The 144,179-nt window shown below is 41.2% G+C and overlaps 5 protein-coding genes and 1 long non-coding RNA gene across 12 annotated transcripts; 2 read left to right on the top strand and 4 right to left on the bottom strand.

Annotated features, from left to right (window-relative positions):
* The first annotated feature begins 27,888 nt into the window (after nt 1–27,888).
* Nucleotides 27,889–28,858, top strand: LOC128151915 (uncharacterized). Its single transcript, XR_008238494.1, has 3 exons — nt 27,889–28,499; nt 28,594–28,652; nt 28,787–28,858. It is a non-coding gene; the product is annotated as an uncharacterized LOC128151915 (long non-coding RNA).
* A 1,350-nt stretch (nt 28,859–30,208) lies between these two features.
* On the top strand, nt 30,209–44,903 carry LOC128152246 (uncharacterized). Its single transcript, XM_052810347.1, has 20 exons — nt 30,209–30,671; nt 32,031–32,177; nt 33,303–33,374; nt 34,318–34,485; nt 34,577–34,673; nt 35,547–35,764; nt 36,786–36,939; nt 37,816–38,024; nt 39,255–39,372; nt 40,260–40,465; nt 41,100–41,217; nt 41,299–41,465; nt 41,590–41,690; nt 41,782–41,903; nt 42,022–42,072; nt 42,165–42,348; nt 42,431–42,554; nt 43,574–43,670; nt 43,876–43,977; nt 44,484–44,903. The coding sequence occupies exons 2-19, from the start codon at nt 32,085–32,087 to the stop codon at nt 43,956–43,958; spliced, it is 2,382 nt and encodes a 793-aa protein (XP_052666307.1). The 5' UTR covers nt 30,209–30,671; nt 32,031–32,084; the 3' UTR covers nt 43,959–43,977; nt 44,484–44,903.
* A 4,958-nt stretch (nt 44,904–49,861) lies between these two features.
* On the bottom strand, nt 49,862–52,204 carry TTC32 (tetratricopeptide repeat domain 32). Its single transcript, XM_052809522.1, has 3 exons — nt 51,976–52,204; nt 51,731–51,891; nt 49,862–50,739 (listed from the first exon to the last, which is right to left on the bottom strand). The coding sequence occupies exons 1-3, from the start codon at nt 52,116–52,118 to the stop codon at nt 50,612–50,614; spliced, it is 432 nt and encodes a 143-aa protein (XP_052665482.1). The 5' UTR covers nt 52,119–52,204; the 3' UTR covers nt 49,862–50,611.
* Nucleotides 52,205–52,596: 392 nt separating this feature from the next.
* Nucleotides 52,597–99,875, bottom strand: WDR35 (WD repeat domain 35). 3 transcript variants are annotated; one of them, XM_052809521.1, is made up of 29 exons: nt 99,747–99,875; nt 98,924–99,041; nt 98,110–98,181; nt 95,870–95,962; nt 94,256–94,384; nt 93,909–94,042; nt 92,306–92,471; nt 92,065–92,210; nt 89,825–89,950; nt 86,398–86,583; nt 85,789–85,821; nt 83,566–83,626; nt 74,067–74,211; nt 72,713–72,782; nt 71,916–71,969; nt 69,388–69,497; nt 67,598–67,808; nt 66,937–67,017; nt 66,641–66,777; nt 63,678–63,881; nt 61,399–61,545; nt 60,074–60,206; nt 58,964–59,074; nt 57,666–57,830; nt 56,532–56,672; nt 55,587–55,743; nt 54,672–54,912; nt 53,531–53,603; nt 52,597–52,728 (listed from the first exon to the last, which is right to left on the bottom strand). In XM_052809521.1, exons 1-29 carry the CDS (start codon nt 99,768–99,770, stop codon nt 52,708–52,710), a joined length of 3,489 nt encoding a protein of 1,162 aa, XP_052665481.1. In that variant the 5' UTR covers nt 99,771–99,875; the 3' UTR covers nt 52,597–52,707. The 3 variants fall into 3 exon arrangements, with proteins under 3 accessions (XP_052665481.1, XP_052665478.1, XP_052665480.1); XM_052809518.1 differs by lacking the exon at nt 52,597–52,728 and having other exon boundaries at nt 52,857–53,603; XM_052809520.1 differs by lacking the exons at nt 52,597–52,728; nt 85,789–85,821 and having other exon boundaries at nt 52,857–53,603.
* Nucleotides 99,876–102,388: 2,513 nt separating this feature from the next.
* MATN3 (matrilin 3) lies at nt 102,389–120,487 on the bottom strand. Of its 4 annotated transcripts, XM_052809681.1 has the most exons (9): nt 120,298–120,482; nt 117,851–118,420; nt 114,132–114,254; nt 113,521–113,643; nt 112,055–112,177; nt 110,095–110,217; nt 109,145–109,267; nt 105,137–105,244; nt 102,389–103,417 (listed from the first exon to the last, which is right to left on the bottom strand). In XM_052809681.1, the coding sequence occupies exons 1-9, from the start codon at nt 120,434–120,436 to the stop codon at nt 103,371–103,373; spliced, it is 1,479 nt and encodes a 492-aa protein (XP_052665641.1). In that variant the 5' UTR covers nt 120,437–120,482; the 3' UTR covers nt 102,389–103,370. The 4 variants fall into 4 exon arrangements, with proteins under 4 accessions (XP_052665641.1, XP_052665644.1, XP_052665642.1 ...); XM_052809684.1 differs by lacking the exon at nt 112,055–112,177 and having other exon boundaries at nt 120,298–120,487; XM_052809682.1 differs by lacking the exon at nt 109,145–109,267 and having other exon boundaries at nt 120,298–120,486.
* Nucleotides 120,488–122,637: 2,150 nt separating this feature from the next.
* Nucleotides 122,638–136,869, bottom strand: LAPTM4A (lysosomal protein transmembrane 4 alpha). Of its 2 annotated transcripts, none has more exons than XM_052809633.1 (7): nt 136,795–136,869; nt 129,275–129,395; nt 126,962–127,038; nt 126,749–126,871; nt 125,441–125,536; nt 123,948–124,046; nt 122,638–123,422 (listed from the first exon to the last, which is right to left on the bottom strand). In XM_052809633.1, the coding sequence occupies exons 1-7, from the start codon at nt 136,852–136,854 to the stop codon at nt 123,348–123,350; spliced, it is 651 nt and encodes a 216-aa protein (XP_052665593.1). In that variant the 5' UTR covers nt 136,855–136,869; the 3' UTR covers nt 122,638–123,347. The 2 variants fall into 2 exon arrangements, with proteins under 2 accessions (XP_052665593.1, XP_052665592.1); XM_052809632.1 differs by lacking the exon at nt 136,795–136,869 and adding an exon at nt 136,426–136,636.
* Between the last annotated feature and the right edge of the window lie 7,310 nt (nt 136,870–144,179).

Below are 144,179 nucleotides of genomic sequence, written 5' to 3'. Positions count from 1 at the left end.
AGTTTCTCCTTCTCTCTGTCCTGTATCTTTGAGAGATCTGATCCCAGCTAACATGAGGAAAAAATTCTTCCACAGAATTTTCAAGGCAAATTACAGCAAAACATGTGGGAATCTGTATTTGAAGCACCTATATTGCAGAACATTAATTTTTCTTGTTATTTACTCCTTTTCCACAGGAAGTGCTTCAGTCTTCCACCTCATCTGAAACTCCCATTAGCACAGGACACTTCCGAAATCTCATTTTTGCTGTGTAAGGCTATCACGTTAAATAGTCAGATTTGGATCTGGAAGGTCACAAACTTGAGTGAACATCAAAATATGACACTATTATGGTGGAAATGGTCTTCCCATTCCTTAAAAAATTATACGAACATTAACAGATATAGAGCCATTAAAAGATCAAAGCTTTTACTGATACCTCTAATGGAAGCAAACCATTTAAGGCTCAGGTTAGCCCAGGTTTAGGCCAGTTCATCAAGAAATATTTCTTGAAACTCAGATAAATCTGCGTTCCACAAGGATCATGCTAATTTTCACCTTCTTACCTGTCCACACACATTTAATTTCTCTCAGAAATAACATTTCATTGTCAAAAGAGATCCCATGAGTATTGTAGAGATGTGCAACTCTCATCACAGATAACCGACATCCTACAACACCATCTATGGAGCACTGTCATCTGGAAAATGTTTCTTCCCTGCAGTAGTTTATAGCTTATATAGAAGAAAAATGTCAAGTTTGGAGTGACAGAGACTTTTAAGTAAGAAAGAAAATCAAGGTTCACTTTAATCCCTAGGTCCCTGGGAAACTCAGCTGCCAAATATCTGTCCTACCCAACAAAGAAAGCCAAAGAAGCCTTACTCCTACGTGTCACTGTCTTTTACCAGTCAAACAGAGCTAAGCTTTAGCTGGATTAAAGCAAAACTACAAACCACCAGAGACACATTATCAAGCAAACCCTTAGACAGCATGGAGACTACCATGGCAGGATCAGATAGGAAAGACAGATCAGGGTATCATGGTTTTGTGTAACCAAAGAGTACTACGAAGTAGCAGCAAATCATCTGTGTTATTCCTCCACCCTCCTCAGGGAATGCATGTCCCAGTGAATCCAAATCCACTTCTGTGGATCTTTCAAACAGCCAGCAGAAAACCTGCTTCCCTCTTGCTCTGTCGCCAATGACATAACCTGACACCAAAGCACCCACTTCCCCACCAGCAGTAGATAAGAAACAGGAACAGGACGCAGATATCTGTCATATTAAGCCTGCCCTATACCAATAATGACTGATAACCTATGAGATGTGCCTGTGATCTGTATACAGATCCTAGTGCCCACAAAAAATCAGCACTGTATTTATGACTTCTGCTGTCACTGTCAAAAGAATGACATGGGACCAAAGACCAAACCACAGTAGCCACCATTAAAAGCCCATTATACTTTTGCAAGAAATGCTCTGTTGAGAACAGAAAGAAGAGTAGATAATAAGCCACAGTCCCTTATGCTAAATAGTACTATACCGACAAACACAGGAAAATGTTGGCATGGAAGGAAGCTCATGCTACCACTGCCCCTTTATTGAACTTGTTCTGTGTGCTCATTAAAGCTTATGACACACAGGATGCTTGCTCTAGCCTACCTAACTAGCATAAACTCCCTCAAAATAACACTATCAGTTACAGTCATACCAGAAAACAAATGAGCAAATTAATTGCATAATAGGGAAGCTTGTTATCAAAGGACAGAAGGTGATGCTCTAGAACTTCTCAAGGGCATACAATTTGTAGCATTGAGCTGAAACAGCCCCAGAAAATCCTATTATTTGGAAATGTGGGTAGAGTTCCTGGTTTGCCTCCCACTTTACTGAATCCCTCCATTTACTCACTCTCTGCTTTCGGTCCCACGTGTAGCCGCTGAGTTCTGGCACCCTGTTCAAGTCTCCCCATCCTGGGAATACCGACCCCATTGGTTCTGGAATCAGAATGACCACACGGCACTTATAACATTTCCAGACAGACATAAATACACAGATTAGTCTTTTCTGCATTTTTGCTCATAAAAACAACAGCAGCTTCGAAGCGCATTGGCACAAGCACTGAGATTAAGTATTGCAACCTGCTATTGTTGGCAGGGTTGCTCTGGCTTCTTCTGCTTTCCCCACCTCCTTGTAATCCTCTCTCCTCTTGGAGAGTAGTTAAATGCTATGTCCATTCATGTCACCACGGAGTAGTCTTGGCAGATGCATGCCCCAAGGCTGGGATGTTTTTACGAGAACCGTTTTCATATTTCACTGTTTGCCTGGCTGATCCTTTATCTGTTCTAGCAGTTATACAACTAAACATGCTGAACCCTCTGTCAGATGATTACATATTCCATGCTGAATTGCAGGATATGGAAATACTGCCAAACACAGTCCTGGTCTAACTCTGTCGACTTCAGTGCGCAGCTAAGAATGAATTCAGCCCTTAAACTCCTTCACATTGGTCTTCGAGAATAAATAGAAGCAGATCATCAGTAATATGTCTTGCATTTTGTGCATCTATGCCCTTCTAGACCCAAAGGCTCCTGTGTATACCCTCTAGCTCTGAGTGACGGGCTTGTATACACTACCCCTCTACGTATTTAGGACGTTAGAATCCCCAAATTTAAAGCTGAAAGCATTTAAATCTAGAAGCAATGGTTGTCGGGCTCCTAATGAAAAAGGAAAGGTGAGAGCGGACGGAGCCCTCCCCTTCACTCCTCACGGTTGACCCAGCAGAGCCGGGAGGGAGGTGGAGGTGAGGAGGGCAGGAGCAGAGAGGAGCTCGTTTCCCTTCTCCACTTGAGAGCAGCCTCCCCATGCTGCCTGCTCCCGGCTACACAGCAAGAGCTCTCCATCCTGGCGGCATCTGCCTACAAACTGTCATTTGGTTTTTGTCAAAAAATTCAGGGGATTTTTCAGGTTGCTTTTAAACATCCCCAAGCCCAAGGAAAACATGGAGTGTTTTTTTCTGCAGAAGTTTTCATTACTTTTTAAACTCGTGATTCCCTAGAGAACCGTTTCAGGAGAAAAATGCTGATCTGATCTATTCTCATATCATTCAGCTATTACTACTGTATCAAACCATTAATATAGCTTGAGGATCTGGTTTGCACATGATCAGAAGGGAAGCAGAAGACAGATGATTACAGCAAGAGTTCAGGAAGGGATTTTCTCCACAGGAGAATCCTGAGAGAGAACCGACACATGGAAAGAAGGAAAAGCAAATGTACTGTTCATATGTTTCAAAAAGAGCTATAAAAATGTTCTGTACCTTGGATTTCAAGGTGTTTTCAAAGAGTCTCTGAGTCCTCCTACCAATATTGCCACCTGGACACCTCCCAGCCATTTTAGCCAGTTTTATCATGAGTTTACCTGCTGTTTTCAGTGTTGTTACTCTGATCACAGCTGCCCACATGCAACCAGCATTCTTTTGTATTAAACGCCTGGAAGGTTTATTTATTTATTCATGTGTCTTGACAAGCGTGGCAGCCCCATCTCCTACCAGTGAACAAAACAATACAAAAGAGGCCAAAGGAAAGGAAAACATGATCATAAAAAGGTGGGAAGGAAAGTTTTCAGCAGGAAAGCACTTCAAAAGTATCACGGAGAGTGGCTGAATAATTGTCCTTAGCATCCCTGGGTGACTCACAAACAGAATTGCTAAAAAAAAAAAAAAAGACAGATCCTGCTAATATTAGTGTTTCAGTTCCTCGGTCTCCAAAGATGGGGGACCACAGAGTGGTTCCTCTTCTCAAATCGTTTTTCCCCTGCATGACTTTTGTCCAGCCCCTCACTATCCCAGCTTCTCTGGACCCTAACAATAATTTCTGTGCACAGCAGATTTAATGAGGACTGCATGTTGCTGGCTATTTAGTTGGCTGTAGCTATAATTAGACAGCTGACAAAGACTGGCTTGTTGTGTGCTTTTTTTTCTGTGATTACATATCATATTTGGTCTATGTGCAAGACAAAAGATGATTTTTCTTCTTTGTCACTCTCCAAACTCCTCAAGGGAGTTGATAACCGTATTGGCTGCTTTCTGCCACTTACCTCACTACTAGTAATAAGACACTGTCATCATTACTAAGCTGATAAGTGTGTTGAAGTGACATGTCGAGGAATTCAGTCAGCCTCCTACCTACGCCAGTGTTTTTCCCCCTTTTTGAAAAAGTGTTGCCTTTTGGGGGAAAAAACTGATAAACAAATATTTTAATTTTGAAATGTTATGCTGCTTGTTTCATGGTAATAGTTGGTTGGATTGCATCTCCCAACACACCGTGATGTCCTCCTGTGGCAAAGGGAAGCAGCGTAAGGTGGGAACCCTATGGTTACAGCAGGACACGGAGGTCAGGCCCACATCAGAAAATGAGGACATGAGGGTGGCCTGAAATGGCGCTTTCTAATATTTTTCACCTGCAGTATTTCCTGGTTCTACTCCAATCTTTGCATTTTTCATATGGAAGACCCAATCTTCCCATGAAATTAGAGCCTTTTAAGGAAAAAGTCAATGAAAATGCTTTCAAACAGAACATCCTCATAGAACATTTGTTAGTTCACTAAAATAAACACATCATCTTCAGTAATCACTGACAGTAATAACTTAGACTCAAAAACAATCCAGAGCAGATATTTTGAGTGAGAAGACGGCATTTCCAAGACAAGTTACTTTTCCTAACCATAGTTCAGGACCATACCAACAACAACACACTCTGAAAACTATCTGTAGAAGTACTTAAAGCCATTCTTCATCTTCAGTTCACTGAGAATGGCTAGCAGAGTATTATTACCAAGATAAATGAGTAAAGCAAATTCCTGAAAAATAAAGCACAATTTAAAAAAACCCAAATAAGCAAGAAAATACTTTTGATCCCTAGTCTGTGAAAACTCCCAGTGAAGGGAATGAAAATTATACTCATACTAGGACAAGGTTTCTACCCTACCAAAAAAGGTCATCAATGAAGAGAAAGGTCAGGTGACAGATACTTGCACTCCTCACAACCTGAAGCTGCTGCAGATTGCACCACACCTCTCCAACCAGAACCTGCCGAGAAAAAGGTGGGACGACTTTTTCTCCCGAGAGAAGCAGAAATCTTCTATAAGCTTCCCACCCAGACATATGGACTGAAAAGGTAATGTCTCTGTGGACACTAGCCAGAAGAGGCATCATTAACACTAGGCTTTATTTCACGGCATCAGAGGGGCAATGGAGGAATACAAGTGAAGACTACGAGGAGACGCTTTTCAGAGAAAAGCGGCATTGTAATTCCACCGTGACCAACCTAACTTAAGCTGCTACACATTTTCTATCAGGTTGCTGCTGGCAAGTGAGCAACAAAAAGTAACTTATTCATTTTAGCAGCTACCACCAGTTTCTACCTTTCTTCCTCTGTCAAGAATGCCCTGGCTATCGCTTAGATAGCACACAAAGAGCTTTCCCACTGTCTCTCCTGCTTGCTTCCCCTGCTCCGTAATTCAGCACAGCCCGAGCACCTTGTAATGCTCAGAAATGATTCTCCAGGGTACAATTCCTAGCACCTTCCCAGTCCCCCCAATCAGCTGCCCCCACTTGCCTTTTGGGCAGACCTCCTCGCAAGTCAAGCGGGTTGGTAAAAATAGTTCTCCCTGTCTGCCCCACTTCTGATTCATGGTCCACTTAGGTAACGTCTCTTTCAGTTACATGGAATGGCTGGGGCCTCCTGGACCCCAGGGACATTACATCTTCATAAATAAGGAGATTTATTTACGGATATAAATCAAGACACAACGTTTAGAACATGCTACAGGGAAACAGTAAAATGCAAGGAGAAGGAAAAAAGAATAATCAAAAGTCAAGGATTCTGGCCAAATTCTTCTTAAAATAGCTCTTCCAAGACATAGTGAACATTGTATCAAACTCACACAGGATCTCTAGCCAGCATCTTGGCTTCTTTCATGACTCATTTCACTTGGGCTGGGGAGTAACAATTTCCTCCCTAGCCACCGACTAACATGGCTAAGACTAGGTAGATAGAGCTCAACCCGTTGTGATTGATCGGGTCCCTCTTTAGAGGAAACGATGCGTTTCATCAAATGCTACTGTACATCAAAATGTCAGCATCAAGAAAATCATCCTCTTTCACACACACCCACATACACCCACATACATGCACGCTCAGCCCGGCGGTCAGATCATCACCTGCTAGTGTTAACATGCACGCAAGCAATTACAGAGCAGACATCTGTTCAGGATGTTGCTCATTGGATTAGTATCTTCGCACTGAGATGTCTGCAAGTCTTTGAAGCATTTATATTCTAACTCTGTGCTGTCTACTAGTGCAGGATGGTTTGTCTGTTCCTCGGGCTGGCACGGCATTCATTGGCATGAATTATTCTGGTTCAGCGCTAAAGCAATGATGCTAATAGAGGAAAGTTAGACTTGAGCAGACAGACAAGATGAAGCCCACTTCCTTCAATTATCGGTAAGTGGGAATTATGGACTCCTACATGGGTCCCCTGCATGGGAGAAGGTTTTGCAGATTTTCCTATAAACAGTAAATAAAGAGTGTATGTACCATATTCTGTTTGGCAAGATGGTCACCATTTCAGAGAAATCAAATAATGATTTGGAAATAAAAAAAAAAAACACAAGTCAGTTACAGGTCTCATCTCAATTATACTAAAGTTTTAAAATGTTCCTCAGAATGAATGCCAAAACAAAGTTTGAGTTTTCACTGTGATTTCTGAATACAGGCTGACGCAACTCCCTCTGAGGGCATTGGTAATATCTTGAGATTGGCCTCGGAGGTAATTAAAAATTAAACTGGGCAGCGGTTGCCAAGAGGTGGTAAATGCCCTTGCCAAGTCCCTGGTCTTCCATCCCCGCATGTTGGTAGCACAGGAACACAGGCCTGGCTAGGACATTGCAGAGGTCATCGTGTCTGGACTCCTGTGACTGTGCACAATCACACTCACAAATGCCAATTCTTCCTGTGCCCATCAGCTTTAAAAAAAAAAAAAAAATACATTTGAAATACATGTGAGCTAGACGTTATTCTGGACTTCACGCCACCGGAACTCGGGTGGCCATGAATAACCCACAGGCATCCCAGCATCTTCATACATTCGTTCAGCCTAACAGCCCCTTCTCCTGCAGGCTAAGAGCCAGGCAGACTAGTGTGATTTTTCAGGACGGTCTATGCTCCGTGCCGAACTTGCACCCCTTCTCCGTGCCACTGCCACTGTGCTGTGTGGGTGCCTTTGGGGACGCCTCTTTGGGCGCAATTGGGAGGGAAGAAAGGAAGAAAGGAAGGGGGAGAGAGGGCACACATATCCAATAGGCGCACAACAGATATTATACCTACACCCTTGGTTAATGCCGCCTGTGGCAGGAGCTGAAGCACACGGGCAGGGGTTAGACACAAGGGTGGGCTACACCTTCCTGCAGCGCAGCCCCCCCGGGGGTGCCGCCGGCAGCAGTTCACGTGCCGGGTGGGCTGGGCAGCACTTCGCCCAGCCGGCTGGCACGGGACCCACGGGAGGACCCGCGCGTCCCCAGGCTGACCCCCACAAGCTCTGGGAGCCGTGGAGCCAAGGACGGAGCGTTTCCCACGCGTGGGAGGCCACGCGCTGGAGCGTGCTATTAGCTCGTGCGTTTGCTCCAGGTTGAGACGGAGGCGAAGTCTGCAGCCAGCGTGAGGGCAGCTGAACCGGCTGCTGCAGAGCACCCAGGCGCCTTCTCGTGTTTATTGCCCGTGGTATATTTTTATCCTGAGCAGATAGTTCATGCCTCCTAGCCACGGCCATGGTGCTGCGGCGGCTGTGGTTTGCAGCTCGCTGGGCTGCCGCAGAGCCGGGAGCACAGTGGGAGGAGGGAGGGATGGCCGACACTTCATTCAGTGATTGCAGGCCTCCTCCAAGGCTCAGACTTTGAAACAGGACATTGGCAGGCCTGTTTAGAAAAATGATTTCATCCATGTATGAATTAAGCCAAAGAACACAGTACTTGTCCCTTTGGTGTTTATTTTAAAATAATTATTACATGTTCCCTTTTCTTTCAGGAACGTTATACACAGTGCTGCACATGATTTTGTTCAGGAGGGTTGCAGATGGCTGCGATGAGGGAAAGTCAGTGGCAAATACTGACATATGCACTATGGCAAGCACTCAAAAATGAACTTCTCGTTCCCTTCAGTCCGAGGAATGCTGAAGTCTCATACCATTTTGGGGGAAACTAAGATCAATAACAGCTAGCTGATTTATTTGGTTGTTGATTTTTCTAGTGCTGGGCCACGAGTCCTGTTGTATTTCTACTCTTTAAATCGAGTGCAGACCTTTACAACAAAGTGCCAGCATTTGGTAGCAAGAGAGGCTTCCCTCAAGCAGCTGTCCTCTGAAAAACAGGCAGTGGTTTGAAAATGTGGTTGCAAAATGTGGACAATGTGCACAGGAGTTATTAATGTTCGCAAGAAAATGTGCTGCTTCATCTCCATTACAGTCATTAACCCCAGCTGTGGTTTTGCAAGCAAGGAAATCTACTCTCATTCTTAGAGCTCTGATTTGGATGTTTGCAAGCAGACACAGGTAGTTCCTAGAATTCCTTTCCCAGCTACAACAAGAACATATACAGACACTGGAAAAAGACTTCCCTTTATCTTAATAGACCTAGCACACAGACTGCAGAAGGAATTTAAAACAAGGCTTTAATGTCAGATGTTTCATATGGACCACATTTCTCACAGTAAAAAGGGAATAAAAATATATATGTATATTAAAAAAAAAAAAAAAAGACAATACACTGTCCAGGAAAACAAAGCAAGCCAGCCAGCTCTACAACCATTTGACTAGGAGACGGCTCCAGAGTCATTCCAGTACTGGCAGTACAGCTAAGCCAGAGTTCTCCTATAAGCCAGATGACACAGTTGGAAAAATATATTCCAGAGCTTGTTATCCATCCCCTGGACCTGCCAAATCTGCCCATATGGGACCACAGGTGTTGGCTCAACCCAAGGAGGAAAAGGATGGAAAAAGGCAGCAAGATGAAGAATATCGAGAACTTGAGCAGCAAGTATCAGCAAGCTAGTGCTGAAGTTGCTACAAGTGCCAATTTCTGAGGAAAGGACTGTCACCTTCTTAAAGTCCAGTCCAGGTAAGAGAATGCTTATAGACACATGCATGGGCAGATATTTAAAAGCCCAACATGTAACTTGCAAATCCAGCCTGGGACACTCCATTTTTGCACATGTATGAACACGGCAGCCGTCAAATATTTGCGGGCACAGCATGCTAGAAAGCACAACCTTCCGCTTCAGTCTCAAAGAGAGTCTTTTTGGCAGTTTACTGTGAAGAAGCAATTCCCCGAGCACTGTTAAGATAAGACTACTTACAGTGGTGCAGACAGGCCAACGCACTCAATACCCCAAATTCCAAGCTGGCCAGATGCAACCCAGCTCCCGTCTGGAAGTTGTATAGCCGTATTAATGTAGCAGAGTGCCCAAACTACCTACCACACTGAAAAGCAGGATACATTAACCGGAGAGCATGGCTGTGTTAACATGGCTGCGTGGCTTCTGGAGCTGAGACCAAAGAAGCTGAGGTCTCTCTGAATCATGCAGATGTAACCAGGGAGGAATTTGCTTAGCACCTGCACAGGTCTGATCTTTCTTCCAAGTGAACGAGCTAAAGCAGAGTTGTCCTTGACTAAGTGCAACATACCTGGATTTCAGTTCCACAGGCTGGCCCCGAGGCTGCTGGCTGCAGATGAGACAAATCCCAAGCAGCGCACAGATCAGCACTATATTTGTCATTGGGAATCAAGCATGGGAATTTTAGCATCAAAAGTACAAAAGCCCAGCACTTGAACAGGAACAGCGTCTCTTACATCGGCAGCTTGAGCCATCCAAAAGTTACAGACAGGTTCCCATACTCATGAACTTGTCTTTAAATAAAAATCACACCACGAGATATGATTTTAATAACACTTTTGGGCTTGATTGCATTTACTGTCTAGGGTTTTAACCACTGGGGTCCACTTCCAAACACTTTCACAACAGGAAGGCTCAGAATATGTTATTTTATGTTGTTTTTCAAATGAAAGCTGAGGTTCTTATGCATTCATCTCAACTCCAGGAGCTGTGTTTTTTAAGGCACACACCAAATGTCAAGGGACTCACAATAAAATCACAAGAATTGGCAAGACTGCCTTCATTGGCTTTGGGGAATGAGCAGGTTGTTGTTGGAGCCACACATTAGAGGGAGACATAGTCGCATGTTCTTAACCAGTGAATTATGCACAGAGGTATAATGGCAATCTGCCCAGCACTGACATACAGCAACAAGAACAGGATGCACAAAATTCCCAGGCCTCTTAAGCTAATGGAGAAGCTTTGTTAGTTTCCCTAACAAGGGAACCAATGACATAACCTGTCATAAACATGTTGGGACCATTATATACACAGACATGAGATATATTTAAACTATAAAAACCCGTTTAATAACCAAAAAGACAGCTGCGTAATCTGCACATTACACTCACAAAAAGGAAATAAAAGTAAAATGAACTGGAACATGTGTGTCTGGAGAGAAAAGGGGTGAGAGAGGCCTGAAGACCTCTCAGAGAAATTCTTCTAGGACCTGCTTCAACAGGAAAGCACCCCTATCCTCTGTTCTCTATGGTGCTCTGTAGAAGCTATATTTTTACAGCTTTTTTTAAAAAAATGGAATGGCCCGTACACTAACAATGGGACAATTTTCAAGTAAGGGGAGGAAGCTAGAAGCAGGACTTCATCTTCTCCATTGATGGGGGTAACCAAATGCATACGCATCTCTGTGTCCAAACTAACTAGGTACCACCACCTGAGATCAAGACAAAGTCCACTGAAGTCAGTGAACTGGTCCTTATTTTTCTTGCACTGAAGTGCAAACACCGAAGTAGCAGGCACAATATGGCAGAAAAGAGGGATCTGCTCTCTTCTTCATCTGTCTCTGCCTTTGGTCTTAAAGGCATTGTAGATTTATGTGCAACATGAAAACTGACTCAAACCTATTTAACTAGGACTAAGCTTACAATGTATTTGGGGAGGGAGTACCATGGGGTATGGAGGTTTTTATAAATGATATCACTTATGTTTTGCCATGTCTATGGAGGACATGTTTAGCTGCATAATAACTCATTGAGGTTTTGTCAGGATCAATTTACATTTGTCAGATGCTCTGCAGTCTTCAAACAAAAGCCATAAATAATGGCACTGCACCAGTATTTCATCTTTTTAAATGTTATGATTTATAGCTCATAGAATGGGAAGAAGAGGCAGTGGAGTGATGCATTTGTCTCCCAGCTGCAAGCGCTGATCTTCTCAAGAGAGGAACCAATGTACGAAACTCAGTAACATCTATCCCTAATACCAAAATAGAGATTGAAAAACCCCTCTGAGGTGCCTAAATGTCTGTATCTAATTTATGGGTAATTTACAATGGAAATAGACTATATAAAAATGTATACAAATTTGTAGCCTTGCACATCAGGGCAGATAGATAGTTTAACTACAAAATAATGAACATGAAGTGTCTCTCGTGAGCTGCCAGGTAGACATTTTGATTGCCCAGATTTCATTAAACTCAAACCAGAGAGAGCTTGAAGTCTTCCAAACATTCTTTAACTCTATCAAGTGTGTCGGTGCTCTAGAGCCGATGACAGTATATTTCACCAAAGTTGCCAAAAAATTGTTTAATTTTAAGCGATGCCTGTATTGCATTACTTTTAACAAGTTGAGCCAGCTTGTAGGGCACGATCAACTCCATAGATGAATAAGCCCATTGCCAACGTTTTCTTTGCATCCAAAACACCACTTTCACACAACCATTCCTTAAAACAAGGGGAAAGAAAACAAAAACAACAATAAAACCCCTGTTGTGTCCTTCTCTCCTCTAGCCCTCAAGTCAGCTTTGCTTTTCCCAACTTTGCCAATCAGACTCAAGCAAGTGAAGAGTTACAGAGAACGTCTGTGCTGCCAAGAGCTATTTCCAGTGGACTTTGATCAAATGATGCTGTAATCCCTAATGGGAAGCATACTTCATTTATAAGGTATTCTTTGGTGTCATTCCCAAGGAGCAGGCATACGAGTTTTTTGAGCAGCAAAGCTCTTTCTCTACAGAAAGCACTACGTTTGTGAGAGGGTAGCACTACCACGTTCAACGCGGGTGTACAGGCCTGCCTAGATAAGCGGGCTTTGGCGTTAGTCATTGCTACAGTCACAAAAGGTAGAGGTGGTCAGAGGCTAAGTCTTAGCGCTAGAATTCCTTCAGCCACAGCCCTTTACCCAACAGCAACAACTAACACACAGCAGTGCTTTTGGATTTTATAATTTCCAGTGAGGAACACAACAGCAGGCTGTTCTGACATTTGCACTTTGCTGCAACTTCGTTGAACTTAAGAGACTCGGGTTATTCAGAAGAGTATTTTATTCTCCCTGAAGTTTTATTCCAAGACCAAGGACAATTAGCTCGCATTTTAACAAGGAAGCAATTAAAGAGCATGACGTTCATAAAAATGATTTATTGTGCTATTAAATTAAGATGAAAATCATCAAAGTTTATAATAGCCAAAGAAAAACAAATATAAATTATCTTCATACTCGGTTTGTACCCCGATGCTTATCAGCCTGAAACGCGTGTATTTATTCTCCAGTGCTGCTGTGCAATTTCTGTCATTGTAACTTGCTGCTTGGAAAACTCATCATTTTCATTCTGTGCTGAATAGCAGCCCTTTAAATTGAAAAGGTTTAAACAGCCTTCATCTGCTTAAAAATTCCTCCAAAAATAGGTTAAGCTTCCAGAGTAAAGGCATTTTGGGCACCCCCAGGCAAACCTGCTGGAGCCAGGTGTCCCACCGGACATGAGGAGAGCCTCTTGCCCCCCAAAACTCCCTGCTTCTGTCTGTCTATGCATTTATGAAAAAGTCCACTCTCATAAATACTTAAAACTATTATTTTTGTTGTGCCTTCACTTTTTCATTAACTCTTCTACTGTTTTTACATGCAAACCAAAAAGATCAGGATGTTTTTACTGAAATGGCAGTTTCAAACTAACACACTCTGCTCCCATTTTCTTCCCTATTCCATTTTAAAATATCATAGGCATTTATTTATTACGAGATATACATATGTTAACAACTCCACAAGAAAAGAAGAAGCAATGAGAACACGTCCCAGTGGTAGCAGTACAGAACCAGAGATCAGGAGTCTTTCTACCACTGGCTGCCTCTGTGATACTAGGGAAAAAAGTTTTCTGTGCCTTAGTTTCGTTAGTGAAATAACAATACATTAACTCCTTCATAGGACTCTTGTCTGCAAAACATTTGGGCACTTTCTGTAAAGAAGAATTATGTCCTCTTAGTCAGTCAAGGTTTTCCAGACAATCAGGGTTTTCCTTTCATACCAATATACAGAAGTCCCTTTTAGCAGCCTTCTGTTCTTCACTAGCATCTTTCATAAAAATCCTTCCTGCATTTCACTGCCAGCCCCTCAGATTTTGACTAGAGAGCAGCCTTCAAGGTCTGGCAAAAGCTGCATCCCTGCAAAAGTCCACTTTGCACGGTTTAGGGACCCTGCCATGCTACCAGAGGTTACAAGCCTGCTAGCCCTTCTTGATGTTACAAGGTGATGAGAAGATCCACCTGGCTGAGAATTGCAAACAAGGCCTCCTGAGCAGTAAAATCATCAGGAAAAATCTATCCCCGAAGTTAATAGGTAAGAGCCGGTTCAGATAACCTGCGCTCCTATCCAGGACCTAAATTTGAAGCATGTGGGAAAGCAGGTCTCTGAATATGAGCCCCTTACTTATTAATCGCTGGAAAGATTCCTGGTTTAGATGTCTGAACTTCATGGCAGCGATGTCGTTTGTTATACATCTAATTTAAGGGAATTGTTCATCTACTAACTACATGTTAAATTGATTTGCTGAATTGGGACCTGTGTTTCAAAGTCATAATAAATCTCTGTTATTCTGGACACTGTTTTTCTTATTATAACTTGGTAAACATTTATTTATTAAAAATTTGAACTTTACAATTTGCAAGTAATTTCTATAGGTTCCTTAAAAATGCTCATTCATGACTTGGAAAGCATCGTGCATTATCACATCAATGCAAAGAAAGCTAGTAAGACCTTAGGTACATCTGTTTTCTAGAAAACAAAATTTGAAATAAAAAAAGAAGTGTTTCAATTTCCCATTTCCTTCGTAAATGATCCTTACTTGTTTGAAAAAGGAAAGCATTAAATGCTCTGCCTCTATGATGAGTTTTAAGTAGATATTTTCAATGAATTATCCTGATTGAGCTGCCTGTCAAGATAATGGTATAAATTGCTCCTTCAATCTACATTTACAAACTGATTTGAACAGCTTCAGTAAAGACTCAGACAAAAGTTAAAGGAATCTGATGTAAATCAACAATGAGATTAGTGTTCTGTTCAGATCTCCTTTAACAGACAGGCTGTGCTGCAGCTGAACAGGCTCAAGTTTCAGTTTCTTTTCTATTTTGCTTTAATTTCCCCATTTCAACTCTGTTTAAATTTAAAAAGTATGAGTGGCAGTCTAGAAAGAGTGCTCTGAAATAGACAATGAAATATTTCCAGAACCTCAGGTACTCTGTCTTAAAAACTTGCGTTCACCGAATGAAGGACTGAATTCTACATGGAGAAAATATGTTCAAATGTTGAACTGCCAAAAAAATCAGGATTTTAAAAAATGGGGATTTTAGAATACTTTACATATGATATGGACTTAAAAGGCAAAAATATTATTGATCTTATTAACAAATCTCAATCTCATATAGAAAATGTTATTCTTAGCTTTTTACTTCCCTGCTATAAAAAAAAATCTTTTTCTTGTGTTTAGTTTTTAAATCACTTAATCATTATAGTGATCTCCATTTTATTTTGTTTGCAGCTAAGAGGATTTAGGTGTTCTAGTACCTTTTAACAGCATGTTCCAATACTGTTTTACCTTTTCAATTACTTCACAGCCATTTTTAGAAGAAAAAGGAACAATGATAATTGGATATAAATTTGCAGTATTCACGCTCTGAAAAATGATTAGAACTTTGAAAAATGTTGACAAACCTCACTATTCTGTTTCGCTCTGTTTTAAATATTGGTGTATTTATTAAAGCTGGTTGGAAAATTTAATCATATACAATATTTTTGTTTTTCATCAGATTTGAATTCTTTCCAGGTTTTTCAGAACTCTCATTTTTCTACACGTCTCAGAAAATCTGTATTAAATGAGGTAGGATTTATTCCAAGTTATCCAGTGCATATCTTCAAAGAAGTATGTTATGTATATATCTTTTACAGTAACTTATTATGTAAACAGCTATTAATACAGAATAGCTGGGAAAAGATTACTTTAAAAAACGTTAGTCTTAAAATGCTGCGTGAGAGAGATTTCGGCTAACGTAGTGGATATCTTGAGTTATAGTTCATGCAGTATTTTGTATTCATCAGATTTAACTCTTGAGGTTATTTTCTACTTTTTTGTTGTGGATACATGTTATCCGTTATTTTCCACAGCTAGAAATTAATTCCCGAAGGGCAAGACTTCTGCCTTTTTAACTCGCTGCGTGATACATGATTCTTCCCTGAAAATAATCTGGTTCGTACGTGTAGTGCAAACCATCCGCGTGGAGAATGTGGATGCTCAGACTCTGATCTCACAGCTCTGGGCACAGAGGACAGACGGCTGCAGTCACCCGCAGCCCCGCTCGAGCCCGTGGCTCTGGTTCAGGACCCACGCAACGAGCTGCGGCAGGAGTAGGACCAGTTCAGTAACCTTGAACAACCAGCTCAAGGTCAGGGCGAGTTTTGGGTGCAAGGGCTTTAGCGATAACCTGGTAGGTGGTTCTTAGAATTAAGACCTGAGGGTATCCCCTTCTGCCCCCAGCTTTAGGGACTTAACCATGGCTGGTTTCGGAGCCCAGTCACTGTAAATTCCCAGTATGGTCCCAGAAGGAAGACAGGCTTCATCTCCACTGCCAGAGCAGAGCTGAGCTAAGATCGGCCGTGGTGTCTGGAGGAGCTGACCTCTCTCTACTGACTGCTGCGGGAGTGCGACCTGAGGAGGTGCTTACTTAGGCGCTTCAAGAAGTGTCCTACAGCTCGGCAGAATGGATCCAGGAATAGAAGTGCTGCAAGAAAGGTGGCACAGCTGGGTCATGGATTTTGCCAAAGATGCTTATTATAAGAGTGTTTATATAATTTAAGCCTGGAATCAAATCCTGCTAGACATATGCTTCATTATTTTTTTTACCCTCTGAACAGATTTCCCATCAATCTCCGTGGTGGTAACTCAAGGTGAAGCTCGGTCAAGCACTGCATGTAAACACACATAAGTTGAAGCACACCAGCAGTCCTTCTGGAGTCAATGGGCTTGGCTTGTTAAAGTGGGATTACGTGGCATGTGTGTAATGAGCAGGACTTCAAAATGGAGATGCCCAAGCAAAGGTCAAAGGCTTTGAAAGGCAGGAGGCAGTAGCGGTTTGGTTCCTCTAGGTGAGACGAGTGAGAAATGGTTGTAATTACTGCTTGCAACTGCTTGCTAACCATGGAGCTGCTAACTACTTGTCATTGCCCGAGCCTGCCCAAATCCCAGAGATAAGGGTGGCCACGGCCAGTAATTGCAGTGATTTCTCCCTTGCCAAGGGAACTGAGCTGCTGCAGCTTCACATGGGCTCACTCCAGAAGCGAGAATATTCTCAAACATCTAAAAAAATTGCTTTGAAAGTTTGGTTTACGCTGGGGCGGGGGGGGGGGGGGTGCAAGAGCAAGGAAAAACAACCTCAAACAACAAAAGGCCAACTCCAGAGGTGCAAAGAGGGAAACAATGATTATCAAGGTCTCAAAGTCTGGCCGACAGAGCTGAAACAGTTTTGATGCAGATCTTGGATTCGGCATTATACTAAGTGCAAGTAAGAGCAACCTTGACTGAGCTAGTGTAAATTCCAGCTTTAGGTACGGCTGCTTCCAAACCCATTTTCCCCAGATTGTGCCACATCACCAGTTTCTAGGGTGAGTTAGTCCTGAGCATAGACAAGGCTCATCCTAGTAAAGCCTGCCCCCTTTTTTTTTCCTGTGTTTTACTACTTAGATTACAGTATACTGAATATTCCCCTTGACCTCTATTTATTGGTCTCTTTTCTTCATATATGTCACTTCTAGCCTTTCAGCAGCACAACTGTCTGGACCACAACAACAACAGGAAAAACACTGCTGACAGATTGCTGTTTTCATCTGTGATTTAACATCAGTCTTGGCCAGGCTCTGAACTATTCCACATTGCTCAGGAGCCTAAATCAACTCACTAGGCAATCCCGCCTCGCTCAGCAGCAGGCATCCTCCTTGCTCGGGGCAACAGGAGAACGTGCTTAAGCACACCGAGGGGGATAGACTTAAGGACATACTGAAGTGTTTCTGATTTGCAGCCTGAGGAAAACAGCTTTACTGTAACAACACGGATCTGCCTGCTAGTTTGGTCAGTCTGGAATCAGCGGTAAAAATGAAGGCAAAATGAGGTCAGACACCACAGGAGTAATGAGTGTGTTAAGAGGTGAAGCAAGATCATGGCTGAAGAATACAGGGAAAGCCTGTAAGTCGAGATGATCTAAACCGCATTCAAGAGACAGGACGGGGCAAAGCTAGGGATCGGAGGGAAAGTGGGATCAATGCATTGGGCAGGGACACACTCCGGGATGGGAGCAGGCAGGGGTGAAACAAGCTGGTGAGAAGGCGGAGGTCAAGGAAGAGGTGGTCAAGGCTGAGGATGAGGTCTAAGGCACAGGGACAAGTAGGGCTAGGAGCCAAGCACAGAAATGCATTTACACTAGTGAACTTAATCTTTCTCTGGTACCCACACCACTAAACACTCTTAGCTCTCCCTGCAGATCTCCTACCTGCCTGTACTCTCACACTGTACCTGGGAAATGCGAAGTGCCCATGGCGGAACTGTGCAAGTGACCTGTGCCTGTGCCCTGGCACAGTTTAAAATACCAATATAGATGTGCCCAGAGACTCTTCACCCAAGCACCCATTCACTAACCATTTGCTGTGTTACTAGATTGATCTAGCCCATGTACACAGGAGCCAATTCCAGTTCGGCATATCCTCATTCATACAAATGAGAGAATAGAGTTAATATTACATCATTATGAGAGTTTCACTTTGCAGCCTTAATATTCTTCTAATACAAAAGGTTTCATGCCATATAGAAATTACCTTGTCAATGCACTTTTCTGGCAGCAGGGAAGATGTTTGTCATTTGTTTGCAGCACCTTGGTACTGAAACGTGACTGGGGACCATGGGGGAGGAACGCCATCGAGGGACAGATCCCATCTCAAGGCTACCACCACCTCTTTGCAGCAACTACAGTTTCCTAAACCCATCTTCCTCAAGCCTGAGGAAGGAAACTCAGCTTGACAAGTGTGTTTCTTATCAGGCCATCAGGGTGTTTGTTAAGTGACAAAATCAAACAATCCTTTTTCATGGAGGGTTGTGTTGAAAAGTGACTTTCCTTTTATAAACTGGCCCGAGTCTCTCTCAGTCATGTCTGTTTTCTATGTGTGATCATTGCAGGGGAGGGAGGGGAGTCAAAGTGATTCAGCGCTTGGAGCCTCATCCAAGACTCTGCACAGCTTGGATCACTGTCATGTTGGGAAGCGGGAGGATGACAGGAGACTCTGCTAGCAGAATGCCTCAGATTGTTTGTCCTTGCACTTAATCCACTTTAGGCTTCCTCTCATGCCAACACTAGCAGCAACCAGCAGCTTTGAGACAGTGGAGTTTTTGTGTAGCTCTTGCACATTATTTTGCTTCAATTTTTCCTCTCAGTGTTGGACTTTTTTTTCCTCTTCTGTGATATATGTGGTGATTATGAAAGGTGTGCCTGTGAAAACAATACTGACAAAGGATTCAGTTCAGTTCGCTGGGGAATACAGCAGGAATTATACCAAAGGTATCCAGCTATTGTAGAGACATGGAATAAATTAGGTTGGAAGAGACCTCTGGAAGTCATCTGGTCAAAACTTGTGCTCAGAGCTTCGAAGTTAGATCAGGTTGCTCAGGGCTTTGTTCAGTCATGTTTTGAAAATCTTCAGGGATGAAGATTGCATAGCCTCTCTGGGCAATTATGCCAGTGGTTAACCACTGATTGTGATTTTTTTTCCTCATATTCAGGCAGGATTTCCCTCACTGCAGACTGTGACTATTGCTCCTGTCCTTTTGCTACGAACTTCTGAGAAGAGTCCAGTTCTATCTTTGCAACCCTCCTTCAGGCAGCTGGACGCAACAGTGAGATATCCCCTCCGCCCCTGTTCCTCAGGCTGAGCAAACCCAGACCTCTCAGCCTCTCCTCCGACCTCATCATGTGCTCCAGCCCCCAACCAGCTCGGTGGCCTTGGCTGAACTCATTTGACTATGTCCGCGTCATTCCTGTACCAAGGGGCCAAAACTGGACACAGTACTCCAGCAAGCGACAAACAGAAAGGAATAATCATTTCCCTCAACCCGCTGGCTATGCTTTGGCTGATACAGCCTAGTGCACAGTAGCCTCATTGCCCCAGGGGCACCCTGTGGACTTCTGTCCCATCTGGTGTCCACCAGGACCCCAGGTTCTTTTCTGCAAAGCTGCTTCCTAACGGTCAGTCCCCAGCCAGTACTGGTGCATGGGGTTACTCCATCCCAGGTGCAGGACTTTGTATTCCTTTTTGTTGAGCTTCCTAAGGTTCCCCTAGGCCCATTTCTTCAGCTTGTCATGTCTCTCTGAATAGCAGTCAAATCTCCAAAGCACTCAATGCTCCCCTCAGCTTGGCATCATCCACTGAGGTGCCTGCCATCCCATCGCCTGGGGCACTGGTGAAGGTGTTGAACACTATCCATCCCAGTACCGGCAGCTGAGGAATGCCACTCAGCGCTGACCACCAGCCAGGCTTCAGCTTCTTAACCACTTGCCTCCAAGCGCAGCAGTCCAGCCAGCTTTTCAGCTACCTTGTATTCCACATCTCCCGGGCTCAGCTACAGCTGTGTTACCTCTCTTGCCTGTGGACATTAGTGGTGCTCTGTGGTGGACGAAGCAGTTGCAAAAATTCGAGCACAGAGATCAGAGGCAGGAGAGCTGGGCTGTTACCCAGTCTCTGCTGTGTGACGTCCAGTAAGTCACCCAAGCCACAGAGACCAGATGTTACACGTTGTTTAAATAAGTCAACCTATCCCAAAGATTATAGATGCAGCTGCATCTGGGGCAAAACTCTGTGTGACAGCTGAACTAACAGCACTGCCAACAACAGGAGCCCATGCCCAGAATTAATAAATAAATAAAAATCAAAATAAAACTTCAAAAAAGACTTCTGTAAAGATGTCCAGCACCCGAATCTTAGGATAGTGTCTTAGTCTCAAACTTAAGTCCTTCTCTCTACAAAATGTTGACAAGATTACCTACATTTGTATGCTGCAGGAGTGCCAGTGGTGCCACTTCAGCATTGCATGTGAATTAAGAATAGAATAATGCAGTCAGCTATAAAACTTCTAGTGCCACAAAAATCCCCATGCAAGGTGATTTGCAGATGAGGAACAAGCCATGGATGATCTCTGTAAATGATGCAGCATGCAGGGTGCTGCATTCCTATTGCCTTCACAACCTGCTGCATTTTGAGCACAAAATAATACTGGATCAGCAGAAACTTGTGTCCAGTGTTAAGATGCACAAACTTGAATAATTTTAGATAGCTCCATGGGACGTCACAGGGGCTACACAGGGGCCAAACTGCTTAGAGCAGAGGTAGGACCAGAAAACAGCTGCGGAAAGAGAGGCAAAATCCTCGCAGCCATCCCATTGCCAAAAGCGCCTTTTTCTCCCCACAAAAAGGCTCAGGAATATCATTGCCATCATTTCACATTAGGATTCGGGGAGTGGGGCAGGCACCTTTGTGCATAGCTTGCTGTCAGGCATCCCTCTTTGCATGTGTTTTCTTCACACGTCTGTAACACGGGGGAACATCCTAGGACCCAAACAGGGATAGCATATAGTACCTGCGACAAGGCAACAGTCCTTCCCTAAGCCCTTCTTGCGTATTACTGGCTGCTTTCCTGCCACCAGGAAATCTGGGCTCAGCCCGAAACTCCATGGAGGTAGGTTTGATGGAGCTGCCAAGTAAGTTGTACGGACGCTCAGCGGTTTGGCGCTGCCTGCAAACATACGCGCCTCCTCGGGCAGGGATGCTGAGTGCCCCGAACCGCGAAGAGCCCCGAGGAGCGTGGGGCAGTGGCCTGGGAAGTGGGAAAACGCGGGGGACACAACCCCACGCAGCGGGGCTTGGCCGCACGATCCCGCTTCCTCGCCCCGCCAAGGAAATTCCCCGTGCAAAGATCCCGGAGCAAAATCCGGCAACGTGGCCTGAGCCAGAAACTCAGTCCCGGAGGGAAAGGGGGACCCCGGTGCCCCCCCCCGCCGCCAGCTGAGAGCAGGGCGTGGGGGGTGCCCGCGGCCGAAACCCGGCGTGTCCGTACGGCGGGAGAGGGTGACACCTAACGGGAACGGCCGGGAAGAGCACCCACGGCACGGGCGAAGTCCGGCAGCTTCGTCTGCGGTGGCCCGGGGAGGTGTAAAGGCATTTGGGGGGGGGGGGGGGGGCGGGTGGAGAGCTGCGTCTGCTACAGGGTCCGATGCCAGCAGCGCCCACGCTGCCTCTTGCAGCCGGGCTGGGGGGGCTGCCCGTGGGCAGCTCAGATGCCGTTTCTGCCCCTCGCCGGCTGCACGCAGGGACCCCAACTCTGCGTGCGACCCTTCCTGCACCCACCTCCTTGGGGCTGCTCTGGCGATCGGCCCGGGGCACACGGGCAGGGGGCTCGCAGGCAGTGGGAGCCCGCGGCGTGGATGGGAGCCCACGGCGTGGACGGGAGCCCACGGCGTGGATGGGAGCCCACGGCGTGGATGGCCACCCCGGCCACCCGAGGGGCCGCACTGCTGCTGCGGCACTGCCGCTCTGCTCAAGGTTGCCAGCCGCACCATGGCTGCGCTGCCGGGAGAGCGAAGAGGGTCCAAAGGACCCTCAAAGCCGTGGGCAACTATTGGTCTTGACGCTACTCTTTGAAATACGGCCAGCCGAGGCCGCTGGTATCCTACCCCTTCACCAAAAATGTCATGGCTGCAGGTGACAGCAGTATCGTGCGTAAGATCGACCTGGTTAACTGGGGACAGTCGGCATCAAAATTGTTTCTGGCAGCAACCAAACTCTCAAGGGAACAAAAGAGGACACTGAACCTTGCTTTCCCTCTCGCCGTGGACCACGAGGGCCAGGTCCCACTGGGAGGAAGGGAAGCCTAACAGGTCCCGTGAAACACAGACAAAGACACAATTCCTCTAGTGCAGCAGCAATTTAATTCACTGGTTTCTGCCCATAGAAAGGGCACATAAGCTGCCAGTAACATGAGGCAGTGACTCCACAGATCATCTTCCCAAACAGACCTCCGCTCACAGGGAGACCGACCCCGGTGAGTTACAGCTCCTCTCGAGCCACCCTGCAAACATTCCCTGCTAATCCCTCGTAACCATCTCAGGGAGCAAGCGCTGTTCCCATTTTACAGATTTTACACCCCCTGAGGGGATGCAGGGGGCTGCAGCTCATCAGGCTGATGGAAACAGCACGCACCCCCATGACAGCGAAACGACGAGAACAATTAACCGGTGAGGCCGAGTGGTAGGTGACCTCCGCAGCCAAACAGGCAAGCGTGGAGATCTCACCAGAGAAGAGAGCAGCCATGCAAACCACCGAGTGAAATTGGGAAGAAACCTCACAGATCACTGTTAATGACAGCTGCTCAGCAAGGAACAAAGTGCTTCATACTGGTCATGGGCCGAAGCCCACGGTTGTCCACGCTGGCCGTCATCTTAGACAGATGTACAACATTAGCTTGCCAGGGATTTCAAGCTTTTGTAGTCCTAACCCGTGTTGCGGTAACCCGAGATAGGAAATAAAAAGCAACTTCTTGCCAGCATTCCTGGATGCGCTTCAGGGTGAGAGCTGTCTGCTCCTCTCCGGCCAAGCTGTGCCTATAACTGTGCGACTCTCGGGAAGCACATGAGCGTTTTTGTGGTGAAAATGTGACTCAGCAAGTTCTGCACTCAGCTGGATCTTGGAGGCGGCCGTTGGTGTCTGAGACGGAGACGAAATACCACCAACCGGCTGATGATAGCTGGCCTCGGTGGGAGGCAGCCAGCCGCCCACCCGCCCGGGCTGCAGCCAGCGCTGGTGCGGGTACCTGTTGGGAGCGGGATGGGGGAATGCTGCAGTACGAAGCAGGGAGAGAGTGGAGATGCTGTGGAAAGAGATGGAGATTAATAATTACGGGTATTAGGGATAGTCGAGGAAAAGGGTACGGGAAAGGAAGGAGCACAGGGCTCTCCTGCAGGAGAACAGGAGAGGGGAAGGACACATTAGGACGGGGCATCTTAAGAGGGAGCGGGGAAATTACCCTGATAATAGGTCCATATCTGTTGTGGCACTGACCGCAATAAGCATACCAACAAAACATGTAATTCATTAACACGGCCAAGCTTTTTTTCTTGGTTCTTGCCAGTGAAAGGCTGGGCACCCTTGGCACAGGACACCAGAGGTAGAAGGAAGGGAAGAAACAGGTCTGGGCTCTGCATGCCCAGGGTTTGGGAAGGGTTGACTTGTGTTTAAATCTTACTGAAATAAATGAGATTTAAGCAAAGGCTTAATTGCTGCACTCAATAGAGATGTTTTCTTGAATCAGGCCCTTCATCAAGAAATGTTAATTAGATGTATTTCCTTCCCAAGACATCTGCCTGCGAGGACAATTTCATCATCTCTGAGGTGCTCAGGTGACAAGGCTAGATAGCCACCTGGGCAAGGAGAGCACTGAACCTCTCAGACCCCAGTTCTGCCACCAGTGCTCATGGCAAATATAGGATATTTTTTTCTCTGAAATAACCTCCAGCTACTTCAGCAAGACTACTGCTGAATGCAGGGCTGCTCCTCATGAGAAAGGTGACAGACTCCCGTCTCGGGCTGCCAACTCCTTCATGCCAGGACTTTACAGATAACTCTGAAAACCACCATCATGCCGGCATCACAGGCACTAGAGAAACGCGCAGCGGATGCCCCATGTCCTCCACCTGTGCAGAAAAAAAGTCACGTGTCTTCAGTGGAAAATAAACCCATGCAGTCAAATACCAGAGTGAGGTGGGGGAGGTCAGACAAATTAAATAGATGGATCAGATTCCAGCATGCCCCGAAGGTCACTCCATGCAGGGTCTGCCGGAGGGAAGGTGGGAGCAGTGTCGGTCCTCCAGGGAGGGTGCCAAGCTACCAGTCTCTTGCCGATTAATCCTGGGGAGCAGGAGGCGGTAGAGAACACCCTGCCAATTGCAAATGTGGTGATGGGGCATTGGGGGCATATATACACATCATTAGTCATCCACAAGAATTTTGTTTTTGTAACCTCTGCATTTTTATCTGTCACTTCGAGCAATAAATATGCACTCCCGCCAGTTATTTGACATTACACTTGCTTTGGATGGTTGCCTTTCCCAAATATTAATAGTAACTCATTGTGGACACAGCATTGGTATTTAGTTAGATCAGACCAGCTTCTTTTAAAAAACAACTTTTCGTATAAAGAGAACAGATGTTTTTAATTTACACAAAGAACAAAAACAAAGTTCTATTGTTCAGTTACAGTGAACACAAACATTACAGGCACACAGAAATTAACACCAATAGCACGTTAAAAAAAAATTAAAAGCCCATCATTATACAGGTCTGCTTATTTGCACTTTTTCCACCACTTTAACGATTTAGTGGCATGCAATGATAGCAAGTGTTGCTTTTTGGAATTCATATGAATTTGAGTGTGGCATATTTTAAAGATAAAAATGGCATAAACACAAAGACACTTTTTAAACACATTATACAGACAATAATAAAAATAATAACAATAGTTTTATAATAACAAACAAGGAATGTAAACCCTCACAGTCCAGGGCATAAGCCAACTACTAGCTCATGGGGATAGGAAGAAATTGCCTCTTTGAGCTGATTATTCTATTGTTGTTCCTTACAGGGTGTCTTTTCCTCTGCAGCACCTGCACACAACAGCAAGGCCTCAGCCCTCTGAAACACAATGTGTGCATATGAAAACGAACAGAGCATTCAGTTGCATCAGTGAGGTTATCTTGTGGTATGGTATAAAGTTAAACCAGAACTATCCTTAGATGCTATTTTTCCCTGGGGATTTAAAAGCCCTTTGCATGCACTCACAAGCTCCTGGTGCATCCATGTGGGAGCAGAGCTCAGGCACACATCCATGCCAAGGTGATCAAGCCCTTTCCAGAACAGGAGTGCTACCCTGCAGGTGGAGGTCGCTTGCACCTCTCTGTGTCTGACAGACACACACCCTAAGACAACTTTTCTCAGACATAAAGCTTAGCATCATTCCCATTTCTTACCCACTGGACCCACAACCTGGATATCAGCTCACTCCAAGGCATAGCTCTTCCCATGGAGAAGCATCTCCTCTAGCATCTCCTTCTTGAAGATTTCCTAGTGGCTCTCTCTAGTTGGTTGTCACATCTTAGGTCACCTTCTTGGGCAGCTATTTCTAGGTTTAGCAATACTGACATACCGATATTTCTATCTCTTTCGGATCTGCCAGTCCTGCAGCTGCAAGAGGGCAAGGAGGGCAGGGATCCCTTATCTTGGCTTCTCCAAACTCTATATAAGCAAAGATTCTGCTTTTGGTACATTAAAACCAGACTTCACCCCATTTCCTTTCCCATTGTTCACTCATTATTTTTTTGTCCGATAATGGGTGCCATTTTACTGTATCCCACACTCAGACTAAGTATCAAACTATAAGGCTTACTTAAGATCATCGCATAGGACCTAGTGAAAAAAAAAAATACAACTTCCTTGCATTTTAACCAGTTGGAAAAATAAAGCTTTAGTTATAAGACTTGGGACAGAAAAATGAAAAAGTCTTTTTCCGTAGCATTCAGGTAACCTGGGGATTTCAGTGCCGCAGAACAACAGAAAGACAAACAGCATGACTCAAAGGGCTGGAGCCTTTTTCCACCACTAAAAGCAAGCCTCAACTGGGAGAGCTGCTATATGCGTGCTGCTCCAAGTGGCCGGTTTTAAACTCTCAATCACATTATATAATACAAAACCCAGTTCCAGACCCATGCAGGAAAAAAAGAGAAACCAAAACATTACATTCATACGGTACCTTTCAGCTTGAAAGAACCCAAGCCATGAATCATCTTATCCACCATAGAATGCCATCACTTCAACGTCGAAACACAGCAGCTGTTTATTACTCTACAAGAACATTAAGATGGGTGCTCTTATGCAGCCAAAACAGCAAGGAAAACCAAGTAGACAAATATCATAACCTGGAATGCACAAGCTTATCCTCCCTACCTTTATAATGAGTACCAGAGGGACTTTAGGGACCACAAGCAGCCGATGCTTCCAGCCGCCCAATGCTAACATTGCTTTCTGCAGCACTTAAGCGATCCTTGGAAGCCAAAAGCATTTGACCTGGACTTGCTTTGCTTTGCTTGGTTGACAGTGAGGCCAAGAGCTGGCTATCGCACACTGACCACAGTTGCTATGTCACATCCAAAGTCGTTTCTGCCACATTTAGAACCACAATTAATGCCAGAAACAGAGTAATTGCGATGCTCTGAGTTGTCCAAAGGTCCGGAAATTCATCTCCTCACTGCTTGTGCAAAGGCAGCAGCTAATTGCAGTCGTGTACCTATCCTGATGGTTGGCTGTTCATTAATAAATTGCAGTCACGCTCTCTCAAACATGGCTCCCTCAGACCTTGACTCTCAGTATCTCGGAGAGATGCTACATGGCTCTTGGAAATGGCTTATCAAAATTGGAACCGTTTGCTATCCAAATATACTGAAGTTTTCACTCAAAATTCAAGATCTCATTGCTACACCACACTCATCACTGTGGTATCTGAGTACCGCCATTTCCAGCTGAATTCCAGCCCCAGCTGGATTCAATGAAGAGTCACTCTGAGTCCGGGGACGCAGAGTTAATGCAGGCCAGGATCACGCGGTGAGTCCTGCGTGGGCTCATGAGAAGTTTTTTGCAGAAGTTGGACTTCGGCTCCTGCTGAGTGAGAAAGGGTCTTGTGGCCAAAGGACATTAATTAGGAGATTGCTAAAGCCCCAGGGCTCTGCTCCAGAGCGCTCACACAAGCGTGCCACCAGGTCCGTGCTGTATAAAGTGAGCGTGCCTGGCAGGGCGGTGGTGTGGATTCTGTTGTTACTGCAGGGGTCCTCTGAGACACGGGGACAGAGGAGGAAATGACACTGATTGCACTGTGTCCTGTGAGTGGACGTGCCCACTGGCTTTTGTTTATCCCAAAGTGGTGTGAAGTATACTGTAAAAACAATCTCATTTCTACAGCACAGCTCTGCTCATGCATGTAAACCAAAGTAAGTTAAGAATGGTTGGGTAATGCCCCCAAATGGGGACCAACAGGAGATTGAGCCCAGAGTTTCAATGGCTAAAATGTCAACCTAAATGTCCTGTACATCTCACCCCACCATAGCTCATCCATGCCACACAAGCTGTATTTTTAGCTCACCAAACCTCTCAGCCTTTCTGCTTCCCGGGGCACTTGCAGTCCCAGAGCCACAGCTCCCACCAGGCGCAGTGACTTTCTTTTCCCAGGCAATATGTTTGGCCATTTACAGACCTGCACATGGTCTGACTGATCCAGAGATATCGGAGCACTTCTAAAAACAAGATGTTTTCACCAAAACTCTCTCCGATAATCAAACAAATCAAAGGGCGACCTAACTGGATCCACAAAAGCAAAACGTGTAGCTGCCAAAGAACTGCTGTTATCTCTGGCATGGCTGGGTCACTGGGACATTCCACAGAAACAAAAATGTATTTCCTGTGTAGACCCAATTAAAATATCTGCTGGAAAATGTTTCATGTGCTCTTAAGACCTGAAGCCAAAGCTACCCAACTGGCTTGTAAGGAATAAGATTACTTCCCAGGGGTTGATGGAAAGCACTGAGCACCCTCTGCTGCACTCATTAAAATTAGGCTCAGTAGCAGCACCTGACCTTGTAAATACCAGACAGAAGGGTGCTGTGCCCTCCCAGCAAGAGGAAGGGTGCCTCCCGCTGCCAGGAGCTCAGATAACATTGGAGGGCACTGCAGGATTCAGCCCAGGCTTCCATCTGCAGCAGAAGCCACTGTCCTCTCCCGATTCACATGCAAGGTTTGGAGAAGACAGCACAATCTCTCTGTTGTAATAGGTCAGCTATACCTTTCCTCCTGGTCTGACCAAGTTCCCTCTCCACAGCTGGGTCAGCTTTACTACAAAGGGAGGAGGACTTTGCTGCCTATGCATGGGTCTCTGGGGACAGATGGAGGCTGTGGGTTACTCACTATCCAGGTAATGAGACTTCAGTTGCTGTCTTGTTTATTTTCTGTCTTGATCTTTTTTTCCTCTGTTCACCCCATCATTTGTTCGTGTGTTTATACTGCAGGATCTGGCTGCTTTTCTTGCTATTCTGTCTGGGACAAGGGAGGCAGGTGGCTCCCCCAGGTTGGTGAAACATGATAAAAGGATAGTGGGGAGAGGCAAGGATGAGAACTTGGTTATTTTACTTACAATGAGATATGCCTCTTCTCTGCTCTGCAGTCCCACTGGCTCATACGCTCTATATGTGCTCCCGCCAGGTTTTGTAGAGAGCAGTTGCCGCTCCAGGATTTTTTGGATGAAACTGAATAAACTCTTGCTCCAGGGAAAGTTCTTCCAGCTGGAAATCAATGGTGAGTCACAAGTGGCTGCCCTGAGTACCATGAAGTTTGGGGAAACACCTAAATGATCACAGTGCCTGTGATCTGGATGCTGCTGCCATCTACGTGATAATTGGTAACTGGCCTCAAAGAACTCACAGAACATCCTTGCCACCTAGACCTGGCCTCTCACACCTCAATTTGGCCAATATCCCTACAGATGAGTAAAGCTTGTATGTACAGCCACAGTCCCCTTTGCATCTTATGTCTAACATGCTGGGGAAAGAAGGATGGTCCGAGGAGGAACGACTGACATTTGGCTTTCATTCTTTCGTCTGAAGCCTTACGCATGTCTAGCAAGGAAAACAAAGGTGACATTGCAGCTTGGATATGTCCTAGACAGCACAAATGATGACAGCAGTGTAGGCTGGGTAATACCCAGAAAACACACTCTCAATGAGTGCTGAGTGAGTGCTGCAGCAATTAAAGGATTTTTTTTCTTTCCTTTTTATTTAACACCACAATGGCAATGAAATACCCTCTTTCAGATTGAACAAAGGGTTTCCATTTTGCTGAGGAAAACAAAAATCTACTTAACCAAAATGAAAAACAGAAAATGTTCACATTAGAACAAAGTATGTGATTTCACCCCAAACCAGATTTCTTTCTGTTGAGATCAGTCCACTTTTTTCTGGGTTTTGGGTTTTTTCAATTGATTTGGAGGCAGAACTGAAAAAGTCAAGTACAACAAGGGTGTGGGGAGAAGTGATAGCATTTATGAGAGCAACTGATATCACTGGAAAAAACAGACCAGCCTTCAGGCACAAAAAGGTTGTTTGTTTCTTCCAGCTCTATCAGTTGGTCTCATAAAAGCTATTTCCTCTTCTTCCAAAATTCTTCGCGCTTATCTCCTTAGTCTATCCTGGCTGCAAGAATACATCTACTGAAACAGCAGTTATTAGTACTGTTCAACATATAAAGATGACAGACAAATCTAGAAATTACAATGGCAGCTGGTTAAACCCTATCTATTTGTACAGATTCTTGTGTCTAACCCAAGACTAAAATAGTTCCTTAATCAGAGGAGCAGATAATTAACAGAATACAATGTTATTAGCTCTACCAGCATCAAGAAATGAGTGCAGCCAGCTCCCATCATGCCCATTACTTGGCTCCCCCATCGGTTCAACAGCACGCAGCGCCTTGCCAAGCAGAGATGAGCAGCAAACCTGACCAATTTGTAGAAGTGCCCATCCAAAATAGGTCCATGACTACATCCTTTGATCAGAGTGAGAAGCAGATTATTGTGACTCAAGGATTTTTAGAAATGGATGGGCTTAATTGCCCATAACTCTTTTCGAGAGAGTAAAATCAGGGAGGTAGAAATGTACATGATGCCTCAGAGAAACTCTCCATAGTAGTTACATCAAGGTGGCTATGGCACAAGCTTCTGGACACAAAGAAATGGGCACTAAAGTAAACATACTGTGGGTAGGCTTGAGACATGCCAGAATGTCTCCTGCACTCTAACATATACCAGCACAGCATCACCAGCTCCCTAGCAGCACACGTGTCGTTGGAGAACACCCAGCCCACCTGGACCTCTTTTCAGAGGAGAGCTGCCTGAGGGGGCTGCACCACTGACCTGTGACTTGCCCTGAGCTTTCCATCCCACGCGTCATTCCCTTTTTCTATAGATCCTTATGCTGGCCCCCTTCTGCTGGATGAGAAACTAGCATCTCGCTGTGGCTACGTCCTGTCAGAAGATGCGTGGGGCAACCCTGTCTTCCGTGCGTCAGCACTTGGCTGTCACGTGACCAACGAGGTAAGACCCAGAGACGGGCTGAAAACAACTTCAGACAGTACACGCTCTCCAAAAAGACAAAAGTTGGATATTATATGGCATTCCAATGGCACGTTTCGAGAACTCGAGAAATAGTGAGCTCAAAGAGTTAGCGCTGATGGTGTGTAGAAATGAATAGGCAATGGCTCTCCAGTATGAGGTTTGTTCAGTGACTGACATGGGATTTCCTCTCTCCGTGAAATGACACTTAGCCTAATGCTGCTGACTAGCTGCCAGTTCTCAAGCATATCCTTGTAGCTGCTGATTTGCCAGAGACTTTCTTGAAAGCCTCTCTGGAAAGAAGTAGGCATCTGCTTGAAAAAGCAACATTTGCAGTGTGATTCTGGCAGATCATTTCCTGGCTTAATTTGTGTGGTAATGTGCCTGTTAACACATGCCTAGGAACGTAGGTCACACACATCTATTAGACCCAGATTTGTCTCACGTAACTTTAGCCATCTAAAAGATAATGTCTAGTCTAAACTAGTTGTTTACGCTTCCACAATAGTCAATGGAGAGAAACAGGCATCTCGGAAGGTGATTCACCCCTTCCTAAAATATGTGTAAAAATTTAGGCCTGACTTCTAATTTCTAAATGTTAGTTGAGGTGCAATGTACCTAGAAACAGAACATATCAGGTAGAAACTTCATTGCTTGTCCATGTTTAGTGTGGTTGATCCTGGAAGCCCCTCAGAAAAAATAAGGTAAAACTTTATGGGCAGAGGTTACACTAACAAGAATGGGGGTGTACAGTGTGCTGTGCAACAACCAGGGTTTCCAGACTGGAAATTTCTCTGGAAAGGTTTTGGCTTTCTCTGTAGAAAAATACACATCCATGTCAGACAGAAGCACATCCACGGCTTCATGTGTTGCTCCTGGAGAGCTGAAGGACCAAGAGGAGCTCTTAGTGAAGCTAGTCAAGATAGACAGACACTAAACAGCATTTGTAAGACAGATCTGAACTACCTACATCAAATTAAAAGCTCCAGTACTGTCTCTCCATGAGGAGGCACGTAGCAGTCATGAAGGGGAGGAATGTGAACCACATGGTGAGGAAGGCCAAATCTTCCCCTGACTAGCTGCTTAATACTGTGGCAAGAATAGTGCTGAGATGTGACCTGAGGCAAAGGCTGTAAGTACTGAGGCAACGTCTCTGGCTCAGAAAGCCCCTGAACACAAACCACTTAGGGTGGTACGTCAGAGGAACTGTCACTGCAGCTCTCAACCTGTTCTCATCCTTGTAAACCACTCTTGGAAACAGGACACCGGGCTGGACGGTCCCCTGCAGCCGCTCCTGGGACCTTCCACACCATCTGTTGAAGTGCCTGTTTTTCCTCCCAGGCAGATGAGTTGTTTTCACTGACTGTGAACATCAAAGTCTCCTCATTTTCAAGCATGAGGGCAGCTGTGACCTACACCTACCCTATGTACTGCTCCTACTCTTCCTGGGCTTCAAGAGAAATTGTGTGTGAAGAAAACTACATGGAGGTAAAAGTTTCCCACTGAAGGCAAAGCTACATTCAAGCTCCCTGCCAGGCACAACCACCTCCACAAATTCCTGTCAGAATTTGATTTTACACTATGTACCAGACGTAATAGTGACCTGCTGATATTCATGTAGATGTAAGCATGCAGTAAAATTCAGTTAACTGTACAGATGATGTAAGTCAAGCCGCTGCAAGTGAATCAGCAGCCAGGTATGCCAACCTGTTTAGGTCACAAGAGTACCTTTATGTCATAAAGTGCTGCAGCACCTGTGAGGATGTCATCCTTACATTTGAAATAATAAAACCTAGAGTTTGCAGAGCTGCAGCCCTGCTGTGTCACACAACTCACAGGACATCATTGCGAGACAGATCCTGCCTCCCGCTGGGTGGTACGATTTGCCTGTTCAGCCTGCTACCAGCACCTATATGCCAAACAAGAAATAAGGCACTGAACAAAACAAACTCCACCACCTTTTACATGCACCTACTAGAGGCAGGACAAAGCAAGCATATTTCTCCTACTAGGAGTTAAGGCTGTGCAGTCACATCTGGGTGTCCCAACACACTTAAACCATGGTACAGATGTCTGGAGCAAACACTGACCCCCAACTCATTGTCCAGAACTTGCCTCACTCTGCAGGACGTGCTGGTAAGAATTACACCACGGCATCTACCTTAGGTATTGGGGATCCTGCATTTTCAGGTGTTCAGCCTGCATGGGAAGAGGGAACCAGTTCTGTTAAACCCAATAGCTTGCTTCCCTATACCTCCAGTGTAGAGACCCCTAGTGTAGAGACCCAGATGTCCCTGAAAGTCTCCAGAGTGTGATCTAGTTTACAGCTTACCAGATATGAAACAGGACTTTTGATTCACCTGGTTATACAAAGTCTTCCCTCTACTGTACGTGCACCACCATAGATGCCATGGCTTTAACTTTCATTTTAGGGCCACAGAACTTAACGCAGTCAAGAACCTGTTTGGAAACACTTCAACTACCTCCAGTGAATGTAACCTGCTAAATCCCAACAGATACTGGGGAAGAAATCTGAAAGCCCCCTCTCTGCTCCCCATGCCTGTAATAATGCTGAAGATTTGTTTGTTCTCAAACAATCTCATCTGTCCCCAGGTGTCAGTGAAGACCAATGTCCCCGCAGTTTCAAATGACTACACTGTAGCGTGGATGTCAGCACTGCCAGAGGTATGAAGGGGAGTCTTTCCTAACAGCTCCTAGCCTGCCTCTTCTTGCTATTCTCATGAGTCATTCTTGGGGCATAGCTCCATCTCTGTCAAAAAAAAGGAGAGGGCAAAATTGCCATGAAGTACTGAAAAACTCTCAAGTTTTCTTAGAGCTCTAGACTGCAAAAAGACATTTAGGGGGGAGAATAGAGCCATATGCTTGTTACATTAGTGGAAACTGAGTTCAACACAAACAAAGGTAGGTAGTTCTTCACACAATGGGTAGTGAATCTGTCAAACTCCTTGCCAAAAGATGTAAGTGGCTGCTAAAAGCTTGCTTGATCTCAAGGAGAGCCTGGAAAAATTGACCGAAGAGAAATCCAGTAAGACATACAAAATACAAAGAAGCTACAGATAATTCAGGAGTTCCTGAGCTGAAAATTGAGGCTGGAAAGTATTAGGGGGAAATATATACGCTTCTCCTACTTTTCTCATGTCTTACTTGCTCCTTATGCCCGTTTTTCCTTTTGACTATCCTCCCATATGGTAATCATTTCAGAAGACTCTGTTCTAGACCAGTAGAGACATTCTTTGACACAGTATGGCTATGTATTACAAAAGGTAGTCTGTCATTTGGCCTCTGGACTGCTCCAGCAATTGACAGATATAAAGGCAATCATTTTATTAACAGCACAGGCCTTTTGTCCAAGGGGATTGTTCAAGGCCACCAATCTAAGTTTCTGCTTAGGGCTGCTATAAGACTATCTCTAAAGATGCCTTAAAGAACTATAGAATTCCTTACCATTATATATATCAAGGGTGTTTCTTGCCTGGAGTGGACTAGTAGTGTCTAGTCCCACTCCAGTTACTCCATCTTCTAATAGGAAAACAGATGCTACAATATCATAGTTTTTTAAGAGACTTTGGTAGACTTAGATCTGATGCAGCTCATCTCTCTCTTGCAGACTCAAAATGTTGCATACCAGCTATGGCAACTGATGTTTGTTTCTCCATCAGGGAGAAAGAGAGTAACGGTAAGCGATGCAGCAAAACTAGGCTACAGCTTCAATAATACGCTGTCCCGAGTGTACCTGCGTGCACCCTATCACAGCAACGAGTCTGACTTCAGCGTGGTGAGTTGTTGCTCTCAGTCGGACACAAAACTGCGCCGTTTCCACTGCTTCTCTAGGATATCAGTTCTCCTTTTTTCCTGCATCCCAACAGGTCAGTGGTGTAAATATGAACATGATCACTTCCACTTCCATGTACAGGCAGCGGTGGCTGCTTTTGCTGATTGACACAACTGTCTCCTGTCCTGTTGGTAAGGATTTCTCCCTTGTTCACCAAAAATAACTGCCTAAGGAGCTAGTAGGAAACACAGTCTCCCCATTTCCCTGCGACCTACTCTGTAAGAGACGAGGTTTGCAAGCCACCCTCCAAGCAGCATGAGCTAAGAGTCTGTGGCTTTAGTCCGGGACAAACATGCTGTGATGCTACATTACTTGTGTTCCCAGTGCAGTGTTGTACCTTGTCTCTGCCATCTCAAACCCCCACATTAGATGCAGGAAACTGGAGACAAGTAAAACTGCTGCAGAAGGGCCAGGGAGCCTCCCCTGGACTAACCCCTCGCCCTTGGCTCTCCGCTGTCATGTAACTCCACGTGGGGGATGCAGCCCTGCACCCTCGGGACTCACCTGGTCTTTTTCTCTGGAAGGGCAGAACAAGTCCGGCTTTTTGCAGAACATTGGTGGCTACACCTTCTGTCTCTCACCGAACAGTATTAACTTGAACAATTGATGAGGAAGCAGGAGGTTCTAAGTTGTCATGATCTTGAAGCCACTATTTCAAGGAGAATGCCCAAACAGGTGGCTCTGTGTCTCATTCCTTTTGCCACTAAGGCAAAACTCCTGGGACCAGAAGGACAACAGAGTAGGTAACTGGGAGCATGGCTGTTGGTTCTTCTGAATAAATTAATTAGTCATCTGCAAGTGGTGATTCAAGTCTACATTGAGCACCAGGGTTTCTGCTACAGAATAGCCATCAGTTGGCTAATATCTTACAGTGTGTGTCATTAGTGAAAGCTGTAAAGGTACCCTGGTGAAAAGGAGTCAGGGAAAGACAGCCATTGCATAGTGAAGACTCACTGGTAACTCCAATTGCCCGGCCTTCTGGGACTGTCTATCTAACTCAACAGATGGCATCAGTTTCACTGATACTACGCTAACATGGACTGTGCCAAGCATTATCCCCACATTAGTGGTTCAAGAATCCACCTTTCTGTCTAAAACCATCTTAATGGGAGTCAATGGCCGAGTTGTAGTAAACCCAGAGGAGAAGAACTACTTACTGGAGCACAACAAGACACACATCGAAATAACTATCCCTATTGGAGCAGAAGGAGGCAAGCTGAAGGTTAGTACAAACCTGTCACATACTAACACATTTGAGGGCCTGCACCATGGAAGATGTTTCTAAATCATAATTTTTCCACATAGTGATTGATTGCTGCTTAAAATTCTTACAAGAAATATTTGAAGACCTAGGTGCTCCTTCTCTGTGTTTTGAAAGCACCTACTCAGAAACTAAGTATCTCTGATGACAAAGCATGAGAGAAGCAAGCGGCTGTCTTTTCTTAATAATCTATAAAGTATACTAATAAATTAAGAGTGAAGGGATTCCTGGGCACTGGCGTTCAATTATCTGTGTTGTTACATTACGAAACCGGTCCTGGCACACTTCTGACCTGGGTCAATGAGCAATTCTCTAGACAATTTCCATGCAGGCAGCATGAGTTAGTATGGGACAGGCTCCCAGCATGTAGTTTGGGTGCAGCCAACTGCTTTGGATATAGTATAATCTATGTCAATCTATAATTTACAGGTGTAGAGGCAGTGTCCAAAGAAATGTGCAGTATAAAGGAGCTGGCAATATTCTCACAAGGCTCTTTACCAGTTAGCTTTGCAAAGATGACATTGGTGTGACTTTTTGACTTATGCTGTTCAGAAGTTCACTGTTTGGTGTATCAGTGGACACTTACATCACCATGTGTATGTAACACCAGACAGAGTTGGTCTGAAGAACTGTTGAAAGCACGAACAAACTTTCAGAGTGCATTGGGACAGAATGAGAAATGTGGCTGGTAGTCCAGGGATTGCAAAAAAATAAATGCAAATATGGTTACTTACTAAACTTAATGAGGACACACACCCCCGCCAACCCTGATACCTCCTTATTGAGAATCTCAGCAGTATCTGAGCCAAACACGGACCAGACAAATGGGCCAAACAAACAAACAAGCTCCCCTAGCAAAATCCATCCCAAACTGTACTATAATACCGTTTTCTCTTTCTAGTGTAAGGATTTTAACCATATTCAGTCATTCCTCTATTGAGCTATTGAGAAGTAAGACTTCATCACAAATTTTACCTCCTAGAGCTCCATATCTGGTGGTGTATATGGAGTCATTTACAGTATTGACTTGTTCTTGGAGCACACATGGACAGATGCAGATTGGCAAACCACGAAGTACACTGTCGTCAAATCCATCACCACACCTTTCATGCCACAGATACCAACTGTTATCAACAGTAAGTCATTCCTCTCAAGGAATTTTACTGATCTCTTGCTTTCGACATGTTATACATTGCTCCATTTGACCTCTGCCACACACGTACATTCACCAGAACTTCCTCAACTCCCACTTCCAATTTGCTAGCCAAAGTCAAGATTCAAGGTATTATAAAAAACCCCAAACCTTTAGCCTTAATGGATGTATCATTTATCACCCGTCATTATGGGATGAAGTGAAAATTATTGGTTGCTGATAAGAACGTGAACATTTCTTTCACACTAACATCCAGATTTTTCCAGTGAGCACTGGGACCCTAGAATAAAGATGTTGTGTTGTGCAATTATCACACTGGGGAGAACTGTCTGAGGACAGCGTTCATTGATGGCATTTTCTCTCCAAAATTGCCTGCATTTGTTATCTTGGGAGCATACTGAAATCATTGTGCCAACCAGTGGTGCAGTAATATTTTTTTAATTGTATTTTCCAATGCATTATGACACTAAATGTCATTGGATCTGTCTGGATAACTGATGTAGAAAGAAAAAGGAGCCTCTTAGCATACATTATGATAGTTTTTCCATATTTTATGTGGCTGAACTAGATTCTAGATTTCTCTATAGGAAAGTCATTGCACATCTTAGTGCACCTCTAGAAAGTTACTTAACCCACTTTCTATAAAGTTGTATGTATTTGTTGTTAATCTCCTGCAGCCTGAAGCAATTCTCATGTACACAGAGTATTTCAGATCTGACTAGAACACAAACACTCATTAATCAGAGCCATTAAAGAGATGGCTGTTGGCTAAGTTTCCTGGAACTTGAATGAGAGGCCACCCCAACCATCTTTGTTACTTGATCCACATCAGCAGTAATTTGATGTTCTCTCCCTACAGATACCCTGCCAGAGGAAAGGCTATTTAATGTTGCATTTGGACACTTTCTTCCCGATGTCTCTCTGGTGGCAATCGCAATAGGAAATGTGCCATTTACCCCGAGAGAAGCACAGCACCATGGGTTTAAGATTTATGAAACTCCCTTTTCTAATGGAATGAAAGAATTTATCCTGGAAGTCTCTTTTGATGATCTATACGTTCTAAAGGAGGTAAGATACAGCAGGTCACTCCAGCAGCTGAGTGGAGGAGATAGGGCAGTCCCTTTTCAGAACATAGTCTGGCTTTTATTAACCAACAACTGTTGCTCAGTCATAAAGGTGTCAATGAGTCTGAGCTCACCTGAATTAAGACTAGAAGCTTGTATGGCCCCACCTTGCTCTCCCTCGGTCTCTGGGAGACATGCTGCATCAAGTGTGATTAGAAGGTATGAAATATGACTTCCTTTAGTGTCTGTCAGTATGGCTAATGTCCAAGCACACGCCCAGCAGGAAGAGGTTTGTCAAATCTCTATTAAATGCTATCCCTTGATACAGAAGTGCCTTGGAAAAATAAATCAATTACTGCAATCCTGCAAACACCAGTTACCAACATCCAGTAAATCCTGAACCTACTGTTTATGCACAGCCATTTGACCGCTGGCACAGGCCATGCACCATGTGAACACGTACAGGCAGATTCGGGTTATTCTAAATGTAATTTTGTTAAGCTTCAGACCATTTCTAATCTAAATATTTATAAAAAGTATAAACTCACAGAGGGAATTCAACCTCTCACTTCAGCGGCAAGAGGCATAAGTGCAAGTCCTCTACCACTGTTTCAACCAAACCATGCAGAGTTGCGACACTACTTTCTGTTACAAGGAACAACATTGTGAGGGCACAGGATCAGGACAAATTTTCAGGCTGCAGTCAAACCACAGTTAAATTGCATTATGGATCAAAGCAAGCCAAAAATTTTTAGAAGTACGCCTTTCAGGTTGAACGGCAGGTTTTACTTTGGGGGCACTTTTAGTGAAGTAAATGAGGATATTGAGAGGGACCTCTCACAGCACCTCCTCACACCTTCTGTCTTACTGATTACTCACTCTCCTGGGTCCAGCCCACATTCTGGGTAAAGAAGAATAAGGATTTGGACCCAGATCTCCCTCTACAAGCTCTTTCACCAGTGGGCTACAGAGGAAACACCACTGTGTTCACTTCTGCCTCCATTTTCTGAACAGGCACTACATTCTCCACACTAAAGTTTGGCCGAAAAAGCTGTTGAATCCAGTCCAGATTTCTGAATAGTTTTAGGCCAACTGAAGCGATGTTTTTGGAGACTGAGCTATTTGCAGGGGAGAGGAGGGTGTTGGAATAATTATTTAGTGCTGCTCAGGATATACATTCCTGTCTGTGCTGGAAGCCATTGCTACTGCAGCCTTACACTTTTCTCTCTTTCAGTATGTGAATAGAAATGAAACAAAATATACCCTCCTTGTTAACTACACTATAAGCGTGGGTCCGGAGATGACACTCTATTATCATTCTGCAGAGGTGGAGTGTGTGGTTGCTGATATCGGTAAGCTTTCCCCCAATATTAACTGGTTTGCATCAACAGCATGGATCAGATTTTCATCGAATTCAGTGAGAACAGCTTTAGGCTGAGGATGAGAGCTTTTGGGAAAACCCCACCCTTCAATAGCTCATTATTGGTAACATAGCCAACTTGCTGCTTTTCTGATGGCAGCTCTTCTGCATACTGGCAAGACAGTCTGCCCTCGAGACACTGAGAGCAATAAAAACTAGTGTGTAAAAGAAGTTGGCTTGCAAACTCAGTGAACAAGATGCCTCATAACTTGAACATACATCTACTGGCAAAACTTTCAGACATTGCTGTGAGTTTCAGTTTGTCCTCAAATGCAATTCTGCCTCTGCGTCCAGGGCAGAACTCAACTGACTCAAATAAATTGCTGTGAACTCCAAAGACAGCATTTCTGTAAGGAGACAATCATCCACTAAAAGCTGTACTTAGCAGGTTATTGAACCAGTCAGGAGGTCTGGTTGGTATTTTTCCCAACCTTCTTAGATTTTGGATGCCACGAAGGTGACAGTGTCTCCTCACTGTCCTATTTTATCTTTGAAATAGCTCTGGCTTCAATCCAGAGAAGGCTAACCAAAAAAATATATTTGCATACATAGCTCAGCTTGCCTTACCGAAACAGGGAGTAGTCCTGGAAGCAAGCTGGCAGGCCACCGCTAAAGCATGAGGATTCCCAGTCCCACTAATTGTGAGCTGTTACATCCACAACACAGCCAAAGCCCTGCAGACGATGCCAGTATGCACGTAACAGGGCTGCTGCAGTGCAAGCGCAAAATTTACCCACGAAGGAAATCCCTGCCTGGGCCAAACATCTTTGCTAAAACCTTCCTTCATTGCTAACTCTTCACCCCACCTTCTTCTTACAGAACTACCAGAAGCAGTTGGTTACTGTGATGAAGAAAACCTGTATCTAGCCATCCCTCTTTTTGGATTGCACCAGTATTGGAACCTGTATCTTGGTGACAAGCTCCTAAACCGGCACGTTGCGCTTATCAATGGGTATCTTGCAGCTACCAACTCCACCCACCTGATCTTGCAAATACCTCTGTTTGCTGTGGGAGTTATCTATGAGGTACGTGAACTGTATAGCAATTCCTTCTTTAAAGCACATAGGACTGTTTGCTCATACAGCCGCAGTCCTACAGTCACAGTTTGTTGTGCCGCAGTATTACACACATTGGGAAACCTCCAGAGGGAACAGCTCTAAAGCCAGTGCAAGTAGGACAAGAGGTATCGGACATGGACCCTTCTGGTAATGCCATGTATTATGTAATCTGCAGTGCTAAATTGTCTCTAAAAGATATGCACCAAGTCTTCAAAAACAAACTCCTCAGTATTTTTAGTAAGATGAAGCAAAATGTCCCATCTGCACTGAGCCAGAAACAATATTTCAATATAGCTTTTATGAAAGAAGCTCTTTTAAAGGAACGTTTTGTAGAAATGTTAAGACATGGCGGGGGAAAATTGATGCTGTAATAAACATCTGAACTATTCTACAATAATCAGCCAAAATTTATCTCTGTGACAGTGACCAATTAATTCATACAAGAAAACTTCTGCCCCCATGTTGCATCAGGCTCGAGTCTTCAGACTGACTCAACTCTTGTGACTTGTTAGTATTCAAGTGGCACAGGCTAAAGAGCAGAACTTTGTACATATGGATCACATGCCTTAACAGGAGACCTCTTCCATCACCTCCCTCACAGGAAGTGTCCTTTCAGAAAATTAAAGCAAGGTTTGATGTTGCCCTGAGGAAAGTGAGAACTATGGAGACCTTACAGATGTTCTCCGTTAGCTGCAGTTTTAATTCTCCAGCATTTATAAGTAAGTTACACAACTGATCAATCAATAAAAAGATCTGTGATTCTTTCCTTGAATTCATAACCAACTCTCTGATTTTCTCAGTATGCCACCCAGATGGTACCATAATGATATCTGCCCAAATGAAGACAGTTCCTGCCATTGATATGAGTAAAACCAAACTAAGGGATAGCTCTTGCAAGCCTAGAGAGTATAATGAAGGACATGCCTTCTTCAAGTTCCATGTCACTACCTGTGGCACTTCAGTAAGGGTAAGCCCATGGCCAGAGCAGATATATCTGCTGGAAGTCTCTGTCTCTCCTGCATTTTCTCTTTTGTTCCCCTGCACCAGTTCCTGAAAAGATTCAATTTTTAATGAGCTTCCCATATGCACAGTTTGAAGGTGATCACATTGTTTATGAAAATGAAATCTCTTATGAGAAAGAGACTCTTCCAGGACAGAGCATACCAACAATCACAAGAGATCCAGACTACAGGTAGGAGCTACTGCTCACTAACACTGCTCACTTTGGCACAGCTGCTGGAAAGTAAGAGTGAACACAAAAATTACCCTTTCTTCTATTATAGACTAACAGTCTTATGCTACTATCGAGCAAAAGAGACCCTAGTGCTAGGTGCCTTCGCTAGTGATCCATCCACATCACCTCCCTTTGGCTCCGGTACAATGGTACCAAGACCAAATATTGCAGGTAGGCAATTCTTTTCCTCCATTTTTAAACTTCTGTGACTCTTTCTGTTGTAAGTTCCCTTGTTAAGACATGCCCTGCTTCCTACTAAAAAACCTCACTAACATTTCCTTTTCTGCAGTACACAGAAGGATAAGACAAGCCCTGAATGTAGTTTCAAGAGTGTCCAAAAGTAAGTCTCCCCCTAAGAAAACCAGAAAATTTCCAAACATTTTAATTTAAATAAAATTAAACAACAACAAAATCCCCTGACATTTTCTCAAGATGAATATTTCATGGAATTCTATGAGCCCAACATGGCAATACTCAAGCGACCTGTGGAGCCTGTGTTTCTTGAGGTGGAGCTGAAAGATGAGAGCCCCGACATTGAGTTATACCTGGAAAACTGCTGGGTAACCAGGTCTCTAGACTTCAACAGCACCCCAAGATGGAACATCACTGTGGATGGGCAAGTAGTTATTGAATGACCAATGCGCTCATCAGCAAAGCCCTAATTTCTTCTAGATCTGTTGATCTGTTCTCTCAAATAGGTGTGAGATTAATGGCAGTGAGTATGTTGCAGAGTTCTGTCCAGTAGCTGTTAGCCCCAGGGTGAGACATCCTTCTCATTTTAAAAGGCTGGCAGTAAGGACCCTGGCACATCGACTGGAACAGGTAAGGTTAAGTGAAAGGCTCACCTCCCACTCACGGACACTATCCTCTGAACTTCTTAAGACCATGTAAAAAATAGCCAATTTAAACACCTCACAGACTTAAGACCTAGCCAGCATTCAACCCAAGTACCCTGACTGGTGCGCAGCTTTAATTTAGTTCTCTTCTCAAATCCACTCTGCAACACAGTTTCAGTGACTTGAGATTGCACTGGCTGGGGTAAACAAAAGAGTTTGGTATGTAAATATGATTTTTATATGGTGTTTCTGACTTTTTATAGGATCATAAAAAGTCATAGCACTTCAGCTCAAAACGTCTAGAGCAGAAAAGTCAACTTACATGCCATAACATCCACATGAAGTTCAGCTCTGTTACCTCCCATCAGTCCCAGCGAGTCAACCATCTCCTCAGATGCCAGCCCAATGGGCAGGGAAGCAGAGGCATGTGGGTTTGGTCTTACACTTATGAGGTTCTGTCCTCCTCTAACAGGTCTAAGAAGAGCAAAGAAAACCCCAGGACAGTCACCTGAGGGTGCTTTGCTCCTAGTGCACCCAATTGAGTGGACTCTAGCACATGTACTGATATGAGCCATGGCAGTACCCTTCCCTGGGCAGCTCAAGTAACCACATAATTCTTTTGACTTGGCCTTTCATAAGCAGTTCAACTCACGAACTTGCTAGAAATGAACATGATGCAATTCTGGCTTGTGCTGCTTCCTAAGTGCGCAGCTGCATCTAGCACTAGATTGAGTTTCTGTCTAGCTTTGATACATAGCTTCACTGCAGCTCGGGAGGTTTTAACTTCTCCTACCTCAGCCTCTCAGTTACCAAACTGCCTGAGGGCTTCTTTGACACCAAATTTGAAATTCAAGGCAGGTTCAGCTAGAAGGTGCCGCGTGCAAGTGTTCAGACAAGCCTAAGTCTAATCAGCTGTGACTTCTGCAAAAGGCAGACAAAAGACAAAACAATGCTCTGCAAAGCGGGATTTGGTATGGACCAAGTGGTGCTTTTTCTTCTTCGCAGGTTTACGTGCACTGTTTGGTGGCAGCCTGCTCTGCTTCCAACACACTACCCGGCAGCCCCTGCAGAGGAGAGTGCAGCTCAAGCAGGGAGAGGAAAGGTAGGTGTTCAGGAGAAAAAGAGCCATTGCAAAGCACTCCTGATGTTTTTAAGGGATTTGGGACCTCTGGTTTTGGTATCTGAAATGCCTTGAACATGGACTGTGTAACATTACCTTTAGTTCATACTTTAATACATTAGCACTTAATGTGCAGCCTGTATGTATTCTTTAAAAACTACACAGATACACTGTGTATCATTCTCAGCCTTTCCAGGTCACCGTTCAGCCAACCTCCAGGGCTACGTACTTGCCGGACCAGTCTGGGTCATTGATCCAGACCTAAGATGACGCATGTGAACTGAATTTGGTAAGAACACCAGGTCCTGCGTACTCACCTAGAGAGGTCACCATGCTTTGTGGCACAAGCGATGCATAGCCTGTCCTTCAAGACCTTAGAACTGTAAGTTCTGGGACAAGAACGAGGGAACAGGCAGGGTTTGCAGTCTCCTGGTCTAAGCTTGGGCCTGTGAGAAAAGGAAGAAGGAGAGCTACCTGCCAAGCCAAACACAGGTGGCATGGCTCTGGAGAAGATGCCAGCAGTAGAGCAGGACATGTTGGAGTTGGGCTGTAGCAGGCAGTTTTGGAACCAGATATTATTTCAACAGGTTTTCAACTGGACTGCACCCAGTCTGAAAGAAAATAGATCCAAAATTTTAGAAACAAACATTAAGGCACAAATCACTGCCATATTCCAAATTCTTTCGAAGGGTCCAAATCCTCCAGACTGTTAGGGTCTACCCTTGGAGAACCAGAGCTATTCATCTGTGTGCTCCAGCCTCACTCCTCACTTCACTGTGTGTGTGTCTCTAACAGCTCCTGAAGGCTCTGCTGTGCTGGGTGCTTTCCAAACAGTGCAACTAAGACACAGGAGCTGCCTCTTTCAGTGACCACAAGAACTGTCTTGCTTCAAATGAAAAGTCCAGACGGTGGGACTCAGAACAGCACCACAACACTGGAAAGTGCTAGGGTCTGCTAACAGGATTAGTAAATGTTGTAACCTGTTGCCTCTCTGAAGTGGCTACAAATGAGAACTTACCAGAAAGTAGCCCAAGGCTGCAAAATAAACACTTCTTGTTTCTTCCAGCTATTGAAATAGGGACTTGCAGATCACTAAAATTATTCCAGCCCTGATTATGGCTGCTTCTTTTAATATTTCATAAAGTGACTGCCAATCCTCCCATGTGAATGTAAAGTGCAAATCTGAAAAGTCAAATAAAAATACATACAAAGTAATCTAAGTGCAGAACATCTCCTTGCTAATGTGCAACAGCAACCATCTGGTGTACCAACATTGGCTTCAAAGAGCCATGCAATCTGCTACTTGGGGCCTCTTCCACATACAACACAAAGGCATGCTTTTTTTTCCCATTAATGCCGATTTTTGTCTAGAACATTGCATTGACCTGAGCATCTTGGAAGCCTGTTAGTTCCTCACTTTCCTCTCACCTGCCCCTGTATGGAAAAGGCTAACTCTACAAAATGGGAGAAGACGGATTCTCTAACATGAGTAAAAAGGACAACTTACCTGGTATTTTTTCTTTCTGTGCCTACAGAGAACATTTTTTTTAATTATTTCCAAGAGATCAAGGACAAACCAGACATACAACCACCTGCAATCTCTCTCAGGATGTGCCTGCACTGCAACCGGAGGTGTGCCTGCAGCACGCGCAGGTGTTCGACACCAGTGAAGAGGGGGCAATGGCACTGGTGCCGATGCAGGCTAATGGTGCACATGTATGCCATCTCCAGTGGGTTTGCACAGCTCGTACAGCCTCTATCTTCACAGGCTGGCTGGTTACGCATGCCGATTAGTGCATATACATGGCACGCTTCCCAAAAGCTGCAGTCATGCCTGGGATGAGTGCTGAATAAATGTAGTCTTAAAGCTGTATCTGCTGAAGGACTAAGTTTTGTAACAAGGAATCGGAGGGTACTGGGATCCCAAGACCCCCTTCAGCACCAGCCTGGGAGACGCCTTCCTCTCTGCTGTATGAGCAGTGCACTCTACTGTCCGGAGCTAACACTGCAGAGTCAAGCAAGCTTACTGCTCCCACACGTTTTCCCGAGAGCACACTCCCCATTTTTAATGTTAACAAAAACTCATCAGTTTAGGTTAACTTTCTGTTAATCTAAAAAGCAGTCTTCCTGAAATTTGTAAACTAGGATGAAGGTTAAATAATGATGACTAAATGCAAGCTCTTCTTTTCCCAGAGCCCACGGGACACTGTCTAGTTCCACGCAGATGAGCATCAGGTCTGGTGGTGTGTCACTAAGGCTCACTCGTCCTGCAGTCTTGCAGAGTAGATTCAGGTAAACTTGTCTGCAGCAAGTGGGATATCCCAGATCTTTCCCTTTTGCCCTAGAAAGCCAGGAAGGGGTCCAGCAGTGTTCCCTACCCATCCACCCACCAGCCAGCAGATGGGAAGACCTTTCTCTTCTGGATACATTGGGAAGGAAAGGGAGAAGATGAGACAGAACCTGCATTCCCATTTCAACAGGCATTTCAGGTTCCTACATTCTCATAGACAAGCCAGAGAAATTCCACATCCTTGGTTTCTTCCTCCTACCTTGGTTGCTGTTCACGGCAGCTGATATTTTTTACACTAAATCATGCAAGTGTGTTAGGATTAGGCATTCATTGTTTAGCTTTGATGGTGACTTCCCCAGCTATGATTCAGCCACGCTATTGCATACTGTATTGCTCTGCATCTCGGTTCTCCTGGGATTACTCCCTCCTCTCAGGTATTGCAGCTGGAACTTCAGCACCTAACTCATGTCCTAGATTGCAGTTTTCAGGCTATGGGCTTAAACTCTTTCTTGGATTAGGCTTTCAGGAACCACCCTGGTCATACCACTATGGTTGAACAAGCCTTCATTATTCAGCCAATGTGGAGAAAAGGAATTAGGAAGGTGCGAGAGATATGTTAAATGCACAGATACAGGCACACAGGAGTCCCCATACAAGCCTGGAAAGCCTTGAACTTTGGATCAGGCTTTTTCCATAGTAATAGGAGTTAGGTTGAAACCTACAGTTGTGATGTCTGTGACAGGGTTGGACTAGCTGTTCCTTGCTGGGAGATCAAGATATCCTTCATGTCCGTTTCACATGCTTACTGTGCAACACAAAGACATGAACGATGAAAAACATGATCGTCATGGGCTGTAGGAGGTAATGCTGTGGACTGCATCCAATCCCTCCCTGCTCATGGACTAAAGGGATCCTACAAGGAAAATCTTGGAAGCAGTTAATATTCAGAAACAGAGTTCAACTGAAATGATCACAACATGCTGCTAGGTGGGCCTCCACCTTGACAAGATCTCACAGCAAACTTTTTTCATAAAAAGCAACCAGCCATTCCATCATGTGTGAAAGCCACGGGCTGAGGTTGAATCTGTTCTACCGATCCAGCTTCTGCCTCTATTAAAAGGATTAGGCAGACTGACAATAACCCGCTAACACAAAAGAATATAGGACATTATCTTTCTACTAGCAATCTTCAGTTTTGAACACTGGTTTTGCTTCTTTTTGAACTCTTCCCTTTCTGACAGTCAGGGGAGAGCACGACCTGCATAGCTGAGCTTGACTGATACAAAGGCATTCATTCCCCACAAAATTTGAATAGTGCACTTTTCACTACTAATTTACTTTTTACCAAGGTTACCTACTAAACAGGACAGTGCATAGTGCAGTCCTCGGTTGTAACAGCCAAAGATTTTGAGGTTTTTAATGCTGAATTACCTCTGTTGTCCACTCAGAGGGAAAGTATGTGGAAGAGGAACATATTCTGGCCACTTGAAGACCTAGCCCTTTCCCCTCAACACGCTGCCAGCTTTCCCTTCGGAATGGCTCTCCTTGTTCCCCGCGCTGCATCTCACACCAAATGTATATGAAACACTTCTCATACCGCTCTGTGCCCTGCTGACCTGGGATTTTGTCATCTTTTCCTACCTTTCTGCAAAAGCAAGGGAAAGGCCTTGCAACACTGCAAGTGCTGTGACAACTCCTCCTCCTGTGTTTCAGTAGAAGGACAAACAGGGTAGTAGGGAAAAGCACAGGGCGATGATGTTACTCTTTGCCTTTTTCTCTGAGCAAGTTAGAACCTGAAGACTGTTGTTCCAGATACTAAAGAAAAAAAACGAAAACGTTCTGTAAGGTATTGAGGAAATCATGTATTTTTTTTAAGTTTAGAGGTAAATCACCAGGTAGAGAACACTGTTACTTGTTGCCAGATTAATCCCAGCTATGGGCAATAAACTAAACAGAGGGGCTGCCAGTGAAGGCTGTGTGAGGGGAAGAGTCAAGGGCTTTTGGAGAGTAGGTTTATAGGTAGGAAACCTTGGGAAAGTGGCTGTGAATTATTCATGTCTGAAACACTTCTGGCCAGGGAAAAGACACAGTCAACATACATTAGCAGCAACCGCCTGCTGGACTTACTGGTACAGCGCCATGACTCTGACTAGCAAATGTTTCACAAGGGCGATGGAGGGGGCAGACAGGATTGACCCAGACGCTCTACAGAGGTTTGTATTTTCCAAGCAAAGACAAACCCTGAAGCCCGGTGAAGGTGTAAAGCCGCAGTACCTCTGCATTGCAAAGCATCCAAAGCACACAACCCCTGCTCCTTTTAAAAAGCTGAGAGGTTGTCTGAATTTCATTTGGAAACACTACATAAAAAGAATTTTACTACTCTCCATTAGACTTTTAATTCTTAAAGGATTATGAACAGGAAACCTTGCAGGACAAGGGGAGTTACTAAACATATCTTCAAGTTTTTGTATCAATAACGGGGGTTTATACCCTTTGAATAGGCCTGAGTGAAAGAACACCACACAATGCCACTTCATAATTTCAGACTGAAAACCCCAATTAGTCTTGTCATGTAAAGCCAGAGAACCAAGTGACTCATGCTTGCACGTGAAAGGGGAAAATGTGTGTGAGAACGTTACTGGCCAAAATTACCTTGAAAGAATTCCAAATTACGCCGAAATGCACCACGACAGTTCATGCTTTTGCAGGAGAGACACGGAAATACTGTGGAGAATCTGTGATAAAATTGCTCCCAGTCCAGTGGAATATTTCTGTGCCAGCAATGAATGCATTTTAAGTAATTGAGTAATGTTCGCAAAACAACACAATCTGGGAAGTATGAGGAATATTATTACTAGCATCTTTGTTCTCTAAAATACTTATGTGCTGCTAATCTTTTGATTTTTATCTGTATCTTGTCATTTAAAGTGCTCTGTGCAGAACCACATCTGTGATCTCTCAAAGTAAAACTTTGTAAGTCATATTCAACTGCTCATACTGTCTTTTTTAACTTTCTTGGCATGGTAAGTCAGGAACAGGTTTAGTTCTAGCTCACCTTCTCGCCATCAACCAAGAGTTGGTATGATTTCTCAATTTTTGAGACTGAGGTGGCATGAAATGTGCCAAGTCCTCAAATTATCGATGTTGTTTTGGAGACAGAGCACTAAGATATAAAAATGGAAGCAAAGCACGTGCTTAATATATCCAGAAAAGTCAAAAATTAAACCTTTGAAAAAAAATGGTCATTGTTATTCCAAACTGTAAATGGTTACATTCTGCTATCACGCATTGTATTTCTTTAACTTCAACATTGCTACTGTCCGGAGCAGGAGAGGTAAATGCAGCATCTTCTCAGCGCTGCACTCCAAATCTGCTCATTGCGGCTATTGCAGAGTTTCATCCCAAAGCTGAAAGAGAACTCAGCAAGGCTGAGGGGGAAGATGTTCAGAGGCTGAAGTCTGTTCTCATGACTTACCCCAGAGGGCTCCACCATCTTCAGTGAGCCCTGCCGTTGTGCAGGCTCCAGGATTGTCCACGGAGAAACTCACCGTAAGAAGCAGAGCTGTCATTAGCATAATTTATTTTAAAAAAATAATCCTAATGCGCATGTGGGCAATGCAAGAATATTTCTTTTGTTAGAACTTGTATTGCTATGAACATGCGAGGGTGTTTCTTATTGATGATTTACAGACTTCATCAATGGTCCCTCCTACCGTGCGAGAAATGAAGCTGCCTAGCTATTCACAGCCAGTTCAATCAGATTTCACGTTGTATTTTTCAAGCAATTGAGCTTTTACAGTAACAAGGAGAAAGCCACAATTCCTACTGTGAATAGCCCAACTACATTCTCTACAATAGGCTCTTTTTACAGACAATCACAAGGTAAAAAGTACGTGTTCATTTTTATTCATTCAATTATTAATCTGCCCAATACTTTTGCAATAGGGTTACAAAAAAATAGGTATGCCTTGTTCCCACCTGTTTAGGTAATGTAAAACAACCTCTAGGAGCGAACAAATGTACGTAGGACTGAATTCTTACACCATGTTCCTCATGCAAGGTACAGATGATATTTCCTAAAAAGATCTCATTGTTTCTGTTAAATTTGTTTCTTAATCCAGAAACACTCTGAAAAGAAATCAGTTACCATAGCATCTCAAGGCCAGCACCTTACAATTAACAACTGCACTTTTAGCTTAAATCAAATTTACATTTAAATGTGGACAAACACTATCATTATTAAATCACTGTACTTCTCACAAGCTCCAGTCTTAAGTATTTAAGTGTTTTATATAGTTTTTCTTCCCCATGAAAGACTGTTTAAAACAATCCATGAAAGAGTACAGAAACACAGTTTTAATAAGAGAACTACAGACTTCATTTGCTGTTACTGAGCTTCCAACATCTTTATGAAGCACTTCTGTACAAGTATCTCATGTAGATCTAACATTACGCTTTTCCTCAACTAACAATATCCAAAAATAGTTTATTTTGCAATCAAAATCATAACTTATTTGCCCAAGAATGACGTTTCTTCAGTAGGTCACAACAGATGTAAATGACCTTGTGTTTCATCCATCAATGACAAAAATCACGTGTTTTGCAAACCATTTTCACACCACTAGCTGCATTTTCAATAACCCCGCTTTTGTTTTTCTTCTTTATCAAGAATAGCCTGTTTTAGACTCAATGCAGCATCTTCAAACTGGGGGTTTAACTCTAATACTTTCCTGAAATCTTTCATGGCCTCATCAAAGCATCCTGTCCAAAAAAAAAAAAGAAAGAACAAATTATCTCTCTGTAACTGCTCAAACTCACAATCCGCAACCGAAGAATGACTCCCAATACCTTCACTAACAAAAAGCAGCAGCTGTACTTACTAGACCCACTACATTTGGATTCCCCAGAAGCCCAAGCGGGAGTCAAAAGGTCTTCAGAGCAAGAACCCAAGTGCCTATTTTTGAACCTAAAATGGGCTTAAGGCTCAGTTCAGCCAGCTTATTCAAAGAGAAGGAGCCAAAAGGCCCACACTCGGGCAACTAACTAATAGCCAGGCTGCCTTAAACCTGGAACACAGGCACACTGCTTCCCAGCTGAGGCCCTTGGTCAGGCTCCATTCCCCTTAGTGCTCTCTCTAGTCCCTCAGCCTCTGGGTCTTGACTTTGCAATGGCCAAGCTCCAGCAAACAGGTCCAGGGGTGCCACTTCCGTGTGGCATATTCCAAACCGGGGCAGCAAATTCTGCAGAGACGGCTGAGAAGGCTGAGCTCGCTACAGCTGCTCCCGCTTAAGAGATGCTTTACCTCAGGTTAATGGCAACGTTTGGAATTGGCTAGTTTTACCCCTCGTGCAAGTTCTTCCTAAACTGAAACTGCACCCTTCCCCCTGTTTTTCCCCCGAACAGTTATCGTTTCAGATGACACAGCAGCCCATCTGCAGCAGGGCTCTCTGACTGCACGCACAGGGCAGACCGGCAGCTGAAACGTCCGTCCGCACCAGGTATTTCTGGAGTGACATCCCTCCCCAGCCGGGGCCGGTGCCGGGCAGGACCCTCCGTCCCTACAACGGAGGGAAGCACCCTCCAGCTGCGGGTGAATCTCGGGACGAAGCGGGGCTCCCGGCAGCCCGGGCGGGAGGGGACCCGGGCAGGCGGGAAGCCCCGAGCAGGCCGGGCCGGGCCGGGCCGGAGCAGGACCACCGCTCGGCTCGCCGGCCCGGCGCCGCTGGCGTGACCGACTGCGCCTGGCCCGTACCCAGCCGGTAGAGCACCAGGCCCCGGTTGTAGTAGGGCACCTCGAAGCCCGGCTGGCACTCGATGGCGGCCGTGTAGTCCTCCACGGCGGCGGCGAACTCCACCCGCAAGTACTTGATCTGGCCGCGGTTGTTGAGGGCCGTGGCCAGGTCGCGGCCGGCGCTGCGCGGGGACAGAGGGAGAGCGGCCGTTACGGCGGGACCCGCGCCCACCGCCCCCCTACCGCCCCCCGGCCCGGGCACGTACCCTGGGGGGGCGGCGCCGCCGGCGGGCCCCCCGCAGCGGGCGATGAAGCGGCTGTACAGCTCCTCCGCCGCCGACAGCCGCCGCGCCGCCAAGTGCGCCTGCGCCGCCGACAGCAGCGCCTCCGCCGCCGCCTCCCGCTCCATGGCGGCGCCTCCGCCGCACCGCGGGGCGGGCGCGCCGCTACCTCACGGCGACGGCAGCGGCCGCACCGGCGTGGGGCCGCCTGCGGGAGCCGACAAGGGGAGGGGCGGGGGCGGCGGCCCTCTGCCGGCTACCCGCCCCCCCCCCCAGGCCCGCGGGCGGAGCGCGGAGGGCGGTAACCGGCGCAGCCCTCCGACCGACATGGCTGCGAGGGACAAAGAAGCGCAAATACCAGGCCAGAAAAAGAAAAAAAAAAAAAAAACCACCAAACCAAGCCAGTAATACTTAACGTTTTCCGTACCAAACGGGCGTCGTTCCTCCCTGGGCTCACTTGAGGCGAGGGGCGCCGCGTGCCCCTGAGGACAGCGCGTGAGGGGGCTCGCGCTGCCCCCTCAGCGCGCGCCGCCGCGGCCGCCGGTCTGCCGGGGGCGGGCCGCGCGGGGGGAGCGCGGGGCGCGGGGCCGTGTGCAGCGCTGACAGAGCCCGCCGGGGAACGGAACGGCGCGGCGCGGGTCGGGCTGAAACCGCCTTCCTCAGAGCTCCCCGAGTCGCGGGGAGGACGTTCAGCTCTTGAAAGCTGTTCGACAGACGTCAGCTGCTCTCCTCAAGGTACTTAAAAAAAAAAAAATAGCTCATGAGCAGACTCCGGTCTGAAGGTTCACAGAGGTTTCCTGGACTGGTTGAAGGCATCGCAAAGCCCAGCAGGCCAGAGGCAGACTGACGGCACCGGCACCGACGGCTCCCGTTTGCAAGCCCTTTATTGCTACGGTGGGTTTAAACACACTTGGCAAAAGAAAGCAGCACAAACGTAGGCCTAAACTGCCACCATCGCTCTAGTGAAACAGCGGTAGTAAAACATACACAGTAATAGTATCACAACTACTGTGGCATTATTTCAACTCAGGAGTTACTTCCTTCAAAAAAATGGTGCATTTTGAGAAAACCCAGTAATTTCCTATGGAATTACAAAAACGAAAAACGGAGCTTGCTCAGATTGAAACGTATTAAGATGAACCTACATTCAGTTTGTATGGTTTTGAAACCAGGCTAAATTTACCATTAGAAAAGAATGCTTTTTACCTTAAACCTTTGTAAAAAGAAGTAACAAAAAAAAATGCAGCCTAACACAGTTGTTTTTTCACATAAATGGAACCAGTAAAGGTTTCTCTTGTGGGTTTTCTGGGTTTTTCTTAAAAAACTTTTCTCTAACAGTGGCACTATCTGTTGTTACAATAGAGTACCTGAGTTGTATTTTAAAATGTAGTACATCAGTAACATTTTATAGAGTATTTTTAGGAGACATAACAGATAACAAGGATAAACGGTCCTTTATCCTCTGCTATGCTGTACTGTGGCACAGAGGACAGAAGTTATAATTGCTCGCTTCTTTGGCTTTCATACAATGCTTACATACACTGCACATCCAGAATCGATACTCCAGGATAGGGTCTCCGGTTGCAACACATATAGGAAGTTTCCCATCTCCACTATTTAAAAAAAAAAAAAAAAAAGTTGAAAGAATAAAAACATGGTTTTAAAATAGCAACAAAGACTCATTTTGTAGAAATTTGCAAAACAGCATAAATACCTAATTGTGTGCCTACAGCTAGCTACAAAACTTGCAATGCTCATCTGTAAAATACTGCTTCTCTATTCAGCTGTGTGCCACTTTTTGATTAGAAGTTACTAAATCACGTAACACTTCACTGTTAATATAGCCAAGTATGTAAATCTTCACACAACAGAATGCACACCCCCAGAACCATACAGTCAACAAATCGGGACCAGCAGATCCAAAAGATTAAGTGAAAAGAAGCAGCGAAGGCCATATAAATGTAAGGTCCAATTAGACACCTGCACTACTATTACATTTATTCCTCTGAAGAGTCAACATGAAAGCCACTAGTGAGATTCTGTACGTCTGCAGAGTAAAGCAAGACGCATTAAAATCCTATTCATTAAAAAGAAAATTGATTCACAATCAATTTCCATACAAATTCCATGCTATTAGCAGGAAACATACGTAAAAGACACCATTGTGGGTACAGCCACTCCAAGGACTTACCCCTTAAAGGTGCCCTTCATATTCTAATTCTTTCACTTGACATATTCACCTTCTCACACCATGTAGATTTAGGTAATTCACAAAACACTGGAGACTTATTAGTTAATAATGGTTAAACATTTACTCGTTGACATTTGCATCACACCACAACGGTGATGCAAACAGTAACATTACTTTAATGGCACGTGACGCCTTACCAAAAGTCCTAAAACTCCTGTGCTCTGTCCACATGTATTTCAAATTAAGGTGAAGGTATATCTTTATGCTGAGTTCCTCGAATGCAGTCAGTGTCTATTCTCCCAAATAAAATAGTGTTGTATTACCCTTTCTGCAAACTGGCTAACACCTGCATCATTCTTGCCCAATATTTGGTTTAAGTAGCAAAACACCTAATTAACTTGGTCACACAAAACCTGCTAAAACCCAAAATACAGACAATAGCAGAAAAGAATGCTAGTATTATTACAATATCATATAAATATAAACCTACCTCTCAAGAACGTAATCCAGATCAGATTTTTTGTTATACTTCGGACAATGTCTCGTGAATATCTCTAGAGCAAGATCCTCATACTGTTGCCTCTGCTCTGGCCTAAGAGTTTCCAAGGATTCTAGTTTAACAAAGGCTTTAGAACAAATATCAAATGCTCTGTTTGCACATGCACAGAGTGCCAAAAGGGAATAGATTTCAACTGCAGGGATAATGTCTTCATAATCTCGCAAATGAAGAGCTAAGAAATGGGGGGGGAAAAAAAAAAAAAAAAAAAAAGGAAATTACTACATGTCTTCTGTGAGGTGCAAGCATCTGTATGAAGCATTTGCTACCATTAGACAGTATTAGTCTTACAAATTGGACACAGTGAACCAAAGTCTTTTCATTGACACGACTATGAAGCATGCGTGGTTCAACACTTTTTAAAAATAAATAAAAATAAGGGGATCTGACTGGGAAATTAAGTGCCTTTTTGAGACACTTTTTTTTTTTTTTTTTTAAAAACATGTTAGAAGTATTTGAAATGGACCTTCATTACTTGGACAAAGTATAGGGCACTGTTTGCTTCTCTAACTCCCACAAGTTTTTCTGAAGCTCTACAGGGAGGAGTGATGTGAATTCAGGCATGCCTTGTAATTTAAAGAAAGAAACAAAACAGTCAACAGAACATCTACAGATGTTGTCCAGTTTAACCAGGTAATATTTGGTAAGTTAAAATTTGGATTGTCTCCCAAGAAAATACTTTCCAGTTATCTTGACTGCAGCCACATTCAATTCATTATATGGTTCTGTTCTAAATTCCGTGGTTCTAGCAAGAATAGAAAAATGTGCCAACTACAAATGAACTTATGTGCTGTCCAGGTCTGCAAAATTTGAACAGTTTCTTTACAGGGTTAAAAATGGAAGTCCTACCTGTTTTAAGTGCTGCATCTACAGAACCTTTATAAAGCTGTCTTTGTGCAAGTATGAAAAAATGGTAAGCCTCAGCTCCTCGCCAAGCATTGTCTGCAAAGCGGTTAGTTGAAGAAAGAACATCTTCTTCTAGCAAACCAGCCAAAGCTGAAGCAGTCTGAAAACAAAGCAGTATCACAAGTAGTTTTTATATGAAACAGATATAGCAGGAAATGGGGATATATGAAAAGAAATTTTCTGTACTTGGTGATTACACCATCTGTGTTAACTAGGGAAAATATAAATACATGGACCTAAAGTGAACATTGCTAGGCATTTTATACAGTGCATAGGCAACATATGGTGCAGATTTTCAAAGATAAATATCATATACATGTGTACAAATATATTCTGTGCACATCTGCAGACTGGTTCATAGTTTGGATTAATACTGCATTTCAACACCAGATCTCTTAAAACTTTGTCTAAACTATTTCATTTGTGCAAATGAAGATGAAAGTGTGAGCAGAAAAAAAAAAATGCTTCCATTTGCTTCTGCCATATCTGGAACCATCTTCCTGCTAAATGATAGCCAACACAGCTTAATCTAATCACAGATCTCTCTTTGGGATTGATACTTACTCCTAAATGACAGGAACGTGAGAGTCTTGCAGAAAAAAAATCTGGAGTTTTTAGTATGATTTTCATTGTTATAGTGAAAACATTAAGAAAAACACATTGAACTTAGGAAGAAAAATATCTATTAATACATATTATTTAAATGTTTTAAAATAATACTTTAAACAATATGTTTTCATGGAAGACTTACTTTAAGGAAAGCTTTGTTCATAGCAGGAAAAAGCGTTATTAAAAAACTATAATAGCCTCACATGAAGATAGCTTTATTTATTCTGACTAGGTAGGACATACCAGAATTCAGAAAGAAAAAAAAGTAAAAGACATTACCTCTGAACTTTTTCCTTTAACTTTCCCCCTTTGTGCATTTTGCATTTGTTCATGGCACTGTTCTATAAGTAAGGCTGATAATACATAAAGCTTTTTAACTCGCAAAGGCTTTGTCCTTTTCTTTGACTCTTCATCTGCAATCTTAAAAAAAAATATATATATATATTAGAAGAGGCGCTTCATTCTCTTGGACAATTGCATGCTTGTACAAACCTAGGAAATCATGCCAAAAAACGATTCTGCATTTGAATGTAATAATTTAGACTGCAAACAGAACTATAAATGAAAATGTCAAAGTGAAGAATGCACATTATTCTATATTTATTTAGCTAACAAGTATATAAAGCCAGATTCTCGGGAAGGATAAATCAGTGTAACCATGTGTAAGTCTATTGACTTAATATAAAAATAAACTAAAAAATAGCGAGTTTTAAACACTGAAGTGTAAGAAATACATAGCTTTCAATAAGGTCTGGTGGTTTTCCCAGAAAAGAAGAATGGCTTTTGAAAGTAACATATATACATATATATTACTATAAATATTTGCTGTAAAAATTATGTATCAGTCTTACAGACTTTATAAGCTATATACAGAAATCTCTGCAGCCAAACCAAATCTAAGCAACATCTTTATCTTAAAACCACACCACAGCAGTTTCTAACTGAAGGTACCAATTGAAGAAATACCAAAATTTAACTTCCAGTTAATGACATTACTATTTTTAAAAGTAAAGGAGATAAAACTAATCCAAACAACATATAAAATAACATGGACATTGCACCCAGGCCGTCTACTATACTCCTTTACTAGGCAATGCAGGGCAACAGGACCTTTTCTGAGGTGCAGTTCATGTCATTCTGAAGTGAAAGTCTCAAAATAAATCAGATGGCTTGTGTCCTGAAAGTGTCCTCTCCACTGGCTACAGAGGACATCCAGGGTAACTAGTGCAGTTAGATGTTAGACCTGAACTTAGGAGCTGGATTCATCTTTGCAGTATCCTGTATAATGACATCTGCTTATTGCCTGGACATTGTTAACACTAAAATAATCCCAAGAAAACAAAAGTAGCATGGAAATAATAAGAGCTAATCCAAAGCCCCAGTTATTTGACATAAAAACAAAACCTGCAATACCTTGAACATGAGCTTAGCAGCTTCAAAGAAATAATTGGCTTTACGATAGAGTTCTATAGCATCAAGGATTTTATTCTTTTCCAGTAAATGACTTGCATATCTGGCCAACAAGGATCCAATCTCTTTCATATTGTGATTTTTAGCCAGTTCCACAGCTTTATTCCACTAGAAATGAAAGCAGACAATTATCAACCTCATTTTTTCAAATACATTCTCAGAACAAGCTGGTTATCCATGAATAGTCTGCAACATTTGTGTGCAATATTTCATCACCATTTAGAGCCAGGCTACTATAAAATTAAAGTAAAAAGCAAGAGAATACAAATGCTAATATCATTGTCAATCATGTGATACAGCAGGCCTGTGAAACAAATGCTGGACTTCTGTCCAAAACCACATACAAAGCAGTTGCTTCTGCTTTGGTAAAAGCTTTGCAAAATCGCTTCATTGCTGCTCTTAGCTGGACATGTGGTTTTCAACACTTCTGATATTATTAAAACCCAGACTCTCAAAAGCATGTCTAAAAGAGGACTTTAGCCCATAAGCTTAAGGCACAAACAATACCACTTTACTTATCCTTCTGTACACCTCATTTTGTCCGTGAACTTTCCTGATCTTCAGCAGTTTGGCTACTGTGTTTGCCCCAGATCAAAAGTTTGGCAGGACTGAGAAACTTAGCGGAATCTCATACCTAATAGCCCTTCAGATCCATAAACTAGGAAATTGTTCACATAAAGCCAGCACTAGCCAGTCCTGCCGAATTCCCATACATCAAGTTCCTTGTAGCCATTCTCAGTTTCTCTTTTATTTGTGTTGACACAAACGTTTGCACTCGTAAATCATGCTGGGGAACAGCTCTAGCTGTAAACATACAGATCATTTTTCAGATCAGTTCTTTTCCAGCTACATCCTAAACACAGCCACAAATACATTTGCATCTGTGCAAGGAAGGAGGGGTATGTGGAAAATGAGCAGCCAGAAGCTCTCCAGTCTTCTTCCCATTCCATCAGGAGGCAGCACAGCTTGGCTCTACGAAGGCCACAAATGTCTATATGCTGAGCATGCTTATCACACACACGCACACACACACAGAAGTAGCACTGCTGCATATAGCTTTGTCCCTCCAATGGTCTAATCCTAATTTCAGATAACTGGCTTAAGCACTGAAGTATGAATTTTCCAGAAATCATGACGAATCATCAGACACTTAACAAGGAGCTGTATTTAACTCGGCATTAGGATAGAAATCTCACTATTAAATTGGTATCGGTAAAGCAGATTATCTACTGCTGTTTTACCTGGTTGAGATGTACACAGGTATCTACTGCATCCTTTGGTCGATTACATTTCAGAAAGGCTGACACTGCTTGTTCACACATCCCCACTCTTACAAACATATAAGCTATATCCTGCAAAAAACATTAGCACTGTGTTAAATTCACTTCCAGATTTTTAGTATGTTGCGTAGCAACTACAGTACTATTATATTCTTGTTTAATTTAATTTCATTTCAAGAAGGTGGGGAAAAGGGATTGTTTGCTTCATGGATTCTGTGAAGAAAACATGCACCATTGTAAATCTTTAGAACAGCATGATACCTTCACACACTGTTTCTAAATTTTAAAAAATGCTATTTAAAAATTTTTCTTTCAAATCAAATCATACCAGAAGGACTGTGTTCTTACTATTTAGAGTATTTCACGAAACTTCACTATTAGAAAGAGGTTAAAAAGAAAGTGCCATGTCTTGCTTTGTTCAAACAACTGAAAATGGCATTAAATGAGTGTGTTTTGCATTTTTCAAGCATTTTGGATTAATCAATCATATCATAGTTTTAAATTAGCTATTACTTACTAGGTCATTTCAGGCTATACCACCTACTTTCCCCCCTTTCAGCAGCGTATCTTCAATTTTCATTGTACATTAGCATTCCCACCAGAGCTACTATGTAAGAAGTTAAACCAGGGATAGCAACCAGGAAGAATTTGGGGCAAAAAAACCCCAGTACAGACTAGACGACATAATGAAAGCTAAAGTAAGTGTCCAGCCATGAGGAGTGACTTCTCAGTGAAGCATAGCCATTTTAGAGAGAAATGACACAATTTGGGGAGGGAATCAGTGACTTCGCCATGTGGCCATAAAGCGTGATGAATAATCCTTCTGAGGAACCTGGACAATAAGGGAAAGGAAGAATGATGGAGTATGAAACTTATTATTATTATTATTATTATTATTATTATTATTATTATTATTATTATTGGAGATCAATACCAAAGTAACCCCATTATGCGTGAGTTGGTCATACACTGCATTCTTTCACTCTTTCTTTCTTAACCCTCCCAAGATGGGAAATCTTAAATAAATAGTTGAGCATAAGACAGTGAAAAATAAACATGCTTTTTGCTTACAGGGAGCAGTTTATTATTCTCTGGAAGTGAGTTAGCTAGATTCTCCAGTCCTTGGTAGTCCTCTAGCATGTAGTAACATTCAGCTAAACGTTCCTGGTTTCGTCCTTGTACATAATACTGGACAGCATTTAACCTAATAAAAAAAAAATGTGGTGGCTTCTGACATATAAACACAAGTGAAGCTTCTCATTGTGTAAGCCTTTTGAATTAGTAAATTTAAAATGACAATTTTAAATAGGTAACTTTGCTTGAGACCGCTTTTGTGGCTAGTATTTCACTGTTTTTCTAAAACGCACTAAAAGTTTTAATTTTCAGAGATCATTATATTGAAGTAGTAGCAAGATTGATTCTCTGACTAGCATAAGGTTAGGAAGTCAAGGAATCTTAAAACTGCATTCCCACATCTGCACAGATCATGGCTGATAATGGACAACTTACAACTAAACTTTCAGAAAAAGGCTTTACTGTTGTGCCTCCATATTTTAAAACACAAGCACTAAAATCTCCAAGACCATTCTCCAAAGTTACCTAAAGCATCTAAAAATCAACTTTGAAAATCCAATCACAAGTTTTCAACTGCTTTGGGACCCAAGCTCTTTGTGATAATATAGTCTGGGTAATTGCAATACATAGTGGAGCTGCGGAACTCTATGAGACAGTGTTCTGGATGCTAAAAGTTTACATGGGCTTAGAAGGCAACAAGAAAAGTTCGTGAAAGAAAATTTCTCTGCAAGTTATTAACTACAAAGAAGTCACTTCTGGCTCAGTAAGTACCTGACTGCAAAATGTGTTCTGGAGAAATACCATTACATGCATGCACTGTTCTTAAAATCTTCTTGGGTGCCCAGTTTGGGCAATAGCTGGAGACAGATCCAGGTTAGAGAGAACTCTGGACCTTTTCAAATATTTGTGGGTTTAAGCATTCTAGAAAGCTTGTGATTAGTTTTGAAATTCACTGATGTTTAATTATTCTCTCCTACTTTTAACTGATTTTTTTTTTCTTCAATACTTTCTATATCCAACCTAATACAACTGTGTAGGTATTTTTCTTCCCCTCCCCTCCTTTGAAGCAGACACACTTCTGGCAAAACTGAGATCTTTATCACCTTCATTCTTTAGATTGTTGATCAACAGCTCTCTGTTGAAAGGTACATGCAGCGATGCAACGATAAAGATCTGGGCTAAATCTCATCATTCCAAAAATTATCCCATGTATTGCATCCTGACTTTCCTGAAATCTGTCCCTCCTCATAAATTAAGTCTTGTCATCAGTTTTACAATTTCCTTTGCAATTTCCTTCTTACTTGTTCCTCTACAGAACATACCATTTCTGACGGTCTGCAAAATAATCTCCAATAGCATTGTGTGCTTGTTCAAGAAGGGCATCATCTGAATCACCTGAGCCAGTTTTCAATAGCTGCAACACTCTAAACCAATCTCCCAGTTTTATCCGTAGTCCAATGGCAAGATCTCTAGTATAAACAGAAAATAGCAGGAAAAAGTCAGAGACAATAAAATAGCTAACAAAAATCTTGAGAAAAGTATCCAAAAGTATTTTCATGTTCATAACCTACATCGCAGGTATCACAGTGATGCCGGATATCTTGTTTACAATTTAAACAGTATTCCATAAAAGCAAATACTCGGAGAGCTCACAGGTTTTATATGCGCTTCCGTATTAGCCATACTCCTGTGTGAGGAGTTAAGTGAGCAGCTGGCGATACAGTTGGGCTGATGCTACTTCAGGTTTCCTCTTATTCTGTATACCATTCTTTATCTTTCACTGCTGACTGCTACAAGAGATGGCAGCAGCTGCAAAAGGCTAAAAGCAGAAGGGAGATGAGGGGAAAGGCCAAGGAGCAAGGAATATGAATAATGCAGGCTAAAGCTGAGATGTAATAAAATTTCAGAGACTTCTCTTTCAGATTCAAGATGACTTTGGATGAAAGGAACTCAGAAGTAGTCTTTCCTTTTTATTATTCATGCATACATATGACCCACCATGTGTCTGCCTGGCACGTTTTTGCACCATATAGAGTAATTTTCTATTACTTCATATATAAGTAATTCTGCAGGTGCATAGAAAATCAATGGGAGAGATCTATACACGTCTTTTAAAAATGCCCTAAATTTACAAGTAAGTTAAGGATGGCAACAGCAAGTCAGTGCAGTCAGCTAAATAAGAGCATCTGTCTGAAAAATTTAAAATAGTATTTGAAAAGTAGATTTATTTCTGCCTGATTTATGGTAGGTCCTTATCAAGACTTTTCTAGGGGTGAGGAGACACATAAGGTCAATACAGAATTCCCACATTCTTGTAGCTAGAAAATAAGATGCTCTACTGTTGAAGAAATGAGTTTAAAAAAGTAAGTCTGACTTCTGCAATCTTATAATGGCCAAATTTCTCTTCAGCCACGTGGAAGGGAATATGCCATATCTAAAAATCGGTGTTGCAGTGCAACTGAAGTGCTTATGAGGCAGTCCACCTCTCTGAACCAGCATAATTCCATTGCCTAATTAATTATGTGCAAGAAAGTTTTCCATTACCAGGCTCTAACATCATCTCTCCCCAGCTCCTGCCTCCTGCCCCACTCCTTACTGGAGAAGAGGAAGGTTTCTCATTCTTACAGCATGAAAGAAGAAATAATTTTTTCTCCATCATTCCCTACTTTTTTTCATGGCTCTGTTAATCAAAGCTTAAAAATTTCACATGTGCATAAGTGATTCATGCTTCTCCATGTTTGACTACCACCTACAGGCTACATTATACAACTGCTGCTTATTATTTCTCATTATCCTTTTTCAGGAAAGACAGTGCTTTAGCTAATTACTTAGCGTTAATTTATATTTTCCAGTAATACTGTAATTTTGCATTGTTCGTTTTCATTCCTAAGCAAAAATTCCATTGATTGGTCAATTTCATCCAGAGTCCTTTCTGCCTTTCCAGAGATTACAGTTCATTAAAAACTCTGTTGTTTGTATATGTAATTGGAAAGAATGTACTTGGCTACTAGCTAAGAGCAACAGTACATAAATTAAACATTAGTTAAGACTGTTTGTATTTCTGGAATCCCAGCTGAAATACCGACAAAATACTTGCGAAAAAACTGTCTATGAAACACAATGCTACCTAGAGCAGCTGAGGTTTTGCAAACAGTTTGGAATGCACTGATATACATACAGAATTGGTTATCTATGGATACAACAAAATTCTCTCCATCTGATCCTTTTCTGTCTTTCCAGAAACTGGTAAAGAGTCTTCAGCACTAAAACAGCCATTCCTTATTAAGGCAAGCATTTAAACTGAAAGAGAGTAGATTCAGAATAGATGTAAGTTTGTTCTTCACTGTGAGGGTGGTGAGGCCCTGGAACATGTTGCCCAGGGAGGTTGTGGCTGCCCCATCCCTGGCAGTGTTCAAGGCCAGGTTGGATGGGGCTTTGAGCAACCTGGTGTAGCGGAAGGTGTCCCTGCCCATGGCAGGGGGGGTTGGAACTAGATGATCTTTAAGGTCCCTTCCAACCCAAACCATTCTATGATTTGTACGATAATTTTTTTCAATTTTTTTTTTCTTTATTTGCTGCTGAGATGACTACATGCAATTACCTTCTGTCCATATCCAGATACATTCTTTCAGCTTCTTCAAATCTGCTAAAATAGGCTGCCACTTCTGCTTGCTTCATTGCCTCACTCTGCAGGTTGCCTAGATGCTTCACAAATTTAATACCTTGATAATCTTTGCAACGTACAAAAGCTTGTTCAGCAGTCTGCAGATCCAGCTTCTGAAGAGCAGCTTCAGCCAGGAGACGCCTGTGTGAAAAACAAACATAATAGATGGAAAAGCAGCTATAAAGTAAATTAAATGAGGATCCATTTAACTAGTCATTATTTAAAGAAGACATTCAAGTTACTGCAATTGTATTGTTTACTAATCTTAATTCAGCTGTGTGTTCATCCCCAGTCCATTCTGTGATCTATCCAGTACTTGCTTAGGGAAAGGTGTTCAAATAATTGCTAATATTTTTTTGTTCAACTGTTCAGATGGACACTGGCTTGGGAGGAATGGGCAGGGTTTGAGTATTACAGTTGTCCTATGTGAAATGTGCATAGGTAGAAATATCTAAATGGAACTGCATTGAGACCAGCAACACATATCATAACTTTAAGCCTTGATGGCAGCCTCCAACTAAATTGGCCATGAAGAATAAATTATCCTTCTAATCGATCTGGATGTTCCTTGTCCAGTTAAGACAGCAGTGTGGGAGAACAGGGCAGTTTGGGAAACCTCGTACTGGTACCACCCCATTGGTTAGTTCTGCAAATAGAGAATTTCTACCTTCAGGCCAGCCTACGTCCATCAGGTGCTTGAATGAGCTCTAGAATTTTCTGCAAAAATAAGGCTAGGTAAATTTAGACTGGCTAATTGACATTGTGAAACAAAGTCAGTGCAGTAGGGCACTGACAAAACCAATAATATTATTGCTGTATTCAGCGACCTAAGCCATGCTTAGGCAGTATCAGCTCAGTATTTTTGAATCAATTTGAGAAGGTTAATATCACTTCAACTCAAGTGCTCATCATTGACATCAATGAAACCAAGAGAAAAACAGTATGGCAAACTTAATCTATCTGCGACACACATCACCCTGTTTGTTGCGTTCTAGCAACAGTAAGGGCACTGTCCTGTTCTGATCTAGAATATATTTGTTTTATATCCAGCACTTCTAATCCATCTCTTCTGTATAAATATGTGACATATCATATGTTTCCTTGAATAATGAAAATTAAATTCATGGCAATTTTGGAGCAAGGTGAACAGCATTTGACGTATATTTTGTGATTTTACAATATAAAACTTTTACTCAGACACAGACTTTATAGTCTAATAATCACTATAGATGAATACTAGTCATTTTATATTAAATAAATAGATGGTACTAGCAAAAAGCATGAACGACTTCAAAACTCCAAAAATCTTCAGCTAGTTCCAAGACATTAGTAAAAATGAAGACTCACAAAACTAACATTTTACCCTACATACTCAAACTAATAAAATTACAGTACTATTACAGAAACTTTCAACATGCAGCTATCAAATCCTGTTTTTCAGAATGTACATTCCAGAGACGAAAGCACAACCGGACAGGAAGGAATGCTTTTTGGGACAAACTTTTAAAGAAAGCTGTCTTGGCCAGTCTTTCAGCAATTCTAAATTCCCCTCTGAACTGTTAGAATTAACAGAGAACTCTCAACCCCCTTTGATGCAACCCAAACATCCAATACTGCAAGAAATCAGTTAGCTTCAAAACAGAGCCAAAATTACTAAAGAGAGGAACAGATAGAGAAAAAAATCTCCATAGAGTTAAAGAGAATTGGCATCATTCAACATGTAACTTGTCAGTGAAGTTTTAGTTTCTGCTACTGACTTTTCATTAAATTATCTATTGAGGCATTTACTCTTCCAGGCCTTATGACACAGGATATTAAATAGATTTCCAGAACTTCTGTTTTCACAGGTCTACTCTTACATGTTTGCTGTGCAGGCTTTTCAAGTTTAGTTTAATAGCCGAGTCCATGTTTAAACTAAACATGCCAACATGTCCTTTTCTGCATCATAACATGATTAACATACCCAGCTCTTCTCATTTCTGTCCTTCATGGCCTGTCCAAAATGCTACAAGGTTAGTCAACTGCTCTTATCTTGTTATCATTCTAATGTCTTCCCTTTACTGGGTTTTAAGCTCTTTGTCATCAAGGCTCAATATCATATATATAAATAAATAAATACCCTCTCAACTTATGACCAGTTTGAATTTTAATTTAACCAACTTAAAGTTAGCTCTCTGCCAGCTTTTTCATTTCTTTTAGATTTGCCCCTAAAAGCAGGGAGCACTGCGTTTTGGGGCTCATACAGCATAGAGCAAAAAGGTGTCCAGAGCCTGTACCCCATACCCACTACCATGACACACACAGCATGCCTTCCATTCTAGGTACTACAACATCCATAAGATCATAGAGTTCCAATTTAACAACAGCCCAATTTGGGAGGTTCAAGAACTAGGAGCCTGGGGAAACACTGACCCCAAGTTGTTTTTTAAGATGGCTGCTGAGGAGTCTTGAACACTTGTTCAGTATCTCCTGAAACACACACACTCAAATGCTCAGGAACAAAAACCTCACTTTCTTCCATTCTGGGAAACCATAAAGCCACACAGCTTGAAACTGCCCAAACACACCAGTTGCAGAAGAGGTGGGGAGCCAGGCTAGCAGGTGACTGCAAGGCTCATTTTGGGCCTTCCCTCAACACTGTAATACTCCTTTGGAGTTGATTCAGCCCAAGGAAGAGATGTTCTCAGTTAGAATAGCAGCCCTTCAGACTGCAGCTGAGCACTGTTACCTTTTCTTTTTTTTTTTTTCTTCTTTTTCTTAAATGATTCTGTTTAAAGTGTATACTGCTTTGGCTGGTGTTGATTTAAGGTTTTGTACTTTAATACTAGATCTGTCTGAACAGGAAAAGGATACAAAAGAACACAAATTTTAAACAAAGTTGGCTTATAAAGAGATTTTACCAAAGTCTGGGATGTGGATTGTCTTCTATGAATTGGGAAGATTCCTCAATGCCAACTTTTTCAATCAATGCTCGACTGTCTCGTAATGACCGAATCTCGAAATTGATGATGTAATCTTTGTTAGGATGTTCAGGATTCTAACATAATGGATAAAGAAACATAATTTTATTCCACATCACCTTTATTTTCACCCAACATACTTATCTACTGCTCAAATCATTAAAACAGACACCAACTTTTCCTACAAAATAAAATTAAACCAACTTTTCCTACAAAATAAAATTAATTATACTTACCTTTAATATTTCATCCAAAAGAACAGATTTGATTTCTAAATCTTCAAAGTTGCAAATATATCCAGAAGTTTGTATAGGTTCCTTAAAGTTAAACAAAGGAATGAACTTGTATTCTGTCTGATTAAATCCTAACCAAATCTGTTAGGTATACATAAAGAGACTTTCTTCTTCAAACTAGGATTTAATTGCATTTCCAACAGGAAACAAATCCTAAAATCATTACCATTACTGACAATTCCATATACACAGACATAATGAAAAATCCTCATGTTTTCTGTAACTAAATTATGAGAAAGAGATAAAGGAACACCTGCCAATATTTAGATTCAACTGAACTGTGTTATGCAAATATCTTTACTAAAATTGCATTTATATTTTCCAAAGCATACAAAAAATATGCTCCTGAAAATATCTCATACATTTAAGAAAAATATGACAGCATTTTTATCTTTCCAGGACTGATAGTTCATTTTATTTATTTGTTCCTAAACAACACTCCCACATTAGAGTTGACAAGATTTTGAGATTTCCAGAAGCAAGTTTATATAAATAAACACTTGCCTAATTGAACAGTAAGCACAAGAATACTGCTATTCGATATAGAGCCATTAACTTATGAGCAAATTTGTAAAATGAGTAGTTTGCATATGTTAATATTTACCTCTGGGTCCAAGTTTCTGAAAACATACATTCTTGTTTTCTCCATCATTGCAAACAAATCTGGGTTATCTTTGGCCCATTTCATATCCCAGACATCTTTGCGTTCCAGTTTCAGCTGCTCACCTATCACTTGCTGTCCTGTACTGTCTACTGCCCGTGTATCCAAGTCAAAGAAAGTCAAAACACCTGAAAGGTCTATGATAGCAACACGACTACAGAGAAACAAAGGAAGAAAAAATAAGACAGCTAAATAATATTATTCAAGGTTGTAAATCTGAAATAGTTCCCTGAACTGGCACACTCAGGCCAAATTTCCCCTCTAATCTAATACCACTATAATTCCATAGATTCAGTGAGATGCATGTGATTTTCATCTACCTGCACAGCAGAGAGAGACCAGAGACATGAAAAGAAGTTTTTCATCTGCTCATAGAGGATCTGACCCTGCAAAGGTTCTGAAATATGCCCATTTTTATTCAGCACTTTGAAGATCCTTAGTACTTCAGATACCAAGTTGAGTAAATAGCAGGTTCTGCCCCTCACAAAACTTTTCTTGACAGAGTCTAAAATTAACAACCAAACAGAATTGTTTTTCTTTATTTACTAGGAGGCAGATTCTTAAATTAAAAAGACAGTATAATGATGCAGACTATTAATCTCTAAAACAGGATTTCTTAATATTTCTACAAAGGGTATTCTTTAGGTTTTTTCCAGACAATATGAAGTATAATCCAGTTAATCTTTGAAGTAATTTAAAATATGGGAAAAATACAATTTCTAAAGGGTTACATTTGAAAATTTCCAGTTACATAGGTCTTCAGTGAATCATACTAGCCTATATTTACTACAATGCCATTTTAAAAGCATTTCTAAATATTGAAAGGTATTTAGATACCCTTGATCCCTATTAAAATTTCAAAAGCAATTTAGAAAATTAACTTCAAAACGGTTATGGATCTCAGCCTTTTTCACTAGCACAAAGCCATTTAGGAAGGAAACAGCTTGGGTTCAAAACAAAATTAATGTGGCTCTGACTAGATCACATTGCCTTTTAAATGAAGCAATCTATTTTTGGTCTATACCTAAAAAGGTGAGCGATCTACACACACATTATGAATTTTGTTTGAAATTATGAAGTTATTTTGAAGTGATTAAAATTGTCTTACAAGTCCTCTTTAGTCAGTATATTTTTGCCTTTTCTGCTAAGATTCTCATGATCTCTCTTGTAAAGAACAGCTGTTAAGTAGAAAGCAACTTCATAATTGGCACAGCTGAAGCTTAGGAAAACCAGTCTTGCTAGAAGCATTGTCAACAGCTACAGCTTGTAACAATGGAAAATTAACGTGGGATGAACAAAGATTCCAGGCATTAGAAGGACACAGAAATAGAAAGAAGCCTTAGAGATATAAAATTTCAAGTTATGACATAATTTCGTCAATTCATGTCATGATCACAGGGAGCTTATGTTTGGTTCATCTAATAAAGATATTTTCATGTGTATGTTTCCTTAAACTTCCCACACAAACCCTGAAGAGTTTAAAACATAAGAGAGCTTTACTAACACAGTCTCTCAGAGAAATCTGATGACTGGCCAGAGATAATTAATTAGTAATAAATAAATGGTTAAGCAACCATTAATAACAACTAAAAATTAATAAATAGTTTATAATAAAGTAGAATTAGTATATAATTATTACAGAATCATAGAATTAATAGAATTAGTATTTTCAGAAATTGTAGTCGTTTATTTTAAAATCTGATACCTGTGTTAGAAGCAGATCCGTAACTTACCTGGAGTTGCAGTTCAAAGACAGCTGATATGCACGACAGTTCAGGGTATACTTCTGTACTATACCAACGCTAGGAAGACTGTATCTCTGAATAGTGCCAGATTCTCTTCCCTAGAGAAAAGCAGTGCTTGCTTATTGAGAGAATTTTTCCATCAATAAACTCTTTAAAAAGGTTTTATTTATATGCTGTTCTAGACAAAAGAGGTTTTGGGTAAGTGACAGAGCAGAAGTGGAAAGAGGGAATGTCATCACCCTAAAAGTTCCGAATTCTGCTATTTAAACAAGATACTTTCTTAAGATGCTAAAATTAATATCCCTGATTTAAGCAGATCTGTAAAACTAACAGCCATAGTCCACATGCAGCCCACAGAACAGTTTCAGGAGCCCAACAATTCCTCATGAACCTTCAGACATGGTCTACATAACACAAAAGGAGAACCATGAAAAGATCCCTGTCCCACGCTGGTAAGTCCACTCAAACAGTGCCATATGACAGTACCAGCTCAGGTCTGAAAGCAGTACAGCTGTGTTCATGTAGCACTGTCTGCATGCTAACAAGTCTCACCAATTACTTTAAGACCTGAGCTAGCTTTAAAAGCAAATGCTGTAAAATATACTCGTTATTCAAAGGCTTGAGTAACAGTAAACATATCTAAGTACCAATGTGGTTTATCTTTATTTTGCTGAATGACACGCCCATATCCTGTGTCAAGACACTATCAGGCCAACAGTCTAAAATGAGTTTGACATCCCTGGACTGAAATGATCACTGCCACTATTTTCTCATGGTGTTTCTGTAGACTGAACAACATATCCAGCTTATTTTACCTACTGTTTAACCCTTACGCTGGAAATGAGTCAGTATTAAACTTTAAGGTAGTCCAAAGTTTATTCCTTTCGCCCTCGCCCCCAAAGCCACCCCTAAGATCCTCAGCATAAAATCACCTTTCATCTTTGATTTTTTTTACATCTATATGCCCTATAAACTGAAAAGCAGATATGGTCAGAAGTGTTAGAAAATCTAACCACTGTAATATGCATTCAGCTTCAGCACGTTTATCCAGATCTGGTCTCAAAGGCATTTCCTTTCATTCCCTTTCCTTCCTTTTAACCAAAGTCACTGATTAATTATTCTCTTAATTTCATTTTCTCACTCTTACTCTTCAAGCACAAACAGAATCCCATAGTCACCTACTAACTGTCACACTTTTTTCATTCATGTTTTTTCCCATGACCCACTGATTTTGTAAAATCCAAATGATATAACACAAAAAAAAAAAAAAAAATCACTGGAGTAGGGGCATGGGAAACCATCAAGATCTTTCTTGAGAAGGTGGATAAAATGAAGAAACAGTAATGTTCTTCTATCTTTGTTCTGCTCGGTTTGTTTTAAAGCCCACCCCTATGCCTGTTTATCTAATGAGGTCACTTTTCAGACTGGAAAAAAAAATGCTCCAGCTGTTTGGCATGATACAATAACTCATAAATAATACATATGTATAATCCATAAATGTATTGAGACAAGGGGAGTCAAAAGAATCTCAGTAGACATAATAAAGGGGGATGAGAGATGATGTTTAGCGCTTACATTGTTGAAATTAGCTGAGGCAGAGACAGTCTTTGATAAGAAGAGCTGGTCCCAAGGACCAGCCAATGAGGTAGAGACAGTTCCTGATAAGAAGCAGGAGCAGGACCCAAGAGCCAGCTAAGACTGGTCTTGCGGCTTGGGTGAATACCAAGAAATCACTGAGCCTGCGCAAGAAAAAAGGTTACTAGCGGTGACGGAGTCATCTATCTTCATCTCTGCGACCACCAGACGACCACCATAAAGAGGCACTGCGCAAGCGCAGTTGAGAGGAGACTATGGAAATGACCTCTCGGAGCTAATTTTAATATGAAGTGGGGATCGGTCATGCATATGTATAGGCGTATTGTGAATATGTAACACTTGACTGTATAAACTTGAGACAAACTGCCGAGTCGGGTGCGCACGACTTTGGTGGGACTACCCCCCGTGCGGCCCAGCGCTGAATGAACATACCTACTTTACAATCTCACTGATTGTGGAGTCTGTTTTCCGCACGTCAGTATTAATATCTATATAGCATACTACCTACAGGTGATATTATATAATACCACACATTATACCATTAACATGTAAGTAGACAAATTTTGTAAATCTTTGTGCATTTACATGCAGCCTAAAAGAGACTTCCCAGAACTCAGATTACAGAATTAAGTCCTGACCTGGACTTTCTCAAACCGTGTGTATAAGTACTAACTCAAACAACTCGTCTGTACTTAAACTGTAAGCACTTAGTGAATTAGCCCTCCTAAAGAAAGAGTACAGCTTAATGGAAGAATCTGTTAAAGTCATCTTTGAGGACATCCAGAAAGATATTTCATCTGTATTAAGTTCTAAATTCAGAAATGCTTTGAAACTATGACTGCTTATGAACAAACTGCAGAAGAATCTCCTGCCTACAAGCACAAGAGGTAATTAGGAGTTATTTTGATCATGTAACTTACCACAAGTAGTATCTTATCAGATGCTGTTATTGCACAAATTGGATCTCTTGTTCCCTGAAAGCATACAAGTGATATCGATATCAGTTTTAATGCAACAGTAAAAATGCACTGCTAAAGAAAGAAGTTTTATTTAAATAGACAAGAATCTTGGTAAGTATCCACATGAAAAGGGGCTACCAAACCTTGTCAGTATATAGTATATAGATGGTTTATGATATTAGTAGCCTTTGTTATGGGAATCATGACAATAATAATATTAACAGCTTCCTTTCTTCTCCTGCCCCTCCTCCAGAAAAATAAGAAACCCAAAATGTAACAGGTGTTTGACAGAAAACACAAGAAAGCAACTATCCCTGACTTATGAGGCCTGTAATTGGTAAGTACAAAAGCGAGCATGCATGCGCACACACACACACACGAAGTGAAAAAGGCTGAAAATACTAGAAAAGATTACAAGGGTTATTGAGTTTCAACAAGCTTATACTTTGTTTAAGTCAGGGGAGCTACTTCTCACCAAGAAGACATCAGGTATCTACATAGTGGACCCCAGAATATACTTTTTCTATGTTCCCTACAGTGTGGTATATATTTCCAGTAATGCATAATGACACAGTTAATGATGCACTAACCAGAGGGAAGAAAAATAACACTTATGTACAAAAGGTAGAAGTAAAAGAAAATTTAAGTATAACCACTTCTACTAATGACAATCTATGAAAATAAATAAAGCAATGCTAACTACTTCTCTTTCAAGCTACCAGTGACACCACAATAAACTAGTTAAAAACATCACTCACTTCAGTAGCTCTGCTGTAATCAAGGTGTCCATCTGCAGATCCTGAAGGGGTGTCATCAATATGATAAATCCTGTAGAACAGGAAAGTTATAAGAAAAAGTGAGTCCAAAGAAAGGATCATTTCTGATAGCATATAGATATCGTCAATCCTTGGAGAATAAACCATTGCAATTAGAAAAGAGAATAAAAGCTATGCCTGTTCTTATGTTCCAGTAGTATCCCCTTTGAAAACCCTGCTTTGTATTGATAAAATGATATGGTACTTGCTTTCACTTTCACAGCCCCTGATGGTCTGTCTATTCCCATATGATCTATAAACTTTCATTCCGCAACAAGAAGTTCCTGCAAACCATCAACCACCCCAACTGTCTCTTCAAATGTTCACTTCCATATTTCCTCAGGCTCTTCTCCATACTTATGGAGAGCTTCACCTTCACAGCCACAAAACTTACATATTACTGTATTCAACACTTCATGATAACTTCTCTTTTGCCTTAAAAAGTAGCATCAGGAAAGAATTTAGAATGCTAAAATCATAGTTTATGCTGAATTACAACTATTTACTTTTTCAGTATTTCTATCAAATTTACAAACTTGTCTAAGGCCAGGACATTCAGGTACTAGAACAATGTAAGTTGTTACAACAGGTACAAAACTAGAACAATGTAAGTTGTTACAACAGGTACAAATAATTATTCACTATTATGGAAATATTGTGACAGGGGATGATAGATTTATAGAAAGATGCTATAGCATCTCTATGGAAGAAAAAATAACACAAAAGAAAATTGTAAACAATTGTGGAGGTGACAGAAAAGTTAATGCCACTAATGAGCACCTGGGAAGGATATATCTTGGAGGCAAAATGATGTTGACTTTGGCTTGTTTAGTTTGGGAGGATAAAAGTCCATACAGGATTAGACATCAAAGATATAATCAGACACAAGTAAGAACTAGCTGGATATACTACATCCTTACAGCTATTGACACACAAGAAGCAGTTAAAGTTATCAGAGGGAATATAGCTGAATATAGCCTAGAAACTAACAGTATGGAAGAGAAAAAGGGGAGGGAGAAAAAAAGCATCAAGACACACAGCTCTGTAACGGAAGCACGCAGCAAGCAAATGGAGACACTGAACAGGACTAACCCAAATAAGTCTAAGAGATTTGGATAACAAACACACATTTGTTATGAAAACCTATTCTTTAATATTTAATCTTACAGGCCTGCAAGTCAACAAATCTGAGTAGAAAAATGAGAAGACAACAGTTCACATTTTAGGCATGGGAGAATCCACTTTTATCAATGATACCAGTACAAAGGAAGAAAAATGACAAAGCCTGAAGACAAACCTTTCCCTGCCTTCTTTTCTGGTCCGTGCTACCTGATTAATTTCCATTGCTGTGAGCTTCTTGGCCACACGATACTGCCAGATGTAAAATGCTTCTTTTGAAGCTGCTATCACATGCGTTTTGGTCATTGTGACAAACAATGGTCCTGTTATGAAACCCAAATGGTTGTAAAATTAGAGCGGCAAGTATTGGACTAGATGCTAATTTGTAAACTGTTTCCTAGATGGATGAAACCGTATCTCCATAGACTAAAAGCAAAAAACAACAACAACAGAACACAGACAAAAACCACACCACACACAACCTAGCAGCAGTTTTCATTAATTGCTAAGAAATTTCACTGGGGCCTTGTGGCCTTGTTCAGAACAACAGAGAAATTCTTTGCAAGTTCTGCTTTACAAATTAACACTTTTCTCCCTATTATTTCAACAAATTTCCATGTGCTAATGCAGAAGACATCAAATACACAGACAACTTTCCAGGTTAATGACCAGTTCAGGAATATCTCAAATCTCTAACAAGATCTACACAATACCTCCATATCTGACATATTTGTAAATATTCAAATATAAATAAAAGGAAGACTACTCAAAAGTTGACAATCTAGAAGAGATTCTTTGATTAGCAGACTTAAAAACAGTTAACAAATTTTGAGTTAGACAAGACTTAGAAATGCTGTTTGTATCTTAGTTAATAGCTGGACCAAATAACAATTCTTTATCTGCATGGCAGCAAATTAAATATTTAGCAAAGTGTGTGCTTAGTCTTACTTTATTGCATCCAAAGACCACAGTGTAGGAAGAAAGGGCATTTTCTTCACTTTAGCCCTAAGCCCATTTAGAATATGTGGATAAATTGAGTATCTCATTCCAGCTGTCAATGTTCAGTGACTAAAGAGAAAATATATATATATATATGCACTCAAACCATTATTCTTTATAATACACTGTCTTCACTGTATTGCGGCTCTTTTTTTTCCTCCCTTTTACAATCCTTTGTTTCATCTTTCTGAAAACCAGTGAATGCACATAAAAAGACATAGAAAAATGTAGAAACTGTTAAGTAAATCCCCCAATGCCTTCAAATTCTACAAGTAAATCAGTATGCTACCAGACAAAACAGGCAAAGTCAAAAGAGTTGTGTAGCCCACCCTGTTAGTGAAACACCGAGTCATACAGATAACATGCTGTGAGCACAAAATCTGATTCTTTTACAGTGAATCTCGACTTTTTTCTGTATTTTAGCACAGAACAGAACTCTGGAGGGAGCTATAAGCCTGCCATAAAGAACAGCAGTGCTACGAGAGACAGATGGGGGAAGATTGGTTGAACAGATTTTATTTCTTTAAAACCAAGAGGACTATACAAGCTACCTGATGGCTGCAGAATACTTTTTAGTATAAATGTAAATACTGGATAAGGCGGCTTAGTGATGATGCTTAACATGTGAGCAGTGCAGTTGTTTACATTATATGCAACTCGGTGTATTTCATATACTTAGAACACATTCATTTCAATAGTCACATACAACTGAAGGATACAGTCTCCTCTGTTTCATTAACAGCATTAATAAATTCTAAGTATTATTTGCTCTGTTCTTTTATTACCTTGCAGCTGCACACGCCATAACAACCAATGCTTTTATCCTTTAAAGATGAAACATGAGAATCTCCTGACCTGCAAAGGAATCAGGTTTCCTCTTGCTCAAATCACAAAATTTTAGCACTAAGCCTCATATGTGGACTCAGCTTAGTCAACATTTAAACACTCTACTCCAAGACAATGCTAAACCAAGCCACATCTGAAAGCTATGGGCATACCTCGGACTCACCAGGTGACTCCCCATTTGACCTACAGCTTCCATGGAACCTAAACTCATTCATTTGTACACACCTCAAAATGCCCCAATCTGGGAAAAAAGGATGTTCGCATAAGGTCTGTTGTGATCCAGAAACAACATGGCAACACATCTATGCTTTATCCAGAGGAATACAATCAATTAGGCATTTTATGAACATGCCAAAGACTTAAACTGATTGTTGCTGTCAAAAAAACCCCACACACCAACCCCTGACACATTTCCCTGCCACTTCTTTTATATCAGCTCTAGCAGCAGCTTGACCACAGAGTAAGTTGGAACAGTTCATTCATCTAACTGACCTCAAAATTAAACAAATAAAAGATTAGTTTAAACTGGATTAAAGAGTAAATCACAAATACTGGAGAGGGCAGGAATGAGCAGCCAGCATGGAGGGCAGGGCCTTCCCTTCTTTGCAACAGCAGGCTAAACAATGATTGGATTTAAGCCCAATGTGAAACCGCAGGGAGAGGGATACACAGCACACAAACACAATCATCAGGATCAGATCCATTCAAAAACACATCTGGAAGAGCAGTATCTATATGTGGGAACCAATGCTTTTACAAAATTGCCTATATAGCTTAAACAATTGCGTAAAAGTAGGATATATGGGATTTTTTCTAGAATTGTTTTAGCATTTTATACTGGACAGTCATTAAAGAAGCAAAAAAAAAAAAAAAAAAACAGAAAAATCTGTGGAAAAAGAAACTAAAATCCAAGTCTAGATTGGACATTAGGAAACACTTCTTTACTGAGAGGGTGGACAAACACTGGAACAGGCTTCCTAGAGAGGTGGCCGATGGCCCAAGCCTGTCAGTGTTTAAGAGGCGCTTGGACAATGCCCTTAATAACGTGCCTTAACTTCTGGTCAGCCCTGGAGTGGTCAGGCAGTGGGACTAGATGTCGTTGTAGGCCCCTTCCAACTGAAAGTATTCTATTCTATTTTATTCCGCCCTCTCACCTCAGAGCCTTAATCACTGGGCTACATTCTGCTCCTAAAATGCTTTCCTTCTTGGCTGCGTAACAGCATAGATTCAACACGAGGAAAGGATGCCCCAGCCACTCCAAGTTTGGGCTGTTGCTGGGGCAGAGAAGGAAGGAATGGGATTTGTCCTTTCCTGGGAAAGACACTCATTTCAATCCCTTCAGGCTGAGGAAGATCTAGAATCCCTTTCTAGGCAGCTCGTTTAACTACTTAGTTTCCTTTAGTGTAGGGACGTATTATCTTCTACAGTGGCCTTGATTTTAGCAGCAAGTGCTGCTCACTTGGGTGTCAGTGCCCTTCAAAGAATTTGTGCTCTGACTATTAAGCAGACAGAAAAGCCAGCACCTTAAGCCAGAAGCAGGCAAGAGATTTGGACACTCCTCTGCTCAGCATTTCCACTGCGTAGCAGCTTTCCATGCTAAACGTGGACTTCTTAGATTGTCTAGCTCTTCCCACTGATTTTGCAGATAGCTAACTTCAGTATTAATATCTTAATACTTAGTTTTCAGACCTTGAAAATATGTATGAAAAACATTTAAACAGGTCCCTTACTTTTCAGTGATGAAATACTGAAAAGGGTTAAACACACCATCCCATCAAAACACCAACATGTGAAAAAACTGCCCTTTAAGTTTTCTCTGGCCCTTCTCTCTCTTCTCACCTCATTTCTCTTCACTGTTCCTTCATAAAACCTCCTCCCTGAAGGAGAGAAACTTTATTTCTTAGACATCCGGGAATCTCGAATAACCTTCTGCGATGTCTGTATTTCATCCACACTCACTCCATCTCACTTCAGAACAGTTAGAAAACACCTGCTTTCATGTCTAATCTTCTTTAAAAAATAGTAGATGGAAACCAAACTTAATGCACGACTATTATTTTGCTGCATGAAAAAGCTGAGACACTTTCTAGTATATGAAATAGGATATAAAAACACAAGAGAGACAAGTAATCCCACCTAAATCTGATGGAAAGGAAGCAATCTGACAGACACAAGACTAAACTGTTGTTTTCATACAAGCCTGTTACAGGCTGTTCCTGAGAAACTGGGACAAACTTAGTCTGATCAATAACATCTACCTAATTTTAGAGCTTGATTCAAATGTCTCTAGAAGTGTTAGCTCATAAACAGAAGAAAATGTCAGACAGCAGCAGAGCAGGGACAACCGAACTGCACATGGGACAACTCATGAATGACCACAGTTTACAGAACACAAGGAAATATTAAAAATCAATTATAGTTCACTTTAAAATTACCAACTTTAAGTAACAGCAATTCAACTGCTGTTTCACATGTAGTTCAGTCATCCTTGTTAAGGCATGTAGGAGGGAGGCAAGACACCTAGGCATGACTCCAGCACTCTGCTTTAATCCACCTGTATGTCGATCAGGCTGTTGTATTCATTTCACTGGGCAGTAACACACATGTGAAAGATAACGCAACACTTCACTGTATCAGTGCTCCTAAGCGCATGTAAGAAGATGATACAATCCAGCCTGAGTGACATTTTCTTAGCAGATACCATCTGTTGTGTTTCCATTAAAAAGATATTATATAACAAGATATCTAACCTTCTGTAGTTTATATTTAGTTATTCACGAAAGGACTTTGACAGAAAGCCTGTGAGCCTGTGAAACAAGCACAGAAGAAACTGTGTTGTTTAATTTTTGTACCTTAGTAGGATGAAACATAATAATGCTAGACAATGGAGAAAAGACTAATTTATGGGCTAGCAAACACTAGCTATTGTGAAAGACCCTAAAAACAGGGCACAGGAAGCACAGGAAGAAAGATGCCCTTGGACAAAATAAAGGGCAACATGAGGAAGAGCTTTAAGGTGTAACCATCCATCAATGTCTAAAGAAAGTTGAAGTGATGGCCTTTCACCAGATAATGACTGATTAATCCTTTTTTGCCATCGTTAGCAGAGGCAACCATTAGAAAGCTAATGCCATAATTAAAAATTCAACAGAATAAAGGCAGTAAGCACTTTTTCTTTTTGAGCCCTTCTTGAACTATTGGTTTAGAGCCCAACAATTTAGCTTTCCTGGGGGTGAATCAAACCTTGTGCACTGTCACAATTACTTTGTCATTAGAAGATTAATAGCACTTTGTTGAAACAACTTTATAAAATGGTATAAATTGACAATTTGTACAAATTGTGCCTTAACACACATTCTCAGATGCATTATTCAAATGCTCCATCAGCTACTTTGCATCCCTAGATAGCAATCTTTTTTCTCCACTATAAATTTCCTAGCAGGACAAAGCCCAAGAGACCTGCAGGGCACCAAAGTCTCAAGGAGGAGTAAGGTCTTTATGCTCAGTAGAGCACCAGGTGACTGCTATTCCAACGAGGGGCAGTCCAGTAAAAAGCAAAGATATTGTGTGTTCAATTTGCAGTAATTATAGCCAGCCAAAAAATATAGTTTAGCCTCATGGCAGTAAAGAGTGCTCACTTAATAATAGGCAGGAGCACACAGATAGCGAGTGCTCTGTTGAGGAACATCCTACTACACGAGAAGGCATTTTTTGTAAGCAGTTATGAAAATCAAATAAAGCAGCAACCTAAGTGTTTATAAACCAGTCTGAAAGATGGCACTTAGAAGCCTCAAACAAGAACAAGAGTTCAAAATAAAAATTACCTAGGCAAATTATTTTCTGGACAGAACTCAATGCAACAATTTATCACTTTACTAAAAGACAATAGCTTGAAAAACTGTTTTGGTAGAAAGAAGAGAAAGAAAAAGAATTTCACAGACAGATAATATATTTTTTGTTAAGTCAATAACACCCCTCCAATTATCTTGAGTAAGAGAGATGTTAATTTTACTTTTACACTGCTTATATCTTAAACTATTAATGACTACTCTCACCTGATAATTGATTTAAAGCTGATTTTTTTCATTTATAAGCAGGACAAAAGGATCATGATTTTGTTAGAAATAATGCGCCAACTGGAATCTTAAAAGAACTTACAGAAAGGTGTTCTGCCTTTAAGGTTTTACAAGGTCGTCTCTGTCTGTTGACCTCAGAAAGGCAAGCCAGCTGCTCAAGTTCAGCACCCTGTCAAACTGGAACAATTATACTTTCTACTGCCAAGAAGTTCCAACTGTGATAAACAGCATGATATACTGTATATTAAGACCTTGATTGTGTACAAGTGTCTACACCTCACACAGACTGACCTTATGTTATAAATATTTCAAGTTGTTCTATAAAGTTGTATCTTCAAAGGTTACAAAAAAGGAAAGCAACTATCATAAAACCAGTGCAATGTGTTCCAGAAGTGTTGCATTTATAGGCGTTTGCTTTTCACTTTCACCTTCAATCCCTTCTGTAAGTTTGGTGGGCTAACTTTAAAGGAGTCTTACAAGATGCATATATTAAAAAAAAAAAGCTAAATCTTTGGCTGTGTTTACTATACAGCAATGAAAGACTTGCTTGTTATGTTTGAACTACTGAGACTAGAGAAGTTTTTCAGGACTCAAAAATGCAAATATTCCCAACCTCAAGTATTTGCCCGTCTATGAGACATGAACTCACACTAGGAAAGAGCATTGTAAATCTATGCACTAAACTGATCCTCTGACACTGGAGGGAACAGAAGCAGACTGCAGAAAGCTTAGTTAAGCAAAAGGAAGAGAAGCTTTTTCCAGAATGTTTAATCTCTTCAGCACAATTCAAATACAGATGTAACAGCAGCAGCATTTTTCAATTAAATAGCATTTCTCTTTAACTGTTTTCAGTCTCTGGAGAAGATTCTTTTCTTGTGTACAGACAGCTGTAGAAGACAGGTCGTAATGGGGGAATCAAAGAAACTGATACCTTTGTTTATAATGTAAATAAATAAAATTATCACAGATAGATTTAGAAAGCTTACATAAATAGAACACTAGAAAAATGCAAAGAAAAGACTTTAAATGCAGAGTTGAGAGGTGTACATGAAAAGCTAATTTTGACCATTTGAGTGGGATTTGACTGACTTATTTTTAGATATCTCTGACAGAGATGAGCTGGTTGCCCTGGGCTGCTTTGTACCCAATGGAGAGCAAAAGGACCCCTTTCAGGAATGATTCACTGAACTTATTTTAGATGTCAACTGTAGAAATGAGATAACTACTCCCTATAAGTCCCTGAATCATCCTCCCACCGCCCCAATCCCACCTGTCAAGTAAGTCCAGGAGACTAGTAGGCAAATACAGTGTAGACATCTGATCAGGAGGGGGATGAGACAGGGGGGACACAACAGAGATGCCACCCACATCACTACCACCCACCACATCATGTTACTTCAGTGCTCAGTTTTTGAGGTTTTGGGTTGGGTTTTTTTCCGCCTCCTTCTATTGTAAAATTCTTGGTGTTGAATTTGCTGGACACTTTATTCCTTAAGATTCTGATGTGCCACCTCTATTGTAAAAGGTGGCAAGAGGGCATCAAATTGACATAAACAGAAATTATAAGACTAAAAAGTACCACAATATTTCATACACATTCCATAGGACAAGAAGTCAAACTCATTCATCAGAGCAGGATACTCTTCATTTTAATTATGATCTAAAATATAGGGGATGAATTTCAGAATATATATTTGACTCACAGCTGATTTCCTCCTGCTGTCACTGAAAAACTGAACAATGTTAGAAAATTACACTTACAAACTTAGTTAATATATAACAAAAAATAAAACTGTTCAGTAGCACTGGCTGAGGAAAATAATCACCTTTATGATCTCAACTATTTCTATTCTTTGGTTGATTTTTTTTTCCTACATATATTCTTCTGTGAATTGTTAACTTCCTTGTCTTACAGTTCTTCACCTTACTTTCCTCATCTTTTCTATCTTACCAAAACTTTGCTAGACACTTTTCCCATCTATTTTATCAGACAGAACGGCTCTTTATCATTTAATACTAACACCAAGTATTAGCACTATGGCTTGGAACTAACTTCTCTAATGAGATTAATTTAGACAGAAGAGTTACTTTTTGCAGAAAGGATGAAACAATGGCCCCAGGAGGCAATTTACATCAAAAAAAGTTCATGAGGTTTCTTGTCATAATAGCTACATCTCTTTTCGGCACAGGTAGGGAAAAGATTTTGGTTTGGCTTGTTTAAAAAATAAACCTAATTTCTGCAGAATCAGAGCATGTAAGTTCCACAGCTATAGACACATATTAAGTAGACACCTTCACATTAATAAAATAAGAGGGGAAGAATTCTTCCAGGTTTACCATAAGTAACCTGTTTTTATTCATAACCTGGTCCAATATGGCTATATGCTCCTCTGCTGTATCAACCATGCACAGTATTTTTTTTTCTCCCCAAAGTATTTTAGTGTGGTCAGAAAGTGCTATACCACTGAGCACAGCAGCGGTATAGTGATATCCCACTTTTCTAACACAGTAGAATCACATCAGATGTCTACTGCCAAATACACCTTCTACTTAGTATCATTTTAGCTAAGAGGTTCTAAAAATAAGTATGTACTTTTCATTTAAATAACTATACGCTCCTCTCATTCAAAAGCAAATAAATATTTTTGCTAAAACTTCATTACAAATGATTTAGCCTTTCAACAAAACAGAAAAGTTAATCAAAGAACAAAGCTTCAAAAAGAAAACTGCAAATTGGTTTCACAGTGTCTATTCTGAATCCAAATTCAGATCTATTTGGATAACAAACCAAAAATAAAGGAAAAAAAGAGAACAAACACAAGTGGATTAATTAATCAAAAAGCTGATTATTTGTCAGTTTGTCCGTGCTTCCCTCATCTCTTTGAAGGGAAAAAAAAAAATCAATGATCTTTACTCTCTAGCAAAACTCCCAGAAATCAATGTTTTGCAATTACTTGGCGATGTTCTGTACCACACCTGCGGCAAACAAGCAGTAGGAAAGCCTGGAATTCAGATCTGTTAAGGATTTGGGGGTATTCTTGTATTTTTGTTATAATCCACTAATTTTTTTATTTATTTGATTTTTAATTTATAGTCTGAAATTATTTAGATAAAACAATTGTGAGGAAGATGATAAGGAAAAGTTATTATCAACATTGAAATATGAGAAATTGATCTTTAAGATATTTGGAAAGCAGCAACAAGTTACTTTTAAATGAAAGTCCAGATCAAACTATTTCAATTGCTCTGAGAAACAGGACCCTCTTCAAAAAAGTACATTTTCTTAAAAAGGAGTTGAATTACCACTGTTGTGAAGGAAAATAAGAATCACCAAGAACAGGCATTTAAAAAAAAAAAAAAAGGAAAAGTAATTTCTTTTAAATTCTATTGTAAATAGTTTGTATTAACTGGAAGAATCAGTTTAAATTTAGCTTATATTTACAAGGAATAGGACTGGGTTTATAAGCCACTATTTTTATTAACAGAGTAATTAATAGGTCATTTCCAACACAATTTACAGTTCACAACATGGGAACCCCTGGTTACATGTTTATTACATTTAGGCAGAGTCCAAATAGAAGTGAGAGGCCAATATAAAATCATAGTCACAACCACGTATAGAACGGAAGGTCACCTTTGGATGCAAGGGGTGTTACCACACAGTGATTGCTTCACTGAACAACAGACTTGCACAAGAAATTCATTACAAAGACTAGAAAAAAACTCAACAGAATAAGACTATTGCAAGTTGCTTACCAATATCAATATATTTTGGGTCCAAAGGAGTGCCAATAGAATTGCAGAGAACCAGGACATACTGTATGGAAATAAAAGCAAGTGTCATTACTACCACATTTTTTGTAAATTAGTAAGCTGTACAAGGTTTTCTGTGAAGGTGTATCTCACAACCCGCGTTTCACACAATCTAATGCTGATCAGCAACAGAAAACAGAGGGACCACGACTGCAGTAAATATAAAGCAGCACAAGGATGACAGTAATGAGATTATTTGCCAATTAGCACTATAAACAAAGCCAAGCACAAAACAGGAAAATTACCAGCTGTTTTAAGCAAAGGAGCAAATCTACCAGACAAAATACAATATGTAGGACGTACCACCAGTAGGGTCCACGGAAAACATGTGAGCAAGACAGCCAGTGTCTCACGCCCTGCTCTGTGGGGCACACACTGTACTGCAATTATTTACTAGCATGATACACCAGCAATTTCTCAGTGACTCAACTTTCACCTAGCTGTTCATGCAAAAGATAATCTAATAAACTGCATCAGACCCCCTCGCTAGCTCCCAGAAGTTAGGACCCTTGTTCTATCCTTTGCAGACCTCTATCTCCTTGAACCTCCAAGAGTGCTACAACGTAGGGAGAATTGTGAATATGGCTATCCCTCCACCCTGCAGTATTTCAGATACTACAAAAACTGATGAGTTTTTTTAGTTTTGCCCTTCTTGAAATCCTGCTCGGGAAGACTTTGATAGCACAGATACCTCGGATTGGACTGTTAAACTCAGGATGATGCAAATAAATAAAAATTGACCTAGACACCAATGCTTCATTGTTGTTGCTGATGTATTTATTTTTCTAGACCTAAATCAAGGATTAAATAGCTTTATGATGATTGCATAGGAAAATAAGAATTTCTTGAATGGGAAGTGTGGAAATTAAGTAGCAACTTTTACTGTAAAATCTTTAGATTAAAAAAAAAAAACAACCTAAAACCAACAAACCAAAAAACAGGGCTGCCAAAACTCGAATCACCTAAGAGCTGTTATCCTGACTCTCCAGGAAATGGAAGATAATTAGTTCTTCATAGCTCTTTCACCTCCTGAACAATTCATGTAATTGTGGTAGCAGACTACAGCAACTATACAGCTTACCCCTTTAAACTGACAGATGGATAGCTTATTAATCACATAAGAATGGCAGAATTCAGGTTTTCAGCTATTGTATGAACTTCATTCTTTCAAAGAAAAAGATCTGAACAAAGATTTCTTTTCATTAAATAATTTATTTTTCTGGTTCTGCCACCAATAAACACCTCTCAAAAATGGTATTTTTATTTTTTTGTTCTTGAGTTAAGCTTTCCACCAGCATTCTCAAATTCATCTTTTCCAAAAATACGTTGAGCCTCCACTTCTGTAGGAAACCACACCTGGCTTTTTAAACTACTTATTGTTTGTTTCTGTTATCATTATATTAATTCTTCTCTGGTAAATTATCCCAACATTCACTCTATAACCAATTTCTCTTTTATGCCCTTTTTACTTATTTCTGAGACTCTAGGTCAGTAGATCAGAGACTGCCAAGGGGCGACGGAGTAACAGTACCCAAGACAGAGGCTGCATGAGCTACACAGGGTGGTGCAAGGAGCAGGGAGTTTTGCACTGTCTGATTTGATCAAAGCAGGAAGCTCAAGCCTTGCTATGGGTTATCAACATTAAGTTCTTCATAACCTACTAACATTCACATCCGCTTGCAATACCTTTAAACAGTTCCTGCTGAAATTAGTCTTTTTTGCCCCATCAGCCATTGCTGTACATTTTGCTGTCTTGAAATCACAATTCTAATGACTGAAATCTATTGCAAAACAAATCTGTTTTTCAGAAAGCAACTCTAATGAACTGCCACCCAAAGGATAAGCTTGTTCACTTCATTTCCTAAAAGCTGACCCCCCCACAGTGTTAATAATTACAGTGGAGCCATTTCAAAAGAATTGAAAGATGCTTGTTATCTGTAATTTTCTGATGCTAAAATTAAATCTCTTCATGTAACCTTCTTGAGCATAAATAAGTCCCTCCACTGTTTGTTTCCTATTTTAAAAATACAACCCAGAAAAATCTCATTTTATTGCACTGAGTTTCACCAAATGGTTTTAGCCACGTATACCGTATTTTCAATCCATATGAAAGTACACCATTTATTGCACTATCAAGCAAAGCAGCATGAAAGCTTTTTTTTTTACCGTTGCACCAATTGACTCCGTCTCATGCTCCTCCTTTGTAAGCAATATACAAGTGATACAGAAAATAATTCAGAAGTGAATGCAGTAAGAAAAACAGTGTAACAGCGTCATGCTAACATACATTAATCAAAGGACACATATATCATTTGTCACTACATTTAAAATAAATAAACAAACAAACAGAGCAGTTTGTAGTAACATGTGATTTGTATCACCTAAAAAATTCCCCTTTTTTTTCCACTTCTGACTGATTAAATATTTGTTACCATTCTGATGCTCTCCTGCTTTTAGCTTGTCTTTGGAGAACTGTTCTAAATATTTCTAGAGAAACATTATTCTAGAAGGTTGCAGTTTTCATTAAGTTACTAATGGCTACAAGGAGTTAAAATATAGAGGCAGTTAATCAGTTCTGCACATTTTTGCTATTGTTGTTTGTTGGAGTTCTTTGGTTTTAAACACTGAGCCCATTCAAGTGCCATTCTGTCAAATGACAACTGAATGACACACTCTGAGACAGATTCAGAATCTTACATTTCATCTTATTCTGGCTGTAAAGCACTGACATGTGGAACAGAGCGTTTCAAGTGAAATTTGAAAGAAAGACTTTACCTGAGGTTGATTTTCGTCTGCTTTAGTTGCTAAAACACAGAAGTCTCCATAAGTTGTTATAGAAATCAAGCTCTTGACGTATTTCACATACTTCTCATTGTTTTTTGTGTCCCAAAAGACTACACAGTATTCTGGACGATCAGGTCGGGTATATGCATAAACAACCGTATTGGAGCAGTAACCCCACTGCCAAGAGAGACAATTTTGATAAAAACTGTCAGAAATTATAAGAATTCAGTAATACATTGTGCACAGCTATGAAAGAAAGTGTTTATTTCATACACACAATCAGTATTCAATATTCTTTACCTCTCAAGCGACGACCTGATTGATTAAAAGTATGTGAACCCAGCTCGGGTAGTAAGTCATTTGCATAATATTAAACTGGCAAAAGAAGCCTTTCCATCACACAGCATAACTTATCACAATCAGAATTGGAGGATCAACCTCAAAACGTGACAAGATCTCACTTCCCTTGTTTGTTTCCTGTTCAGCAGGTACACAGAAATACCCACTGTGATGATGATTTTTGCCATGAAAATGCTTGCTCTATGACTATTGATTTAGAAACCCAAAGTTCATTTCCCAAGGGAAATATAATAAACACCTCAAACAGTGCAATTCCTGAAGCAGACAAAAATAAGCAATTATATTGGAGCACTGTAAGTCACATCCCCTCTTCCATATTAGTAACATGAGAAAAACCCTCCCTTCCCCCCAGAAGAATGTAATTATTCATGTAACAAGTAGGAGAAAGGGCAAAAAGGCAAAAGAAGAAATGGAATATCCAAACACTGTAAAAACCATGAAGATGTATTTTATTGCATTCAACTGATTTAATTTACAGAAATTAATAATGAAAACCCTTTCTAACAAAGCAGAATCAGAAAATACCTCAAAAAGGAGGTGAAGCTGACAAATAAATGAGATATAAAGCAAACCACTTAAGGATGATGATGCAATTGTAGAAAAAACTAATAGAATTCTCTGCAACAGCATTTACTAGAGAGAGAGGAGAAAGCTTGTTACAGAGCTGGCCAGAAGGGTTCCCACACTACAGGGAATGAAACTGAGATGATAAACTAAAGAATCAACAAAAGAACTTTTGGAATACATCTATAAACTGAATGGTAATAAATTGTCAGAACCCAAAGGTTTTCACTGAAGTAGAGTTCTACAGGAATTCAAACACAATGCTGTGGAGTATAGCCAGAGGAACAGGAGTGGGCAGATGTAAAAAGCATTATGATTCTGGGAATCACAAATCAGTAAATTCAGCTTTCACACAAGGTAGAGATGTAAAAAAAAAAAAAAAAAAAAAAAAAAAAAAAAAGGAATATAATAAATAATGGAATTAGATGGATGTGGATAAATACAACACACTGGACAGTCGTCATGTTTTTAGCCCTGGAAGTTGTACCTCATTCATTTATTATTATCATTTATTATTATTATTATCTTTCAGAGAGGCAACATGAATGAAGATGACCCAACTGATATGACCTATTTGGATTTTCAAGAAAATCAAGCTCATTTTGGATACAGGAAATAAAAATAAAAGGATTGGAATACAGGTAGTTTTTGACAACCAAGAGCACTACCACAGGATCCTTCCCAGAGATGCAAACTGGAACTTATACTATTCTGAAAATTCAAAATTTATATGAAAGGAGTAAGTTATGATGTAACAAGTCAGTAAACTGTAACTCATGTTTGTCAAATCTAAAACTGATTTCAAGAACTGGCAAAGGACCCCAGAATGCTGGATGATGAGGACATAAAATGAAATCCAATGTCGATTTGAAGAAGGTAATATACACCAGAAGAAATGTAACTAGAGCTATAGACTCTAAGTTAGTATTACAACTCCAAAAAGATACCATGTAAACTATGACTAGTTTAAAAAAGATCAGCTCAATTCATAGTTTTACTGTAATACTAATTTAGAACCCCCTTTCTCTTATTATGGTAATACTTAAATACAGGAATCTGGATTATTCAGTATATTGGTAATGTGATACTAACACTTCATTTCCAGGTCATTAATTCCAATCCAGCCTAAGTTAATGACAGCTTTGAATCACTACCATTTAGTGACTGTCACCTTTTAGACTATCTAGTTCCTAAAAGGGAGGTACTGATACAATCAGAAAGAAAATAGCGGTAGTAATGTGTATTATTTATTGAAGGACAACACATATTCACCATAAAAATATTTAACATTGAAACTGAGTATACAACCAACAGGTTAAGAGTTTATTTGCTGCAGAAATAAATTAATTTAAGCACATCTTTTTCCACTTTAAATATACAAAAGGGGGGGGGGGAGAGAGAGCTTACACATGCAGTTTCTAAAACTAAGGTTTCAAAATATTATTCATTTGCAAACTGTGCCAGATCTTGAAATACACATGGTCTCTATAGATACTGATGAGTTTAAGAAAAAGCAAAAGGCCAGTGTTCCAGCTGTTACAGATTTCCCAGTATAAACATTAGGTAGCATTTCCTGCAAGACTAATTTCCAGCTCAAATTTCCAAAGTCTTTTCCAGCAGATTTACAACAAACTATCTGAGATTGCTTCCTAGCAGATTTGTGTTTATAACTCCCTGACCAATGATTTTTCACAACTGAGTGGAACAATACATTTCAATATAGCTGCAGTATGTTCCTCACATTACACTCTCTTTAATCACAGTGGCTACACACTCATAATTAAAGAACATATCCTGTGCTGGAAAAAAATAAAGTATACAATACTGTATACTGGACAGTAATTGCTATTTTTTGTTAAACTGTAAATTTAAGTGAAATAGTCCTAACTCTTAAAAAAAAAAAACAAACAAACAAACAAAAAAACCCACATGGTAGGCAAGATAAAACATTAGCTGAAGACACTCTTGTAAAAAGTATATTGGGAATTGAAACATAAGTAGCAAGTACACCTATGAGGTTGTATTAATTTCTACTGTTCAATGACTGATTACACAGCTCTCCTGGTTCAAACTTGTAATTCAGCACCAAAAAAATGACAGTAGAAGTAAGGCTCAAACAATTCCCATTGTATCACTTAGCCCACTCAGTTTAACCAAACAGCAATGAAAACACTTTAGCCTTACCTACATTTCAGCCTCAATTACTACCACATTTAGAATCATGCCCTATTCTGTTAATACTAACGAAGCATACAGTTCCTTATTATGAAAATAAAATCACAAATCTATTACAAAAGCAATGGCTAAGTCATTCCATCACCAAGACAGACACTCACATTCCACCAAAACTTGAAGTGAGTAGTGTTGATCAAGCAGTAATCATAAGTTAAGCATTGATTTATATATTAGAGAAGGCTACTTTTTCAACCCATTCAGAAAGTGAATAAATAACAGGAAACTTATTAACACAGTTAAGTGCCACATTGCTACATACCTTGTAATCTGGACGAATGTTTGCAAAATATATGTAAGAATCGACAGCTAGTGCAATTTTCAGTCCACTTCCCTCCCAGGACAAGGCAGATATCTGTTTGCCAGGAACTTTCAGTGTGCGCAAATGCTTGTTTAAAACAAGGAAAGAAAAAGATTCTAAATTTATCATAGGAAAACCACTCTAAAATACTTAAACAACAGTTTTGGTAGTTGATGAAAACCAAACATAGATCTTCTTTACAGTACCCCATAATGATTCTCAAATTACAATACACATGCAAACAAAGAGGGAGATATTTAACATGTATTACCATAAAGTGTTCTTTTGCCTCAATTATTTTTTTTGTCAGAGAGAAAAACAGGACTCAGTGATAGTTCAAACTTACAAAAATAAATAGATGGAGAATGACAGTATAAACATTTTTTCCTTTGGTTGGTAATTTGAATCACCTTTAAAATTTCAGTTGCTACTAAAATAAACACAACAATAGTACTGACACCTGACATGCCTCAGAAGTTTCATTTATGCTGGAAGTGTATTAATCAGTTGATGTACAACACCCTTAACTACAGCTGATAGTTTAAACAAATAAAAACATAGCTAATCTATGTCAAGAGCATACAATGAATTAGCTGCATATGTACACAATTTTCAGTGAGGCAATGGACATTTTCCTCTTCCCTATTCCCTTTCAAAAAAAGTCTAAGAAAGGCAGTTAGATGTCCATTTACAATTTAAGAGCTAGCAAAGAAATACAACTTCCTTTTTTTTTGTTATATCTTTATTTTGCTGTTGAATTTGTATGAAGGAAACAACTGAAAAAAATAATGTTTTCAAAAACTGTAACCTTAGTCCCAGAGAGCACTTGTTTGTGGGAAGCTTTTTGTCTGCAAATAATATAGATGTATGTAATAAAGAATACATTAATCTACTATTTACTGTAAGATTTTGAATAATCTTAGGCTTTAAAAAAATATGTTTTACTGAGCAGAACACTGATACTTATGCTTAGATCTAACTTTCCTTTTGAGGGCATAACTTTGTGCCTAAATAAAGTGTTATCAATGAATTTACACAGTTTAGTACCGATTTCATGCCTTTGATCAGATGCAAATATGAAGTCCAAATACTGGTCACACATTATTCACAGAATATACCATCTTCCAAAAAGTTAAGTCCATACCTGAATATCGGAACTAGTACAAAACAATTCTAAAATCTAAATAATTTACTTCTAAACACTAGATACAGAATCTGGAACACCTGTTTCAGTTAATCTGAAGGACATTAGCAAACAGAGACATAACAGTATTGCCAAAACCTTTGGTTCCATTTAATACTTTCAACTAAGGAAACCCCTACAGACGATGTTGGATCTTAACTCCTTTCACAGAACAGCTCACAGCTCTATCCTTACCACAGTTACCCTCAGGGCTGACAAGTACTTCCTCTATATAAGGGACAAACTTCCTCACACTCTGATACGTAACACTAACTTACTGATTTCCAGATATTTTACTAGGAGGGAAAGTGAAATTACCTGAAATTACCTTGCAAGGCAAGAGTAGCTCCATGAACAAAAATATATAGGAAAGTTGTCTCTCAACTGTTGAGTGTTTAACATCTCGCAAAAAAGACAGGAAGTACAAAAAACATTTACAAAACAATATCCCCAACAGGCAAATGAAGATTAGAAACAGCTTACCTTTTCTGAGGTTTCTAAGCCATTGTTTTTACTGATACCAGATGCCGTTTTCTCAGTTTTACTGATTCCGTAAAAACAGAGGGGAGCGTTCACTGCCGTGTTTTAAACTCCTAATCTAGAGATGCCTAGGTCTCTTACACAAGCCAGTGGAGAAAGATAAGTACTTCCAGATTCGATACACAGATGTTAAGTTAGCATCTTAACTGCTGCCTAAGCATTCCGAATCGCTTATTGACTATAGTCTGAACTCAGGTATCCGAGTTAGGTGTTCAAAGTTAGACACTGTACATATCCCATCATTTAGTGTTTTACGAGATGCACTCAGATTTTCACGCTGGCCACTAACTTGCTGTTTTAAAAAGGTACCTGGTCCTGTGTCATCTTTCCAGATCCAGGTGGATATCCTAGATACCTTAGAGCACGTAAAACTCTAAACACCTACATTTTGGCATCCAAATTCCACCAGTAATGACCACATAGACAAAACATACTAAGATAAAATACCATTTAAGTTATATATTAAATATATTTTTACCTCACCAAACGGAGTATAGAACTGCACAACGTTTACATCTTTATCTTGAGAAGTTGCTTTTAGGGAGCCTGCCACCGCCAATACACTTCCACAGTGGTTCCACTGAATACATACTACATTCATACTAGTGTCAATCAAAACAGGATCTAGTTTTTAAGAAATAAACATTAAGAATATAAACACAAGTAGACATTTTGGGTCAAGAGTAGCTCAGTAATTAGCACCCCACATTTGTACCTACTGTGGTCATTCTCATCTCTCATTATCTGGCATCTTCCATTGTCATAACAGACAGCAAGACAAGGACAATCTGGTTCAATGTAGCCTTCTGTACCATGATACCAATGTATTCCAGCAATACTGAATGCTCCAGTTAAGTTCACCAAACAACTCAGTTTCATTTTCACCTAGACAAGAATGGTTAATTATTTAAAGTCATATACAACATGCTATTTAGAAGAACAATTTATATCTCTACTGATACCTCACAAAAGACCAGATGTCTATGCAAAATTTTTTCCTGTCCAAAGAAAAATTTTCACATTCTCACAATTTTAAGTGTTTGAAAAACTTCCTTATTCAAAGCCAGATCAGATATATGAAAACATATATTTTAACTACAAAGAAGTACTTTAATGTTGGCATTTTCATTGTTTGAAAAGTAACTTAAAACCAAAGAAAACAAACAAACAAAAAAACCCCACCACACACGCATACACACAAGGAACCTCACTGGAACTTTGCAAAAAATAAAAATAATTTCAAACCATTCCTGGCCACAAGACTGTTTTGTTTTTTTTTTTTTAAGAAACCTTTTGTCAGCTTTTTCTTGATAAAAGTCTCTTGAATAATATATAAAAATAATTGGAAAAAATAAGCATCCAGATCAGAACACCAATTAAGTTTACTTTTGTAATAATTAACCCTGTACATCAGGTAACACAAGTAAGGGCTTTTTCTAAAACATAAAGAGTGCACCTGGATCACTTCAAGGAGGGCTACCAGGTAAGTTATGGGAGGGAGAAAGAGCACACAACCATACATATTGTTGCTAAGGGGTGGGGCTGGGGGGCAGGGGAAGCCACAACTTATTTAAAGAATTTCAGGAATTTTACAGCACATGCTAGAAACACCATTGATCACACAGTGGGAAGAAAGAAAGATACAGTGGGGGGTTTAAAGAAAAGAATATGGGAAGAGTAACAGATACTTTCTTAGGGAAGGGAAGGAAAGAAAAGGAGAAAATTCACCATAATAGGCATCTAAAAGTCAAGAACATGGTTCCAAATACATTACTCCCTTCAAAGTGAGTGTTTTACTTCTGTTTAGCATTTTGTCATAGTCATATTCCAATACTCCAAATAAGTAGATAAAAATAAATAAGTAAACCACAGGAATAGGAATGCAGCAATATTATAGTTACTTCCGTTCATTTTTCCACTTATTAGCAGGTTTTCTTTGAAGCAGGTAACATTCCTTATGTAATAAAGAATGACAGGAGCAATAGGAAAATAAACTACTGCCTTATTCTAAAAGCACGCTAGTACTTTCAACATGAGCGTCATTTAATTTAATTAGTATCACCATACATATTTTTACATTTTCAATAACTATTGCAAGGCAAAAAGGCATTAGTTGATGTGATATTCATTTAGCTACCAAGAAATAAATATTTATGTTAAAAAGCTGCAGCTGCATGAATCTTGCATAAAAACTTTGTGCACAAGACCTTGTCTCAGTACTAAAGTCCACCAACTAAACAAACGAACATGAAATAAATTAAGAGGAAGGAAGTTTTTAAGCCTGTTGAAGTTAATACCTTTATTATACCACCATGAACTTACAATAAAATTTCCCTGATTGTCATAAATGTGAATCTCTCCATTTGCCATTCCAAAGAGTAAAACTTTACTATCGGAGGACCAGGCCACGTGGCACAGGTGGGTACCTTTCAAGTCTTTTCCCCAAATGCGATTGCCTGTAACAGAACATTGAATGTACTTAATAAACGTACCACAAAATTAAAAATAGGATGCAAGTTACCAATATAAAAGCTAAAGCAGCTAATGAAAGTCAAAGCAACAAAGTAACTATTAATTGTATTTATCTAGAGAAACAGAGCCACTATGTACATAATACTGAAAACAAAAGCTATGTAATACCACAACAATTAGTAGAGCTTAAATTTTACCATCCACTGATCCAACAATCACAGCTCCATCTTCATACACAATACAAATCTTTTGTCCATCAGCATTCCAGCTCATACTTCGAACAACAGATTTATTTCTATTGTTAATCATCTCTTCATACCAAGCACCTATTAGTAGTGAAGAAAAACTGAGTTACACTTCTGATTTGGTAATCCTTTAGTGGATTCAAGGTACACGCTAATCACTGAATTCAAAGAGTAAAATTACTCTCAATTAAAAAGATATGAAATAGGATGGTAATGACATTTCTTAGCAATAGGAATTCCTGAAGTTGTTAAAAAAACCCACAAATATAATACAGACACACAAAAAGTTTATAAAAGTTACCACACAACTTTTTTTTCCAGGTGTTCAATGAAATGGAGAAACCTGAGAATGGTCTGCTTATAAGTAAACATGAGATAGAAAGTTACATATGACTCTGCAATGTAATATACACCAAAAAATGACACAAGCAATCAGTTTTGGAAAGGAATTAAAACCAAAGTTGTTCTGCCCTTTCAGTAAAACTCTAGCAAGACTACACTATAGTGTCCCCCGGACTCCACAGACATAATTAGTGTGAAACCCAGTGTGCAGACATGAGCTACTTATTTCCAAAAAGAACCTGACAAACAAGAAATCGGAGAGGGGAGCCAAAGTCCGAGAGGGGCCCTGTAGGAAGTGATCTGTGCTTACATAATTTCAGAACTGACAAGAATACACTAGGAAACATAAATGAAAGGAACAGCCTCCTTTGATAGGAATATGTATTAAGTAATTTACTGGTTCTTTTCCAAAACTAAGAGATGATTTATGTGACAGTAGCCACGTCATATCAGGCAGAATGAGAAGCTGAGATTTGTTTCCATTTTCCATTAAATAAAAATCCTCAAGAGAAAAAGAAAAGCCTTTCTTTTCTTTTTCTTTCCCACATGTGTTGGAAAGTTGTTCATTTGACTGAGAGGTCTGCTGGCTTTCAAATGAATTTAAGTGTACCAAAGAAGCACATGTATGTGTGAAAAGATCAAGAACAATAAAAGCCAATTAAAGCAGTACATTGGTTAGTCATATTAGTTCACTGCCTTAATGAAACTTTTTTAAAGATTGTTTTTATGAAAGTATTTAAGTGATGTTCCAAGCAGGTTTGCTAAGTTCTTGTAGTTCTACCAATATGTCTGTGTTTGATGCACTTTGCAACACTATTTAAATATTACAATGATACCCAGAACAGAACCTACACAAAGAAGCACTGCTTCTTTTTTTTATTCAATATAGTATTTGCCTCTAAGGGAATAAAGTAACAGAGATAAGAAAATAAGAAATTTAGAGCAGTTTACCAAGCATATGGCTAAAAACTGATATCTTCTCCTAAGGTAGCTCTGCAGGACAAATGCCATTTTATATGGGACTACACTACGAAAAATGCAGACAAGTATTACAATAAAAACTTGGAAATTGTTTTAAATCTATTTTGAGCTTTACAGTCTGCAAAATCAAAAATCTGAAAAAGAATTGTAAAAATTGCTGAACAAAAAAAAAAAAAAAGAAAAGAAAAAAAGATTTCTCACAACATAGACTATTATCCCGTCTAAATTTATCCTGTAGAATACCTTTATACAGCATCCACACAATGATGAGTCCATTTTGATCACTGGTAGTTAGTTTTTGATACTGTTCATTCCATGTCACCACTTGCACAGAGCCTAGAAAACAATACGAATTTTTTATTTACACCATTTAAATAAGTTAATAAAAACCACCATATTCAACTTAATCAACCTGGAGCTTTTCAGAAATTTGTACTGCTGACTTTGGTTTAGTTTTAGGCATTCTTCCTTTATCACTCATTTCCTCTTTCAAAGTTCTGCTAAATGGCTCCTTTTGCTTCTGTATTCACCCACCTGAGTAACATCCTCTCCACACTCTGCTCAGAATATTGCTTCAATACACAAAACCCAAATCATAGTTTTGTGGTTTCTGACTGCCTCTGACATGCTAGCACGGGAAGCTGACAAAACTTTACTGTCCTAAGAAGTTTTGCTTTTTTCTTCCTCTTAATAGTTTGATCCTCAGTAGTGCTGCACTTTTGAAACAAACTCTCCCTCACAACTAGCAAAAAGAGCACTCTACACACAATTCCTTCAGACCCTCAAGTCTCATATGAGATTCTACTCATAAATATTTGACTTGACTTGAAACATCTTCAAACTGCTTCTAAGTGGTATCTTATTTCATCAGGTCAACACTGGATATGAACTTGGCCACTTCAAGCATCACACGCTTTCATGCCCTCTCATCCATTTCTTCTGTATCCTTTCAATTTTTCAGCATTTCAGCCATGAACTTCACCAACAGATGCAATCAAAGATATCCTGAATGTCGGGGATTTTTGAAGTAACAGTAAACTATTTCAGAATTGAAGACATCCATTCAAAATATCCACTAAATCAATTCCTCACAATTCATTATTTTGATCATGTTTAACCAGGCCCCTAAAATAACATGACTGTTGGCAGGTTTCAACTGCAAATCCTCATAAAAAGACCATTTCTTCAAATAATATAAGGATTTTAGCATTCTTTTCATATCCCATTGTCCACGGATGATGACCATGTAACATTTCTCACATGAGAGTTTAATTCCTCCCTGTCTAATTTCCCTGTATTCACACATTATCCTTCTCTAGCCTGTTTTCTAACCTCACTAAACTTTGTCTGTATACTATACTGCAGTCTACATATGTACACATTCTTTAATTTGTCAATAAAGGGAAAATGAAGATATATTTAAGACAGAGATCAGGTTCACCGAACTAACTTCGATTTCTTCAGAAGAAAATTTAAAGCTACCATAACATGTAAGCAAAGCTCATGGACACTATTAAAAAAAAAAACACACCCCAAAAACAACAGGCTTATCCACACATGTTGCTAGAAAAACTGCTTAAGAAGGCTTTTAGTCTCATGTCTGATTGTAGCCTATCGTACAGAGTTTAAAACTTTAATATACAGTGAAAGAGCAAATTGTTGTCCTTTTTTTTTTTTTTAAACCACAGTAGGATACCATTGTTTCTTTAACTGAGCAATTCCAGCATCAACTGCCCATCAGTTTAGCTTTTCTCTTCTGCTATAAAGCATTCTTTATCTGTCATCTACCAAGGCAGTAAGTGAACAAATCTATGGGAGCAAATGTATCATGATCTTTTATGTAAACACCTAAAAATATATTCCAGTCCCATGCAAATGAGTAGCACTTCCAGATTAACCACGCTGAAGTCAGATATTATAAGTACTATACCAGCAGCACTGCATGACTAAAAAGAAAAAGAAGTCCCTCTGTAATGGAACACATACAATAGAATCATCCACTTAAATAGCAATCAGTATTTCCTTCTCAGGATAATGAATGGGGACCAAATAATTTGGAAAAAGCAAGGCCTGAGGTAATACAAAATACAAGTTAGGCCATAATGTCAAAGTTCACAGATGTAACCTTGCAAAATCCGTAAGCAAAACTTTAAATCATAACAGGCAGAGCAGAGCTTGTTTTGTGCAGCATGTGTCCTGTATCACTCATACAGTATCAGCCAGGAGAACTGAGGTAAGGCTAGATCAGTTTGATTCTCAACCCAGTAATTCACTCACAGATCATGAACAACTGACTGCAGGTCGTTCATCAGGTAACTTGCTAAAAATAGATAGCCAAGCTGTTACATACCTGAGTTGAATACTGATAGTCTTTATTTCAGGCTTATAATAAAAAGTTATAGCAAAATTACTCTATCAACTTCACAAAATCTCGTATTTTTTTATTCTAATCAGAAGTACATTAAATGCCCAAAGAAACTTACCACTATGACCTTCAAGAGTTTGATTCACAGAAAGATTGCTAGGAGCTGCAAGTCCCTTTATTTTTGCTTCATCTAAAAATAACAAAAATAGCTATAAAATAAACCTAATAAAGCATACATATTACCATGTCTCTATCACTATTGCAGCTCTAATCACTATTTAAACAGATAAAATTATTCACCAAAAAGTATATATATTGTAACTGCAGGATGAATTTTCCACCCCTCAGTTCAATGTGTTTGCTATTCACATCTGTCATCCAAACTCATATAGTCTTTATGGTCTAGCAGTTCTTCAGGAAAACAACAACAAAAAACACCACAACAACTATCGCTATCACATTTTGTTACATTCAGAAAAAGGTTTAAAAGAATTTGAAAATATATTAGATTTTACTCTTCTTGGAACATATTTATTTAAAAAAAAAAAAATACACAGCTTTGTCCCCCAAATAATGAAGATGGTAGAGAACATTCAAACAAAATCGACAAATAATGAAGTAAATTCCAAAATAAACTGGAAGCCTATACAAAAAGAACAAGAATTAAACACATGCCCTGAAAAAGAATCAGCACTGAAGACAACTTCAGCAGATATAAGAGGTAGACATGTGCCATGTGCCATGTAAGACAAGCTGGAGGAAAACAGTGTTCAAAAGGAAGCGACAGCATATTCAATGTTTATGTAAATATGTAACTATCTATGTATAGATTTAAAACGTATGCAATATTGTCAAGTAACTTGTGGAAGGAGTCATGCTTTGTGAAGTATGGTGGATTTTGCTCTTAAAAAAAAAAACAAAAACACATTTACCTGTCTGTGTTTCTAATTTTAAAACTTTCAGTAACCCATCCTCTCCACCACAGGCTATGAAACCTTGATCCTTATTCCAGGAAATACATCTTAATCGAACGTTACCAGGAATCGCAATCTGAAAAAGAAATATTTTGTATCTCCACACAGTTGTAAGAATCATGTTTTATTTTAAAATACTCTTTTTGAACACCTCAAAGACACCTATGATAGCACACAAGATAAACTTATTTCTATCAACAGATCAGTACATGCAAAAAGAGACAGACGGCAACTATAATTACAAGCACTAGTGAAACTGTGCAACACAACACTTGAGAAAAAGGAAATCTAACATATGCTGTAAATAATAATAACAGGACATCTTCAAAGGTGCGCGGAGAAGGCACCATGAGGAACAAAACAGGCGAGAGGGACCACGCCGTGCACTGGGCCTTGCCACGAGCTGGTCTCCAGCTGAAGAGCGATGTCGAAAGTCTCCTGGGGCAGCAGTTGCTTAGGAGACACCTGAAGGCCAAAGAAACCCCAAGCCCCAAACCCAGGCCGGGAAGGAGCCGGCGGGACAGAGCAGGGCAGCACTCCGGGCAGGGACCGGGACCAAGCCCACGGCCGCACCACCGGCGTCAGCAGAGCCGCAGCGGCCGCAGGCGGCGGGAGGGAGCCCCGGGGGTCCCCTCAGCGCCCCGGGGGTCCCCTCGGCGCCCCGAGGCCTCCGCGGTCCCAACCCCCGGGGGCTCCGGGGTGGGGAGCGGAGAACTCCGCCTGCGCCGAGGGCTGCCTGCCCCCCCCGCCGCCCCGGCTTTCCTCCGTGCCCCAGGAGCACCTTCTTGCACAGGTAGATGAACATCCTGGCGGAGCGGGCGGAGGGGCGCCGACCCACCCCGCTCCTCACGGCGGCCCGGCGGGGCGCGGCATGGCGGGCCCAGCGCGGCCGCCCTGGTAACCGCGTCACGCTGGCAACCGCCGCCGGAAGTTCCCGCCCCCCCGGGCCCGCGCTCCTCTACTTCCGGGCGCGGGAGAAGAGAGGCGGCGTTAGCGTGCTGCAGTCCCTGAGGCGGCGGCTGAGGCGGCGGCAGCCCCGGGGCACCGTCCGTGACAGGCACACCTCCCTGAGCGGGGAGGTGGGCTGGGGGTTTCTGCCCGCCCCGGCACAGCGATTAACGGTCGTGCTCAGCTCGGGTAGGAAGCACGGGTAATTGATTAATAAAAAGTCGCTCTGCTTTTACATGGAGGAAGATCCGAAAGCTTGCGAATCACGGAGTGTTTGCACGCAGTGTTTTTAGTGTAACTGACATCAGTACGTTCTCCGAGTTGCCCCGGGCGTCACTGCTCACTGAGGTAAGCGGTGGCTGTGGCTGAGGCCGCAGGCGCTGGACGCCATTCCTGCTGCTCCCTCAGAAGGTGCTGCCTGCCCCCGCAGCCAGCTCTGGTCAGTCAGTCGCTCACGTACACAGATGAATAAATAATGCCTTGATTCAGGGGGTCAGAGAGGATAGGCAAGCGCCATGGCTGCTGTTACAAAGCTCTCGGACACTGAGCAGTCCAGAGAGAAGGATCACACCCGGATTTGTGCCCGCAGGAGGTGTGCAAGGGGCTTCAGGAACAGCCTGGCTCTGCAGCACTGACTCCAGGCTAGGTTGGACCCAGCTGCAAAATAAATATTTTCCATACCAAAGCTGTTTTGCAGCTGATCGACAGAAAAGAGGAAGGTGGGAGATGTACAGAAGACAGTCTGTCCTGTGTCTTCTGCATTCTGCTCTAAAAACTCCCATGCTTGTCACAGGAAGAATGGAAGTGCCATGTCTCCCAGGGCATTCCCCTTGCTTTCATAGCAGCTAAGCATTCCACAGTGCATTCATGCACAACACAAACACCGAAATATATGCAATTTGTTCAGTGTCAAAGGAGAATCATGACAAAGCCAAGTTCTCAAACTTGCATCTCCTCAAGTTCAGCATATTCCCCTCTTCTCAGAGAGGCTATCTGGAAATGCAGAGAGAGAGAACCAGACACAGGTTATCATCAGATCATTTTATTCAAGTTACATGAACATGCAACAGTGAGGAGCACTGAATCCAGCTTTTTGACTGATGCCAACTTGGAAGCACATACATAAGACAGAACTGTAAAGCAAAGCTGGCTGAACCCCAGTAAGCATTTTAGGTAAGAGAGCTAAAGGTCATTTAGAAAATGCCTGTGGTCAGGCAGTTGGACTACGTCGTTGTAGGTCCCTTCCAATTGAAATATTATTCTATTCTACTCTATTCTATCCTATTCAGAATAAAAATAATTTTAAAATAGCATCCGAAAAATCAAATTTAGTTCTTTTCATAACAGTTCTCTGCATTAAAGTTGTACTGCCCCAATAATTAAAACAGTATAATTACTCATTCCATATCAACAAGTACATCTACCTTTAAAATAAAAATGTTCAGTCAGTAGGACATGCTGGTATGTCCTATTTTAAAGAAATCGCTTATATCACCTTGGAATTTTACCTGGTGCTCACAAACACAAAGTGAGACAAGATAACTGCTCAGAGAAACTGAATGTAAACACTATCATTTGTAATGTAAATGGAGTTATGAATACTAACGCGTTAAAGAAAACCTGCCCAGCTGACAGCTTGCAAGTCACATCTGGCCTCCAGGACGATTTTCCACTATCATATAAAATTACACATCTCATCTGACAGCTGGCCTTAGTGTAAATGGGACTGATGTCATCTACTCCCAATTGCCAAGAAGTTGGAAAGTCTTGCATTAGATTTACAACTTGTTTATTCTTACCAGTTATGGAGGCCAAGGCATACTTCTGGCCCTGTAAGTCCTTGTTTAATTCCCAAGTCTAAGCAGAGGACTTAAAAGTAAGCAAAGTGCTGGATACAGAACTCCATGACTTACAGAAAAAGTATGCATACACAGCACTTTGAGGAAGCAAGTGTAGCATAGCTAGGTTGTCCCACGCTAACTTTAATTGAACTACAGAAAATTAATATTGTGGGGACACATCACAAAGCAAGTGTAGCATAGCTAGGTTGTCCCATGCTAACTTTAACTGAACTACAGAAAATTAATATTGTGGGGACACATCACAAAATATCAACAACAGACCAATCCAGCAGTCTTGGAGAGTTTATGGTCTCATTTTTAGCCCTTGCTGAAACTGTGTCCCATGTTCACCCATGGTATTTAGTATTATATTCTAACTTAACATTACTGTATAGACATACCTGAAGTCTCACTGGCATGTGCAGTGAACATGATAACTGAACTTATGCCCACCGATTTTCCTTGCAATTGTTTGTATCTATTATGTGCAGGGCATGAAGCAAGCACAGATGTTGTTATAATATGCCCTTGACGTACCAGCTACTGATACAATATTTTGTGTAATTATATTGCAAAGCTCTACAAAACATGTTGGATTTTTCAATTCTAGAAAGAAAATAAATAATAATCATAGTTTTGACTTCATCTTCAAATTTATTTAAATATAGTCTCTAAAGCATTTGGATGATTATAAATGCCAAGTGTGCAAAACAAGTGGATTCCTTTAATAATTAAATTTTTAAATTGTTAGCTTTTGTGTTTCATCCTGCAAGCCCAATTGGCATATGTAGTCTCAGTAAAGTCCATGGTATGACAACAGGAATGACTGACTAATAACATAAGTAAACCTTGCAGGATAAAAACCTTAAACTGGAGGACATCTTTCATCCTTCTGAGTGTTAAACAACATTATTAATACTTGAAATTACTATTAAACCTTTCATCTATATTAACAAGGACTTGCAGGTTTTAAAATCAAATGGTTCTTTTTCGAACTAAGTGACTTGGGGATAGCATCCTGTTTAACTCTGTGCATTTCTTCCATTTGTGCCTCCTTTATCTTTGGGGTTTTGCTACCCTGTTTTTGTTAAACCCTTTATTTCATAACACATCCTTTAAGTTGTATACAAAAATCTTCCAACATCAGTGTGCTTATCATACTTTATTTTATTAAAATAAGTTACAAGACCCCAACTAACTTTCCCATTTAATGGACAGAAGACATAGGCACATTTTTTACTTGCCTTGCCATTTCACAGTTTTATATAATGTGATATACTGTATCCATTCATTTTTTCTGTATTTACTTTTAAATAAGAGAATAAAAATGCAGTTACTGCAGAAAAGCAGTACCTGCTGTACTACTTGTACTACAAACTGAAGCACAGCAGGTATAGGTAGCTTTATGGTTATAAAGTGACTGTACATGAAGATCCTCAGGGTCACTGTATTTTCAAGACAGTTGTCTTCCTGAAGTCTTGTTGACATTTGTCAATAATAACAAACCAACTGTTGATTTGTAAGCTGTGCAGCAAAATAAAGCTTGCTGAACACAATAAAAAGGACTGCTTCTGAAAGGCTATTTTAAAATTAGGTAGAATGATAGCTCAGACAACCTACTGTCTGCCTTGATACGCCTGCAGCTTCTCAGATACTTCATCTAGTGGACAGTTGTTAAGGACAATATAATAGGTGGCTATAAGGTTTGGTTTATTTATAGTCTTTCTCATTGCTGTATTTTCAACAAACAGTCTGCTTTCTAAATGAGGTCAATACATGCTTGAACCAGAGATTTCAAAACGTTTTAGAGATCTTGAAAGGACACTAGGGATAGAAATTGCCCACCAAAGAATAACTTTGAAAGAAAGCCTCAGTTCTTAGTAATAAAGAATATTCCTAACTTGAAACCACGGCATTTTCTTGCTTAACATTAGCTCTTTGGGGCAGAAAGATTGTTCTCTGAAGGATGGGCTACTATTGAGATGACATTGGAGGTTTAATTATCTTGGTGTTCAGTTTTAACTACTTAGATTCCCTCAAATTATATACTATAATCCAAGGAAAATCAGTCTTCCCTTCACCTTCCCCAGGCAGATAAACTGAACTCCAAGCACACTGCAAGAAGAGGGATTTGCAGTTAGATCTTATAAAAAAAAACCTTTGAATTTATTCAAGAAGTGTGAAAGTCTTGTGTCTTTGGCAGAAGTTTTCATTTGGCTTTCAGCAACTTTGGCAAACTGAAAAAATAATTTATCTGTATAAACGATGAGTTCACATATAAAACTTCTAGTTTGCTCTCCTCCTTTGATTAATCCTACATACCCCACTCTTCCTTGATTTTGAAGCCCCAGGGATCAGGATGACAACCACAGACATAGTGCTCCTCTAAATCAATTCCTATTTGAACAAGAGCACCTTTTACAGAAAAAAGCATGCAGTCTCAAAAATTTCCAGCGATGAAAATCTACCACAATCCTTGGTAAATTGTAACAGTCATCAACCACTCTAACTTCTAAAAATTGTGCCTTATGTTGAATCACAGCTTGCCCAAATTTAACTTCCAGTTATTAGTTCCTGCCATGCCATCTGAGGGCATTTATTCCAGCATTCAGGTTTGCTGTGGTACCACAGAGTTGACCGCTTTGTCTTTTTTTGTTGTTTTTTTCTCTCCCACATGTTTGTGAAACGTCTAATCTGGGGGCTGACCACATTTCTCTTCACTGCCGCAAGCGGTGCACTGCAGCAAATGAAGCCGGCAAATTGCAGCGCAGCACTGCTGGCACCCACCAGCCTGCACCTCGGATGTCCCATGGACCCGAGGCTTGCCTAGTGCCTCCAACCTTGGCACCCTGCCTCGCAGCTCGCCCATTCTGATATATCCCAGCCACTGGATATTAATGAGCTAGCACGTTTTCATGGAAAAGAAGAAGGTGCATGAAAATTGCTTGGGACAGTGCCTGCCTGCAGGGGTGGGATGCAGAGGAATACCCCAGCTAATGGTACTGTTGTCACACTGCCTGTGACGTTGTCTTGAAAATTTTGGGACATAATAGGAGGGCTCAAAACTGAGCATTTGCTGTAACTGTAAAAGTTATCTGGAAGAATTATGAATAGAGCAGTGCTTGATGTTCAACATAGCATATATAATCTAGGGGATGTGGGCATATGCGTTTTATCTGCATCTTGATACTAAAGCCCTTCAATAAATGTGAAAACGTAGTGGTATTTGCAACAACCCGAGATTTTGCTCCATAACATTTCTAAAATCACCATGAAAATACTTTCTGGTTTTGTATATCCTTCCCTGGCTTATATCAAAACAGCTACCTCTAAAATACCAATAAAGAGCTGAATGCAGAAGATCATGTAAGAAAAAGGATATATTTTGTGGACAGAGCTTCAAGGCGTGAGGTGACCGAGTCCTGCAGGGCAGCTATGGCTTCACACTTACATGACTCTTCAGTTGTTACGAGACTGCTCGTTATGGCTCCTGAGAGACAAAACAGCATTCAGAATATTTATGACAATTATCGAACATTTAAATCCCAGGAAAACGCTAGATTCTGCAACAGGAGTTGAACTCATGCTGTGAGACTACAGCAAGTACTGCAACCCAGGGCAGCTGGGAAGGAGGGACGGCAGTGAACAGGGGCTGGTGTGTAACCAGAGACACGAGTGTCATAGTCCAGAAACAGGACAGGCAAGAGAGACCTTGACCCTAACCGAGGAGAAGGCAGAGCAGGGAGTTCCTCGCCTGCCTACCTGGATCCTCTGCACTCTTTAAATTAGAACATTATTGAGCAAAATATAAAAAGAGGCCTGGGTGCAGGGACCAACCAGCCTCCCCCATCAACTCTAATTGCTAGACTAGACTGAATCTTCCCTTTGCCTGTTATCTTTCCCTCTCATCCAGAATATCCCCCATCCCAAAAGGTAGGGCACCCTGGGAAGTAGAATGAGTGTGTTCAGGTGATGCAGACCGAGAAGAACCTGCACTCCAGGTCTCCATCTTCTAATTAGTACTTTGACCATCAGACTATCCACACGGGAAGGCCACTGGCATCACTGCAAACAGAATCTATTCAATTAGATGTATTTAAGGCCATGACTAATTTGTTGGGCTTCTCTTCAGAAGAATGATACAATCGTAACATGGTTTGCGTTGGAAGGGACCTTTAAAGGTCATCTAGTCCATCCCCCTGCCATGGGCAGGGACACCTTCCACTAGACCAGGTTGCTCAAAGCCCCATCCAACCTGGCCTGGAACACTGCCAGGGATGGGGCAGCCACAACTTTTTTGGGCAACCTGTTCCACTGTCTCACCACCCTCATAGTAAAGGATTTCTTCCTCATATCTAAATGTATATAAACAGAACCTAAGTCTATCTATCTATACAAAATCAAGGCTGCTGCCCTGTGAAAGCTGGATTGTAACAGCATTTGGGGTACTGTCCTGGGTTCAGCTGGGATAGAGTTAATTTTTACAGGAACCTGGGAGGTGGGGGGGCACAGCCGGGGCAGCCGACCTGAACTAGCCAAGGAGCTATTCCATACCATGTGACATCATGCCCAGTATATAAATGGGGAGCGGGCCGGGGGAGCGCTCTCGACTTTCGGTGGGGGAAGTGGCGGAGCGTCGGGTTCCGGGTGGTGAGCAGTTGCACTGTGCGTCACCCCTTCTGTATATTCTTTTATTAGTACCGTTGTTGTTGTTGTAACTTTTTTGTGTGTGTGTTGTCCCAGTAAACTGCCCTTATCTCAACCCTCGAGGTTCCGGTTTTTTTTTCCTTTTCTCTCCTCCGCTTCTCCTCCCTATCCCACCGGAGGGGGGCGGGAGGAGTGAGCGAGCGGCTGCGTGGTCCTTTGTTACCGGCTGGGCTGAAACCACGACAGGCACCCATCCCTCCCAAACACAGCACTTCTGAGAATCTGTTAGTCCAAAGTTAAGCCTCCAGGAGTTTTGCAAGCCAAGCAGGAAGGCACATGATTTTAGGCACATAGAGTCAGTCAGTGTCAGAAATTGGTCAGTTTGCATCAACTTCTAAGATGTGGGTAGAATTTAGATACCTACCTCTCAGCCTGGGAAAGAATTAGGAGAATTTAATTTACCACTTGGTAAATAATACAAAAATGAAAGCAGGAACACGTGTTAATTTTAAATACTAAGCAATAAAGGTTCAGCTAAGTCATCAATATGTATCACCCCACAAGTTTGTAACATTGGCAATATGCGTGCATAGGGAGTATCATTTTTGATTCAAGAAGTGTGAACACAAGTCCATTCCAATGTCACATGAATATGGATGGAGGGAACAACAACATTCAAATATGCCCAAATGAATTTAAAATCTAGTAGAAAGGCAGAGCAATATTAATGGAGGAGCCAGTTAGTATGACAGAGAAGTCATCAGTCTCTTAAGAAAGAGAAAGCAAGCATTGCCATACTCCACAGTGGTTCCATTAAATCTGTTCCTAGGTCTTGCCCTCAGTCTTCCAGACCTAGAGGGGACCAGCCTCAGCTGTCCTCAAGAATTCCTTTTTCTCCATAATCCACCACAAAACCAGGGATGATCACAAAGGGCTCAGAGAGATGATAATTTCAGTGTGGCATAATAATGTCAGGCATCAGCTGATGGCTCTGAGTTCTTAGCTACATGAAAGACAATTTAACCTCACCTACTCCATAAAGAAAATAGGAATTAAGGCAAGCTGCACCACTTGTGACAGGATAAGAACAAATATATCAACAGCTACTGAAGCACAGGTACTGTAGTGAGATTACCATCTACATCTGAGACCAGAATAGTAAGTTTCCAAAGGCAGAGCCTTCTTAAAAGAACGCCTACAATTACGAAATACCCTTTCAACAAGTTATCAAGAGGTATTACTTGTATGTAATACCTGTCTCTTTATACGTTTTTTTTACATTGCTTGCAAAGGCAACGATGGCAGATGATTGAGTGATTTTTTCTGTAGGTATATAAATGCATAGCTGATAAATGGCAAACAAATCATGTGAGCATTATAACAGTAAAACAACAGAAATATTATACCTGGGTACAATTTCTCTTTTTTTCTGAATTGTTTTGGTTTCTTTTTTTGTTTATCAATCAAGCCATTGATATTTCCATTTTGCAGGGAAACTGCAAAATCTATGAACAGATTCATTTCTAGCAGTGCAGAAATTCATTTGTCTTAGAGCCAATGTTGAAACTGGTGTCTCCTTGATTCCACTGAACCTGTATTTGTTCAGCTCCCTTCTTTGGAACGTTCCACTGGCTTTATGGTCAATGTACAAAGAAGAGCTGTTCAAGAGTCAGCTGGAGGAAGGCCAGTTCGAAATACCACACCAACATCGTTGGTTTCCAACCAACTGCCAGTTAATTTTTTTATGTTTGCATTTAAATTCTCCAATGACAGATACAGATCCTCCTTGGATTATGTCTGTTTTAACAAAATTACTTTTCCAACCAACTTTGGCAACTGCCCAAGGGTACCCTGAAATCTTCTACAGTCCTTCTGTGAAATTTAGAGTCTTCCAGTATTTGATATTCAAAATCCTGGATACTCCCATTGCCACTGAGATGCCCAGCAAGTCATACAAAACATGCTACAGCTGTGTTTTTACACGGCATTTATGTTTAAGTCCAGATCTACAAAAAAATTACTATTTTTGCAGATGGTGTTTGGCTATATCCACCTATTTTATAACTTTGCTCTTACATAGGGTCCTTAGCCACTTGATGTAATGGCAAGTTATTCCTGCTCTGAACCAGAGATCGGACTAGGTACCTCCTGAGGCCCCTTCCAACCCAACTTATGATCCCACGTGAAATGGTGCAGAGGTTCTGCCAACAGCTGATGCCATCATTGCCCATCTGAAGGTAAAACAGTTGGTGAGTTCATGCCTGCCCCACTTAGCTTGGAAGAATGGACAAGAACATATGGTTTAGCACTGCAGTAGTTCTTCTGACCCTAGTTCTGTTCCCCTCTGGCCTCTACCATCCTCTGAATGCTGGTACACAATTGAGTCCCATGCCCCAGAGATAGATGCCCCAAAACCCTGCCTTGCCAATCCCCCCAGTTATTCCCATTTCATGAGGAAATGCAGATTATAACAATTTTTTTTTTAAATACGGTGAAGTCCTTAAATGTGTGGTGACAGGTAAGAGTCAACTGTCATTTTAAATACAGTTACTGCTATAACTAAACAAGAAGGATGAAACTAGCTCAAAACATTAGTGGAAACAGGCAGAAAAGAATGAAAAGGGATTATACTTTCAGGGAGTTTATGAGTTGATAGAATGTTTGTCAAACAGATTAAAAGGATTTAACACATTCCAGAGAGGTACTTCAAGAAATATATTTAGAAAAAAACCACATTAATTACTTGAGCATGTTTTCTCATCTGGATTTAAGGTAAAGCCTTCATAGCAGTCACAGGTATACGATCCACCATTACTCACGCAGACCTGCTCACAGTCATGGGTTCCTGGTGCACATACCTCAGTTCCTACAGAATGCATTTTGGAGAAACAGTTATCCAAAAACAAGATAAGATTTTTTAATGCTTCCCAATGGCAATGCTTTTCCATGCTGGGAGCCTATCCTACGTGAATCTTACCAGCAACTACTGAGATGTGTAACTGATCTTGCCTTGGAGCAGTGACATGAACTAACTGCCTTACTGGGGTCTCCCTCAGTCCTTACTTTGTACACTCTGTGCTCACCCTGACCACAGCTGCCTAACCCCACCAGATATGAAGTGCCAGATCACCTCCAAAGGCATGCAAGGAAAAGTTTCCAGTATACAGTAACTTCACAATAAGGAGACTGGGAAGGAAAGAAGCACTTCTAATATGATTACATTTTTACTATAACACAAAGTCACTGAGAAGCTAAAGAAACAAACAGCAAAATGAAATTCAGCCTGGAGGGGAGGACATCACCTCAAGCTGTCTCCTGTAGTTTCCACAGTACTGCAAAGTGTGTGACTGTGACTAACCCCAGCTCTTCTCTCTTCAATTATTTCTCAGTTCTGGGTTTGCTGAATGTTGCATAATTTTTTAAAATACAGTGAAAGCCTTAGTTATAAGATGATAAAGAAAGACCAAATGGTAAGCAGTTACTAGCATTGTTGCATATGAAGTGCTTTATATCTCTAAATATTGCTCAAAGTGGAAAAGGCAGAGAGACATAGAACTGTCTTAAAACACCTGAATGCACACGTAAATTTCTCAAACAGATCCAAATACATTAACCTGCTAATGAGAGCTATTTCAATACATGTACCTAGCTGGGGAAGTTATGGGGGGATAGGGAACAGCAATCTGCTCTTACTTGAGCAAGTCTTCTTGTCTGGATTCAGGGTGTAGCCTTGGTAGCAGTCGCAGGTATAGAACAGATCATTTCTCACGCAGACCTGCTCACAGTCATGCCTTCCAGGTGCACACACGTCAACAGCTGAGGAAGGCATTTGAGAAGAGAATAATATTAGCCAATAGCCAAACTTCAATTTAGTTGTTGGTAGTAATTCCCATTTGCAAACAAATCTTCATTTGGATTCGAAACAGGATGGTTTTATTGCATGTCAGCACGCTATTAGCCATGGTAAGGTATACAGAGCGTGTTTTTATCTGGCTACCAACATCACAAAATTAATATGATTTTTGGAACACTGGCAACACTTTTTGCAGTTGTTCCGATTGCAAAAGGAACCGAACTAGCAGTGACCCAGTTACAAAATAATTATCCAAAGGAATTTCAGAGAACAAATATCTGGATTTAAAGAGTATTTGGCATTATTTCAGCTGTAATTGAGTGGGATAAGACACTGGTTTATGGAGTGAAAAGACCATAAACAGAAGAGTATACATGGCTGCGGAAAAAAAGAGACGTGGCACCCACTGCCAGTTACAAAGTGGGCACTTGATGTGTGAGGCTGATATTTTCTGCCAAATTTAACACATCAACTCTGAAAGGCCAAGCTGAGAAGGAGTACCTATATTTGGATATCTTTGCAGTAAGACGGTTCAGTAAGGCACAAGCAAAGAAAGAAAGAAAAGAAAGAAAGAAAGGAGAAGAAAGAAAGAGAGAAAGAAAGAAAGAAAGAAAGAAAGAAAAAGAAAAGACCCCCTCCTGGACCTAGACTATTTTTATTATATCACAAAGACCTGGATGGTTGAGAAATCATTAGCAGCCTATTGCAAAATGAGATTCAAAAGAGAAAGAAAGCAAGCATATTAGGGAAATAATCTGAAATTTGACTATGCTGGGGGAGAATCAGTGCTATGAAAGGAGGTTCAGGGTGTGACTTCCAAAGGGGATTCCTAACTTAATTCACATTCCCTCACAGATGTTTATTGTGTCTATATAATGCCAGGTGAGAGTTAATCTTAAGAACTATATTTACAAAATCAGCTCCTAAACTAGGCAGGAAGAAATATTGAGGCCCTGTGGCTTCACCTCTTTGAGATGCGAGACATATATGATTTAACTGGAGAGATTTGCCTAGGAACCTCCTGGAATTCAAAGCTGAGGTTCAGCGCTTTGTCACACAAAATCTCGTAAGGAAAGGGATTATAATGGAAGTGAAAAAAAGGATTTTGCATAAATAAATCATCAGTGAGACATCCAAAGAAATGAAGAGTGAAGTTCAAATCCTAATCAAGTGAAAATAATATAGAATACATATTCATTTGTAGGTACTATATACTTATATGTACCTCCTTAAGTACCAGCTACATCTATGCTCCTATTGTCCACAAGAGACCAGCACTGGGAAAGAACGTTTCCCTCCATCCTCTAGAGCTCTAAGGCTGTAGTATTTTTTAAGGTCCAAACACATCTACCGAAAAGAGTGATCACACTTGTGATGATACAGACTGTAATCTCTCTCCCAGCACAGTCCTTGCTCTTCTTTATCTCATTCCCTTGTGCTGCTTTGTTGAAGAGGTTTCTGGCACAGGTAGTGCACATCACATATTCCCCCAAATATATTATCCTTCCCCTCTCTCAGGTGGATATGGCAATTCGTGCTCCATGGGTGTGAAAATATTGTGAAGTCCTCAGGGAAATGCCAAATGGCATTTTAATAACAGCAGTTACAAGCTTCACAACTGTAAAAGAGTCACGGGTCTCAAATTATTACTGGACACATGAAGAAATAAAGTTGCATTGTGTTTTCAGGAGCTGCACAGAAACTCTTGGATAATTTATCAGAAAAATAATATAAATTAACCTGATTTTTAAAAGCTACTTGCTTTTAGCTAAATACAGTATTTCCTTGATCAGGTCTTACCTGAGCAAGTCTTCTTATCTGAATTCAGAGTGTATCCTTCATAGCAGTCACAGCTGTAGGATCCGTCATTACTCAGACAGACTTGTGCACAATCGTGCCTTCCAGGTGCGCACATGTCCGTGGCTGTGGTGAACCATGTTTTAGAAAAGAAACCTATTAATCCCTCCCAGACACTCAAGAGTCTTAATGCTTCAACATTTATAAATACAATTTAATTAGGATTCAAATTAGGATTCAATCAGTGCCCTACTACATTATTATATTATGCTGCAGACAACTGAATCCAGTTACTAATTATTTAATGGAGGAGGCGGATACTGGGACTGCAAGACATTACTATACCACATCTCACGCAGTTCTGATTTTCATCAGCAATTCTAACAGCCCTGAATATCCCCAGTAAGGATGAAGCTAAAACACCATGCTGAGATGAGCAATAACCCGTCACATGTCAAGGCAGAAGCTGTTTCTTGCAATATTAGCAGTAACTATGGTGAATCCAAATTTAACTTCATACTTTCATCCATGAGCTGAAGGCAGGCACAAAAAGCCAGGCATGACATGTAGAAATGCTGTTAAATGGCAAAGAGATATAAAGGCTAGTGAGAAGCAAACAAACAAACAAACAAAAAAGCAGGAGCACTAGAAGATTATGTTCTCTCTTCAGAAACAAGAAGAGTGAAAACTTCAGTGAGAAGAATGCTTATGTGCTCTCAAAGGGAGGGATGCACTTACCAGTTATGAAATAGCTACCCTAAGGCTGGTGCTGCTCAAAACTTCTGGATTTAAAAAAAAAAACACCAGAGAAGTATTTGGGGGAAAAAAGTTTTTATAATATACTAACTTTTCAGGGTGACAATTCAAGAAGCTGCTGCGAGTGTAAGACTGGGGTTGCTATATTGCAGATCCCTGCACAGCTTGGAAGCAGAACCAGCAAGCTGTAAAAAAAGAATGAGTTTCGACAGGAGAGATGGAGACGACAGGGGAAAATCATCAGGTTTTAAGTTCCCTGTGGACTAGTGCCACTCACTCTCCAATGGAGACACAGTGCTGGTGGGCATCTCTGGAATATAGGTTCATCCTCTCCCAGGGACTAAGTGATGTTTATGAAGTATTCTGAAGACCATAAAATGGTACTTAAGTGCCAAATTGCATTTTTGTAATAGAATCATAGAATCATTTAGGTTGGAAAAGACCATTAAGACCATTGAGTCCAACTGTTAAGCTAACACTGGCAAGTCCACCACTAAACCATGTCCCTAAGTGCCACATTTAAAGAAAACGCGTTTAAAGAAAAATGCAATATTACTGTTACTGGAACCAAGGGGAAAGTGTACAGGTGAATTCTCATTTTAAGAGCTGATGTCTGTAAGCAATTTTTTAATCAGAAACAATGAAGGTAGCTCACAGAAAACACATCCATGTCTCCATGAGTTTCACGTATTAAAGTAGCCTTTAATTCTTACCTGAGCAAGTTTTCTTATCTGGATTCAGGGTGTAGCCTTCATAGCAGTCACAGACATAGGATCCATTGTTACTCACACAGATCTGATCACACTCGTGCCTGCCAGGTGCACACATGTCCACAGCTGCAAGATGCATGTTAGAGAAAAAATTCATTGTTAATAACAAGTAGTTTGGGATGGAGTGCATATTCACATTTTCAAATATATTTCTATTTGGAATCAGCTCAGAAATGGCAATAGTAATTGAAGGAATTAGAGTAAGTGGTAGGAGAAAATATCTATACAGTGTCTACATCTGAAGACTTTGTTTTGGCATCTGGCCCTAATGAATGGATCTGTAGGCATAATAAAAGGATGGTGATGGAATGAAACTACTTCTCACCATTACTTGCAGCAGATTTCTATTTATTATTTATTATTAGATTTATGAAACTACTTCTCACCATTACTTGCAGCAGACTTTTATTTATTATTTATTACTAGATTTATTATTATTGGAGAGACAGATGTTCACTGTTTCAACAGATGTACACAAGTAGCTTCTCAAATCCAATTATGGTGTTAAAAAGTGATTTTTATCTAGTTGAACACATTTACCGAAGGAGTAATACCTGAGCAGGTTCTCTTATCTGGATTCAGAGTATAGCCTTCATAGCAATCACAAAGGTAGGATCTGTCGTTACTCACACAGACCTGCTCGCAGTTATGGGTCCCAAGTGCACACACATTCACAGCTACAAAAGGCGTTTATAGAAAAGGCATTTCAGTCATGCCAAAGGAAAGAAACAGTCATTAATAATTTATGCTTACAAAAGTACATCTTGCACTGTTTGCTGGATTAGTAGTAGTAAATGCCAGCGCTGTGTCACTGCCACAGAAAGTTACAGGCATCTTTTGCATCATTCTGTAGCCAGAAGAAAGAGGTCATAAATGACACCAGCACAACTGCACTGAAATAACTCACCACCTGAGGTGGCAGAAAGACAAGATGAATTGAAAAGGGTGCAAAAGGGAGAGATTTTAAGCAGTTAGTAGCATTACACTGGAAATGAGAACTCGGCAATGAAAAGACCTTCTGGCTTTTTGTATCCAGTCCCTTTCTATTACAGACAACCAGCTGAAATAATCCCAAAATCTATCAGTCACTGTCTGGCGGTTTACTAACTTCTGCTCACTGGCATACAACCCGATTTATGAATTCCTGCTGCACTGTAAAAAACTCCCATGTAAACTAAAAAGGAACAGAAAGTAAAATAAAATAAAATAAAATAAAATAAAATAAAATAAAATAAAATAAAAACTGCAACAGAAAGAGCATCAAGACCAGGAGGAAGAGAAAAATTACTCAGAGGCACTAGGATAACACACCGTCTTCTCAGGGATGAAAAGAGTGTCTGTGTAATGATGGTCCAGATATACCAGCCAGCAAAGAAACCCACCAGTGCAAGATGGGTATGTGAGGGCTGCAGCTGCCTTGATCAATCAATCAGATTTAAAACGTCAAGACCAAAAGGGGATGTGGAGGAAAGTTTCTACAGCAAGGCACGTGAACCTCCTAATTGAAAGACAGTACAGCAATAATGTCAAAACCTCAGAAGAGACGTTTCAGAGAAGCTGAAACTGCAAACTACAAAATGAGATTCAATTTTCAGGGACCAGCTAATTCCCCAGCAAACAGTAAGGCTATCTCATCAGACTGAGAAAACAGAAACCAGTGATACGAAAAGCAGTGTGATGGATGGCAGCTGATAGAAGTGTGTTGCGGTGACAGGGCACACAAAATGACTGTTGTAACGCTGGGCTGTCTCTGCAATGCACTGTGTGTGCTGACAGTCTTTTCCTTCACAGACGGTCTAACTACACAACTCATTAACTTCTGACCAACTTTTCTTTCTTTTGGATGTGCTGCTTCTTTGGTCACCTCAGGATGCCCCTGTTTCTTTCCACAGACTGTAAAGGAAACCTCAATACTCGAACTTACAAGATTTTTAGATGAGGGGAAAAGGGAAGGGGAGAGAGAACGGGGGAGAAAAAAAAGGTTGAGAAAAAAGGGGGAAAGGAAGGAAAGAAAGAAGGAGGAAACAAAATAGAAAAGGAGAAAAATGGGAAGACAAGTCTGTTACCACCTGAAATTTGACTTAGATGAGTAGTTACAATATGGGTATGGACTACTGGTAAAATCAAGCTGCAAAGCAATAGTGGTGAGATAAGAAATGAGAAGCAAGAGTGCTTGAATCTTCTCGTGTACTTCTGAATGCAAGGCAACATTTCCCATTTTTCTAAAACATGGAAGATTTAGATGTCCCATAATAAGACCAAGAGAAAGTGTGTCTTGTCTTTCCATTGGTAAAAACAAATCTCAAACCAAGACAGCATGTTTTCATTCTGCTACCCCCTTGGGAATAAGAGAATTCATCTCCATGACTTATAAACAAAATCTGTGGGTGATATTTTCAAGCATAACTGAGAGGCTCAGACTCAAATGGTCAGATTTTTGTGGCAGGAAAGTCAAGCCTCCACTGACTTGGACACCAATTCAAGGCTAAGATTTTCCATCTCCAGGATGGTCGCATGTTGAATGATGCTCTCAACGCATCAAGAACTTGATCTTAACCAACTATTTTGCCCCTGAACATTAGTTTTCCTGTTTTCAGTTCACCCTACAAACAAATTTGCTTGCCTTGGCCAAAGAAAATCCTAATTGTCACTGGTGAGTCTGGATTTCTGACCAAAAAGCAGTCTGGAGCTGGAAAAGACCCAGTTTACCCACACTGCCTTCTTACAAGACCCTCTTAGATTCATTTGGTTTGTAGGAACATTTTTTAAAACTATTCCCTTTACCTTGTTCTTGTTCATGAATCCCACAGATTCTGGCTAATTGCATGCAGGCAACTCAGAGTTACACTGGAAGTGTGTATGTGTGAGCTCTCTTTGGTTTATCCTCCAGCTTAGTAGGGGCATAATTTCCATGCTTTGGCACAATAAAGAGAAAGTTTACTCTTAAGAACAAGAGATTTTTCTTTGGTGCTATGAAAGGACTTGCTTTGGCGAGAACATAGGTGGAAAATCAGTGCTATGTTCACAGCACACATACCTGTCCAGCTAGGTGGGCACTTGTACCCACTTCCAGCTACCAGAGAGAGGATCTGGTCACATCAGCAACACAGCATGATGTCAAGCCAAACCTCAAGCCATCTACTATGTTAATTACTGGGCAAAGTGTCCTGTCTGCAGATGGTCCTACACATTTATTTAATACCTAGAAAAAGACATCTATTCACTCTAAACGTATTCAAAAGGTATGGTGGTAATTTTTAGTAAGGCTCTGAAATAATGAAGTAACACGTTGCCAACCAAGTTCCCAAGGCAATGGCTGTTATTTTAATTCTCTTACAATGTTCTTTACACCTGATTTTACCCGTTACTTGCCGAAGACTTATTTTACAAGTAATTTCCTTAGAAATTTACTAGAAAAATCTACTTCATACAAGTTTTTTAATTGTCAAAAAGTTGTCGTTTGATTTGTGAGTAGGGCTGTGTCATAGCTCTCTATAGGCAGTTCTAAATACTCCAGATACATGACCTTTTTTTTCTGCAAATGACAATCACAACCCACACTGGCCTAGCATTGTTAGTTCTAGCCCAAACCAAATATACATCCAACATTTTTCCAAGAAAAGCCCTGAAAGAGCGAAGCTAATTCAACGCATCCCACAGTTCCCTGACTAAATCAAGTTGCAGAGGAACAGAGAAAGGTGTGAGTCTGGCATGCTGAAAAAGCCCAACAATGCCTGCAGAGTGAAAGCCCATCCTGAGATGACCTGCCGTAGTGTTCAGGCACTTCATCCTGCATCAAATTTCTCAAGCTACGGTGGCAGTTCACCTGCACGCTGATTTTCCTACTCTGAATCTATAAGGAGCCCTTCGGTACTACACTTCCATCCTCCTTGCTCCCCAGCGAGATGGGAAAAGAAATGAGCAGGCTGCACAGCTCTGGTGTGCGCTGTCGGCAAGTCAGTGAATATACGTAGCCGAATCCCGGCCAGATTGATGTGCTTTCTCTTGCACTAAATCGGACCGACTGCACAAGAAGGTCCACTGAAACCAGGTCTGTTACTTGCATGCTAAAGTCACTATTCAAAATGAAAGGTCATTACTTGGCCTCCACTGAATAAAAGCGTTGGCTTGTTTGCCCAGTGGACGGCAAAGGAAATATTGAAATGTGATACATAACACTTCTCAAAAAGAAAAACTTCTTTCTTAGGGAGCGGAACCACAGCAAGAGCCAAAAGGAGCCAATCACACTACCCTCTTGGACTGACCACCTTACCACAGAAAGTCTCTCGGAATTTGGATGTCAGCTTTTCGATCACACCATAGGTCTCCACATAAAAGACATGTTCATCCAGTGGTTCGCTGGCCATTATCCTCAGGGACTGCATGTCTGCGCGGTCTACCCCAACTGCGTAGATCTCAATGCCAGCTGTCCGGGCGCTTGCTGCCACATCTTGAACCTGGTCCTGTGGTCGTCCGTCTGTCACAACAATGACCACCTTGGGGATATTGAAGGTTGCCGGCCGGGTGCCCATTTCCTCAGTAAAGACTTCGTCCACGGCGGTTTGGATGGCAAGGCCGGTCATTGTGCCAGCAGACAAGGGCTCAATGTGAGATATAGCCTCCTTCATAGATGCTTTATCAAAGTAGGTCCGGAGGGGAAACTCTACCTTGACAGTGCTAGCATAATTCATGACTGCTACACGGGTTGTTCTTTCACCAACGTCCAGAGTATCAATCATTTTTGACAAAAAGATTTTCACTTTCTCAAACTCTTCAGGTCGGACACTACGGGAACTGTCTACGATGAAGACGAGGTCTAGGGGCCGGTTCTTGCAGGCAGTGTCTGTCAAGAAGGAAGGAAAACAAAACACTTCAGTCATCTCCTACACAGGACCGGAGCTCTCACCCTAGGGCAGTGAGAGGTGTCATGGCAAACTACTCCTACTAGATAAATGTTGGCACTCTTGATTCTTTAGGAAGAGGCTTAAAATTATAGTGAGCAACACGTTAGAAATTCTTAAATATTGATTTTGACAAGTAATAAATAATTGAACACTTCTAAGCATTAAAAGATAGGTCCACATTTGAGCGCACAAAATGTCTAATTATCCTTGAAACAAAGGGTTGTAGTTCACATGTAACAGCCATCACAGAAGTGTAGCAATGATATATAAACATACTCGCTTTTTATTTTTAAAGATAAAGCCTGAATTCCATTTTTATAAGCTACAGAAATAAAATGCTAAAACAACTGGCTATATTACATGGTGAACAGATCCTAAGAATATTTTTAGGATAGTAACAATATAGAATGCTGATTAGGAATTATTTCTTGTTTGTAATTCACAATCCAAAGTACACAAGAAGAAATAAAGGCCAACGGGAAAAAGATGCAGACGATGCTGTGATAAAGGCTTCTTTAGAAGTTGTTACTGTTTTAAGGCTTCTAGAGCAGAGAAAAAAGTAATTTTACACGTAAAAATGAACATTTACACACATATTGCTAGCTTCCAGAGTTCCTCACTGACATACAAATCTAGACAGAAACAGAAAAGCCATAGCTCACATCAGAGACAAGCATCACTTCTAGGAAGACAAAAAATAATCAAGACAGTGACAGCAGGCGACCTAAGCTTACACTCTGTCCTGATATCCTGACCTGACGTTGACAATACCATGTGCTTAGTTCATACCCTCAAGGTATGGATTTGTGCAGCTGGTTGATGAAAAACAGACAACCCAAAAGCAGAGTGCTTCTATAAGAGACATTCTGGCTCAACACTGCATTAAATAGCAGTTTTAATATGCTCCCTGAGAGCTGTTTTGGGAACCTGACACACCTCTCTCAGTTACTATTGAGTTTGCTATTATTATTCCATTCCAGCGGAAATAAAAAATAAAAAAATCTTCACAGGTGTCTTAGAGGTGAAAACAGCACTTTTTTTTCAATGCATTGGAAACCTTTTTTGTCTTGTGCAAGAGAAAAGGGAGGGAAAAACATCAAATTGCACAGATAGATCTTACTTCCATCAGGAAACACGGGAACAGAGTTGATTTTGCCTTTGGACAGAGTAATGGAGTGGACGAATCTAGGATCCTGCCCAGGTATATTATATGTAATTCTACAAGCATCCTGTAACTCAGTTTTTGCACAAGGATTTAGAAGAGTGGTTTTGTGCCCTTTGGAAAGCTGAGAAAACATGAAGAAATGTTGGGCATGCAGGGGTAGTTTAGGACGTGAAAGAGATACAATGTTTGTCCTACAAAAAAAAAAAAAAAAGGCCAAATCCAAGGTTTGTAGGCAGAAGAATTCTCTTTTTTAGGTAAAAAAAACCCTAAACAAGCCACTTCTCTGCAGCCTGATCCTTCTGCGAGTCTGCAATGGGGCTGTTTCGAGAAACGAACACCGGCAGGGAAGAGTTACGTAGTTTTTGGAGAACAGCAAGGCCAGCTTCGCGTAAAAAGAAAGCAAGAGTAGTTGGTACTTCTGCCTACCAGCGAATAAGACGTCCCCGGGCCACAACCTCCCGCAACCCCCGGTCAAACGACGCCCGTGGGGACGCACCCGCAGAGCAGCGACGGCAGGCGGCACCCGCAGCGCCTGGGCCGCAGCGAGCAAAGCGCGCAGCCAGCGAGCAGCGGGGGGGGGCTCGCCTCAGCGACAGGAGGCAGGAGGCAGCCGCCCGCGGGGAGAAGGCAGCTCCCGCCGGAGTACGGTACCTGCCGCGGCCTGGCTCCCGGGGAGGCCGCCGCCGGGCCGCGGCTGCCGGCGCAGGCGGTGCGGGGAGCCCCGCGCCGCGGGCGGCAGCGGCAGCAGCAGCAGCAGGCAGCAGCCGAGGATGCCGAGCGCCCGCCGCATGGTGCCGCCGCCTGCCCCGCCGCCCGCCGCCCCGCGTTTAAAGCTGCCGGGCGCTGGGGCGGGGGGGGGGGGGGGGCGGGCAACCGAGGTGGCACCGGGTCCCCCCGCCGCCTCCGGCTCAGCGCGGGGGCCGGCGGCCGGGAAGGCGCCGGAGGCCAGCCCTCGCTCCCCCGCCCCGACGGGGCGGGCGGCCTGGGAGGGAGGGAAGGGCTGCGAGGGTTCGAGTGAAAGTTTGGCAGCTTGCGGTCGGGGTGAGGGCAGGGTTCAAACCTGGGAGCCGGGGGAGCTGAAATACAAACTCACCCGTTCTCCCGCCACTGGAATTACTTGATGCAGGTCTGCTAGTTCTGCACTTCCTCGTCTCAAGGCTTTAGCTCCAGGGCAGTATTTGCAAAGAACGGGAGAAGGAGCTGACAGCGGGATCACCGAGGCGAAAGAAACCGCCTTCCCTGTTGTCAAACCTAACCTAGGCCATTTTGTCTGGTCCCTAGCACTCCAAATCCTCCCAGTCCCTGTGGGAAGCTGCAGCAAGCTTTAACAGAAAGCACGGCTTAGAGCACAAATCCACTACGACCTCCAGCACAGTCTTTTAGAAGACACCTTTGCCAAACCCACAGTCAACATGTTGGACTGCAGGACCATCTTTTCACCCTCACAACCCACCAGCAGTACAGTCTCAGGCAGGTATTGACTCACTGCAGCAGGTACTATCCTGACTGCACGGTGGAAGAGGCCCCCATCACATTCACAAAACCTGCAGACAAAATCGGGGAGGGAACACCACCCTTCATGCTGAGGGAAGCCACAGGACAGGGGTCCAGTGGAGTACGATGGCCTTCATCTCCTAGAGGAGGCTGCAGCTCTGAGCAAGCAACAACACATGCCCGCACACCACCCAAATTTCAAGCAGTGCCTGCTGCTGCCAAATGCTGCTCGCCCATATGATTGCCCACCCACAGTTTGGGAAGTCTCAGCACCCAGCCCTTGGCCGAAGCTCTCTGCCCATATCCAACACTTCCAAGTTCCTTTGGTGCCCACTCACAGTCAGACAGCTAATGAAGGAGCAAGTTTTTGGCTTCATTCTGTAACACACACCGAATCTCCCTCAGTGCAGATGGATCCAGGCCAGAGTGTACGCTCTGGGATCAGTACTTGAGTATCACACAACCCCCCAATAGTTTCTGCTGTGTGTTTCTCAGACCACTCGAATTTCATGTAGTCTTTCAGCCCCAACCCCAGAAGTCACATTTAAGCAGTCTCTGCCAGCATCTAAAGATTCCCTGGTTTTGGAGTCTCTTTGTGAGTCCAATCCAATGCAGTTCCTCAGAACTTGGAAATTGAGTGCAGCTGCCGACAGCCCTGGGTGCACAGGGTAACTGGAAGGGCAGGGCGCTGCCAGAACAGCGGCACAAGATGTTCTTGCACCACCGCAGCTTAAGGTACTCTCGCATATGGCACCTTAGGTAAAGGGAAAAACAAATTAAACTATTAGCTGATAGCACAGTAATGACAGAGGGCATTTTTAAATGTGTCAGGGGGACAGGAAGGAGGTACATACTTGAACAGACTAGAATAACCAAGAACCTGTATGCCTTTTTTCCAGAGTTTAATCCCAGGTCCCTTTTATCTTCCAAAGTAGAGAGCCATTTTTTCTTCAGATGTATTAGCAGATCATTAAACTATCTTCTACCTCTTACTACAGAGGAGGAACAGTAGAAAGTTGTTGTTTGTAGTTGGGTTTTTTTTTGGTTTGGTTGGGTTTTATTTTTTCTTTAGAAGAACATTTCTGAAGTTATGGCATACGTCCAACAACTTTGGACATTTTCCAATGTAAATAACGTTGTAGTCCTACTGGGTGTCTGTCCTGCTCTTAACACCTGAGTTCATCAGACATCAAATTTGCCTCAAAGGCTAGAAGCCTCCAGTACAATTCCCTTTTCCCAGCTTATGCGTAAGTAACAATCAGACAAGTAGAAGACAACCAAGTACTTGAACTGCAAAGGCTGCAATACAAGCTTTTACATTAAAGGAAATCCACGTTCTCCACTCAGAGGAGGACTTCTGCTGAAGAACACAGATCAACCACTAAACAACCTGTAGGAAGCCAGCGTTCACTAAGCTGCATGTACATGGGACTATCTGCAGTACACCGAAGCACTTAAAAAAACCAAACTGACAAACAGATCAACCAAGGCTACTAGTAAACATTTCGTAAAAGATTTATTTAAGTATCATTTATCACAAAGAGGAAAATACATATAAGATTAGAAGCATGCAACCATCTTCGACATTGTATTTATTTTTCTTGCGTTCACAGCACATTGTAATAGAACTCCTGTGCCACCCTCACTTCTTCCTGAAAAATACTGTGTTCCAAGACATAGGATAACCCAAAAAAACCCACAATAAAGGTAAGATAACATATGAGAAAAGTGCAAAGTAAAAAAAGTCACATATATACCACATTCAAACCCCCTCCCCGTCCAAAAAAAGGATAAAGGCAAACTGTCATTTTGCTGCACGATCAGATTGTCTTTATGAACTACTTTACAAAAAAATTAATATAAATTAAGGGCACAATCCTGCCGACACTTATAATTGTAGCTAACTTCAATCATAGGTTGGCTCAGTTGGTATTATTAAAAGCCACAAGTTAGTCACATGCATAAGTTCTTGCAGTATAAGGCCCTAAGGCAATAAAATGTTTAAGAGCATTAAGGAGAACAAAAATTAAAGCAAACAAAATCACTCCCAGATGTGTTTTGCTTAGTAAGTTTATATCAAACATATTTTAAACAGAACAGTTTGCTCCTAAAGCCCTGAATATTTCTATTACTTAAGCAGTTTTGCAAGATTAAAAGACAAAACCCCCAGGAAGCTGGTACAGATGTTAATTAACATAAAAACTGCTTCAGGCAGGTATGTAGGGAGGTGGAGGCTCCTTCTCAGGCATCTTCACTGCCATTTCATAGGTTGGCAGAACATACTAAAGAGAAGACATTTTGAAGAGATTAATGCAGAAGGTTTAGGGAAAAAAAAAAAAAAAAAAAACAGAACAAAAACATACATGCCCCATCAGCAACTTAATTCTCTGTTGCAGGCAAATGTTTTTTTTAGTAAGAACTTACTGCTGTTCCTAGTAAGCTAGTGGGGAAGTGAAAGAAGGTACAACAGTAGTTTACTGTACTGCTGAACCTAACCTGAGGTCATTCACTCCACCCCACTATCTCTTGGTTTTGCAAAGCAGCAAGGAAGGTTTTGACTGGTGCGATCAGAAAGCTTCACTCTACTACACGAAAAACATTCAAAGACTTTTCTCTATAAAATCTCCAACTTTATGCACTGTAAGAATGAAACTAAGAAACAACCCACCATAACGTTAGCTGAACTTTTTGATCTTTCCAGTCTTTGCTTAGAAAGCTGGACAAGGCTTATAAATGTATATGGATATGGTGGTTTTCTACTTAAAAGGAACCAGCATCGTTTAATTTTGATCTCAGAAAGGTTTTACCTGTGGAGGAGCTTCAAAAGCAGGGTACACAGCTATCTCTGGCAAGTTTCTGTTGCTGATGTATTTATAGCAGTTCCATACACAGTTAATTAGATATGCCTGAAAGAAGAGAGATTTCTCTTTAAAGAGGCCTCATATGCATTAGCTGATTCAGAAATTAGATGCTGGATTACATTCATATGACAAAAAGGAGCATAAATCAACTCAGTCGATACATATCTGAGGAATGGTTGCTATTTCACAGATTTAGCCACATACTATGCTGTTCCCCATTTAGCTTTGCTATCATAGTGACTCAGAGAGGCTAAGCCACACAGGTTTTAGCAAAAGAATTCACAGATCCATTCAACTAATCTCTCTATCTGCCTCAGCAGAGCTAATCAAATTAATCCCCAACCAGCTTATGCTTCTATGGATCTCAGTCCAAACTTGCCAGGAGGAAGAGGAGGACAACAGGCCAACAGCACAATCCCACTCATCCCTGAGTTAGCATTACTATTTGTCCAACTACCAGAACGAAGGAGAGGGCACAAACACCCAACCAGGGTGGCAAGAAGATGGTAGCGCAAAGTAGCCTGAACTTTAAGTCAACATTAACTGCTGTAGAAAGACATACTATCGTGCTCTGATGAGGATTAGATTTTTTTAATTATTAATCTGCGTAACATTAATCTCTGAATTTTTCATTGGCAAGTTAGCACATGGTTATACACAAGGTACTGAATTTCCCAATCAGTACAAAAATATCATCTACTGTATTAGGCTTCCACTCCCCCCAGTCAGACATTCCTCTTGGAGAAAGTATAGGAAGTGAGTAAAATTCTTTCATTACTTCATTTTTTCTTAAATTCAATCTGGATGCAATAAAGGAATATTGTCACGGCCAATGTGTATTATCAACTCATTTCTCTAATATGCTTTGTCTGCACAAAAGTTTTTGTAATTCAAATGAATGCCTCTGTATTTAGATCTTCAGAAAGAAAATAATTCTTAATATCACCCTTCAGTAGGAAGAAAGATGCAGCTCTGAACTAACCTATGCATTTCCTTCTTCCATCATCTTCCTTCCAAACCATGCACCCTGGTTTGTTAGGCACAGTGAGAGATTTTAGAAGTTTTGTTTAGAAAACTTGTAGGCAGTAACTCAATATTGTTTCACTACAAGCTTAATTACAAATATTATATTTATCTCCACTTATGCAAAAAGATGGTATTTGAAGTCTTTGTGCATTCCTACTTCCTACTCAGGAAGGGCAGAGCTGCATAAACATGCCCCACTGCATGCAAACAAGTTAGTTGAAGACACCAGTACACAAAATGTAAGACTTAAGCCATACCATAACTGAACATCCTAACAATTCTGCTCAAAAATTTCTGAACTCAGCATTAAGAAGTCAGCTGAGTTCTTAATTCAGCATTGAGAATTAACTCAGATTGATAGCATCTTAATATAGTAACTCATGAAACAGACACATGCTTAAGTTTTAACTTACCTTTAAAATGATAAATAAAGCAAAGAACACCAGAACAATAAACAAGAGACAGCTGGAGTCCAAGGCAAGGAGATCATCTTTGTAAGGGAAATCCGGCTAATTAAAAAAAAAATAGGGAAGGGAGAGAAAGGGCAGAGATAAGCATTAACACTGCACAGTCACAAATATGACAGAAGGACATCCATACTTCACACCAAATGAAACAAACTCTCCTGTAAACTACTCCCCCAGAAACAACAAAAAGTTCCGTTTCTCACTAGCTGCTTCTTTATCCTCCCAGAAAGCACAGTATTTATCCTGCCTCTATCCTGCAAGAACAGGTCACTACAGAAACGGGCTACCTATACAGAAGCCTTGTACTATCTATGTCCCTAGTCACTACCTCAATCTCTAATACATGATATTAGTCTCTAATACATGCTAAGACAGATATCCATGAAATTTCGTTTTTAACAGCAGCAGCACAGCATTTGTACTTATGGTCCTCTACTTGCTAACTCTTTAATGACGTTGTATTAATTACCTCCTGTCAGTCCAACCAGTAACATACATGTGTGCAGAGTAGAAAGGAAAGTCAGAAGAGACAAAACAAAGAGCTTCTGCAAATTTCAGACTCTTCTCTTTCCCTGACCACAGTAACAAAGCCTCTCTCCAACCCCAAACCAGGTTTTTTATCTGTTTTAAAAAGGATTTTTTTTTTTTTTAAACATCTAAAACACCAGCCAGGAAGAGCTTGCGATCCCCATTAACTAACAATGTATTCTATCCATTGAGTCTTTTTGCAGTTAAAACACAGGCAGTCTTAAAGAAAACTCCATTACAGTTTCCTTAGAAGGCATTGTTGCAAAACAAGAAGAGCTATATAGAATGTAAAAAGGAACCCTCCGAATCTCAGATTCCATCCCATAATGCTGTAAGACCCTACATCATATCGATCCTTACCTATATTCTTCTTCCCCTTCCCCACCAAGTAAGGGTCAAGACATTTTTAATCTGCACTAGCAAACCTGCCAGAACCACATTGCTTGAAGGGTTACAAACATCTTTGTTTCGAGTGTAAATGTAGCAAACGCAGTTTAAACCAACAATTCCCATCACATTTCTTCTTTACTCTCCCTGGCTTTCCTTTTAGGGAGCAATGACACCTTTGGCCCTTCCACCTCTGATAAGTTCTCATTCTCATAACCACCCTAACAGTCATCCCCTACGGCTGCTGCAGTCTGAATTCCTTTTTCTTATGCACAGGAAGATAACTATAGCTCAGTCACTTACCCAATTAAACCAAAGTTGAGCTGAAGAAACACTTACCAACTGATCCAGGTAATCCTTGATTCTGGGCAAGTAGGTTAGAGAACTGATGGCAACCAGACAACTGAGCACAAAGTCAAAGAGTTGGTAACAGAAAAATGGGATCAGCCAGCCTACACGATGCTAAGAAAAAGAAAAAAGCAGCAGCCTGTAAGGTGTTTAGTTAAAAATTCAAGTAGCAAATTTAAAACCATGGACTATAAATATACTTACAGCAATTGCACCATACACCATCATTGCACTGATTGTGAACATGAGGAGGGAGATAGCAAATAGAACGCAGGCATTTTCTGCATTAAAAGAAAAACAGTAAGCATCAGTCATTTCCTGAAGTTGTCACACTGCAGCTGACATGTACCCAAGCTCTATCCATTACTGTGATCTGTTTTCAACTGTTTCATCTGTCAAACTAGCAGCAGCAGAATTGAGTAACTCAGATCTCTCCTAATGGAAAAAGACCTGGTTCAACAAAACCAGCAGGCATTTGGAAAAATCCCTCTTCTTTAATCAAAAGCCTGAATGAAGCTCGGACATACCAATTAGAAGCCTGACATAGTTTGATAGTAATGCAACATAATGGTGCTGATTTGCAATATATGTCAGTGCTAAAAGTATGTGGGTGATTAACTTTACAACTGGAAAGAATTTTAAGTGAAGCTAGCACAGTATCAACCTTTACACTTTAAAATTATTTGATTATGTAATTCGGTCATTGGCAGTGGGAGCAGCACTGCTTCTTCAGTAACACTAAGGAAAACAGGAAATCACTGTGTGGAAGGTATCCCATTATTTAGAAGAAAAGGCAGTGGAACAGAAGCCAAACAGTAGCAGAATCCAGGACACTCATGGAAACTGAATGATAAAGATTCTCCTTGTGCATCACTGTTACTGATGACAGAAGCACAGCTGCTTTCCACCAGTTAGATTATACTCATTCTCCTGCAGCAAGCACAGTTTACATTTTTAAACACAGAGAAAGAAACCAGCTTGAGAGTCTATAGATGTGGTAAGTTAATGTTTTTAGCAATACTGAAGCCAAACTTTTGTGGCTCCCACGCTTGAAAGAGATGATCTGAGAATCATAACTTTCTAGTCTGCAACTGATTGGAAAAGATACACTGTAGAAGCACTTATGTACCCAATTCAGTACCAGATAATAATATCTACATACACAGATGGCATAAGGAGTCGGCCCTCCCATGTCTGAAATGCACTACGTTGATCAGAGGGCCTTAAGTACTCAGCAACAACCAATAAGCGTGGTTTTCTTCTGAGGATTTGTTACTCACAATATCCACATGCACAATCAAAATTGTAATATCCCTTCATGCACACAAAACCCTCTAGCCCATGTCCCAACATGGGAAAAAAGAATCTTTAAGTCAAAAGCATGTGATAGCCATTTTACACTAAAGAGTAGAAAAAGCACCTTCAGCTTCAGAAGCATCTCTCAGTCACATAAGCTTAAGGCTACTAAGTACACCAACATTCATTGCAGAACATACAACATTTTACAGATATCTGCTGTAGTTTTATTTAATATCTTGGCTTTATGAAGTAATTGGTCCTTGTTCCCACTCATTTCATTACTAACAAACATGAGTTACAGTCACAGGTCAGAACTGACAGATCCTCAGGTCACGAACAATTAACATGAAGACTGTAAACCAGAACTCTCAAAACACAGATTTGTGCTGTACTATTTATCTTCACTCCAGACTGGATCTGACCCTCCCTGAATTTTAGTGTAATACAACAGACTGAGACGAGACACATTAGAAGTGCCACACTAAACACATTTCTGCACATATAAAACCAAGAAAAAACAAAGCATGCACCCAAGTTTACATGTCATACTACAGTTAAAAAGCTTGGTCATTACAGACAAAAGTTTGACACCAACTGCACTTGTACACATCATAGACTTAATCTATAACAATAGAGTGGAAAGTAGGTTTAATTCTGCTCATGATGCTTTCTCTTCCATTTCTTCTGCATGTCAAACTTCTTAGATAAATACTTTGGTTTCACTCCAATATTTGGCATCCCAATTCTTCCACTCTTCTTAGAAAGATGGCATGGTTTTCCTCTTAGTAAACTCATACACAATAGCTGTAAGCTTTTTCCTTAAATCTATGAGGATCACCAGAAATTCCCAAAAAAGTCTTTAAAAATACTTTTCTACTTTTTGTTTTACTGACACAGCAAAGATAGTAAATGTTCATGGACAAAGTGAATTAGAGATGTTCCACACGTACTTCAACACTACAAGCATTAGAGATTAGAAATCGTATCATTTAAGATGCTTAGGGATAATATGAAGTAAAAATAATATTCCCTAAATGTTGTGGGGTTTTTTTATTCTTGTAGAACAACTCAATTCCAGAATAATTAAAAGAGAAATTCAGAAAACAAGGCAACCATATTTAAAAGCTGCATGCATATATTACACACTAGTGTAAGGCAAATACACCATGATACTGCATGCTTTATTTTCTAATCAGACAGCAGAGTTAAAACACCTACCAGCCATTCTCTCAGAAGCATAGTAATTTCCGATGACTTCATACTGGATATCAACAGTTGGCACTATATTTGGATGAGTCACTTCTACTGTCAACAAGATGCCCATCAGCAAGTTCACCACCTGAGAAAGATTACAGTTACCTAAAGGTTATTTACACTGCAACAGCTATGATCTTTTTAAGGACACACTAATAAATCTTTTATTTCAGTTGGAAATAAACTCTTTGCTTTGCCTATATGCAGAAGAAAAAAAACAAAACAAAAAACCAACCCAACTTATGATTACATTTCAAGCTGATTTAGTTAAACCGCTACCAAAACAACCAGAAGAGCACTGGACACTTGCACGTTTTAATGAATCACAACTAAATAACTTCACAAACTAAGAGGATGGATAGGGTTTGTAGGGATTCAAATGACGTAATTAAACTATTGCTGCACGATGCACAGATCCATAAACCGGAAAACTGGAAACAGTTAAAAGAGGCCAGGAAAGAAAAGCTACAATAACAGACACAATGGGAACATTTGGAAAGAGCTTCTGCTTTCTACAACAAATTGAAAGGCAGAATTAATTTAATGCACAAAGAAGGTACTGCACCCTACTCTCAAACAGTGCTGGAGGGGCAAGCAGTACAAGGGTATGTGTAAGCATCACACAGTAAATACCGAGCGTATGAGGGAAAACTTCCACTATAGCTCTAATCCTCAAACGTAGCTTTCTTCTTAATTTCTCCCATATTAGTTTTAATGCAAGCAGTGGAGAACTGTCATTCTCCCTCCCCTTCCTAGATGATTCATTAAAACCTCATCAGTCCTTATCAGAAAGGCTACACAAACACAGGTGAAGTTAAAAAAATCTCACACAAAGATTGAACCTCAAAATTTGTAAGCATTCAGCACTGGCTACATGCTTACTGGTCCTTCTCTTCATTTACACTGCCACTGAAGACTACTTCTGTTTCCCCATATTGGTACATACCAGAAATGCTTGCAGTAACGGTAAGAGCTCAAAGAGTCAGAAGTAGCTTAAGCATCTGCAACATTGCCTTCACAGCATTTATAACCTATTCAAGATTTACAGGGGCATCGTTTCTGTTACTAATATCTGGAGAGACATGCCAAAGAAAAAGGTTGCATAACAAAAAAAAAAAAAAAAGGTCATGATGGTATTTTCAAGCTGCAGTCCTTTTCCCATCAGTATTCAGTACAGTCACCACCACCAGCAGGATCTTTTACAATTAGCCTCAAAAGAAAAAAACAATTTGGTTCGCAGTTTGTCACAACAATATTTGCCAAACTTTTCTTCTTTTACTGGCCTGGTTTCAGGAGTCAGTGATAGCAATAGTGGCAAGTCTACGCACAATTATTGAAGTTTTCAATAAGGAAAAAAAAAGCTTTTGAACATTTAAAAGGAGTTTTAGCTTTTAAGACTCACAGTTCCTACAAGTAGGGTTTTTTTGGTTGGTTGGGGTTTTTTTTTAAGGGTTTTGTCAGGTTTTTTCTTTTTTTTTTTTCCTAGGGTTTAGAGATATCATCGTGATAAGCTTGCTTACACTTTCTGCTAAAAAGAACCCTTTAGTGAAATCAAAGCTGATTATTTTGTAGAAATGCTATCATATCACCATGTACTATACAAACTTACTGGAAATTCCAGCTGCTTTCAGCCACTTGTATACTCCATTTTATGCCTTAGAGCTTAAAATATAAAAACTAGTACAGTTGGCAGTAAAAAAGTAAGTTTAGCCACCAGTATCTTTAGCCTTGAAATGAGCATATTTTCCCCCTCAAAAGACACTTCCTACAGGGCAAACTGTCAAGTTGCTCATCTGCCACTTGTCTAAATCTTTTATTTTGCTTCGCCATTGTTCAAATGTATAGAATACTATATTCTCTCACCACTACTGTTTCATCCTTCTCTACTCTGGCTTTCTGCTCTTGATGTATTTTCAAGCCTTCTATTTCTGCCTCACTGTGAGCCAGCCAGTGGTATCAACCTATACTTTGGAAAATAACTTCCTGCTCTATACTTGTTTTAAAAAAGCCTATGTCAAGGTTCAGATCTCTGGCAGTTAAACATTATTTTCTACTTCATAAAACACAAAGAGACATGTTCAATTAAAGCTAAATCATTTTTTGTTTATACACAGTCATCATTTTAACTTAAATAGTGATAAACTTCCAAAGACAATACTACTTCAATACTGAGTTTAACCGCCACGATGGCTATCTGCCTCAAGATAAAGAGCAAGCAGCACTTGAATTAATATAAACTACTGAAGAACTTGAATGCCTTGGAATTGTAAGACTGTGATCCTACATCTGCCACTTTATTTTCATCCTATCCATGGTCCCAATTTAGGATACAGAAGTCCTTAGTAATTCCACTAGTTACTGAGCGCAGTTCGAAGTATTAAAGCTTTATTTTCTCAACCTAAAATGGTGTGCAAGGAAAATAGGAAATTAAAGAGTCATTCAAAATCCAGTCTGCTAGGATCAGTGAGACAGAATAAAAAAACTTAAAAAAAAAAACAAAACAAACAACAAACCCCAACCTCTGCCAATTAACACCCCAGGGTTTCCAGTACTCCATTACTGCTATTTGTGAATCATATCACAGCACTGAGCAATTCATCATATTCAACATATGGATTTCAATTAAGAGTTACCAACAACTCCAAATTAGGAGTCCTAAGCACAAAGCCAGAGCCTGTATTTTAACTACTACCATTCTTCTTTCACAGAAGCTTGCTAACAGCAAGACCGCAAGGCTTGTTTCAACTTGATAGTCAATGTGACTGGCAGTAAGAGTATGGTTTGGATTGGAAGGCATCATCAGAGCTTAAAAGAATACACTCACTGCCAATAAAATATATGTTCACAAATGGTCTACGTGGAGAAGTCATCAGAAAAAACATAGCACAGGTAAGCCTCAGTGTCATCTGAAGATTAAAACCACCACCTCCCCAAAAAACCCTGCCAACCCTGACAAGCCAGCACTCAGTGGATAGTTCACCATTCTGAGGTAACACCTCAGAAACCCCAGCAGTCCCCATCCTAGTCTTTTTTGTTAGGAAGTCAAAAAATAATCATAAAAAAATAAATTACAACATGCATGTTCAAATTCTAATTCAAAAGACTGTTCCATTAAAATGAAAAAAAACTTAATTTAGTTTGCAGTAGTTTAAGAAGTGTATTTTACTCATGTAAGTGGGATAACTGAGCTTAACTGAAGTTTGGTGTAGCTTGTATCAAAATTAAAAAATGCAATAGCTGGTATTAAAGTAGAAACCCAGCAATTATTACAAACTGGTAATAGAAATATTAGCTCCCTATATGATCAGAACTCAAAAGACTGCGGGGCTATAACAAGCATTAGTTTTTTAATTAGGGAGTTTTATCTCCATGGTATACATTTCATGTCTAATCATGTAAGAGCCTCATCTCTCTGGAGGCCTGAACATTAAGTCTAGGTTTCCCCAAGCACTCCGAGTGACTAAAAGTCTTGGACATCAACAAGAATTCCTACTTAGCATTTGCTTATTTCCTTTTATGAGTGGGAAAGAAGAGGGAAATTGCCTTGCACTACTACACTTTCTCATCTTCCTCTCACTTCTCCAGTATTTTTCTTTAAACATGTTCCTGAAGAAACAAACCAAGATGGTTTTGTTTTGTTGTGGTGGTTTTTTTCTTTTATTATACTGAAAAAGAGTAATTTTAAATAGAGTACTTCAGAGCTTCTAGCACTGTCGAGATTAGGTTGAGACCAATTACTTTCCTTCATTTCTGGAAATCTCGTTCAGTGAACAAACGACTCAAGAGATCATCCTCACCCTCCTGCTAACCAGTAGCAATTACATCATTTTGACTCTATTGCTGAAGTTTGCTGCCAGAATGAAACAGCCACTCCCTCCAAAACAATGCTATTACTTTTAGACTGTTTATTGAACTCTGATCTGATTTTTGCCAGTGCAGTGTTCATGCTTCCGGCTTCTGGAAAGCGCTGTGCCTAGTAAGAAAGTTTACAGGAAGAAACAAACTTCAAAGCCACATGTTTGCAATTATGGAGCTAGGAATAGGAGGTTTCTTTTTCCTTCCTACACAGAACAGTAGTGGGTGTTGCAGAGTTAACCAAACTATATTAGTCCTGGAACTTAAGCATGAGTCCACTAGAAATGTTCTGAACTCATCCTTTTGCAAATAGAGTTTTAGTTATTTATCAGAAACAGTAGCAGCATACAGTCTGAAGCATGCTTAAAAGATGCAGTTTGATCACACAGCCATCAACAGCAGACATTTTAGAAGATACCTTGTTCTCTCTAGACTCAAGAAGTACACAACAAGGGCAGCAATGTAACTGTTTTAGTGAGGAGATAAGTCAGACAGATGCAAGACTAAAAAGTATACAAGCAAGGAGCAGGAAAATGCCTAAAGAATTTGTTACATGAGTAACACACACGTATGAAATAGCCAAAACTCTTATCTTACTAAAACATCTGGAGTAGATTGCTACGACACTCCATTTTATGTTCTGTATCAAATTCCTTCAGGACTGCACAGCACGAGAACACAGTCTATCCAGTGAAAAATACAGGCTGACCAAGATTTTCAGTAACACAAAGCTATTGTTGAACTAAGCATTCTCCCCCACCAAAAAGCTACCTCCCTCACAAAAAAAACCCAACAAACCAATTAAAAAAAAAAAAACACCCCCCGCAGAAACTTATTACTATTTGTTCCATTGTAACTTAAAAGCAGATTATTGAATTTATTTAGAAATACTTATCATAAGCTAGTGTCTGAAACACTAGTTAGTGATATACTTAAACGGTGCATTAATTAACATGTCTAAACAATCTGACATACCCTAGGCCATTTAATTTTAATTTTTTTTAAGTTTGTCAGCAGAAAGCTAAGTTTAATTTTCACTGTCCAAATTGTACTTCACCTTCAAAAGGTATGAATTAAAGTTGAATCCTAAGTTAAAGCATTAGGCAAGACCACCTAAGGCTTCATGGTAAGACTTTATGTCAGCTCAAACAGCTTAACAGTTGTCAGACTTAAAAGTTATCTCCTTTTCCCAGCTTACAGCTGGGAAGAACTGGATAAAAATTTTCAATGCATAGTTTAACAAAGTGTTTGATACAGTCTATAGAAAAAACGCAGCTATGAAGTACTTCACATGTACACTGTTACCCTGAACTCAACTTATTTCTCCCTCTAACAGCCCGAATCCATTGCAGTTACACGAGATCAAAGGAACGCTTTGCTTCACACACCACTACACCTCTGAAGCCATCAGCCTCATCAATGACTGGCATACTTTTCACCGTCCATAAGCCCTACAGATATTTGCACAGATTCAGAAAGGAGGAAGAGGTGCTGCATCCAGGCAACGAGATGAAACAAGCACAGCAAGAGAGGTAGAAGCTGGAAGTACTACTGGGTCTGTGGCCAGGGAAAGCACATCCCTGCCCATCGCCCCCACCAAGTTCCTGGGTTTCTAGATACTCCTGCGAACAGGAAACCAAAGTGGGGAAGGCAGTAAGGTGCATTTGTTTCGCAACAAGGATGAGTGTCTCCTTACTGTTAACAATTTATGCTTCTACTTGAGGTACCAGAAGCATATTCTTGATCTCCTTCCATCAGCATAAGGTAAAACTTCTGGAGGTTTTGCAGGTTTCCAAAACAAGTCCCATGTTCAATACTGCAATGGACCTTACTTTTCTGTTTTACATGAACTAATAGTAGAACTTAATTAACACCAAGACGTTTTTTTCCAAGTTCTTTTGGAAAAAGAAAAAAAACCACCTTTCCTAGAGTTTTGGTACACTTCCTACCCCCCTACCTCGCTTCTTCCACTCCTCTCTCCCACCATTTTATTGTTTGCCTGTGCATTTTTTTGTCAATGGAAGGACTGAGACGAAAAAAAAAAAAAAAGACTCTCCCCATACTTGCTGAAGATAAACGGTAAACTCTCCAAACTTAAATCCCCATGCCTGTAAAAGCAGTTTCTGTGCACGGGTCCTTCACATCAAGGCATAAAAATTCAGCATTCTCCATTTTTACAACCTGGGGAAGGGTAAAGGAGAATACAGGCTTTGGTTACAGCTTCAGGAGAACAGAAAAGCTATAATGCAATGTTTTTAAAACTACCCTCACGTCTTTACTGCCCATGAGGGTAAGGGGAAGGAAAGATGAGGAAATGGCTTCAATAAAAGGGAACTAAGTGAAGTGAAGGCTCCAGGCCTTAACTTGCTGGTACTGTTTTCACATTTCTGTTTCACTCTAGATCAAAACTATTTCTAGTATTTCAGCTTCACCACCACAGCCTTCCCTCAGAGAAAAAGCACCCACCAGTCAGAAAACAAGAGGTGTGAGGTGTTTTGGAAGCCAAATTTGTTTGTATTGCTCCTCAGCCACTGTGTTGAGGATGCAGTACCAAGCAAATGGGAACTTCCCTTTCCACAAAGCTCTTCAACAAGCAGAAGCCATGCTCATTTTGAAGACCCTCACCTTCCTCTCAGAGGTTACACACTGCTCAGGGGAACCACACCTTATCATCGTATTCTCAACATACCCCAAATTCCAGTCTCCCCAAACGTTAGCATCTCCTCTCTTACCAGGGACAGACACGTTCAGTACTGTTTGAAACGTTTATAAGACCCTACTTCTCCAATCCAAGAAAGGGAATAGTAACAGAACCCCTGAGAGACCCAGATTAAAACGCCCTCAACTTCTGCTTCATTTTCTTTTTCTAACCACAACAAGGGAGGCCGCCAAGGGACTACTGGGTTTGGCGAGCCCGACACAGATCCCGGGAGGGAAGAGGGGCCCGAACCACGCCGCCCGACTGGAGCAAACTGGCGCAGCTTCCCCCGCACGCAGCAGCACAAGGGACGATCGCGACGGCTGGCGCGACGACAGCCGACTGCCGAAGGAGAACAACTCCCCGGGCGAGGAGAGAGGGACCCCGCCGCCATGGCCCCCCTCCGGAGCTGCCCCCACCCCGGGCCCACCGGCGGCGCATGCGCGCTGCCCACTCCGCGCCCGGGCTGGGCCGCGGCCGAGCTCCCACGCATGCGCGCTGCGCACAACCCAAATCACCGCCCCCTCAGCGGCGCCGGCTGCCCCCCGCGCCAGCCTCTCACCATGTACCAGGTGCCCAGGATAATGGTGCCGGTCCGCACATGGCAGCAGCCGCAACAGCGGGTACTGTAGAACCGGTCCCGGCTCCGCTTGAACGTCATGGCGGCAGCGGCAACGCCGACCTCCCGCCCGCAGGCCCGCCGCTCGCCCCCTCCAGCCGCTTCCCCTCCAGCTGAGGGCCGTAAAACACCCGCGCGCGCGTCACCGCCGCTCGGGCCAATCAGCCGCCGACAGCGGGGGCGCGGGGGTGTGCCTGCGGGAGGGCGTGCGCGTTGCCGCGGCAACAGGCGATCGGCGGCGCCGCGGGCCAATCACAGCCCCCCTGGGCGCAACGCCCTGTCGTTCACCTGCGGCGGCGGGGCGGGGCTCACCTGAGGCGAGGCCCGGCGCCCGCCGGGGCCGCGGTGGGCGTCGCCCCCTCTGTCCGCCATGTTGGCGCGGAGCCGCTTCCTCCCGCCGCAGCCCCCTCGGGGCCGGTACCGCTCCGCATGGCGGGTCCCGCCGGGGCGGGCTGGCCTGGCGTCGGGGGCACGGCTGGCGGTGCTTCCCCGCGCAGTGCCGGTGGAGGTTGGCCGGGGCGAAGAGCCGGTGCTTGGCCTCCGAGCAGGCAGCCAAAACCCGGCGGGGAAGACTGTGTTGTCCAGCGATAACCCTGTTTTCCAAGAAAAACTGGAGTAGTCGTCTCCTCAGTAGAGCCCGAAGCGGCCAGCTTCGAGACACTACCAACGTCCCGTGGCATTGGCTGAAATTCAGCCAGTACTATAGAGGGTTTATTTCGCTTAAACCCTCCCGCTATGCTTTTGCATTAATTCCTTGGATTGAATTATTAATATCGCGCGTTACATGTTCAGAGGATACGTGCTAAGAGGGTGAACAGAAGAGCTGAGTTTTAGTCCACAGAGGTGCTTTACTCTTTTGTGAGTCAAAGTCCCTGTTTGTGAGTGGGTCATAATAGTACTTCATTAGTCCCACTGAAAATTGCAGGTGCTGCCAGATACATGTGTTAATTAGAAATAATGTGTATAAATGCAAGTGCTGCCATCATAATGTGTATGGGGTAAGAGGTTGCTCCACCACTTGGACGCGGTCTGTTCTCGTATGGAGCAGGACCTATAAACTTCCTCTAACCCAAGGGCAGCCGGTGGGTTTTGCAGACCTGAGCTGTTGGTACAGATAGGCACACAGTTTATTTTAACCCTGGTGCAGCTGGAAGTATTTCCTTCTTGGCCGTGTACAACCAATCTATCTGAGACGCTCATAGAACCGTAAATATTTGCTGTGCATATATACACCAAGATGTGTATCATATGTCAGTATTAATACTGTTTTTTTTCACTCTGAACAATGAGAAGGTAATGAGGGTGACTGTACTTGTCCTTTTGATATATTCCAGATCCTACAATTAACACATTTTATTGTTTTAGCTACTTAGTTTCTTTTTAAACATGAACTGTTGCTGAGTTGTTTGAAATTATTTACTTAAAGGCTTTAAAACTGACCTTTTTATTTTAAATCCCCTGTGTTCCATAATGGGTGTTTTTCTTCCTTAGGGCATATTTCATTTTTGAATAAACATGTTGTAAGTGCTGCTAAGACTGCTCTAATGATCCTATTATAAACTATTGTTTGTTTCTTTAGTGCTCCTAATGTTCTCAGCCCTGTGCACAGATGCTTAATTATCAACACTCTGATTTAATGTAGCAAAACCGGACTAATTTTAATCAATATACATGCATGCGTGTAAATAAATGGAAAAGGATTGTGCACTTTGTTGTAATCAGTCATTTAAAAAATCAGTTTTCTCACAGATGGCACGTTGGGAAGCCTAAGCCAACTGTTTCTGCAGCATACATGCCTGAATCGATTACATTGTTCCTGCAGAGTTGAGAGGCTCTCCCTCCTGTTAGTCTGTCCCTGTGTGAAAGAGGAATTCACAGGACTAGAGTGAGTCAGAAGAGAAAGCAGGAGCCTCTTGCTTGAGTTACGGCATCCACTTGGAAACACCTAGATTCCATTCTCAGTTCAAATGGTTTGTGAAGGCAAGTGTTCCGACTAAGATCTTGCAGTTGGACACATTGCCTTCACTAGTATCACTGGCAGCTCTCATGTCAGGCTCAGATCTTCAGGGCCATTTTCATGAGAAGAAAGAAATCTTAATTAAGTGTTCATATCTTTGCCAGCCAGGCTCAGAATAAAAATTGATGCAATTCCCTTGAGCGTCACTGCTTATTATACCCTGCAGACAACAAAGATACTGGGAAGAATAATGTGACTGTCATTTAACATCACAAAGCAGCTTTCCACAGCAGGATAGACTGATGTGGAACTATTGAGTGGGCATAAAAAACTTCTCCACTTTCTCCTCCTTGGAAAAAAAAAAAAAGGAAAGAAAGATTAAAACAGTATTTTGAGAATGATTGCATTGTTTCCTGTACTTGGGGGAAGAGACAATAGGTTAATGATTCTAGTCTGACCCTCTATGAAAGATTCTTCCATGCAGCAAGCAGCCCAGATGACCTCAGGCAAGACACTTCCTTTTCTCTGAGCCTTAATTCTCTCCTTTTTGCTAGTTCAGAGAGGATTTGTGAGGCTAAATGTATTAAAAATTCTGAACAGCTCAGCTTACAGTCATGGCAGCCAGACAAAATCTCAGAGACAGAGAGTACTGGTGATAAACTTTTCTTCCCAGATAGCAAAAAGACCTTGACATTGTGGGAGCAAGTCATCCACTTCCACAACAGTAAGAGCATAAAGCCCTACGCGTATCTGCAAGTCAGAAGCAGCTGCAAAAGAACGATTCAGATTCCTTTACCAGCATGACACTTAACTCCATCCCTCTCAGCAGGTAGGGAGGGAAGGAGTTTTGATATCACAGTGTTCCTCATGAGCCAAACTAGTTGTTAGGTTTTTCAAAATCCATGTCTAGACAGGAGATTTGAACTTCTGTCTTGAGAGGGCCTGGCAATGTTTTACCAAACACAAATTATTTTTGAATAATCGTATTTGAAAATAATACATGTGACAGCAGAACAGCTAGGATCAGGTAAATAAGAGGCCAGGCTGCATTCTCCTTCAGCTTGTTCAAAAAACTAAGTTCAACACCTGCAAGATGTCAAAACAATACAACACTACAACACTAAGATTGTTTTATGCTGATTTTTTTAATTCCACAGTCTCTCCCTTTTGTGCCATTCTTCAGTCTATCCTTGTGTAAAGGGAACTAGGCCTTAAGCCTCATTGTTTCTAAGACTATTCGTATCAGACATATAACTAATGATTAGAGGTTGCTTTAGATGTGATTAATAGAATGCAGGTGCTTATAAAACAATATGCATAAGCTGCCTATTTGTCCCATGTGTAGCCCTCACCGTGGCTGGCTTAAAACCCAGTCAAGCTGAATCAATAGAAGAAGGATCATACATCTTAGACCTAAGACATAGGAGTAAGTGATTAACTTTAGAGCAAGATAAATTAATAGAATAGCCTGAATGATTTTCAGAAATTCAAAGGTGATCTTTGATGTGTAAGAAGATAAGTGATTGTGGCGACCGGAGACCTTCTGCCTACGACCACTAACTTCAGAAGAACTGGGACATGAGAATTGATGAGATAAGATGATGAATGATAACGACATGGGAACCGAGATCAACTGGAAAATTACAAAGACTTTGGACTGGGATAATAGGTGGTAAAAAGGTATATAAGACTGAGAAATTTTTGGAAGGTTGCCATTCACTGTGGTGGTGGCCCAACTCTGAGTTGTTAATAAAGCAAACCTAGAGAAACCCATGACTAAAATTCTTCAACACCTTGGCTAAAAGATGTTGGTTTAGACTTACACTGTAATCATTACTTCTCCTCTGCATGCACTGAACTATTGCCAGGTTGCTTATGAAAGATGAAAGCAAGCTATTCTGCTTCAGCGTTTGCTCTGTGTGTGTGTGTGAGGGGAAGCCTACAGACCATGAGTTATAATTGTATGTAACCTCCACGGGCACAGTTCATATCACTTTATAATGAAAATATTGTCCAGTTTGGGGTTGGGGAAACTGAGGCACAGTGAGATGAACTGATTTGACCAACACCACAAAGGCTAGTGATAGCAATAGGAACGTCAAGCAAGTCTCCCAGCCACTGCCTTCTTTGCCAGGGAATAAAAGGTGCAGTGGAGGACATGATGGAGGTCTTCCATCCCAAATGGAAGGCGCTTGACTATGAGGGCAGTAACAAGCTGCTACTATAATTTTTTTTCTATAACTTTACTCTATGCATGTGTCTGCTACTCTACATTATAAAATTAAAAAAAAAGAGGAAAGGTGACTTTGCTTCTGAGACTCAGTTATTTTCCACACTGAACTACCATTTTTAAATTAAAAAAGCAAGGTTTTTCAACATCACAGAGAAACTTATGTCTTTACATAGATACTGCAGTCTGTAACACTGGATCCCTTCAATAGAATTTAGAAAAATCAATAGAATTGGTGCAGAAGATGTGAAAAATACCTGGGCTGAGAGCACAGATTGGCTTTTTGCTTCCTTAAAAAAGATAAGAATGTATTGGAGTAAAAGCAAAGCATTAACATATCAATGAGTGGAAAAAAACCCTAAAATAAATTAGTCAGGAGGGGAACTTTCCTGTTGGTGACTCACACAGTGAAATCCTAGATATCCTGAAGTCAGCATTAACAAATTTTACCAGCCTTTTCCTCCAAGATGGATTCTGCTCAAGAAAACATGCTAATTCAGAGATTCAGTGGTTTCTTGTAAAAGAGATAAGAAAGCAGTAAGAATGTATGGCAATGAGTTCTGTGGTTATTGGATTTTACTTTTGTTTATTGAATTAATCAACATCACTTTGGGTTTCCTAATGTAATGTTCCAAGCTGCTGTACTTTTTGTTCTAGTTGATTGCTGTTAACAGTATGAATTATCTTTTACCAGCAAGAGTCAATTTAACTCAGTTCCAAACAGTTTAACTCACAACAGATGGATCAGAAAGTCAGGGTTAGAAAAGCAGCTAAAATATCACAGCATGACGTAAAACTTTTACTAGCACAAGACTGGGTTTCTGGGTTACTCGCTGTACGCTCAGGTTTTCTGAATATCAAACGCTGAATAAAAATTCTTGTATTCATTTAGAGTATCAAAATCTGCTAAACTAGAAGAGCTGTGGTTCATTTATATCAGCCTTCATACAGCTGAGGAGCTATAAAAATGTCTAAAAATAACGTAATCTAAAATGGTACTTGCAATTTCAATATCTCAGTACTTTCACATGACCAAAAGTGAGTGCTGGAAATGGGAAATGTCCTGTATTTAGTGGCAGTCTCCCCCTTCCAGCCCTCAGCCCGGACTTGCCTCTCCATGAGTCCTGGCAGGGTGAACGGGAGGAACCTGAGGGAGGACCTGAACACTACCCGCTCAGCGCAGTAGAAAGAGTTACTTTCTTTACACATTGGCTCTTTGCATGGGTTTGCAGATTGGGACGTTGGCAAAGATTTCCAGGAGGAACACAGCGGCAGGCAGCTGATGCTGCCAGAAGTGCTTGATAAAGTAAGTTATCACACCTCTGTAACTTGCACTACACAGAACCAATACCAAAGGAAAATAGTGCATGCAAAGAGAAGTCAAAGTTTGACGAGAAGTTTACCAAGTTTCTAATATTCTCTTGATGGGACAATACAAGGGTCAATTCCTTTTACGGTGACTTTTTCCCAAGAAGACACAGGGAGTTTGTTTCTGAGACCAATGCATTACAGTGTCCTTTCAGTACGGGAAGACGCGTCCTTTGCAGATGAGAACATCTGCGGAGCTGAATGTCAGGGATGGCACATACTGGAAAGTTCAATTTGCCTTGAAAAGACCCCCAAGTCTGGTTCAGTACGAACACAGAAGGACAAGGTTTCCTGTATCTGATCTTTGTAGCCCATGACTTAAAAATCCCCTCTCCCTACAAGGAGCTGGCTACCCTTAATGGAGCAGGCCTGTGTTGTTAGCATAGTAAATAAGTTATTTTCTGCCAAGCAATTAGCATGTCTACCTGATACGCGGCTCTTGCAGATATGTCAGCTGTGCCACTGAACTGCAGATTGGGTGGAACCTTGATAATTATAGATAATTACAATGATCAATTACAGATAATTATGGAACAGCAGGCCAAATTCCTCTCCACAGTTGCCCCACTTAACCCTGACAGCGTTACACCATAGTTTCAGTGTGAAGCAAAGCTTCAGCCTCTGCATCTGCATACTGCAGTCTATGAGTAAACACAGCTTTGTAGGTCAGGAGTTCATCAATTACAGCACTAACCACATCTTAATGCCTCAGATACCATCTCACGGACCCATCGCTTACGGAATCGGCCCTATTATTAGGGATATAGCCATTCTTCCACCTTCAAAAGGCTTCCCACAAGAAAGAGCATCATTACAAAAATAGAGCAGACTGAGTTTAAGAGAAAGTTGAAACTTAAAGCAGTGTATTTCATCATTTGCAGCTGCTGCTGTAACAATTAATTGCTTGCTCCTAACCAGATCATAGATGTTCTCCCAGCCACGCTTCATCCTGCCTCCCACGCCGAGGCTGCACCAGAGGCTTGATTTCCAGCCGCTGGGCTGTCTGTAGGCACAGGGAGATCTTTTGGCTGTTCCCGAGGCATGTGCCACTCAAGCAACTACTAAATTGCTTAGGGAAAAGGCAGGGGAGCCAGCTGGATCTGGCCCATGAACTGGCAATTAGACTTAAACTGGGTTGATGAATGACTAAAGAGAGGCTACTCTAGATTTACCCTTCTAAGGGATAAGTTATGTGGAGGATAAAACCATTCAGCTATAGCACGAGCAATGCTACAACTTGTTGGAGGGATGTTGAATCTCCTGTCTGAGGACTTATGCTAGTCTCCAGCTAGTAAAGATCAGAGACTAGCAGAATTAGCATATCAAGTGCATTTGTTTAACACTCCTAGTGCCAGAAGCAGCATAGCAGGCTGATGATCTGCACAGAATGGTTAATTCTCACAGAAGAGAAGGGGGGACATGTCTTAAAAGCATAGAAACCAGGGAGTAGCCTGAACATGCAGTGATGAAAGGAAAGGGGAATTTCATAAGGGGCTCAAAGGTCTGCTTTTCAAAGGCACTGGCCATCTGCAAAGACCATTTGTTAAGCTGAGTGATGTTTTTTCAGCCCCTGAGGACTAGGAAGTGAAAGAATGGAAGTTAGCAGCAGTTGCTGAGTGCTTTGTGTTTTGGTTTGGTTAGTTTTTTAAACTCAGCCCCTTCACTGAGGAACCAGACCCTCAGCAGCTTTCCCATCCCTGGGAGCCGGTGTAGCAGCAGTGCTGGGGGATGCGGCGCAGAAAGGCTCCCGGCACTACCCCAGCCCCATCAACCCAACGGTACCCGACATACCCCTCCTAACTACTCGCACCAATGGTACCGATACAGCAGGTGAATCACACAAACAGTACACAGCCACCAAATCTGCCCTGAAGAGAGCTTTGCAATTATTTAGGAAAGCCTACAATCAACAGTATTTAGTTGTAGGAGTGTATTTTCTTTGCCTACATTAGAACGTGGTATTAAATAATGTGCTGCTATGAACTATTGAGCCCATCTGTATTACAGTGATGACTTCCTCTCTGTGAAACAGTGGAGCCAGAAGAAAAATACAGCTCTCATCCTGATACTGCTGATGTCAGTAAGAGTGGACTGATGAATTTGACAGAAAACCTGGATGATATAATTTGTAGCTGCTTGTCA

Source organism: Harpia harpyja, chromosome 15 (genome assembly GCF_026419915.1).
Source record: "Harpia harpyja isolate bHarHar1 chromosome 15, bHarHar1 primary haplotype, whole genome shotgun sequence".
NCBI classification, from domain to species: Eukaryota; Metazoa; Chordata; class Aves; order Accipitriformes; family Accipitridae; genus Harpia; species Harpia harpyja.
This window is presented reverse-complemented; position numbering and strand designations above follow the sequence as displayed.

Bases quoted from the DNA above. Each gene is read 5' to 3' on its own strand.
- LOC128152246 (XM_052810347.1), top strand. From the start codon at position 32,085: ATGAGGGCAGCTGTGACCTACACCTACCCTATGTACTGCTCCTACTCT. The intron at 41,691-41,781 runs GTAGGAGCTACT...CTTCTATTATAG, and splicing joins ACAAGAGATCCAGACTACAG to ACTAACAGTCTTATGCTACT. The intron at 43,671-43,875 runs GTAGGTGTTCAG...TATCATTCTCAG, and splicing joins CTCAAGCAGGGAGAGGAAAG to CCTTTCCAGGTCACCGTTCA.
- TTC32 (XM_052809522.1), bottom strand. From the start codon at position 52,118: ATGGAGCGGGAGGCGGCGGCGGAGGCGCTGCTGTCGGCGGCGCAGGCG. The intron at 51,892-51,975 runs GTACGTGCCCGG...GTCCCCGCGCAG, and splicing joins GGCGGCGCCGCCCCCCCAGG to CGCCGGCCGCGACCTGGCCA. The intron at 50,740-51,730 runs GTACGGGCCAGG...TTTTTTGGACAG, and splicing joins CCTGGTGCTCTACCGGCTGG to GATGCTTTGATGAGGCCATG.
- MATN3 (XM_052809681.1), bottom strand. From the start codon at position 120,436: ATGCGGCGGGCGCTCGGCATCCTCGGCTGCTGCCTGCTGCTGCTGCTG. The intron at 112,178-113,520 runs GTAAGAATTAAA...GGTTCACCACAG, and splicing joins AGATAAGAAAACTTGCTCAG to CCACGGACATGTGCGCACCT. The intron at 110,218-112,054 runs GTAAGACCTGAT...TGCCTTCCTCAG, and splicing joins AGATAAGAAGACTTGCTCAG to CTGTTGACGTGTGTGCACCT.
- LAPTM4A (XM_052809632.1), bottom strand. From the start codon at position 136,524: ATGACGTTCAAGCGGAGCCGGGACCGGTTCTACAGTACCCGCTGTTGC. The intron at 129,396-136,425 runs GTGAGAGGCTGG...AATCTTTCTCAG, and splicing joins TCCTGGGCACCTGGTACATG to GTGGTGAACTTGCTGATGGG. The intron at 124,047-125,440 runs GTAAGTTAAAAC...CTCTTCTTTCAG, and splicing joins CTTTATTTATCATTTTAAAG to GCATATCTAATTAACTGTGT.
- WDR35 (XM_052809518.1), bottom strand. From the start codon at position 99,770: ATGTTCATCTACCTGTGCAAGAAG. The intron at 94,385-95,869 runs GTATTCTACAGG...CACTACTAATAG, and splicing joins TGTGTGGATGCTGTATAAAG to GTGCTTGGTATGAAGAGATG. The intron at 69,498-71,915 runs GTAAGTTACATG...GCTTTTCTCTAG, and splicing joins CTGATAAGATACTACTTGTG to GGAAGAGAATCTGGCACTAT.